This window comes from Miniopterus natalensis, chromosome 14 (genome assembly GCF_054644295.1).
Source record: "Miniopterus natalensis isolate mMinNat1 chromosome 14, mMinNat1.hap1, whole genome shotgun sequence".
Taxonomy (NCBI): Eukaryota; Metazoa; Chordata; class Mammalia; order Chiroptera; family Miniopteridae; genus Miniopterus; species Miniopterus natalensis.
This window is the reverse complement of record NC_142094.1, coordinates 20895297-21037659: the sequence shown is the minus strand read 5'-3', so window position 1 is coordinate 21037659 and position 142363 is coordinate 20895297. Positions and strand designations below refer to the sequence as shown.

The window sequence follows — 142363 nt, the reverse complement described above, 5'->3', positions numbered from 1 at the left end:
AGACTGGGGGATCCTACGACTAGGAGAAGCTGCCTTCTAGTGACTCAGAAGCATGGGAGAGCTCTCCGGAGAGCTTGGGCTGTGTCCCCTTGGCTGGAGGCGCTGGAGGATGGGGAAGCTGGTTGCTGAAGGCAGGAGCCCCCGCAGTGGCACCGACGGACCCTGAAGGATGCAAGGGTTAGAGGCAGGCTCTGTGCAGCACCGACCCTCGGGGCCATGCTCAAAGATTATTAAGCGAGGTTAACATCAACAGCGACCGTGCTGATACCGTGTGCCCTGGACGTGATGTGAGGAGAAGGGCACTTTGCTGCAATGCTCTCCCCCCACTCCACGTGGGAGGACCTATGGAGCAGCAAGTGAGAAGAGGAAAGCCAGTGGCCAATAAACATTTGAACAGATGCTCCGCCTCATCAGAGTTCAGGAAGATGAAAGTTTAAGCAACAAACAGGCAAGAATTTAAAACAAGCAGCGCTACTCTGCGATACCGGGGGCATCCGAGATGCCCAGCTACGCGGTTGTGGGCATGTTGCGTTGCCCTTTTGGAAAGTAATCTAACATTTTCTTCTAAAACAGGAAATAAGAAATACACACTTACTTTAAGCCCAGCAGCCCCAACATTAACACGTTTCTATAGGAAGACAAGCACCCACCGATAGGGTGTATAAAAAGGAGTGGTTTTGTGATATTGCTTGAAATCGTGAAAAACCTTAAGTATACGAACAGCTCTTTCTCTATATGAGAGACGGTTGAGTCAACATCGGTAGGTTCCTGCTGTTGTGTATTAGGCACGTGTTACAAAGAATAGATCGGGTAGAGTTCCACCAGCTGGAGGGCAGGGCACATAGGGCTACGCTTAGAAGGCACGCTGCACAGCTGATGTGAAACCGGCCCGCCGTTGCAGGACGTTCAGTGTCCCTTGTCCCTTCATGGCAATAGAGTTTCACAGCAGTCCTCCCCCACCCCTCACCATCATTGTCACAGGAATAACAGAAAAGCAGTGACACATTTCCAAATATTCCAGACTGAGAACCCCTGAGATGGTGAGGCCTGGTACTTTTTTTTTTTTTTTGAAACAAGCAATAGAAAGACCGTAGCTGTGTAAGGTGCTTGGACCTGGGACCTGGGCAGGCAGGGAAGGGCCCAGAGCTGATGGGGACCAGGGGTGGAGAGAGCCCTATGCCCTTCTCCATCTTTGCATGAATTCATCAGGTAAATGAGCACATGCCACTCTTATAATTACCAAAATCAATCAAGAGGAAAAGATTTTAAAAGAAAAATGATGAAAGAAGAAAAAAAGGAAGGAAGGAAGGAAGGAAGGAAGGAAGGAAGGAAGGAAGGAAGGAAGGAAGGAAGGAAGGAAGGAAGGAAGGAAGGAAGGAAGGAAGGAAGGGCTGCTCTGGAGACCACAGTCTCCAACCCGTAGCACTACATACAGCCCCCCACCCTCAGGGCAGCAACATGGGGTGACCTGGAGCAACACCTGCCAGGACCTCCCTGGCCACACAGAGCTGGCACCCTCCCTCCGGCCGGCAGCCGGCCCTCTGCTCGCCACAGAGGCCCCTTTCTCTGCCGCCTGTTTGTGTTGGTATCTGCGCCCCTCCACGGGCAGCCTCGGGCCTCGCTGGCGGCTGCAGGGCAGGCTCCTGCCCGCTCCTGAAGCCTTGCTTTATGGACCCAGAGACCCGCCGGCCGGTGCACCAGCAGGCCCTGGAAGCGTCTGTTTCCACCTCCTGCTACATGCCCGCCCCAGCCCTGCCTCCAGGAGGGAACACACAGCCCCTGTTCTCCCGCGGCCCCTGGCATAAATCACTGCTCCTTGGCCTGGGCAGCACCGCCAGGGCCCTGCAGCCCGCATCACAGGCGTCCTTGACACCCTGCGGGCTGGAAACCAAGCCCAGCGCCTCCCCTCCACGGGTCCACACGGAGCTCCGGTGAGACTGAGCCAGGAGCCCCTGGGCTGCACCCCAAGGCCCCCGTGGGGACAGTTCCATTTCTCATTTTTAAAACACTGCCTGTATTTAAACGGGCCCTGCCTTGTTCCGGCCACAAGGACTCATAGATGCCACCAGCATAAATTAAGACAAGGACAAGATGCTCATAATGATTTTGCTACAGAAGTGTTTAGTATAGTTTAAAACTGAAACATTAGAAGCCACCTAAATGTCCAACAATAGGAGACTGGTAAGTAAATTACAACCTAGTCACACAATTGAATATTATGCAGCCATAAAAACTGCAATTACAACTATAGAACCTAATTTATTTATGAATAGCTTATTTCTAGAACCTAATGCCATATTTGTATATATGTGACTAAGGGTATTTTTCTAGAAAGAAAGCTAATGAGCTTCTTGAAATTACTGCGGCCCCCAAGAAATTAAGAGTCACTGCCCCATAGAAAGTTATATAATGCACAGCAGGACGCTTATGCTGTATATCAACTGTATGTGTTAGAAGCCCCACTTCTATGCTTATGTGTAGCCTGGGAGGCTGTGCCACAAAACCCAGTCTCCTCATCTCTGAGCAATGAAATTGTAACTGATTTTTTCTGTGTTTTTCTACCAACATAAGCTACACCCTCATCATGGTGAGCTATGGCTGTGGCTGTACATTTTCTAAGCAACCAAAGGAAAGACAGAAGTGTGGCCAGTTATCGATCCCTAATGCCCCTAGAAGAAAACTAAGTGACTGCTTTTGGTGTTAGCAAGGGTAGAGCTCTCTGGAGAGGCGGGTGGCATGGGGAGGGAGTTGTTTTATAGAGAGTGTGCGGTGGGTCCCCTCTTGCTCCCTGAGGATGGGGTGCAGGACGGTCTCAGTGTGGGGCAGAGGGTTCTGCAAGTGTCAACGGTCTGTCCAGGGGATGCCTTGCAGCCCCTCTCTGCTGGCTACATTCGGGAAAGAAGCTAACTCCATCCCGCCCAGTAGGGTGGGGTGAGATGGGGTCCGAAACTTTCACACAAGGAGAGGCAGGGACACCTACCAAAGAGCCGTTCATGGTGGACTTTCTGGCACAAGTAGCAGAGTGCTTGGGGGTTACTGACACAGAATACACAGAAAGCTATTTACGGCATCCAAGGGAGCAGGTATCACTAGCAGACAAGAGGCTTCAGCTGTCAACTATGAATAAATATTTAAATAGTGAGGAGTTCCTGACAGGCCCTAAGAGGTTCCCAGCACATGGGGGAGAGAGGGAGACAGTCAGGCTGCCAGCTCCTGCTGAGATTCTCTAGTCGGGGCAAACGGAAAATCAGTAATAAATAATGGAAAATCAGTAATAACAATAGCAACAACGAAACAATAGTAGCGAAAATTGTATGCTGTGACAATTGTCACAAAACCACCAATATTCTTGTCTATTGCTGAGTAACAGATCACCCCCAAACCTAGTGGCTTAAAGCAACAACAATTATTTTATTCTCTCTCATGACTTCTGTGGGCCAGGAAACCAAGGGCAGGCTCAGCCGGACGGTCCTGGCTCAGGATCTCATGAGGTTGCAGTCAGCAGGAGCTTGGTGTCACAACATCATGAGACTGGGGCAGCTGAGGGGAGTAGCTCTCTCTCCTTAGGGCATTGCCATGTGTTTTCCATGTGTGATATTTTGGGCTTCCTAACAGCGTGAGAGCTTCAGAACAGTCGGCCTGCTCAGGCTCTAAGCCCAGGCGTTCCAGCTAACCAGGCAGGAGCTGCATCATGTTTTATGGGGCAGTGTTGGAAGTCATTGGTGTAACTTCTGTTGCATTCTATTGGTCATGAGCAAGCCCCAGGTCCATCAGGTTCAAGGAGAGAGGACATAGACCTCATCTCTCAATGGGAAGAGTGTCAAGGTAGCTCAATAGCACGTAGATCGAGAAACGTTGCCACTGTCTTTGGAAGACATCATGTTCCACATGGAGTCATCACCAATATCCAGGGCGGGCAAGACAAACTGAGGCTGATGGAAGCCCTATGACCTTCAACCCTTGTACATTTGACATTTACACCCATGGACTACCTTTTAGCTACACAAAATTCAGCCATTTCATGCTTCGGTTGACCCACAAACGCTTTGAGCTATGATGGCACAGGGACTCTGAGTGTCAGCCAACAGATGAACTTGGCAGTGGCCTTCTTTGTCTGAGTTTTGGGCAATTCTTTGAATACATCATTGAGTATTACCCATATTACCTGATTTTTAAAAAAATAAGGGGAGCCCTAGACAGTCTGGCTAAGTGGTTAGAGTGTCAGCCCACGGACTGAAGGGTCCCAGGTTCGATTCCAGTCAAGGGCATGTACCTAGGTTGCAGGCTCGATCCCAGCCCCGGTGGGGGCACATGCAGGAGGCAACCAGTCGATGTGTCTCTCTCACGTCGATGTTTCTCTCTCTCTCTCCCTTCTATTCTCTCTGAAAAGCAATAGAAAAAATATCCTCGGGGTGAGGAAAATAATAAATAAATAAATTCTTTTAAAAAATAAAAATAAATGAAAATTTTAAAAATGAGTGGAAAACAGAGAAGTTGAACCTGCTGATGGGAATGGTGAGAATGATGTGGGCTCGCACCCGAGACAGTGGCAGCAACGGGATCCAGAGGGGTTCTCATTGGCCTGAGCTGGATGGTGACGGGTCTTGAGCCAGTTGGCCGTTTGTTCTCTTGTGAAGTAAAAGAACAGCAACGAAAGAACGAAATGAGAGAACGTGTACGACTAAAGCATTTCTGGCTGAACGATGCCACGTCTGAGAGATGCTTTGCAGGATTCCAGCGACCAAGCAAAAGTACATATTGTGGGGAGGGGCCAGACTGGCCATGAGGCAGGGAGGTTCATCATACCAGGTTTGAACATTTTCATAATAAAAAGTAAAAACATATATTAAATGTTGAAAATACTGTACACTGTTGAGCTTTGTATCTAAAAGTCGAACTGTGATTAGGCGTAATTAAATTCCTGGAAATGCCCCTCTCCATAACTGATCCTGTGATTTTTATAAGGACTATCAGGGCCGTATTTATACAGAGCTCAGTAACCATCTGTATTGACATGCTTAATTCCATTGTGCAAACAATGCAGAATTTTCCTTGCAAGAAGAGTGTATCATATATGTGCAACAACAAAAAATAATAATCCCAGTCCCTGAATTCAGAGCTCTTGAAGCAATGAGGAATTGTTCACAGAAATAGCGGGGGTTAGCAGTAAGAGCAGGAATGTTGTGTATGATTGAAATTTTTTTACCATTAAATGTGTCCATTTTTTAAGTTAATTTATTTATTTAGCGTAAAGAAACGCTGTTAAGCAAGCACTATTGGCTGTTCCTCTCTTTTTCCTGTAATATGTCTTTCCTACCTTTGAACTAGTTTTGTCTGCCAAGGGAGCAGGTATCACTAGCAAACAAGCAGCAGGCATCAAAAATTGAGATAGTAATAGAAGAGTAGATTTAAATGCAATGAACTCTGGCCTTTAGCTTAGTACCACCACCACCATCCTACCCCTGACACACACACACACCCTGCTTCTCGGCACCACTTCTCACTTGAAAAACCCCCTTTGCTGGGTTTCAATCCCTGGACGTCTCCCAGGTGTGGATGGGAGAGGCCAGCCTAACGCAATGGCTGGCGCGCCACCTGGTGGCGATTTATGGAAGTAAGTGCACAGGCCTCGTTCTTTTCTGAGCTCACAGAAGCCAAGTTCCAGCTTCCACTAGAGGTCACAAACGGGTACCCCACAGGCCAAGCCTGGCTTATAGATGTCCTGCCTACAAATGTACAGAAGTATGGATCACAATGTTTAAAAATGTTTTGAATATGTTGCCAACATTTAAAAATATGGATTTTTTACATAAAAATTCAGATCTTGTTTCTTTTGAAAACCAGATCTGATGATGACGGAGGCTGAGGTCTGTCTGGCCTCTACTGTGGCCACTTTTGTTTATGTTCAGTTTGCCCTACACAAGATCCCTGTAGCGTGTTGAATGGTGTCTCCCAAATATTCATGTCCTCCCTGAAACTCAGAATGTGGCCTTACTTGGAAATAGGGTCTTGGCAGATGTAGTAAGTTAAGGGTCTTGAGATAAATTCATCTTGGATTTAGGGTGGGCTCTAAATCCAATGACTGGTGTCCTTATAAGAAGAGGAGAAGACACAGAGAGACACAGAGGAGAATGCCATGTGTAAACGGAAACAGATTGGAGTGATGTGTCTACAAGCCAAGGAATGCCAAGGGTTGCTGGCAACCACCTCGGAGCTGCCAGAAGTAACTAACCCCGCTGACATTTTTTTTTAAATATTTTTTTATCGATTTCAGAGAGAGGAATGGAGAGGGAGAGGGACAGAAATATCAATGATGAGAGAGTTGTCATTGATCAGATGCCTCCTGCAAGCCCCTGACCCGGGATCGAGCCCACAACCCAGGCATGTGCCCTGACGAGGAACTGAACTGCGATCTCCTGGATCCTAGGTCAATGCTCATCCGCTGAGCCACGCCCGGCAGGGCCCTGCTGACATTTTAATTTTGGATTTTTGGTCTCCAGAACTGTGAGAAAATTAATTTCTGTTGTGTTAAGCTACTCAATTGGTGGTAAGTTTTTACAGCAGCCCTCAAAGACTAATATACAATCCTCAAGAATCCTCACATTTTTACAACATCCCGCAAATAGGACTCTGCTCTAAAGCTCCAGGGATGGAGAGCTCACTACCTGACATCTGTGTAACGGACTATTGAAAGCTCTTTCTGCTAAACCAATACATAATACAAACAACATAAAATCAGGTTAGAGTCTATAAAGAGCAGGAGAAGCCCTGCTGGTTGTGGGGTCAGGGAAGGGTTCTCAGTCCTTAAAGGATGTATCTGATCAAAACAAGAAGAGACAGGTGTGGTAGTAGGCATGTTTCAGGTGACAGAGCAAGGAAAGGCCCAGAAGTAGTAAAGCGTGGGCCATATATAGAAACACTTGTTCATTCCCTCTATGAATATGTATCCGCTGAGCAGTGAAAGTTGTGAGCTTAGCTGAAATGGAGGTGTATGGCTGGGTGGGATCAGTAGGTTGGAATTAAGAGTGAAGAATCTAAATCTTAAAAAATCCTGGGCTCTTGGGGGAGGGGGGCAGAATGGGGACATCTGTAATAGTGTGAGCAATAAAAATAAATTAAAATCCTGGGCCCTCAAGCATGCTACGTAGAGTATGTGACATTTATTCACATCCCCATGTTTTCTTCTTCAAGCTAAACTACTCCACTCTCGTCTTGTATAGAGGACTGTTGGTTTTGCATCTTTCCAGGAAGGTTCCCTGTGTCCCTTCCTGTGGTAACAGGCGCCTGCGCTGGCCGCTCCCAGCACCCCATCCACCTGGCAGCGGTAATGGGTCCAGTCTCAGCCCTTCCCTGAGGCTGATATATAGACTCTGGAGCAAGCAGTGCTCTCTCTCTGCTGGAGCAGCTGTTCCATGTCACATGGAGAAGGCCCATCAGGAGTTGAAAAGAATGAGGCCAATGGGTAAAAAGAAACAGAGTAAAGTGGAGATGAGAGATGGCCAGCAGGGGCAGAATCCTGGGGCATTAACCTCACAGTTGCTGTCCCTGAGGCCCTGGTTCCTGGACTTCTTCCTTCACTTCCAAGAGCTGTCCCAATAATATCTTCTCCCTTTATAAGAGCCAATAAATTCCTTCTCTGTCTAGGTCAGGAGGAGCTGGGCTTCTGTCACTCACAACCAAAGGGTCCTGGATGACATGGTTCTGTTTCCCAAACCCGCCTCTGTTGACGAAGCAGCCAGTGAGAGCAGAGGCAGAGGATGCCCATCTAGGCCAGCAGCCCCCCCCTTTCAGAAAGGTTACCCCTGTGCACTTCCTGGTGAGCCTGTGAGCACCTGGGGCTGTTAGGGTGAAATTCAGAAAGCACAGGGGTGTGAATCCAAGTGAAATTCAGAGAAGGGCAGAGAAGACAAATGGGAGCCTCTCTGTGATATTTCTGCCCCAAAAATGCACACTTCCACCCTTAAAGGGTCATTCCTTTGGGTTAGGTTCCTTTTGAAATGTAAATATTAGCTGGGAGAGCAGTTCAGGAGGCAGAAAGTAGGCCAAGTTGCCCAAAAATCAATATACTTTAAACGATGAGCCAATTTATGAAATTAACAAAATTACCAAAAACTTGTTTCTTTTAACTAAATATAAAGTTTTCAGCAATTCATACAAAATGTTGACATTTTGGTTTCCAACAAGAAACAGTTGAGATATGTTGGCTTGGAAGCTATTTGCAAAAAGTTCTACAGGAAAAGGTAAAACTGTTCAAGTAACTCAAGAGAAGTGAATCTCTAGTGGTGATAAACAGCACCAGGAGTGATGATAAACTTTTCAGACAAGAGTGATGTCAGGGCTTAATTGGGAAAAGATACCAGGATTCAGGGTTACAGATGTGAAAAGACATATCTGTGCCCCCAAGGAAATTGAGCAGGGAAGAACCCTGTCCGAGGACACAGGTCTACATAGGCCAGTGAGAACAGAGGTAGCTTGGTCCTCTCTGCCTGAGGTCGGAGGGAGACTCAATGTTTGAGCTGGATTCCTAAGGATGTGTAGGAGTTCACCAGGTAAAGAAGGAAAATGAAGAACTTTTTTAGGTGGGGACACAGCCCAAGGTAAAGCTCTGCGGCACAGGAGGTGGGAAGGAAAGAGAAAATGCCAGTGAGGAGTGTGGGGCCAAATCTCCAGTCTTCCAAAAAGCCAGTCAAAAGAAACTTAAGGTTTACCGTGGAGGAAATAGGGAGCCACTGAGGGTTTTATGTAGAGGAAGGAAATCGCCCTGTCTTCATGGCAGTTGTGACAAAGATGGTCCAGGAATGCTAGAAAGGAGGGGGCTAGAAGACCAGGCCAGAGGCTGCTGCAGTTGCCCAAGTGATCGATGAACAGGGCTGAGTTGGAATTTGGAATTCATTCATTCAACAGATAGTTCTTGGTCATCACCTGACTAGGGGCAGGCACTAGCCCAGGTAATTCAGCAGTGGGTAGAGAAGTTGGGTGACCAGGAAGGAGAGTAGTCCAGACAGAAGGAACAGAATGTGGGGGTCCTACAGTGGGAAAGATTTAGGCTCTTTTCAGGCACAGAAGGAAGATCAGTGTGGCTAGCACCTCATAACTGTGAATTTGGGAGAGGCTGAAGCCAAGGTTGCAGTGGAGCTGGGGCCAGTCCTGCAGGACATTGCCCTACCACATTTACCTCTGTCCTTCAAGGCCCAGTGCAAATGCCACCTCTACCAGGAAGCCTCCCCTGATCACTGGCAGTCAGATTTGTCTTCCTCTCTCAGCTCCTTGCCACTGTTACTAGGACTACTGTTGGAGTGGTTTCTCGCCCAGAGTGAACACTCTGTAATGGTTGTTGAGTGAATGTTTAAAAGAGGGGGGGGGAAAAGAGTGGTGTGAGGGAGGTAGTGCAGAGAGAGGGGAGAAGGCATAGCAGAGAAGTGGGAAAGCTGGTGGCTTGAGGGGAGCAGGGTTGGGGCAGGATAGTAAGAAGCTAGGAGAATCCCTGGGCAAGTGGAATGGGGAAACTGACACAAGAAAATTAAACAAGGTCAAACAATTTGGGCAGCTTACAGCCAAGACTTTATCTTCCCCGACCAAGGACACTTGAGAGCAAATGGTTTATACTCTCCTCCCTGACCAGAGACTACATAGCTTAAATCACCCTGCCTGGGAAAAGAGAGAACAAAGACCCAATTAATGCCATTTGTGTCAGCTAAACCCAAAAACAGATAAAGCTGGGAACAAATAACAAAAACCCCATTAAAGCCAGACAGACCTAAAATAAAACAATAAAACAGACCAAAAAATAATCCAAAAATCCCCTATACATTCATTTTGATGCATCAGCATATTTAAAAGGCACCTGGAAAGCTGATGAATATTCTACTGAAACTCTCACCTAAAATTCTCACCTGCAGAAAAAAAAAAAAAGGTAAAATGCCCTCAGGACAAAAACTCAGGGTGGGCTCACTCTAGAGCACACTCATGGCCCTTCCCAGGCATGAACTTTTTATTTCTAAGAGTCCCCACAAGACTTGCAACCAGGGGAGCAGTGGGCAGTGGCAGCTCGACCGGGGCTCACCTCCTAATCCTGTCTCCAAGGCCTCCTTTTTCTCTGACTTCACAGTGAGCTAAAGCAGCCCCCCTTGGCTCACTTCTTTCCTATAATGTTTCTAGAGAGCCAAAGCAGAGCACCGCCTAGGCTCTCCTGACTGTTTCTTCTACCCTAAGCCCTTCCTTGTTTCACTGTCCCCAGCTTTAAGAAACATGCTCTCAAGCCCTCCTGGATTTGGGTGTGAAATCTTTCCTGCATGAAGTCAAGAGCCCACACGCTACAGGCCAGCCTCAGGCAGACCCTCTCCGGGCCGGTCTCTGTCCTGCAGCAGGGTCAGCCTGGGCAATAGTCAAGATGGTGTTTTTCTGACTTCAGGTGACAACAATTTAGTGAGCACAGAACCAGCATTTTTTAAGAAAATAAATAAAATTATAATATTAGACTCAGACTGCATAGTAAGGGTTAACACAGCTTTCACAATGCTTTGTCCTAGTTACACACATCGTAAGATCAAATCTTTCTGTGGTCATGGCAAAAAAGTTCAGGACCCTCAGAATTAGGATATAGATTTGGCTCTTGTATCAGAGACCAAAAATAACGATGGCTTAAACAAAATAAACATCTCTGTCTCTCTCCAAAACAGTCTCAGGCCTGGGCAGTCCCGGGCTGGACCGTGACCCCAGGGCATGTGAGGCCCAGGCTTCTCCTCCCAGGTTGCTGCACAGACGGGACTGAGCCACGTGTTCTTGTGCCACCAGTGGGAAGAGGCAGAGGAGAGGGGACCCCACAGCCTCTTCTCCTGAGGGCCACAACCAGGGAGTGGTGTCAATCACTTCTGCTCCCACCCCACTGCTCACCAGGGAGTCACCTGGCCACATGGAGCTGCAAGGGAGCTGGGAAGTGTGGCCTTTGTCTAGCCAGGTGCCCAGCTAGAAAAGGGCATTCTGTTACTAGAGCAGGGGACAGTGGACATGGGGTCCTCCAGTGGCCACTGCTCCAGCCTGTGCTTGAGGCACTGCTTGGGACCAGTTGCCTGGTACACAGGCCCTGGAACCCACGTGCCAGGCCTCCCTCCCCAGGGCAGGGCGGCGCTCCACACTGTGTGTCTTCTCTCTGGGCGCCTGGGCTCTCATAACTCCCCTGCTCTTCATGCTCTGTGAGGAGCGAAGAGGTGACCCAGGGGGGTGCAGCCTACAGCCCGGGGCCTGGCACGGAGCAAGCCCTCGGCGAATGAGGCCACGTGCACCCTGGTTCCCCCCAAAGCTGCTCCTCGCTCAGTCAAGTGTCACATTCCCCAGGACCCAGGCTAGGAGCTCCCAACACCCAGCAAGTTACAAATACTCTTCATCCCACCTCAAGGGACCCCTCTCTTCTGAAGGATCCTAAAAAAGATTCAACATGCCCCTTACTGACTAGGAGGTTCCTGTGTTGGGGGGTCCCTAAGACCCCCAGGTTCAGCAATTTGCTAGAACTTGCAGGAACCCACGCAGAGTCGCACTCACAGCTGATATCTATTATAGTAAAACAATGTTGAGCAAAACCGGCACAGGGAAGGGCTGGAGGACACCGGGCCCAGGCTTGAGAGAGACCCCCTCCCAGGGGAGTCACACAGGGCACCCTTCCTTCCTCCCCATCGTGACACTCGTGGAACGTTTCCTGCTAGGGAAGCTCATTAGAGGCCCAGCGCCAGGGGGTTTATGGGGGCCGGTCAATAGGCAGCCCCTGCCTCACACACCAAAATTGCAGGCTCCCCGAAGGACAGCAGGTGTTCCGTGTAACCATAGTGTTTGCTCAAATGATTTAGGCACAGCGAGCCCCTCTTCTCAGAGCATCATGGCAACCCTCCTGAAGTCCAAGTTCCCGGAGTCCAGCCAAGGGCCAGGCTGGCGAGCGGGCCTTTCAGGGGATGGCTGTCTCAGGCCCACCGTGCTAGCTCTGTTCCCCCCGTTCCCGAAGAAGGCGCACTTGACCTAGGCTTTAAAAGTCAGGAACAATACTGAAAGGACAAAACCCTGCTGGGTTGGATCCAACAACTTCTCCAGCCTTCATCTGAACGTCTCCCCGACTCCCAGTCATAAAGCGCACCCTTTGCACAAGGCATGCCCCTGCCGGAGCATCACAGTTCCCAGCCCTCCTGATTGCCACACAGGCCCTGTCACCTTTCATAATGCACTTACAACCCTGGGAGGGCCCCTTCCTGCACCAGCCAGAGTCACATTCAGATGTGTGTTGTTATGTGTGAGAACTGTCTTCCCAACTGGCCTGTGCGGCTCCTGAGGGAGGCTGCCGGACCTCATTTCTCTCTCTGTTCACCCTCTCCACGCCCTGATAAGCAGAGAGACTTGCATCCAACGGCGGCTCAATAAACTCAGCTGTGTGGAATGTCCTATCTCCACAGGCCAAGGATGGTCTAGCTCCAGGCGGGGAGCAGACCGGAGGAGCTCTGACCTCTCTGGGATTTGATGATTCCAGGATTCTGAGCCTGAGGATATCAGATTCAATGCAGCCACCTGAGTCCTGAGCAAGGCAGGCCCTGGAGCCCGGCGTGTGGGCAGAAGGAAGGGAGCAGGAGCAAAACCAAAGAGACCCAGTTAGGTGGAGTCTGGAGCCTGCAGGGTGACAGGTTGCAGGGGGACAAAGCAAGGAGCCCAGCATCGCTCTGGGCACCTGCTCGCTCCTGTGGAACAGGCCCTCACCTGGGCTGCAAGTGCACAGGAGCCCTCAGCCCTGGCCCAGGGGCCCTGGCCCAGCGATGTGGGTGCCTCCTGGCCAGCTCTGGGTGTCCCTGGGCAGATACAGTGCACGCTGAGCAGCTGGCCAGCTAGCAGCTGCCAGGTCCTGGGCTGGGCCCCCAGGCAAGGCAAGTGTTGGAGGAGTCAGCTGGGGCCAGATGCCTAGCATGGGTTTGGGGTGGAGGGAAGCTGCCCTGCTTGGCATGTAGTCGTGTCTGTCACTGACCATAAATGTGATTGAGAGGACATGGTGCAGGGAGGGGTCTCCTCCCGCACTAGGGCCTGGGAAGCAAATGTTCAAGAGAAACCACCCATCCCCTCGCTGTGCGGTGGGAATCAGGGAGGGGTGGGAGGGGGAGCAGGAGCCCGACCCGAGGGCCAGCCCAGCCCAGCCCGGAGGGTGAGGCATTGCGTCTCCTGGCTTCTAGAGAAGCAGCACAAGCAGTCAGATCAGCTCTTCCCATAAGCAGCCTGAGGTAATTTCTAAAAACCGTTCGCTATTCACTTGACCCAGAAAACCCCGCAAAATCATGCAAATCAAGAGGTTCACATCTTCGTGTCTTTTTTCTTTTTTTAACCCTCACCCGAGGATATGTTTTCATTGACTTTTAGAGAGAGAGGAAGGGAGAGGGAGAGACAGAGAGAGAAGCATCGATCAGGTGCCGGACGGGAATCGAACCCACGACCTTTTGGTGTACGGGGCGATGCTCCAATCAACTGAGCCACACCAACCAGGGCTCTTCGTGTTCACTTTAAGAACACTCGTGAAATGCCCAGGCCATCAAGGGTATGCATAGCCGAAAGGCCACCGAGTATCTGAAGGATGTCACTTTCAATAAGTGCCATTGCATCTTTACAATGGTGGAGTTGGTAGGTGTGCCCAGGCCAAACAGTGGGGGCCGGACACAGGGTCGGTGGCCCAAAAAGAGCGCTGAATATTTGCTGCACGTGCTTAAAAATGCAGACAGCGATGCTGAACTTTAGGGTTTGGATGTCGACTCTCTGGTCATTGAGCACATCCAGGTAAACAAAGCTCCCAAGATACGGTGCAGAACGTACAGGCTCGTGGGAGGACTCCCCCGTACATGGGCTCTCCCTGCCACATGGAGATGACCCCACTGCAAAAGAGCAGATGGTCCCTAAACCAGAAGAGCAGGCTGCACAGAAGAAAAGGCACCCCAGAAGAAACTGAAGTAACAAAACTTATGGCCCAGGAGTAAATTTAGCATAAAATAAATGCTAATAAAAGTTTTTTTAAAAAGTTATATCAGGTGGCAGCTGAGAGCGTGGCCCTGGTGCCAGGCAGCCTGGGTCCGAGTCCCAGCTCGGTCACTTACCCAGTCACGTGCTCTTTGCCACCCATGCCCCAGCCTCACCATCTGTAAAGGGGGAACAGTGAGAGGACTTGTCACAGACAGTTGTGTGACTGCTTTTCTCATCTGTGAGATGATGAGGGCTGTTGTAAGGCTCAGATGAAATCGTGTGGGAAGGCTCTGGCAGGAGGGGCTGAGCCTGAGGTCAGCGCCTGGCCGAGCCTCCAGTATCAGGGACCCCACCCCCTGGCATGGCCTCCTTGGCCAGCACATGGCGATGGTACTTGCCTCTCCCGCCCCCCCCCCCCCTTTTGGAAGCACCGTGCCCCACAGTCTGGCCACAGCCTCCAAAAATTCCAAGCATCCCCCTGCCTGGACATCCTGCGCCTCCAAATGTCCCAAGCAGAAGCCCGGGCCCCCGAGCCTTCAGAAAGACGGCTGCTGTGGCCCACATTCCTTCCCCAGTGTTCTCCTTGCAGCACAGTTCATTTTCTTTACAAATGTGTGAGCCCTGGGGGACTAATTAGAGTAGATGTGAATGTCAAGGAGAGAGACAATCCTGCGGCCGACTTCTGGATGCATACCTTCGCGCTCTTCCGCAGAGTCACAAAACTGGGCGGCCTAGTCCAACCCGCTCGTCCTACAGATGGAGAGACTGAGGCCCGTGGAGCGGTGCTGACCCGGATTCGGAGGCAGAGCCGGCCAATCCAAATGTGCTTCCTTCCTCTGTGCTCTCCCCGCCCTCGGGCCCCCACCCGTGTTCGCGTGTGACTTGTTTATGAAGGCGCGGGTGCCCTGCGGAACCTACCATCTCACTGTGGGCACAGCACCCGGGGTGGCAGCGGGATGCGGGGGCTGACATTGGGCTCGGCCAGGCCTGGTGACACCGTGGCTCCCCGTGTGCGACCGCATGAGCCGAGGCCACCCTCAGACGCACAGCTGTCTCCTGTAAAACAGGTGGGTGGGTAACAGGTGCCTCGTGGGGGATTAAACTGCGTAATGCAAAAAGCACGCAGGGCGCTGGTGGGAACGCACGATCATTTGTTTTCCTCTCTCCCTCACCTATTTTGCTCAAAACTTAATTTTTTAATTTTTTTTTAAATATATCTTTATTGATTTCAGAGAGAGGAAGGGAGAGAGAGAGATAGAAACATCAATGATGAGAGAGTCATTGATCAACTGCAGCCCGCAACCCGGGCATGTGCCCTGACCGGGAATCGAACCCTGATCGCTTGGATCCTAGGTCGATGCTTAACCGCTGAGCCACGCCCGGCCGGGCTCAAAACTTAATTTTAAAAATTTGTTTTTTAAAGTTAGGGTTTTGTTGTTGTCCTTCACTTGCTCTTTTGTTCTTGGTCAGACCCACCCCGGCTCCAAGGCCCCCCGGCAAAGATGCGAAACCAGCCGCAGTGCGGGGGCCCGGCAGCAGGCGGGGGAGGGCTGGTGCTGGCCTTTCAGACCTGGATGGGCTTGCGTGTGGCTTGTCTTTTTTCTTTTAGATTTCTCAGATCCCAGTTATTCTCCTGAGAGCAGTAAGTACACAGCCCCTGTCCCCAGGAGGCCAGATCCTGGGAACGGGGCACCAGAATGAGGTGCCCTGCGAGCAGGGAGAGGGTGGGAGACTGTGCTGAGGGACCACGTCCAAGAGGTGGGCAGTGGGTGCTTCCTGAACAGCTGTCCGTATTCCAGCCTGTCCCCAGCAATGCTCTCTTTGTCGCTGGCCCTGGGAACCCAGATATGGTGACAACAGATGCACTGTTCCAGAAGCCAGGGCCCGGCCGGGCCTTCTCCCAGTTGCCTGAACACTTGCTGATCGAGTGCAGACGCCATTTCCCTGCAGGTTGAGGATGCTCCTCAGTGACTGGTACCCTGTCCTGGCTTGGTGATGGACAAGATGTTGGCTGACACAGTGAAACAAGCCTCCTGCCAGGAAACTGATTCCTGCTCCTGCCCTTGAAGTGGCCTGCAGGCCTCACATTGCTCCCACCCAGAGATGAAGGCCCCGGCCTGGCTCCTCACAGGTTTGTTCCTGCCCTGGCCTCTGGCACATGCTGTCCTCACATGAGGGACACACCGCACTCCTGTCTGCTCAGTCTGATGGCACACATATGGTTGCACATCAGTATCACCTGGGAACAAATACACTGATGCCTGGGCCCCAACCCTGAACAATGAAATCAGAATCTCTGGGGGTAGGGCCTGGGACCCTAGACTCCCCAAATGATTCTAATGTACAGCCAGGGTTGAGCCACTGGATCATTCCTACCCATCTAGAGGACCTAGCTGAAGTCCCATTCCTCCAGGAAGCCTTCCTGACTTAACTCATGCGGGTGACCTTCCTCCTCTAAACACCTGTGGGCCATATGAGGAGCATGTCACTGGGCACTGATGACAGCCTGCTTTGTATCAGATGGTAGGAAGCAGAATCCAGGCTCTGCCCCTCGCTGACTGTATATCCTTAGTCAAGTTACCTAACCTCTCTGAGACTCGGTTTCCTCATCTGCAAAATGGGCATTAATAATTCCTACCTCACAGGCTGATATAAGATGCATCTACTGACCCATACCAACCTCAAGTCCACCCCTACCCCATGGTTCTTCCATTTCCAAAACCACAGGGTCCCACAAGCCCAGGGTGAACCAGTTCCTAGGGATCTCCATCCCTGTCTCCACTCACTGTCACTCCTCTCCTGAGTCTCCAAGTGTGAGCTTGCAGGTGGTCGTGAGAAAAACAAAGGGCAAAAAACCATCCTGCAGGGCCCTCCTCTGCCCCTAAGAGGAGCTCCCTCCTTAGGATCCTTTCTAGCAGGGGCAGAGCTTGCCCTAGCTATGGGCTGGCAGGGGGCATAAGTGGAAATCTGTGCAGAGCTTTCACTGTTCAGAAAGCACTTCTACAAGTACGTGGTCCTTGTGAGATGGGCTCTTCTCCCCATCTGCCAGGTGACATGCCCAAGATCACGGTTAGCAAGTTCTAGGGCTAGCGTTGAGAGAATATCAAGGAATTGGAAACAATAGAAATGTCCAAAACAGGGACATGTTTACATTCATTAGAGTTCATCATATTGCGGATACTCTGCAAATGTTCAAGTCATGTCTTCAAATAACTTTTAATAGGATGAGGAAAAGTTCATAATAGATTAAATGAAAAAAGCAGGATATAGAGTTTGATCTCTACTTGTGATATAGTTGTATTTATTGGCAAATATAAATTGCATATATATTTTGCATATATATTTGCAATAATACCAAAAATCTCTAAGTTGCTCCTGGTCCTCCCTATCGGTCCCCTCCTCCCAGCCCCACCCTCCCCAGGTCCCCAGCATGCAGGTGAATGAGAGACACGAGCTGCCCAGGAGCCTGTTCTGGGACCTGGTCTGTGAATGCCACTTCAGGACCGAGGGGAAGAATCACAGTATTGCCAGAGGGTAGTGTTTATAAAGTTTTTATTTTCCATTTTCTTAAAAATAACATTTGATTTCCTTTATGCATGTGTGGAGTGTACTGTTTCCTTAGGCTGAGTAATAGGCAGATAAGACAACACGAGGCAGGGTCCCCAAGTGGAGGCAGGGGATCGGGGGGCAGGGTGGGGCCACAGGGAAAGGGAGAGGGTGGGGTGGTCCATGGGACGCTTGAGTGCCCATCAATGCACACACACGGTCTAACACTTTGTTTTTCGATTTTTTTAAAAGACATCTAAAATTACTGAGAGATACGATTTCAGCACTTAAGTATACAGACGGAAATCCAAGCACTTGAACACAATTCTTAACTCTAAGCTCAGTTATTGCACATGACACAGTTTAAATAGCTTCAGGCTATAAAGCAGTTTGCTCTGCTTGGGACTTCCTCGGGATGTCTCGAGTCCCCTTTTGCACCCCTAGTGGCTCTTCCCTTTGACCCCTGCCAGCCGCAGCCTCATGATGAAGCCAGGTGTCAGTGGATTAGCCATTCATTCTCCCCAAGGGCGAGGGTGAGGCTTTGGTGAAATGGAGGTTCCATGCTGATCCCAATGGACCCACCCACTCAGAGGTGAACTGGAAGCAGATGAAGCTCATGGAAGGCTGAGTGGGTGGCCTGCCCACTAAAACTAGACAGGCTGGCATGAGGAAAGAAGGGTGACCACAGACCCCATATGCTCACAGCCCAGTGGGACAACAGGGGGTGGTCATGATACCCCACCACACTCTCACCCACTTCACCTCCCTCCCCTCCCTCCTGAGATCCACACCACGCCTCCTCCCCCACCACCCTGGACCCTCTTTGAGTGGTCCCTCAAGGCACATTTGTTCTTTCCAGCTCCAACCTACCCCATCTCAGACATACCCCTCTCCCAGCACCCATGGGCTGGGAGGTCTTGGGCAGCTCCAGGGCCCACAAGAAACTCTTCTTTGAAAATTGTGGTTGAGATCTTTTCAACGCAGTCCTAATTCCACTGCCTGCGTGAGCCAGGGGAGTGGGGACAGGATGGACAGAGGACAGCCAAGTAGAGGGGCATGGGAGGGGCCAGGTGGTGGGCAGCTTGGACCAGGGCATGAATGCAAGGGGCTGAGGAAGGACCACCCTGCAACCCTGCTCACAAGGAACCCTGCAGCTCGCCTGATGAGAAGTCACTGGAGGCCTGCAGCCCACTGGGAACAAGCTGTTTGTCCAGCTTTGGGGGGCCTCAGTCTCAGAGAGTGGGGTGAAGAGCAGTGTAGGGGCTTCAGAGATAGGGCGAGGCTGGGCGCCTTTTGCTTTCTTTCTACAACATATTTACAAGGTCATAAAAACGTGCACAACCAGAAGACCCAGAGACACAGAGAGCGCATATGCCCCCCAACCAGAGAGGAGGGTAACAGTGAGAGGGGAAGGGCGCCCCTTCCTCCCCCTGCCTTCCCACCCAGGATGCCCCAGCATCCTCAACAGCCGCCCCTGGGAGGACATTCCAGGAGTCCGAGCTGGGGCAGAGGGAAGAGACAAGCAGACCTCAATCCCAGCGAGAGCAGGAGTTTCAAGTAGCTCGAGTGAGAAGCGGCTGCTCAGGGAGCAGAGGGCTGATGTGAACAACATTTCCCTGAACTGAACTGAGCTGGGACCAGAGGGAGGAGGTGGGAGGACAGGGAAGGGGGGAGCAGGGACGTGGGACGTGGGGGACCTGGAACAGCGAGACACCCGAATGGTCAGAACTGCGCTGCAGAATGAGAAGCGGTTTTAGGGGTTAACTGGAGTTTCATTATTTCCCCCAAAATAAGACTTGGAAGAGGCGGATTCCAGAGTGGAGTAAAGGGGCAGACTGGGTGAGGGTCTTCCACAGAGTCCAACAGATGCAGCGGATGCTGACGCTGGGAGAGCCAGGCCAGAGCCTTGCGCAGGGAACCTACCAGGTAGACCCTTCGCCCCGCCACCCACCCAGCACACAGGGTGCCCCTCCTCTCATCCCAGGCCCCAAGGGATGGCCCCTAGTCTCACACAAAGTGCACACACACACACACACACACACACACACTCACACTCTCTCTCACATACACGCACACACTCACTGCCCTCACCACGCACCGAAGGGCATCAGAGGCCCAAGTCTGGGTAAGAAATTCTTTACCGGGGGTGTTAGGGATTTGCTTCAGCAGGGAGAACTGGGCAGGTGGGCGGGGAGGGCACCTTCTCACCCACCCTAGCTCCCACCTGGTAAAGAGATTTGGGGGAACAGTGAGCCGTGGCGTCAGGGCCTGGCTGTCTCAGTCCCTCCCCTCTGACTTTTCACAACTCCAGGAGACTTACTTCAGAGCTTGGAGAAGCCCTCCCCTAGAGCAGCCTTAGGGACCCTCAGAGGGGACAAAGAAAATCCTGGTGCTGAGAAGAATGGGGCTGGAAATGGCTCAGGCACAGAAGTGCCTCTCCCTTGGGGCAGCGAGATGGGACAAGGTCATGGTCTCTGACGGCAGGAAGGTTGCAGGTTTCTACTGCTCCTCCTTCCCAGGGGCTCAGGAACAACCCTTCCTATTGGTCTGTGTGGGAGGGGAGCATTTATTGAGGGTTCAGGGAGGAGGTGGGTGCACACAGACACCCTGGCAGGCTCCCAGAGTGGACCAGGGGACCACAGCAAGGGGACAGCGGCAGGGGTGGCACCCACACGGCCAGGCAGAGCTCACTTACATAACCACCGCCCATGGCCTCCAACGGAATGGCTCCCACCTGACAGCCATAGAAAGAGGCTGGACTGTTCTGGGTCTTGCCTTGCGGCTGGCTGCCCTGTCCCTGCTCCTAAGAGCTCTACCTGGATTTGCAACAACAGCCCCTCCCTGCCAGCCAGCCCCTCCCGCTCCACGCCCCCCTCCCCCAGGCAGCGTGGCAAGGCCTTCCCCACCCCTGCTTCTCAGCTTGTGCCCCCAGCTCCCTCTTGGCCACCCCAGTCACAATGGCTTGGGTTAGGAGCATTTCTCTAGTGCTGGGGAGCCCTGCAAAGGGAGAGGGCTTGCTGTGCCGGGCGTCCCGGCCCATCTCATCTGAGGCTTGTGGGGCTGTCCCAGCCAAACTGGCCAAGCTTTGGGGAGACCCCCGGCCAGCAGACAGCTCCTTGCCCTTCCTCCCTTCCACAGCGGGGACAGGCCAGCAGGCCAGAGCTTGACCCCAGAAGGGGAGGGAAAAGGGCAGGCAGGGCGGGAGTCAGGGCCGGCTGAGGCGAGGGTGGCCAGTCAGGATGCGGGTGCCAGGGCAGGCCTGGACGGGCTGGGGGGCGGCAGGCGGGCATCTCATTTCATCAACTGCGACCTTCCAGTGGGTATATGTATGCGAACGCGTGTATTTTAAAACCAACAACAGAGGGAATGAAACAACTGCAAGGAGGCCTAAGGGGTCTTTGGGTGACTCACTCTGCGGGGCAGCGTGGACGGGGGACACGTCCGTCAGCGCATGCTGCACACACACACGCACGCACACGCACACAGGCACCCTCGCCGGGCGCCGGGCACTCACACCGCCAGCCTGTGGAGCCAGGTCCTCCCGCTGTCTTTTCCGGATCCGTTCGTAAGCTGCCCGCTTCTGTCCAGGTCTCCGCCGGCCTGTCCCCGCCACGGCCGCGAGGGCCGCCTACCAGATGTAGCCTCCGTCGTCGGCCTCGCCGGCCTCGCCCTCCTCTTCCTCGGCCTCCTCTCCCGCGTCCTCCGTCTCCTTCTCCTCCTCGTCTTCCCAGCCGACGCCGCTCCCAAAGTCCCCCGAGAAGCCCACGATGTCATCTGTGAGGCCAATAAGCCAGGGCCCGGTTAGGGACCCGCGGGCCGCGTCTCCCCACTGCCCAGCGCGCGAGGCCCCACGCGGGCCCCCCAGGCGCGGGGCAGAGCCCCCGGCCCTCACCGCAGTCGGGGCTCCCATTCGTGCGGGTGCCGGTCAGCTCCAGGCCCAGCTGGTCCACACACCAGCAGTCGCCACTGCTCTGGTCACACTGCATCTTCCGGTAGTAGCCGTCCTCGTCGCAGCTCGGGATGAAGACTCCTGGGGGGCCAAGAGGGGGCCCTGGAGCCTGGGACTCAGGCAGGGGTCCAGCCCCCACCAGCCCAGGTACCGACCACCCGACAAGCCCAGATGCCCATGTTTCTTCCAGCTCCACTGACCAGAGATGAGAAACTCCACCTCTCTCAGCGACCTGCTCGGGCCCCTCGATGGCTCCAGTCAGCCTCCGCCCCCTCCTCGACTCCATGACCCAGTCTCATAGGTTGGCCGGTCTGATGTCCTCATGCTCAGTGCCCTCCACCCCAAGGGGCTCCTCCATCCTGTCTGTCCCCCGCTGGCCATGCCCACACTTCTCTCAGCCCCTGTCACTCTGACCTGGCTTCAGGGCCCACCCACGTTCCCTCAGGCTACGGAGCTGCTTGCTGCTCCTCTGTCCACTCAACAGACATCTTCTGAGACCACCCACTTAGGGGGCTAAGACACACATAGAAATAATGATACCAGGCACCACAGGATGGGTGCCCGAAGGCCCAGCAAGCACGCTTGGAACACACACTGGAGAGGACTGTGGTGGCTTCCTGCTATAAGCGGCGCTGAAGTCCACCCGAGGCCACGGGCTTTTGGTCAATATGGGTTTGCGGCATGGTTCCAGTGTTCGTTGTCACATGTACTGGTCTCACCAGCCCAGCTCAATGCCAAGCTGCTCTCAAGGAGCTAGGAGGCCCTACGTGATCTGTTTCTCAGACTCCTGTCACCTCAACCACCACACTCCAACCACATGGGACCTTTCTTTCTGTTCCCCCAAAACCTCGAGCATTTTCCTGCCCTCAGCTCTGCGCTCGGCTGGCTCATCCGCATCCCTCAGGCCTCCCCTTGGAAGCCACAGCGCAGAGAGGCTGTTGCTGAGCCCCAGGTTGACTTATGCCCACCTGAACTCCCCCTCAGCACCCCACATAACCAGCCGCAGCAGGTGGGTGTGCCTCCTTGGTGTGTGCTGTGCCCCAGGTAGCCTGTGTGCTGTATGAGGCCAGTGACCGAGTCTGCGCTGCCCGTCAGTTCTGACCTGGGCGGGCTCCCAGGTACTCGCTCACAGTAGTGTCTGCTGCGGGGGGGCTGGGGGTGGGGGAGGGGGCTCACTCAAGCTCTGCACTCACCTTGCTGAAGTGAATAAAATGGAGGGTTCTAGGAGCCATTTATAAAAGGCCAACCTCCAGCTCCAACAGGGGTAGGCAAAAATTAGTGCTGCAAACACGCTCACTGGCTGGGAGACCCTGCCCCACCACACAGGTGAAAACTGGAAGGGAGCTTCCCTCTCCTGTCTTCCTAGACCAGGTCTCCTCTGGGCTCAGCACCCTCCCTAACACCCAGGGACTGGGGCCTCTGGGTCTCAGAGGGACCCTGGGCAGTCCTCCCTGCCTCCTCCTCTGAGCCCAGCCCAGCACTCACCTGGCTTCTTCTTGGCAGCCTCCTGGATCTGGATGCGCTCCAGCTCCATCAGGCAGGGGGGCTCTGCGGAGAGAAAAGCAGCCTCTGAGGGGGCCATCCCATGGGGCTGAGAGGATTCACTGTGCCCACCCCGCCCAAGGCTTAGAAACCCAGGCAGGGGCTCTGCAGGATGAAAACAGCCAGGCTCAGATCTAGAGCCACCCCAAAGTGGTGGGGGGATACACTGACCCCTATAATGTCCCCAAAATCGACACAGGGGTACCATGAGACCAAACACCCAGGCTCCAACTGGGGGAGGCCATTCATGGCTGTAGGGGAGGCTGAAGTCCCCAAGAAGCCAGGGCTCTCTGAGGGTGTGGGTGACGCATGGGGTGTGTAAATAGGAATCAAGAGGAGTGAGTGCACACGCTTCCCAGGGCAGAGGCCCCGGGCCAGCATAAGACAAAATGGGATGTTAGTGAGAAGCCTGGAAATAACTGGAAGCCAAATCTAACTGGTCTGTGACCTTGAGAAGCTAGCCCTTCCAGGCTGGAGGCCTGGCTGATGGTAAAATGAGATCTGTTCCCAGGCTCCTGCCCAAGAAGGCTGGTATACAGAATCGGCGGCATGAGCTTCAGAGGCCTGGAGAGTAAAGGCGAGGGAGAGATGCAGACAGCAGGCCGGCTGGGCAGTTTGGGGCAATTGGACTGATCAAAAGACCTGGAGGCGGAGGGATTTGTCATGTACACCATGCTCTGCACCCAGATTTTCTCAGTTCATCCTCACAACAGTCTCTGAGGTGGGTATTGTTATCTCTTGATTCAAATGAAGACACCAAACCCAGAAAAGTTCAGTTACCTGCCCAGGGTCCCAAACCAGCACACAGTGGAGCCCTAGCAGAAGCCTGAGCCTCGGGCCACCGGTGCTATACTACTTTTACCCCAAGACCACCGAGGAGCCAGATAGGACACCAGGGCCTATCCCAGGGGCTGGGCCGGGCAGCTGACCGCTTGGGATTTCAATTTCCTCATCAATGACAGGTGCCACTTGGATTAGATGATCTCTAGCACATGTCTGGCTATGATTCAGCAAATGACACAGTATCTTTAAGGCTAATGATCACCTACATAATCACATATTTGGGACAAATAACGTGAGATGCACCCAAAAGTGAAGTCACAGAGAAGCCAAAGTTGCATTAGCTTCAGGGCCCTTCAGCCCCTTCCAAGACCCTCCAAGGGTCCCTAGAAATGTTACATTTATAGTTTTTAACACTTTTTTTAAGAAGGCCTCCAAAAGTTCACAAGCTTCAGGACCCACACAATCTGGATCCACCTTAGAGCCTGCCAAGGAAGGGAGTTTGTGTTGGCTTCACTGAGAGAGTAGAGGAAGTGGGTGAGCTGGGAAAGTTCTGGGACCAGGTAGCTGACCAAGACAGAGCCACTCTGACTCCCAAAGAGAGTCTGGAGCAAGGGGCAGAGTCCGAGAGGGCCAGGGGCCCCAGCCAGCAGCCACACTCACTTTCCCTCCAGAAGCAGAAGCACCACTCAGCGGTGGAGACTCGGCCATCCTTGTAGGTGTCGCAGGAGTTGAAGAAAGGACGGATGCAGACCTCATACTTGTCCAGGTTGATGGCAGCCAGCTCCATCTGGTCCAGGAAGAGGTCAGCACTGGTGTCCAGCTTGGAGAACATCCAGCCGATGGAGTCCTTGCAGCTGGCCCCCAGGATCTTGTCCAGGCCTGGAGGGGAAGACCAAGGTTCCGACATGCTCAAGGTAAAGAGCTCCATCCATACATCCATCCATCCATCCCTCTACCTTTCCATCAGCCCCAGTTTCTGTCCAGGGTCAGATCCATCCCTCCTCTTCCACCTAGGACTGCACTTAAACCATTCAAAACCCTGTTTAAAAGCCCTTCAGAGAAAATAATTCCTTACCTTCCCTCGGCTACATTTCAAGGCTTAAGCTGCCCCCACCCATTTTAAGAAGTTCTTCCTATCAGCTAACCCAAATCCCTTCTGTCTGGGTGAAGCGCCTGATTCTGGGGTTCAGGCTCTTTTAGGGGATCAGAGTCTGGCAGGAGGGAGCACAAGGCGAGCTGGCCCCAGGGCACACCTGTCTCCCCATCTCCCTCCCGCCTCCCGGGCAGAGCAACTGGCTCCTGTACCACTGGCCGGGCTGGCTCCGCTGCTGGCTGAGCTGTTCTGCTTGGAGTTCTCGTGGAGGAGCTGGAACCAGTCCCGCAACCGATCCCCCAGGTCGGCCAGGTCCTGCCCCGTGCAGGTCTCTGCAGAACAGGGAGGGGTGGGGGGTGAAGGGGAGCGCAGCGGCAAGCACCATCTGAGCATGGGACGCTGTCTACAGGCCAGGAGGCGGGCAGCCGTCAGGGCTGCAGTAGCAGGGGAGTTAGAAATTAGAGGCTCCCTCTCCCACTCTCTCCCATCTTCTTCCTCTCCCTCACTCCCTAGCACTAAACACACAGCGCAGGCTCCCTGCGGCTGAGGCCCAGCCCTCGTGCTCTATGTTAACCAGCCCCCCACCCCCCCAGGCCTGTCCTGGTTTTCACCACTTCTCCCTTGCTGCTCTGCAAACCTCTCTTACCATCCTGGAGCCCTGGCAGTGCGACCCACCCCACCCACCCCATCCTGGCTGCGGCCCAGCACTCATTACCTGGTCTGCTATCCGTGGTGGAGGTGGTGGCGATGGTGGCCTGCTCCGTGGGGCAGGGGCAGGGGCCCTCACATCTTACTGCCAGCTGCTTGCTGCTCAGGCAGGCCTGCTGCTCCAGCTTACACTGCACAAGACGAAGGGCAGTGGGTGACGGGGCCTCACCCCAGGGGGCCCTGCAGCTGGGGGCACCTACATGGCAGCCACATCTGCCTTCTCCATTGCTGACAGGAGGCCAGCGCCCGTGAACAGCCTGCCTGGTCCCTCTGGCGGCCACGGGTGCACAGCGCAAAGGGCGGCAGGCCCAGGAAGGGGGCTCTAGCAGTCAAAGGCACCTGTGGACCCACTGTGCACCAGCCTGCCCTCTGCACATTCATCTCTCTCCTCATTCTCTCACCCCCAGCCACCCACCACCCTGTTTAGCTACTGCCCACCCCACCTTGCCCTCGTGGTCTCTCCTCCCGCTCACCACAGTCCCTTGGTCCCTGGGTCACTGGCTGCTGGCCCCTCCCTCGATGGCCTTGCCATAGTCACATCCATGGGCTTTGCTCAGCTCTTTTGACAACAAACAGCTACCAGCTATTGAACATCTGCTGATTCCTGGGCCTTCGCTAAAACCACTCGCTGCAGCTGTGAGCTAAAGCCAGCTGCTGAGGGGGCGCATCCGTTCCTTGCCCTTAAAGCATTCCTTGTCCTTAAAGCGTTTCCCCCTGGTGGCGTCCGGTTTCTCCCTGCGGGGTAACCACTAATGAGAGGCGGGCCCTGGCACTGTTACAGCATTATCTCGCTTGGTCCCTTCAGCCCTGCAAGGGAGGAATTGGGAGGAATTGGATTTATCATGCTCAGCAGAGAACATGGAAGCTCAGAGAGGCCCAGGGACCTGCCGGAGGCCACAGGACTGGGATGGAAGCCAGACCTCCTGATGCCTTCTACCTCCCCACAGGACAGTGCCACGACCCTCAGACCACAGCTACCTGCCCAAACCTCGCTGTGCCCATGGGAGTGCAACACAGCACCTCCCCCTATTCCTGTGCGCCCTCCAGCAGCCCCGCCTGTCTCCTTTGTATCGGTCCGGCCTCTGGCCTCTGTGCAGCTCCTGGCCCCAGCCTCTAGTTTTATTCTCTCTCCCCTCCCTCCCTTAAATGGGTGACTTCATCTCCTCCCAAGCTTCATTCATCACCCAAGGGGGGGAGGTTGACCGGTTCTTAAATCTGCATGTCACTCCCAAAGGGTTCTTAAGCCCTAGACCCCAATCCAAGCCAACAGTCAGTGCCCTCCAAACCCCAGCTCCTCATTGCTGGCAGAAGCATTCACGATTAGCACCTGCACTTCCGTGGCATTTTAATGTTTATAAAATACTTTCACAAATATTGTATCATCGAATCCTCACAAAAATCCCATGAGGTGGGAATTCCTTGCAATCACTGCTACTTCCCACATCGTCACCTCATGGGAGGTATTTCCTCCTGCCCTAGAACGCCCAGCACTTGCTGGTGACCACCACCCCCTCCAGCAGAATTTGCCCTCCACCCCCAGTCACTGGACAACAGAGCCCCTTCCCTCCACTGCCCTCAGGGCTTTCAGGAGGCCCTTCCTCCTTTGTTCTAACTTGCAGTTCCCTGCCCACCTGCCTCTTCCACGCCCCAGCCCCTCTCTGCACCTGCCTGAGATTAGGGCCAGTGTCTGGTGCAAACTCTCAGGTAGCCACAGCCCAAGGCTCAGGTATCCCTACTCTGACTGGCTACACTGACTGCACTGCCGAGAGCCCTGCTGGCCCCCATCAGCCCTGGGGTGCCTTAGGAGGCCCTGCTGGCTATTTAGTCCTCTCTGAACCATGCAACCTCAGGCACGCCCACCCCCACCCCACCGGGGCCACGGTTCCTCACCACAGAGCTGTAAGTGTGGCCGTCAGAGCCGCAGACGGAGGCAAGATGGGCCATGTGGCAGGGCTTGCAGGCGGTATCTTTGTTTGCATGGAGTTTCAGGGCAGGCTGCTTGACCCTACAGGAGGAGAGGGGTGGGGAAGGCACACGGACAGAGGTAAAAATGAGAGAGGGACAGGGAAAGGGAAGGTTCAGGAGACCGGTTCCAACAAGAAGCTGGTCCTGGCAATTGTAGTAGATGCAGCCGTCTCCCTGGCCCTGCCACCCTCCATCACCTCCAGCCAGACCCTCCTGCTACTCATATGGGAGGAACCAACTGGGCAGGATATAGACTCCAGCTTCCCCTTTGCTGGGGTTACTGAGTCAGCGGGGCCTTCAGACAGCAATTCCAGACTGTAAGATGTGAAAGGAGTCACACTTTGCTTAGGGGGTCAGACCAAGCCAAAGGCTGCAAACTGATGGCTCTCAGGCCTTATCTGCCCTAAGACTCATTTTTTTTAGCCACCAAAGGTCTTTTTTTTAATTGAGTTATATACAAAATAGAAGAGTTCACATAAAAGTCTGGGTTCCTGGCCTTTCTTGGTAAAATGAAAGGTGTGGCAGGCCTGGCCCCACCTTCCCACACAGCCCCAATCAGCCAGTGCCTCTGCCACAGGGCCTGGGCTCACAGAGTGGTCCATCACTGCACCCTCTTCACAAATTTACACTACCTGCTGGGCCCCTGCAGGCATCTAACACTGTAACCCCAAGTCTCTGGTCTCCAATTCTAAGATTCAGGAAAAGAGGGGAGGCAACTGGGACCTTTTCTGGGCATCCTGGCACCTGGCAGAGTCTTGTCCTTGGAATAGAGTTAAGGCCTCAAATGCCCCTCATCTCTTCCTCTCCTCTGCAAGCCTCAGAAGCTAGAACCTGAAATGTCTCATGAAGTCTTTGCATGTCAGAGCTGGAAGGAACCTCAAACAATCTGGGCCAACCTATCTGTCTCACAGATACAGACACCAAGGCCCAGAGATGAGTCATGACTTTCCCACACGTCTAGTGATTGATCTCTCCCAGTGCGGTGACTTTAAATTTGTCCACAAATTCTCTGACACTCCTTCCTTCAAAAGATGGAGCTGAATTCCCCTCCTCTGGAGAGTGGCAGTACTTATGACTCGCTCCTAACAAATAGAAGTGGCAGGTGTAACGATGTATGATTTCTGCGGCTAGGTCATAAATGACATGTGGCTTCCTCCTTGCTCGCTCTCTCCCTCAGATGACTAGCTTTGGGGGAAGCCAGTTGCCATGTTGTGAGGACATTCAAGTTCCCTATGGACAGGTCCACATGACTAGGAACAGCTATGTCAGGAGCTTGGGGGTGAATCCTCCAGCCCCAGTCCAGCCTTCAGATGATGCAGCCCCAGCCAACATCTTGGTTGTAACCTCATGACAGACCCTGAGTGAGAACCATTGGACAGAACCAGATTCCTGACCCTCATAAAATGTGAGCTAACACACATTTGTTGTCTTAAGACACTAAGTTTTGAGGTAGTTTGTTTCACAGCAATAGGTACATGATACACAGGAGAGGTTCAATTAAGCCCTTGCTCTTAAAGCAAACCCTCTCCAGGGCTCTCACCTCCCCAGACCCCTTACCTGTGCTCCAGCTTCTTGCGGCTGATGCACATGGCCCGCTGGAAACCCTGGGCGATGCACACCTTGTGACGGCTGCACTTCACCTTCTGGCAGGGGTCCTTGGTGGTGTCCAGGGCTGAGGGACACATGACCAGAACTCAGGTCAGCTGGGAATCGGTGCCAGAGATTCCAGAAGCCCCCAGCCTCACTGAACTCAGAAGCCCCTGTCTCCAGCAGCTCTTGATAACCAGAGCTCCTCAGCTCCTTGGCTGCCCAAGGAGCCCCCAAGGCCAGGGTCAGGACTTGCCCTCTGGCCTCAAGTCTTCCTGGGTATCAGTCACCTTCCCCAACCTGGGAGAGCATGTTACCTTCATCTCCTCGCTGATTGTCCTCCCAGCTCTTGATGTAATCGTCCTAGGAAAGGACAGAGGGGGTGAGGAGAAGGGAAGGGCTAAGATTCGCATCTCAGAGTGGAGGTTCAACTCCGGGGCAGGGAGAGGACACCACTGGCCACTCCTTGCACACATAAATTGTCACTATCTTGGTGGCTGCCCAGATGACCCCTGTCCACCCAGGCCCTGCCAACTGCCTCCCCCAGACCTCTATCCCCCTAAACACATGTTCAGAATCCCTGCCAGCTTCTCCCATAAACTCATCCCACCCCCACCCCCAGCCCATCCCACATTGGACGCTACAGGGAAGAAGTCAGGGCGAGGGTGCTAAGAGAGAGGAGGGGAGAGTGGAGTATGTGGCTGCAGAGAGACTGTATGCAGGGGGGCCCCAGGCAGCACTCACCTCCACCTCCTGGGGATCAGGAAGCAGCACCGGCCACAACAGATGAAGCAGGAGGAGAGAGGGAGAGAGGGAGATTTCAGTGTGAGGCGTACCCTCAGGCCATGAGATCCAGGGCTCCCCGGCCTCTTCACGTGGCTATGGGCACTGTGCAATGGCCTTTGATTGCTATGGTCCTCTGACACTTAGAACCTCTAATTGGAGGCCAGTATTCCTATGTCTTCACTTTGGACAGCTTAAGAGCTGGGCCCACTTAGGGCCAGCCCCAGGAGCAGTGGGAATGAGGCCCATGGCATTGAAAGGGCGACATCTATCCCTCTCCTGCAGGCCCTAAAGCTGTTCCTAATGGCCCAGCCCTGTCCCCATCATTAAGACAGATGTCCGAGGGGCCCATGCTACCTGAGAAAAGTGATTCTCACACCTGTGCCTGTGTGTCCCAGAAACACCACTCTCTCTCTGTTAGGGCGCCTCCCTTGGCATCCCCTCCCTGACACTTGCCCACCATGTAAGTGAGACAGGAGGAGGACCCTCCCCCCCCTTCTAGGCTGCACGGGAACTGTTTTATACTCAAGGTCTGACTTTTCTGCAGAGTTCAGATGGGGCACTGAGAGAAAGAGGGGCCACGGTCCCTCCAAATGTTGATGGTGTCCTCAGTCACCACAGTCTAGCTACAAATCCTCAGACATGAAGGATCCTGAAAAGGGCCTCTGAGGTCATCTGGCCCAGCTCCCTCTGTGTGCAGGAGAGGCCGGAAAGCCCAGAGATAGGAAATGACCTGCTTGCTCCAGGTCCCACCATCACAGAACCCAGGTCTCCTGACACCCAGCACCAACCTGTCTTTCTGGCTACAACACACAGTCTCCAAGACATAAGGCACATGGGAGATCACTTCCCACCCTGCTCTGACCACAAGGGTCCGCGGACACCAGAGTGGCAGGAGGCAGAGCAGCTCCCACTCAGTCTGACTCACTGGCATGAAACTCCCAAGACATCTGGTTTCCCCACTTTCCTCTATGGGGTGGCGGCATTGTTGAAAACTGGCAACGGCTCCCAGGGTCTCCTGGCAGAAACTCTGCCGGGCAGGCAGAAGGAGGGCTCTCAGGACTGGAGGCTGGCAGTGCCAAGGAGCCAGCTGCTGGCTTCCTCTGGATGGAGGTAGAGGGGCAAGAGGAGCCACACACAACTGCCCACCTCACCCTGAGTCCCTCCACCCAAGGATCAGAGCTGTGCAGGGGTGAGTTGGGGTCAGGGTGGGAAGGGGCCAGATGTCTGTCAGGCCTGGGGAGAAGGACATGGGGCTCCTGTATCACAGGGCAGCCACATGGGGGCAGCAATGAGCACAAAGGAGGGCATCCACACTGCTCTGGGGCCTCTGAAGTCTCCCCTGGAAGTTGACTGGCATCAGAGGAACAGGCAGGGGCAAGGGCCTCAGCAACTCAGCCGTCTAGGCAGAGGCCAGAACGTGGCCAGGGCCGAGCAGGCAGCTGGGATCAGCACCCAGGTAGAGTGCCTGTGGTCAGGTGTGCACTGCACAGGTGTATGCAAGTATGCGTGCAGGTCCTCGTCTCAGCATGTGTGCATACGCATAATATGCATACACGTGTAAGCAACAGTAGGAACCAAGGACACTTCCAGGCAGCTCACCCAATGCCAGATGGCTTTTATGCAGGAACAAAGTAACAAAGCCCACTTCTACTAATAGCCTCCAGTGTTCACACTTGAGCACCAAGGCCTTTCCTCCGCTCCCTCCTCTCCCTCCCCTCCCTGGCTTGGTCTTCCTGACTCTTCCACAGAGAGAGGGTGAGGCAGGGAGGGGAAGGAAGGGAGGCAGGCAAGAAATCAGCTGACCTCTCCCTGGGAGGAGGGTCTGGCTTGCACCAGCTCTGCTCTCGGTCTTGCTTTCACGTGCACCTCTTTGTTCATATCCCTCTATGTCTCTCTCCCCTTTCACTCTGCCCATACCTGCTCCCACTCACATGTCCAAGCAACCAAGTGTCCTGCTGTCCTTGAGCCCAGGAGCAGGCAGGAGAAAAGCCTCAAAAGGGGCTTCCAGAGAACTCGGCCTGGGAGGTCCCCTGGGCACTGACCAGCCCAGGCTCCAGGCTCCAGGCTCCAGGCTCAGGCACCCACCCAATTCTACAGGGTGAGACCTGAGCCCCCTTAAGTCCCTGGGCAAGCTTCTGAGGAGATTGAAGGGTAGGAAACTGAAGCACAATTTCCCTCATTTACTAGGGCCAAAGGAAGCCACCCCAGACCTGGCCCTTCCTCTCCAGGAACTTCTCAGGGTCGAAGGGTCCTCTCCTGGTATCCACTCCACCCAGATGGGAAATGGAGGCAGAGAGTGGCCAGGTGGCTCAGGCTGGAGTTACAAGGTTGGGGCAAAAGTAGGGACTGTCTTCCATCAAACTGGGGTCTTCCCAGCTGCTCCATCATTCCCTGGGAGGGGAGTGGACATGAGGCTGTGAAGAGGACAGGGGAAGTGGCTGGTGTGAGTCACCTGTCCCCAACCCACAAGAACCCACCTGCACCTGAACTGGAGTAGGGAGGGGACCTGTGTGTCAACCAAGGGCCCCCATGCCTGCTCATTCCCACACTCTCACCCTACCCACTGCCCTAACCTCCAACCAGGCTGGGAGCAGAAGCCTTTAGGACTCAGTACAAAGTGGGCTCCTGAAGGTCAAGGCCAAGAATTTGATTAGAAATCCAAGGAAAGTGGGGTGGAGGAAAAAGGAGCTTTGAAAAGGAGATTTCACCATCCAGCTCCTTTGTCAGAGCCCTGGTGGGGAGCTATCTCCACCCTCCCAACTCCTCCCCTGATTCAGCCTGCAGGGGTTGAGTGCCTGCTGATACCAGCGCTGTCCTGGTTCCGGCTAAGCTACCCCACTGTGGTGGGTAGGGTGGAGGGAGGCCTGAGTGATTCTGGGTCCCAGGACCCTCACTCCCAGGAGAATGGGAATAGCTGACCAGAGAGGAATGAGGAGGGGAGAGGGCTCTGGAGTCACACAGAAGCCCACCGCTCCCCTTGCCAGCTCACGCCAGGCAAGCACCCTGGCCTGTAGGAGCTCAGCACCTACCTTCTGGGACAACTCAGGAATTAAAGAAGATGGTGTCTGTGAGGTGCTTGGTGTCCAAGCACTCAGCAAATAGAAGTCATCAGAGCAGCAGAAGAGAGCATGAGCTCTGTGCAGACGAAACAAACGGTGGGGAATGAGAAAATAGATAGAAAGAGGCCACAATAGGAGCCCCTGGAGAGAAGGGAGGCACCAGGGGGACAGCAGAGACCAGTGTGATGTGAGGAGTCTCCCGCAAGGGGTGTCTGAGAAGGGGTAAAGAGGATGTCCTGTGGGCAGCATGGGGGCAGGGCCCAGGCACACACTGGGGGGGGCCCCTCTGAGGTCGGATGTGGGCTGGCCCATCTATAAGCTGAAAAGGGGGTTTTTGTCAGCAAGTATGAATTACGCCTTCCCTGCGGCAGTGTCTGTTTATGGCACCCAAGTGGGCTCATTAGCAGTTGTGAGAAATGGTCTGATAAAGACAGATCTGTCCTGCTTCTGCTACTGTGGACTGTGTTTCCCCCAAGAAAGGGGAATCTGCTCTGGAGCTATGGCCAGGGCAGCAGGGAGATGGGTCACAGGCTGAGACCCAAAGTTCTGGGCAAAGGCCCAGCTTGTCTACTCTACCTGGTTATCTCACCTGGTTAGTTCAGCCAGCCGTGCCCATCCCTGCACACAATGGTGCCCAGCACAGTGCAGGTGCATAGAAAACATTTGCTGCTTTTAAATGAAGTCCTCTCCAAATATTCCCCCATTACTGAGGCTCAGAGAGGCAGAGCAACTGGTCAAGGGTCACAAGACAGATGAGAAAGTGAGCTGGGACTCCCGGACTGGACCTGATGTGACCGACCCTACACCCTACCATACAGGTAGTGGGGTCTCTCATTGAGAGAGGAACAGAGTCTTGCACTGAAAAGGGGGCAGGGGGGTGGAGACTTTGGACCCAGAGTCTGCTCTAAACTCGGCTCATTGTGTGGCCTCAGCAAGTCACTTCTCCTCTCGGGGTTGAGTCTCCTCTGTGCCGAGTGGGTACCTCTCGGCTGGCTGCACATGAGAGCCGCCGCAGAGCTCCTTAAGCCACCCGCTGCCCAAGCACCACCTGAGCCCGCTGCAGTCTCCTGGGTGCCGGCTCTGGAGAGCTCCGCTGGGGCTGGGCAGGCAGCCGGTGAGCCCCCGGCGCCAGCTCTCAGGCCTCAGGGCCTTTCTGCTCCGCATTGTCTGTCCAACGTTCTTATCTTCTGTGCTGTCTTCCCCTCGCGTGGGGCCTCGGGGTGAAAAAGAGCAGCTATTCGCTCCCTGGAAGGGTGCCTCACACAAAGCAGATGCTCACTGCCTGAGGAACAGGCCGGCTCCCTGGAACTGTCTCCTGATTTCCAACTCAGGCCGCCTTCTTTGGAGCGCACAGCATTCCATCCCCTCCGACCTTGGACACCAAGCCCAAGAATCTGCCGGGTCCCCATCTCCCCCTCCTGTCCCCTCCACCTCCTGCACTCTAGCTCGCCTTCCTTCACCACAGCCTCCACTCCTACGGCACCAGCCCTGGGTGCAACCGCGGCAGTGTTTCCTCAGGGGTCTCCCCGCAGCCTCCCACCCTCCACACTGCTGCAGCCACAGGGATCCTTCTAGAACACAATTCCGATCATGTCTCTCCCTCCTTAAAAAATCCCTCACTGAATATACACTATGTTCTCATTCTGAAAAAAAAAAGTTTTAACAGGTGAGTAGGTAAAAAGAATTCGTACCAAAATGTTAACAGTGGTTTCTTCTGGGGGTAGGAATAAAAGAATTTGTGCATCTTTCTGCCTTTTTCCAAGTTTCCAAATTTTCTACAATGTGAACATGTATTACTTTTTTAATTAAGGGGGAACAACCATAAATCTATTTAAAACCCTCACTGGTTCCCTGTCACCTACAGAAGGAGGTCCATCTTCCCAGCCCACATCCTTCCAGTGGCTGCTCCGGCGAGGCCACACCTTGGCAGAGCCTGCTTCCCTACCTGGACCGTGTGTTCGCATCCCCCCCCAAGATCTTCTATTCACCTTTTAAAACGCGGCTCAGTCATCATCTTCCCTGACCTGCCCCATATCCAGTTTCCTTCAGGTTGAAGGCTCCTGGTAGTTTATTATTCCTCCGGTTACACTGAGCGGTGTGGTTGCTTCTGCCCTATGGAGATGGCCAGTGCCTTGAGGGAAAAGCCCATATAAAGCTCATCTGCGTATGCCCAGCACACAGCACATAGTAAAAATACTACTAAGAACAGCTAAGATCTTTTCAGCAATTACCATGTAGGGGGCACGTTACTAAGCTCTGTACATTTGTTGGCTTGTTTACTCTTCACAACCCTAAGAGAAAATTACCACCGTTATCCCCATTTCTCAGGTGACAAAATCGAGGCGTGGAGAGGTTAAGGGACTGATTAAGGATCGCACATCACTCGCAGAGCCGAAGCGTACTGGTAGCCGCAGGACTGATTCCAGAATCTGTGCCCCTAAACAGGACTCGGCAGGGCTCCAGATGAGTTAGCAGGTGAAGCAAGTCCCAGGCTTAAGGCTGGGCCCAGGAGGCCCGATCCCAGCCCCTGGTGGTTTCTCCCATGACACCAGCTCCGCTTCAACCCCCAGGCAGGGAGTCCTGCAGCCAGAGAGGGGGGACTGGCAATGGTGGGGGAAGACACCTGGGGGCCCCCCTTCTCCAACACTTTCCAGAAACCCTCACATGCCCCTGGTTCAGCTAGTTTGGAGCTCACCCATCTCCTGCTTTGATCTCTGCAGCTCAGTTCAGTTGCCATGGAGACGGAACCCACCGTGCCAAGCTGGGGGAGAGATGGTGAGTGCGCAGGCCTAGCCTGGCTTAGGGGCACATGCTGGGTGTTTCCAAGCGCTGTTTACTTCCTGTCATTTTAATTAGCACCCAAATCACCCGCTCACTTCACAGCTTGAATTAACCCAATCTCTCCCAGCCTCTCCATCTGGTGGAGAGGAGGAGACACAGCAGGAAATGGAGCAAAGGAAGAACAGTTCCCCCAAGGCTCTGACTTATTGGGCTAAAACCCACGGGGCAAATCTCCTCCTGCCTCCCTGCTGCAGTGTGACCGGGAGACTGGCCGCCCACAGGCACTCGGGGCGCTGGGCTGCAGCCTGGCCTGGCCTCTGCGTGCCAGTGAGCCCGCAGGCTACAAGGCCTGCCCTCTCCAGACCCCACCTCCTGGTCTGTGAATGAGGCGACGCCCTCGCCTTCCTCCCTGAGTTTTGGAGGGACCCAGTGCGATAACGTCTCAGAGGACTTTGTAAACTAGGAAGCTGGGTACTTTCAAAAGCCACAAAAGAAGACCGCTGAAGCTCGGTTCTTTGGCACTCAAGACGGGCTGGGGAGGGGTGGGCAAGATGTACGGTTGGATCTCATGGTCACAATGGGCCTCAAATACAGATTTTTTTTTTTAATTATTGAATTAATTGGGGTGACACTGGTTAATAAAATTATATAGGCTTCAAGCGTACATTTCTATGACACATCACCTGTACACTGTATTGTGTGTTCACCACCCCAGGTCGAGTCTCCTTCCGTCACCCTTTATCCCCCCTGTGCCCTCTCCCACCCACCCCACCCCTTTTCAAGTACAGCTTTTGATGTTGTCTCTAAGTGAGGCTCAGCAGCCAGAGGCACATGGATGGGACCAAGAGATGCTCATCCTGAGACTAAACAGCCGCAACTTTTGTAACCCTGTTATGGCATTTCTTCATTTTTTAACAGGCCGAGAACCTCTCCCACGGTAAGGCCCGGCCTCTCTCACCCTCTGGAGGGCCTGGCCTGGCATTATTTCTGCCTCTTTCCTCAGCTGAGGGAGCCTGGGAAGGAGCCCAGTCCGGGGAGAAGGCCGGGAGTGGGAGCCTCCCTCTGCTCCCAGCCCACAGCCAGAGGGAGCGCCCCAGATGGGCGGAGGGGCCCGGGGGGGGGGGGGGGGGCCCTGGGCTCCTTCTCAGCTAAGGACTGACGCCCCCATCACAGGCTGGCAGGGGGCATCTCGAAGAGGCAGTGCCCTCCGTGTGGAGAGGGCGGGACGGCAGTCATTGGATATTTGCTCCTCTCTCAGAGGGAGCGGCAGAGGCTGTTAGGCCTGGACAGAGGAAGACAGGGATCTGGCAGACTCCCTGCCTCCCATCTCCCCTCCCCGGAGGAATTTCCTGGCAGCCACAGAGGTGCAGGTCACTCCCTGCATGCCAGGAGCTCTACCTGACCGCCAGTGTGCCTGCACCAACGCCTTCCCCAGACTCCCCCGGCCTGCCCTCTCCCGCTAACCCAGGGGCATCTGAGGTCACTCCCCACGCCTTGGGTTTCTGCTCCAGGTTGCAAACAGGGGAGCTGCCTTGGGACCCCCATTTTCCTTCTGGAACATGAGATGGGGGCAGGGTTTCAGTCGCAGGGATCTCTGAGGAACAGCCTGAGACTGGAACTGAGGAAACATAGACATGGTATGGTGGGACATGACATGGAGATGGGTTCTCGGGTACCAGCCCCTCTCTGAGTCTATTTCTCCGCCTATAAAATGTGGGGGCTTAGTGCTTCATGCTTAATGCAGCTGAGGCTCCATGGTTCTGCTCCCCTAGCTCTTCTGGAATGACAGCTTTGAGAAGAGAGGAATGGAGTCTGAATGACTTCAGGCTCTTATATGTTGTCAACCTATGCAAGGGAACAAGGGGCCAGGGAAGGAACCAGAAGGTTTCACCCAGGCAGAAGTGAGACACCTGCCAGTCCTAGCCTGGCCTGGCCTTCCTCCTGAGTGCAGCCTTGACCTCCTCTCGGGTGTCTGGGAGAGAGTGGGAAGGACAGGGTGCCTGCCTCGGGCATCCTGTTCCCCATGAGGGAGCACAGGTCTGATGGGTGGCTGGCCTGCTCTGTGGGCGTACTGAGGTTGGGGGTGGAGGGCTCTGAGCCCCCACTCCCCAGAACAAAGGGGGAGCTGGCAGCAGTCAGGCCCAGACCCACAGGCACAAAGGCTGGAGGACAGGGAGCCTGGGGGACAATCTTCCTTCGTGGTGTCATTCACTCCCTGATACTACAGGTGAATCTTTGGAGAATCAGGGTGCTGGGGTTCTACTCGTGACTGTCCCAGAAAGAGGAAGAGATCTCCCCAAATAACCAGCATGGCTCAGTCCAGAGCCCCACCTCCCCCTGGGCCCTCTACTGCCGGAACCCACAGTGCTGCTGTCTGAAGAGGACAGGGAGGGGCTTGGATGAGGGTTAGTTGAGGTCCCTTCTGGCTCTCACATTCCACAGTGCAAACATTTATATTGAGCACCTACTGTGTACACAAACACCTAGTGCAGTGCTCTGAGAATGGGGCGGTGAGGTACACCCAGCAGCTATTCCCAGACCCTGTCCTCAGGGGTTTAACCTGGGAGGTATGTGACAAACACACATTAAAAATACCAGCAGGAGGACTCTTGAGATACAAGTCCACAGTGTGAGACCATGAGGCAGCACCAATATGTGCCAAGTGAGTTTACAGCCAATAAATACTGTAGGAACCCTGGGGAAGGAGCCACACCTCCAACTGAACGCTGGCTGGGTCTCAGGGGGTCAGAGGCTGTCCCATTTCAAGAACCTCATCACCCTAGAGCCCACAAGGCTAGACACAGTGGTGTCTAAGCTCTGTACCCAGGCCTATGCCTGGGCACACAGTCTCCTTGTTTACAATCCTAAGAAGACCCATGCTACACCTGCAATAAACATGCACAGAAGCCATATGGCCATCCCCAGCCTGGCGTCTGCCCCAAGATGCCATCAAGCCCCATTTCTTAGGTATCTCAGTCTCCAGCTAATATACACCCTGCCCTGATCTGCTCACGAATACTTCCTCAGGAGCAAGAGGAAAAATCCCTTCCCTAAACCCCAAGACTTGCTGCCCAGCTTGTGGCAGAGACGGGGTGGGCTGGGTGGGGTATGCCTGCAGGTGAAGGGACTGTCAACGGGTTACAGTGCCGGCTTCCTGGAGTCACAGAATGATGAAGGCTTAGTAGATTACTCTGTTTAGCCTGCTCATTAAACCAATGGGAAAATCAAGGGCCAAAAATGTGAAGTGGCTCCCCCAGGGCCACACAATTAGTTTTATATCTCACAGGGAAGACAAGCTGAGTGCCCTCCCTGGGTCTTGGGGCGCGGGGAGCTCCCCCAGGCAGCCCCCTGGCCGTCTGGAGAATGGGCAGGTGGTGCTGGCTTGCTATCCAATTCAGACTAGCTGCAAGGCGAGAGGAGCACGTGACACCCTCTCCAGGCAGAGGGCTCTTCTCTCCCTCTCTTCCCAAGGCTTGGAGCCCTGCCGGGTGTTCAAGAGTCCCTCACCACGGTGACACCACTCTTCAATGTGAGAGAGGATTCAAAACCAGGGTGGAGCAGGAGGTTAGGGGAGGACCCCAATTATGGAATCCATTCTGACCCAGTTTTGGGTTCTTCTCACACCCACACTGATCCACAAACATCTGTGCAGTTTATCCCCACACTGGCACTGGTTAGGGGTGGGAGGCGGGGTGGGGATGCAGAAGCACCCTTGTGGCTAAAACTTGCTACTGACCTGCTTGGTGATCATAAAAACATGGGAATCTCGAGTAGCCAGCAGGTGATATTTCCCTGGGCCAGAGCCCAGGATCACAGTGAAGCCCTGGCATCTGACAGGTGCTTAGATCTGCATTGAATGGGTGAGTTAGTGAACACAAATCAACATCTTTCTCATGGAGACTGAGGCCTGCGCCAGCCCCAGAAATGACGATCCGTTTGGTAGTTTCTCGGTGGGGCTGGAGAGTATCCCCTGAAATGGATGCCCTCAGGCCTCTGACAAAATGCCTTCGTGTTTATGCATTCTTTTCAGTCTCCTCACCTAAAACTGAAGCTCAGAGAGGTTATGGGATGTACCTGGCATCATGCCCAGCCAGTGGCAGAGCCAGAACCTGAACCCAGGCCAGAGCTCTCCAAGCACCCTGTACTCCCGCCTCTCCTAGGCGAGGAGCTGCCTTTGGAGTGTCCCTAGGCCAGAGGTTGGGAGCAGGTGGGGGCCTTTGGCCCACCTCCTTAGGAGGTGCTGCTCCTGCCCAAGGCATCCTTGAGACTCACGGGACACAAGCCAGGTTAGACTGTTTTTTCAGGGTAGATTCTTCCTTCTCATTTTCACGAAAGGTTAGGCCTAGAGGTCCCTGAAAAGCAGCATTGAATTAGACAGCCTGGGTTCAAATGCCAGCTGTGCCACCTACTAGCTATTTGACCCTTGGGAAATTACTTAACTTCTTCATGACTCCGTTTCTTCACCCACAAAGCAGGTGGACTATAAAGGAATCTTAACTATCTCACAGGCCGCTGAGGGCACAAGAGGCAATACATACCCAGTGCTTACCGCAGGGGACGGCAGGTGCAAGCGCGCACTGCAGTCAGTGGTCCAACTGTGTGCCTCCCGGAGGCCAAGCACACTGCTAGACACTCATAAAGGGCATTAAAAAAATTTTTTTAAAGAAAGGATGAGGGTGCTCTCTCTCTTTTTTAAAAAAAAAAAATATATCTTTATTGATTTCAGAGAGAGGAAGGAAGAGGGAGAGAGATAGAAACATCGATGATGAGAAAGTCATTGATTGGCTGCCTCCTGCACGCCCTCGACTGGGGACTGAGCCCGCAACCCGGGCATGTGACCTGACCGGGAATCGAACCATGATCTCCTGAATCCTAGGTCGATGCTCAACCGTTGAGCCACACCCGGCCGGGCGGCATTAAAATTTAATGGAAGTAGAGTGCAAAGTAGAGAAGAGTCAGGAAGAAAGAAAACAGTCAGTGCTGCCTAGCCAGGCCCTTGGAGCTGCTGGAAGAAGGCTGTGTAATGGGCCTGTCTCCTCTCAACGGTTCACCTCTATCTCTGAGGCCCTGGACGCTTTGTTCCAAAGACCTGAAGTAAAATCCCACACAGTGGTTCAGTGAGTCCAGGATGGTAGCACTGGGAAGCAGGGCTCCAGGAAACCCAGGCCTGCGCAGGGTCAGGCACAGCTAGATCACAATGTCCCTACCTCCCCTGATATGAAATTCCCTTCTCCCAGGCATTAGAAGAGATCTGCCCAGGCACAGGCTATGAAAGCCCTGTGCCCACTGTAGGGGAGGATTACTCCACTGGTAAATCCTGCCTCCACCATAATCCTAGCGCTCAGAGAAAGAATGCCAAGCCAAAACGCCCCCCCACTAGCTCAGACCAACTCTGTGCTGGGACAACTGCCCGAGTTTTCCTCCTCTCCTTCGTTCTCCTGACCCCTTGGACACAATTCCCACAATCTTCCCCCTCAATTCAGTGAACACCTTTTAATGAGACATGTCCCTCTCCCACACTATCAACTCCTCCATCCCGTTTCCTAAGAATATTCCATTCTCCTGCTTGCCTCCCTTTCACCAAGGCAAACCAGGGACCCCACACTGTTTTGTGATTGATTATGAACAAGGTTCTGGTTGAATTTGACACACCTTAAAGGTTCAAAAGAAGAAACTCCTATCTCCCCTTTGAGGAGCCAAGAGGTATATTTTCAAGAACACTAGCCTGATGAAATGTATCCTAAGCCTGATGCTACTGTGCCCACCAGAAGGCCTTCAGCCCCTAGGTGGGAAGTGGGACCTCTACTAACGAAGGAGGGATGAGAAGTGTTGGTAGTGCTGGCAGAGCCCTCTGTACAGTCTGTGCACTGCACAATGCCAGGGGGCGCCATTCACACTGTGGCACCCTAAAGTTATGCAATGCAGTGGCTCTGAGCTAGCAGCTTCCTCCCTTTCTGCAAAAGCTGCCAACAGATCCCCAGAGCCTTCCTTGACCCTGTCCTCCTGCAGCCAGAGCTACCCTTAAATGGGGCTTTAGAGGAAATCTGCCCTAAAAAAGCCTGAGGCCACCCAAATCAATACATGCCCTATAGCTTTCCATGAATCCTATGGGAGCAGGTCCTGCAGAATTTCAAATCTGGTGCCTGGGAGGAAGGGGGAAGTGGTTGGCACCAATACAGGGAGACAGGTGGGCAGCCCTGTGCCAGGGGTCAAGCAGCCAATCATTTATCCTCCCCCACAGAGTTGGCTATTGGAAGCAGGTGGAGGAAGGGAGGTGGGGAGGCATCTTTTATTTTTAAACCTTTACTGTTCTGATTAAGCATTTCTTTTCCCTCTGACCTTCACCATCACATTTTGGAAGATCAAACAGCCAGTGAGTCTGAGGGAGGCCTGGACCAGTGACACATGGATTCTGGATGGGCCAGCCTGCTGCCCCTCCCTCCCCCCCCCCCCCCCTTGCCGCTGTGGCCAGCCTGCTTCCCAGGCAGCGACAGGAGACTGCACCTAATTTGTGCTGGGCCTGCAGGGGCCGAGGAAAAGCCCTGGCTGGAGCTCCACTCTGCCTTGGCTAGACCAGCCCAGGGTGGGGCCAACCCCCCACTGTGGGGCCCAGGCCACTCTGCAGAGGACCTGGCAGCATGGGACTCCTTCTGATGAATTACAGCCCACCAGGATGACTTTGGAGAGAAAGTCACTTCTCTCACCATAACAAAAAGATCCCTATCTCTTGGCCTCTTCCCATCATTTGGCTGGATATCATATGAAGTTGTGTGTTTCAAACACATTTGTAAGGAACTTCTGGACGCATGCAATTTAAGGGAAGACATTAAGGTCACGGGGTGGCTTGTGTTGTTCTAGGTAGGTGCAACAAGGGCACCTGGGGGATGAGCAAGAACTGGGGTCGCAGAAGAGGGTTTCCGGGAACTGGCATCAAAGAGCACCCGGTGGCAGGGACCAGCAGTCCTCCCCTCGGGCCCATCCTCCACCTCGCCGCCCCCACTCCCGCCGCCTCCCCGGGGCCAGCCACGCCCTCTGCCCTGCGCTCCGCGCTCTCACTTCCCCCTCTGGAAGCACCGCCTCGGTTTCCCCTCTGATCTACAGGTGCCGGTAAACAAAGTGCTGCAGCGACGACGCCGGCTCGTCTGCAGCCACCTCGCCCCCCAACCCCGCTCCCCCGCCCCCCCAGCCCCGCAAAGTTCCTCTCAAGGTTAAGCCGGGTTCCCGCAGTGGTCGCAGAGGCTCCCCCAGACCCAGCTTCTCAAGCACATGGGGCTATGGAGTCTTTTCTCCGGATCGCAACCGCTCCCCCGGGTGGGGGTTGGGCTCCGCCGTGAAAGGTTGGTCCAGGAAAACCACCCTTCACTTGAGCTCACCGGCTTGGGCACCCCAGACCTGGCTCCGGAGGCCACCCGGGGCGGCCTCGGTATTTTCACCGCCATCGCTCACCGCCCCCCCCGCCCCCATCAGGGACACGCCTTTCACCATCTCGGCTTGGGATTGCTAGGACCCTCCCCAACCCCGAACTCAAAGCCCCGGCCGCGGACCCTTGTCCCCCACTGGGCCCCCTCCCCCAAAGCCCAAGATGGGGGCGGAGGGCACTCGCGCATGAAGATGCTGTCTTCCCCGCCAGCCCCACCCAGGCCTGCCCCTTCTGCAGCGTCCACCCCGCTAGGTGCGGGCCTGGGGGCGACTCAAAAAAAAAAGGGGGGGTGCCGGGGGAGCAGGTCCGAAGCCCGGTGCAGCCAGGGCCTCCGCCCCGCCCGCCCTGCACCCCCCCCCTTCCCCTGCATCCCGCATCCCTCTCGGCACCCCGCCTGCGGGGGAGACCCTGTCGGGAGCCAGGGGGACCCAGGGAAGGGGCCCCGGGCTGTGAGGGCGACCACCGGCCGGAGCCCGGTGGGCACACGCTGTTCACTCGGGGTGCAGCTGGCTGGCCGGGCTGCGGGAGCCTCGCGCGGCGACTCGCAGCCGCCGCTCCCCGCGCCTGGGCTCCCTCCCCGGACCCGCGCCCGCAGCCCGCAGCCCGCGTGGCCCCGCAGACTCACGTCTCGGAAGCGGTTCCAGTCCTTGATCTTGCCGCTGTACTGAGAGATGGACGACAGCCATTGCTCGTCCTCCATGAAATTGCCGGGGGTCTCGCCCTCCTTGAGCCCCTTGGCGTCGCTTTCGGCCAAGGCTGCGGCAACGAGCAGCAGCAGCGGCAGCGCCAGCCGCCTGCAGCCCGGGGCGTGCATCGCGGTCTGCGTTCGACCTGGGGGGTCTTGACTTCTGCAGTATTTTAATGTCCTTCCTCGCACCCCACCGGTGGCGGAGCAAACGCTGTCGTCTTCCTCAGCCCTCCCCCTGCCCGGTCTGACTCTGGTGACAGACGGATAGTGGGTCGCGGCTGAAATGTGACCTGGTTAGGAGATGCACTTGTCTGAAAAAGCCCAGCGCTGGACGCGGAGAGGAGGAGAGAATCAGAGAGGCTGCGCCAACGGGGGCCGAGTCTGTAACTGTAGCATCAGCATCACGTTTGACATCATCATACCTGGGTTTTTAAAAAAAACAAACCCGGAGGGGGTAGATTTCAAAGGGAGGCGCTAGATCAGAGCGCCCAACGCCAGGCAGCCGCAGCGAGCCCAGCCCAGCCCAGCCCAGCGCTCAGGGAGTTGCAAACCCAGGAATCCAAACAGACATCCCTGCTGTCTTTCCAAGGGTGGAGAGCAAGGAGGGGGGCCCCAGGCTCTCCCCAGGGACTGTGGAGGTGGGAGAAGACACAAAACTCTCGGGTTACAAAGCCAGCCAGGCTCAGGTGTCCAAAAGGAAATTTGGCCACAGACACTCTTTCTCTCCCCTTGCCTCCCACCCAGGGGGACCTGTGCCACGGCCCTGACAGCTGGCTTCCTTCGAGTTATGGCTCTACAGTAATGGGTGGCTTCGTGAAGACAAAAGCCATACAACAACTGGCTGCCTCAGAACTATTGCTCCCCAGCCCCACATGCTCTTTTCAAGGCAAGGCCTGAGCACTGAATGGCTGATGAAACAGAGGCAGATGTCCTCCTCCCCAAGCAGCTGTTTAAGGGCTGTCACCCCTTTTGTTAGCTCTTCCTAGGGCAACCCTAAAAGGCAAATGTCTGACCATTCATCTGCCTCAAGGCTGCAAATTTGGAAAAGGCACATTTGCTCATGGTTTTTACTTCAAGTTGATTTTAATAAGCCACTGGGGAAGGGGGGTGATGAAGGGGGGCTGGTTTTGTTTGAAGCATTTGGATTTTTTGTTAAAATTGTGACCCTTATCATTGCCTGTAGAAATGTGTTGACATGCCAGCTGGGACGGGTGGGCACAGTCCCAGTATTAGAGCAAAAATGAGGTGAGGTTTATATTATAAATAAATTGAAGAGGAAACATAATCTGACGGGATAAAACATTGAATTTTTGGGACCCAAGCCCTAGATTGTCTTTATTTAAAACAAAACAAACAACAACAAAAGAAACTTGGCTGCCGTGATCTTTAAAAAAATCAAAGGCAATGAAAAACATGATCTTAATCAGTGGGAAAAAACATAGTTAATAAGGTTCATAGTCACTCTTGAGTCTGGCCTGGGATTCTGAATGCATCGATGGCTTGGGCTGGGGTTCCCTGGGGAAAGCTAAACAATAGCTCCCTTTCCGTGTTTTCTTTGTGCTTTGCAGTTGGACTTAGAGGTGGTGCTGCAATGAGGACATGGCCACTGATGTCTTCATCTCACAGTAAAGAAAGCAGCTTTGCTGGGTGTATAGCAGCAGTTTAAAGAGGAAGAACAGTTTGTTGTCATGTAGACTGGGGGTGGAATCTGGGTTCTGGGCAAATTACCTATTTTCTGTCTATAAATTAATGATGATACTACTTATCTCAGAAGATTGCTTGAAACTTGTCCATAACTACATACTACGCCTGGGCACAGTGGGCATTTAAAAAATGTTAGTTCTCTCCCCAGGTTGGGTAGAGAAGGCTATGATGTCCCACAGTTCTGAATATGTACTAAAAGTTGCCATCTTTTCCCACCATCTCAATCCCAGTCTTTTAGCAACGCTAATTACACGTCTCCCAGGCACTGAGGAGGGCGATCCTAGATAGAGCTCTCCCATTCCAACACTATCTTATGAAGTCCCTGGTCTTCTACAATTACCAAAGTTCCCCAAAAAGAGTGTGGAAAGGCATTGACAAGATGCCCATCAATGAAACAATAGCTGTTTCCAGACCTTTGAAGGTCAAAATGCTTCCCACACTCCTGGGCAGCTCGTCCAATGGGACTTGCCTTCGGCAGCACCTTAAAGCTGGGTCAATATTAGCCCTGTACTGAAAGCAAATCACCAACAGTCAAGGACTGTTAGCTAAACCAACAGTAAAGTGATTTCTGTTGTACATTTCCAGATGACGGGTAAAAGAGTTGTAGAAAATGGGCAATAATTATAGCTTAGAATGAAGACACGGTTTTCCTACATTTTGGGAGAACTGCTAGCAGGTCAGCCTTTCAAAACCATGGGCCCAAAAGCTGCTGGGTGTATTTGTCAAATGGTGCATATGTTTTATGCATTTTTCTGTTTATATTTCATATTGAGCAATGTAAAATAGAGAAACCTTAGTTTCCAAAAAAGAAACTTAAATTTAACATCTTCAAAACCATTTAATCCCCCTTCTAAGTGATCTCACAAGCACAAAAGACAAGTGCACAAAAACGTCCAATCCAGAATTATTTAAAGAGCCAAACCTGGAAACTGGCTCACTGTCCATTAGTTAGGGGCCAACTACTTATGTTATTATACATACACACAATGGACTGTGCAGACATTAAAAATTATGTAGATGTGTATCTAAAGACAGCTAACTACAGATTGCTGGGTGAGAAAAGCTCGTTATAGATCACGTATAATGTCATCCCTTGGAAGCAAGTATAGTAGAGCACAGCAGTTCTCAAACTTTATGGTTCAGGAGTCCTGTACACTCAAAAATTATTGAGGACTCCAAAGAACTTTTGTTTATGTGAGATAAAGATTTGGCTCTGATTTACTATGCTTGAAAATAAAATTAAGCCTTCCTCTCAATTTTGCTGTGAACCTAAAACCGCTTTAAAAAGTATTAAAAAATAAGAATTTTTAAAAATTATCTAAAAATAACAATAACAAACCCATTACATATTAAGAAAACAATATACTTAATGAAAAACTATATTTTCGCCTAAAAAATTAGTGAGAAGAATGACATTGTTTTACATTTTTGCAAATCTCTTTAATGTCCTGATCAAAAGACGACAGGTGGATTAGCTTCTGCATTATAGCAAGTGTGGTAGTGCTAAAATACCACAGACTGGGTGGCTTAAACAACAGAGATTTATTTTCTCAAAGTTATGGAGACTACAAGTCCAAAATTAAGGTGTTGGTAGGTTTGGTTTTTTACTGAGGCATCTCTTCCTGGTTTGCGGATGGTCACCTTCTCGCTGTGTCACACTGGTCTGTCTTCTGTCCATACGTATATCTGTTTGTGTAACCAAATGCTCTCTTCTTATAAGGACACCAGTCAGCTTGGTTTAGGGCCCACTTTGGCAGCCTCAGACTCATTTTAACTTAATTACCTCTTTAAAGGCCTTATCTCCAAATACAGTCACATTATGAGGCAAATGGGAGTGAGGGCTTCAACATATGAATTCTCAGGGGACATGATCCAGCTCATAATAGTAGCTAAAACTGAAACAGGTAATAAGAGCACAATAGAAGTACTTAGCAAACTGCGTTAAACTCTAAAAACACATAGTTATACCTTAAACTTTCCAACTTACAAAATTCTAGAAAACACAAAAATACATAAGCACATAGGCATTAACCTTCAGGGTGAGGATATCACCATGACCCGTAGCCTCTGGAAACTCCACTGTACCCTCGAGAGAGATGAGAGTTAAAAGGGCAAATAATCTTACTAGTTTTATAAAAATAGTGTGGACCCCCACACACACACTAAAAGGTTCTAAGGGACTTCCAGGGGTCCACAGACGTTTTAAGAACCACTGGTACAAGCTATGTGACCTCTGGCAAATTTCTTAAGTTTGTAAAGCCTCAGTCTGTAAAATGAAGATAATGATAATACCAACTGAAGCGGGCCACTGGGAAGATTAAATGAGCTAATACACAAATAAATGACAAATGAGAGTGTTCAGCTAATGTTAGCTGGGTTTTTTGTGAAAAATTGCTTAACAATATGATATGTGCTTAAATGCATAGGGAATAGCAACCTCTGAATGATGAGATTTATGTTTTAAACAAATATTTAAAGTATAACATATACATTGAAAAGGAGCATAAAGTGTATATAGCTTGATGATTTTTCACAAAGTGAACTTAATTTTATATTTGTTTAAAAGAACATTTTATTAAAAACAACAGAAAAGGCTATTAATAAAACCACCACAACAGCAGCCCTTCTCTCACCCGCTGCCTCCTGGGCTTGGATGTCCACATCCCGAGGTGTCAAGGCAGACTATGGGGGGTGCTCCTCAGCTCAGTGTGCCTCAGGTTCCCTTTTGCTCCAGGAAAAGGGCACAGTGCAAGAGCAAACCTGCATGAAGCTTTGTGTCATTCTGAAGCTGGGTTCTCATCAATGTCCCAGCTCTGGAGCTCACTTAAAAATAAATGTTGTCTCTATCACAGGTATGGAGTTCATCTGGGGGTAACTCACTATGCTCCCTTGCCCCAAAGATCAACTTATACTCCATAACAAAGTTCATAATATACAACACAGATATTGTGTAATAACTAGGTGAGAAATTCATTTTCCATCTTCCTCTTCCAAGAACTGAGGGTGAAGTCAGTGTCTCAAAAACCAGCTGCAGCCCTGGCCGACGTGGTTCAGCTGGCTGGGCATCCTCCCATGTACCGAAAGGTCGGTCACTGGTTCAATTTCTGGTCAGGGCACATGCCTGAGCTGTGGGCTCGATCCCTGGCAGGGGGCATGCAGGAGGCAGCCGAGCGATGTTCCACTCTCACATGGGTGTTTCTCTCTCTACCTTCATCTCTCTGTAAAATTATTTTAAAATCTTTAAAAAAAAATTTTTTTAAAAACCCACTACAGCAATGTTAGGTGCAATTTAACTCTATTTTAATACAGAACGAATTGCAAAGTGATAATATTAGGGGAGAGATGATTATAAATACAGTAGCAAATCTTCCAACATCTACCCCATTACAATTTGGTGAGAGGGAGCCCTGAATCTTGAGAAATTCTTTTAGCTCTATCAGAAATTATTTACTTTCTACCACTGTTACACTTTCATAAAAGTTTGATATCATAACTACCTGTTACTCTGTCTTCTACAACAGCAGTTAAAACTCTGTTTTCTTTAGAGCTATAGTGTCTCAAAAATTTTTCTATAGACTTCTAGAAAAAAAATTTAAAGATAAATCTCAAAATTTTCCAATTCTACCAATACCTACCAACTTATAAAATTCTAGAAAACACAAAAATACATAAGCACACACTCCATTAACCATCAGAGAGAGAGTCACTACGTAATGTAGCCTCTGGAAAAACCCACTGTACAGTCAGTCATGAGAGAATGAGACTGAAAAGGGCAATTACTTGTAAAAAATTACTTAACAATACAGTATGTCCTTAAATGCATAGTTACCTCTAAATTCTAAATAACAGACTTTCCAATCCTGTTAACAATTTAGTATTTGATATATAAAGTTACATTTTCCAAACACAAAACTTTTTTTAAAAATTATTAAAAACGGAAGTCATAAATCTCTGACATCCAAAAAAAAGACATCTTCACCTCCTGGCCAAGGTTGCCCAGTGGCAGTTATCAGAAAGAAACCAGCAAGAGAAAAGTGGCACAGTGATGAGATGAGGGCACTGAACTCCAGTCGACTTCCCTGTTCAATACTATCCCTGGGAGCACTCATTCCCATGGGCCACCTAACAACCAGAGGAGAAAGCAAGATAAAATCGCAATTTAAGGAATATTATTAGTACAGAATTCTTAGGGGAAAACCAATCCTACAGGCACCAGTAGGTAAATTCTGGATTAATGATACAGCTCTGTCAGTGAGTAAGTGATGACAACACTGTATCCCAGACACACACTAAGGGGGTCAAACTATAAAACTATATGAAAATACTAAAAAGCACAGTTACTTTGGAAATTCATTTATTCACAAATGATCTGTGCAGTCACAATGGTAAACAAATCTGAGTGTGATACACAACCCTCACTATGTAGTGCTCTGGACACACAGGGTTCAGAATCAAACTTCTTAAACAGAAAGTAAGAAGCAAGATAAGAATAAGGAATGAAGGAAAGAGAAAGAGAGGACATGGAGGGGGAAAGGATGTGAGGAGGAGGGGATGAAAGGTGAGAGCAAGGCTGGAGCTCCCTGGTGATCAGAGGACTGCTGGGTGGGGCGCAGCTATGCGGAGAGCTCCCTCCCTCTGCTGGTCTGCGGCAGGAGCAGCTTCTGCAGCTGACATTTTCCCGGGGACTCTGCACAGCCCTGCTGATAGCATCACTGTTTCCCTTCTGCTGCCCTGAGAAGTAAACATTAAAGGGCTACAATACCGCAACTGCGTCAGTGGCATGGGAAGGCGAGGGGCAGGGTAGGGTGAAGGAACAGGAATCTAACAAACATAAAAAGGTACCAACTTCAGGACAAAAAGGGCAGATCAAAGTAAAAGGTAAAAGTTTTAACAGTTATTTTGCTAAAGATAAAATTCTGAGTAAGGAATTGAAAGCAGGGTCTCAAAGACATACTTGTACACCCATGTTCATAGAGCGCTATTCACAAAAGCCAAGTGTCCACTGGTGAATAAATGGATAAACAAAATGTGGTTTCATACACACAATGGAATATTATTTGGCCTTAAAAAGGAAGGAAATCCTGTTGCATGCTACAACATGGGTGAACCTTGAAGATTATGTTAAATGGAATAAGCCAGTCACAAAAAGACAAATACTGTATGATTCCACTTGTATGAGGTATCCACAGTAGTCAAATTCATAGAAACAGGAGTAAAAGGGTGGTTGCCAGGGGACTGGGGAGAGGAAATAGGGAGTTGTTTAATGGATACAGTGTTTCAGATTTGCAGGATGAGAAAGTTCTGGAGATGTTTCCCAACAACATGAATATACTTACTTAACACTATTGAAACGTACACTTACAAATGGTTAAGATGCCCTGGCCAGTGTGGCTCAGCTGGTTGGGCATTGTCCCATGTACCAAGAGTCGAGGTTCAATTCCCAGCCAGGGCACATGCCCGGGCTGCAGGATCAGTCCCCACGAGGGGGTGTGCAGGAGGCAGCTGATCAACGTTTCTCTCACATAGATGTTTCTCTCCCTCTCCCTTCCTCTCTCTCTCAAACCAATAAAAACATATATTTTTTAAAAGATACAAAAAAATGGTTATGATGGTAAATTTCATGTTATGTGTTTTTTACCACAAAAAAGAAATTCTGGGTAGTGATTAAAATTTAGGGTACAAGCGAGGAATCCAGTTTCGCAAAGCATTGTGGGAGTCCTGCATCCAAAGTGCACAGCCTCCTGCTTGGAATAGTGTGGAACAGCCGTAGCCCCTGTGGCTCCCACTCTCCATACCTGGTATGCCAGGCATTTTCCTTCTTCTCTCTCTCTGCTAAGGGCCAAGCAGCTCAGCACAGTGTTGAAGAGCCCAGGCTGGCTGGGTTTAGATCCTGGCACTATGTACTGCCTGGTTATGTGAACTTCAGCTAGTTACCTGACCTCAGTTTCCTCACCTGTAAAATGGAGATTGTACTAGTATCTCCCTCATAGTGTTGCCAGTGATAATAATATTATCAATAATTTTAATATTATTAAGTGTAATAATTTAATATTATTAATAATAATAATATGTATACCCTTAGCACAACGGCTGGCCCACAGTAGGTGTTCAATAAATGCTTGTTTTTATCACACACAAAAAATTAAGAGTACAAGAGAAAGGGGGAAAACCCAAACCTTCTAAAAATTACAAGTATTTTATCTAGATAGATTAATAAAATCACGTCTTTAATTCTCTTTTAAAGTATTAATACAAATGACGTTAACTGCTGAGACAAAATCAGTAGGTATATAAGAAGTAATGTGAATATGAGGTCCCATGGGCTTCAAAGGTACATTTCCAGAAAAGAGCTTCAGAGAGAAAAGCAGACCCTGCAAAAGAGGAACAAGCCAAGTGTTACACGCACAGTTCTCCGTGTGCCCACAACCATCCTGATGGTCTGATGATTGTGGACAACCATCAGAGAGACTTTAGAGTTCACGGGGAACCAACCAGGAAAGTCACCATCCAAATGTTCACATCCCTCCTTGGCCATTAAAATGAAGATACTTTCCCTCAGCACCTTGTGAAGATGTTCAATTTCTAGGGCGTCCCAAGATCCACCTCAGGAGAAGTCAATTTGTCCACAGGAGGCATAGTTTCCAAAGCTGTCCACTGAGAACCTCTGAGAGATGTGGATTGAATTGAGCTTTAGGGTACCAAAGTAGAAGTTCTCAAACAGCTGAAAAGGAAGAATAAAAACCCAGAATGAATATCTAAAGAGAATTACAGATGGAAATATTAAGCATCAGCTTCTCTTGTAAAAACACCAGAACAATCCCAACAAACCTCTCATGCTTTTTCTTTTCAGTGTTTATTCTCAAAAATGATCCTGGAGAGGGACAGGGGGCGTGGGAATGAGAAAAGAACACCAGACCCTCTCTCTGATTAACCTTGAAGCCTCCTCTGACAAGATGCACCGGAGAAAAGGTCTGAAAAGTTCATTCCAAGATATCTACTGAGCAGATATGACCAAGAACTTGTAACAAACAAAGCCTAACTCACAGGGCCTAGCAAAGCTGCTACTAAGACTTCCAGCTATGTAGGATCCTAGTTTTGTTACAGCCAGGATAAAGTCTGATATAATACATTCCTCTGCCTAATCAACAACATTGAGGAGAAGCGCCTCCTCTTCCTAATCAACAACATTTAGGAGAAGCGCTGACTAAAATAAATAAAAGATAAGATTCCTACCCACAAATGATTCTGACCACTGGTGAGGGATACAGAACACAAAACAGCCAGAGCAACCATTCTACTGGCCAATACAGCAAGTACAAATGACTTATCAAAATCCTGCATTAGACTTGGATTGAGCCAGCATCCTGAAGCAGATGCTCTTTACTACAATTCTTCACTTTAAAAACTTTTAAGTGTGACCTGTATAATTTTATTAACCAATGTCGCCCCAATAAATTCAATTAAAAAAACTTTCAAGTGTGTCAGAGGGAGGGATAAGCCAAACTCTGAGAGAGACCTGCTTTGGTGATGAGCACATTTATAAGGCAGAATCCAAAATGACATCAGAATTCATCCCAGGGAAATGAAGCCACACTGCTTAGACATGGAGTGTCAAAGAAAGGGCTTACCTTCTTCTGTTAGGAGGCAAGAGTTGCCCTTTCTTAAAATGTCAACAAGATCCCAAGAAAGCCTTCGATATGCTTATCCAACAATGTTTGAGTAGAGCCTAAGGGGAGGACCTTTGCACATTAGCAAGTGACTGTCTCTTCTCTTAGTTTTATGCAACCTCCACAGCCAAGACTCCAGCCACTGTCACCTTTCCTCTTCCTGCAATTAATGGCCTAGCAAAACACCTGGGGTTCATTAAAGGCTAACTTTATAAAAGCCCCGCAAATATTGATTCTTCAACATGACATCAACTTGACACCAAAGATCTATTTAAAGGTTGTGTGCTGCACTGTCGTGTCCTTCGAAAAGGTGATCAGCTCTTATCTGCATTGATTTACACAATTAGCTCCTCTTCCTGGCTTTAGTAGCCTGTTCAAACCATATCCATCCTTTTGTGTAAAGAAATACAGCCCGAAAAGGTCATCTGCTAATTCCTTTGCTGAACGTTAATTTGAAATGAAAGCCACATCAGTGGGACTGAAGAGATTTATAATTTTGCAAACCAAAGCCTTATAGGTACAAAGCAGACTTGATCAAAGAAGCAATAAAAGATGAGACAAAACGAAACTAAAAGGGAACTCCTAATACTTTCAACAAATTATTTTAAGGATTGGCAGCCTAGGTATTCCGAGGGATGGAGACACCACAGCTAGAGCTGGAAAGTGACCGACCTCGGACTTCACTTTGCAACTACAGTACAAGACTTAGCAAAGAGGGAGGGCAGCGTGAAGGCAGAAATGGGCCACACCACGTAAGCCAGATTAGATATTTAGAGGGGTCCTAAAAAGGAGTAAAGACTAAGGCTAGAGAAATAAGGAGAGTAAATCAGATTAAAGGCAACTGAGGTCAAGATCAGAAGTTAGACTTTATTCTAGACGGGGGGAACCAATGAAGGCTTCTGAGTAGGTTGGTGGCCAAAGATGAAAACCCTGGTTTAGGAAAATTAATCTGGGTGTGGTGCTGACTGGAGAAGGGAAGGAGGGAAAAAAAGGAGACCAGTGTAGCAGTTTACTCATGAGAGTGTCTCTTGCCTAAAGGCCTGGAAAGACTGGAGCAGATGAGAAATACTATGAATGAAACACAGAAAAGATTCAGTGACTTTCTAGGTGAGGGGAAGGAGGTAAGAAAAGATGAGAAAAATCATAAATGACACTGTTGAGGTAAGAAACGTCCAAACTTGTAAGAATTTTTTTTTTAAATCCCCACCCAAGGACATTTTTTCCATTGCTTTTCAGAGACAGTGGAAAGGAGAGAGAGAGACATCAATTGGCTGCGTCCCACACGCGCCCTGACTGGGACAAGCCTGGAACCGAGGTGCACGCCCTCGGCCAGAATGGAACCCGGGACCCTTCAGTCCGCAGGCCGGCGCTCTAACCACTGAGCCATACCGGCCAGGGTGGAAACCTGTAAGAATTTTTATGAGTTTATTTGAGCCAAACTGAGAACAGCTGCCGGGAAGCAAAATCTCAATGGATTGAGCAAATGCTCCAGAGAATAGCAGTTCTGCACCTTATTTTATACATTACAATCAAAGGAGGAAACATAAAGGGGTTACATGAAACCCACTGGTGACAGATTAGGGAGGCGGGAGAAAGCAAAGCAGGGAAATCTCTGGGACAGGATAAAAAGTAAAAGGAATTGACACATCTTTTCTATAGGTGGGTACAGGATAGTTGTTAACAATTACAATAAGAGTAACAATGAGGGGTTCTGTGATCTGCTCTGTGGGAGATTGTGCCCTGAGGGGTCTGGAATACAGCTATTACCCTGACACTCCAAAGGCAGGTTATCACAGATGCAAAAAGACAATAGACATACTCAGTTAAGGTAAAGATTGACTTTTGCCAAGGAAAATAAATGGCCTAGGACATGTCTACCCACCATGACTTGATTTTAATTAGAAAGTTTTAATTTCAGACCATCCTATGTGGTTACTTTAGGTCTCTGAGTTTGTAAGGCCGCCATGCAGGCCTCCAGAGCTAATCAGGTTTAGGACGTGGCCCCTTTTTCATGCACAGCACCGTAAATGGGGTATCTGAGGGTATCATTAACGGCAACAGAACATTTCTGAGAGGAACCTGTTTTAGGGGGGGAAATGAAACAAATTCAGGTATGTTTACACACTCATGGCTGTCTCTTTGTGTCCCAAGCCCTTCTCCAACCTAGGGTTTTCCTGGTACGCTGAGAATATGTATTAAACACGTGAAATCTGTAGCACAGTTACGTGGACGTATATCACCATGAAAAGCTTTACAGCTGTCTTTTTTTTTTTTTTTTTTTTTTTTAGTAGTTCTAAAAGTAGTTCTATATTAGGAAAATGAACCCTTTGTGTTATAAATTGCAAATATATTTTTCCCCCAGTATGTCATTTGTCTTTTGACTTTGCTCATGGTGGTTTTTACCATGTCAACTTAAAATTTTATGAGCTCAAATGTACAATAATGTTGGCGGTGAAACGGCATCAGATGTTAGATCAGTGGCGTCAGACTGGATCTCAGTTCAGCAACCTCAGTATTTGAGTTCTGGCTAAGAAAGAATTCAAAGCCAAGACTCAAACTATAAGAGAAAATTTATTTAGAAAGTTACAGAGGTAGTAGAGGTGAACCGTAGAAGAAATGGGCTCAGGAAACAAGTTACAGAGGCAAAAGAAGGGCCCTTAGAGCTTTAGGAGAGAAAGAGAGGCAAGGAAAACTGACTGAAGGAAAGGGGTAGGGAAAGGCACTGGCGTGCTCCCTAAACAGAGCCACACTGGGTCCTCAGTCTTGAGGGTATTTATCTGAAAGTCTCAGGGGAGGACCAACAGAATATCTGTCAGCTTTTCAAGCTTGTCCTTTAAGGGTCGTGATCTCTACTGATTGGTCATCGCCAATGCATCTGGTCCTGATGTCAGCTGTGGTGTCACTTGTCTGGTTTTGCTGCCTTTCTGGGCCAGGAGCTGAAACACAGCTGAGGCCTAGATGTATTTGATCAAGACAACCTCCTTGTCTTGAGGGCTTAATGCTTAAGGGCTCAATGCTTAAGGGCTATTCTCAGGCCTCCTTGTTCACTCCCATTCTAAGGGGGTCTAACCCACATGACTAGCAACATGCCAGGGGAGGAAAGGTCAGGGCAGGGTCCCAATCTCATGACCAACAATATGAAAAGTCAGGGGGTCTAAACTCCACGACCAGTGATATGCTGGGAGAGGAAAGGTCACCCCGGGGGCAAGGTCCTCGTTTTGTTCATTGCTAGGCACCCAGGGCTTTCCACCCTGGTGACCTTCTGCACCTGGCTCATTGCCCTTGCTCTGTTCATGTCTGTCTAACTGCCTACCACAGTAACCGGAGATTTTAAAATCAGTTACCTAATGCCAATATTGTTATAGATTAAGGGATCAAGGTAAACAATACATACATAAGTATTGACAACACTAATACAAGAAAGATTGTCAACATTCATCGAGCAAACGTGTGCCAAGCATTATGCTGTGGGCTCTATGTGATTATCCCACTGTACCCTCACAACCCCAAGCAGATATATTATTAAGCCCCATTTTATAGTTGAACCCGAGGTTTAAAAGATTTAAGTAACTTGCCCAAGGATACACAAGCAAGTAAACGGTGGAAAATTGAAATTCATAGTGCTGGAAAAGAAAAAACATAATAAAATTTGAGATTCAAACCCAGGCAGCCTAACTCTAACCCCTACTCTCCAGCCTCTTCCTGTGGGTGATGTCCCTTAAAACATGGCCCTGTTTAAGTCACAGTGAGGAAGCTAGACCCACACATCTCCCAAAGACTGAAAAAAACATATTCTTTCACTTGTTATTCCTATTTTCACTGTCACCTGGACCTGGTTTAAGACTCAAATGGCTCTTGTTCAGCTGGAAGAAATTTAATTGAATTCTGGATGAAAATAAACACAAATCAACTAAATGGCTCCATTTAATTAGGTATCTGAATGAGGAAAGTGGAAAAAGCTTAAACTGCAAGTTTAAAAAAAGAAACTTGGTTGCTCTTTCTAGCCTAAAGTAGTTCATGAAGAGCAAAGTGGTCTATTGTTTTGAAAATAAGAGCCCTAACAGAAAAAATTTAAATTAAAAAAGAATCACGTCAAGGTTTTTAAATCAAGTGGAGTCTTTTCTCCTCACTGTTGTTTTATAACAATTCCCTCGGGGATTTTGAAACCTAAACCATTTTCTTTCTGAGAACATTTCTCTCTGACACATACACATAGAGCCCTATTGTGTTGGAAGCCAGCATTTTTTAAAGCCTGCTGTAAAGGAACAGCTACATAAAACTACAACTACTTGATAAGAAAGCGAAAATAGAATTTAAGACTGCCAATATTTGTGATATCTCTTGTAAGTAATGCTAAAAAAGAAATAACATGTCCAAAATGAGTCATTTGCCCCCACAACAGTAAACTAAGACTTTTTTATTTTATTGATTTGAGAGAGAGAGGAAGGGAGGGAAAGGGAAATATCAATTTGCTGTCCCACTTATCTATGTATTCATTGGTTGATTCTTGTATGTGCCCTGACCAGGGACCAAACCCACAACCTTGGCATATGGGGATGACGCTCTAACCAACTGAACTACCCAGCCGGGGCCAGTATACTAAGATTTAACTGCAATTTCAACCCCTCCCACGAATGTGACTGTTAAGCAGTGAATCTGAAATTTCCTGATTAGCACTAGTGAGGTAATGTGCAAGATAAAACCCCTACGGTTCCCCTCGGGCCCCCCAAAATGTCCTGGCCTGAAATAACCCTTTCTCTGCTAATAACTTCCATCCCCCCCCCCCATAAAAACCTTCCTTGTTGTAAAGCTGCTTTCTCCAAGCCCCTCTCCACGTGCTATATGGAATGCTGCCCAGTCCATGAATGGCTCAATAAAGCCAATTAGATCTTCAAATTCACTCCACTAAATTTTTGTCTTTTTTAATCCTCACCCAAGGCCATGATTACAGAGAGGAAAGGGGGGACAGGAGGAGAGAGAAACATCGACTGGTTCTACATGCCCCCGCCAGGGATCGAACAGCAACCCAGGTATGTGCCTGACCAGGAATTGACCTGGCAACCCTTCAGTGCACAGGATGACACTCAGCCAAACTGAGTCACCCCGGCAGGGCCATAGCTGCCATCCTTTATTGAAGACTCCTAGCATCTTTACAAACCTAAGTAAAGAAAGAAATGTGAACCATCAAAATAAAAGATTTTTGGTCAAAACCAAGGCTTTCCTGACAGGAAATTACAGGATAAAATCCAACTATCCTGTAGTCCCTTGCTCACATGATCTGTGAAGCCACGATTTTTAGTCTGCATATGATTGTTTCCTAGGGAGAAGACAGAAGGAATTACTAATTTCTAGTAATGTAGTGGTACACACTGAAGGAAAACAAACAGCTAGATTTAAAGGCTAACCGTGATCACTTTTCCTTGTACTCATTTCAGACCTTCTACTCCTTCCTCCTGGGCCCTATGACAATTATCAAAGACAAGAAATTACGCCACATGTGACTAGGCTGCAAAATTAGACTGAAAAACCTCAGACAAAGGTGGAAAAGAACCTTCTCATATCTATGACCTCCAGTCACAAAAGTGAATCTGTTGGGGATTCCTGCCCACGTGGCTTCTCAAATGAGGCTCATTCTCTTTCTTCAGTCTTAAACAAGGTAGGGGTCATTCTCTTCAAAGATCTCTCCTTTAAGGAAATCTACTTCTTGTGCTGGGTGGTCTCAATGAACTATTTGCTGTCCAATAGGGCTTCAATATAAGAAATGCATTTTGGGTTAAAAAATGAAGACTCAAAATATAGAAGTCCTGAGAAATTTATAGTTATTTCTGGTGGACGTGAGTTAAACTAACCCTGAGAACATAAATCTGGTGCAACTGAAAATAAGTACTGGTGTTCAATCAATGCAAATACTTAGAAGGATGTGATGCCATTCCTGTTCAATTAACCTAGTTATTAATAACAGGAAAGAAGCAAAGGGAAGGCCAAATATTACAGGCATGTCATTTAGGCAGCTTCACCAGGAAGCTAAAGCTTTACACTCCCCAGGGAGCACTGGTCTATTTAATGCAGATTGCTGGAGGACGGGGCTGGACAGGGGGAGACTGATCACATGCCCAGTAAAGTTGGGGTGATGTTGGGAGGGTACCTGTCAGTCACACCTGGAAACAGGTCATTGGCCAGAATAAATATGGCCACTGCAATGGCAGGAAATTTGGGATACTCAATCCCCTGAACAAAGGAACTTGCTCTCTTGGGACTCTTGTTGCACGGGATGCACTCTCTTGGCTCCCCCGCATTCACCCACACACAATGGACTAACAGACTGTAAGTAGCCTGATGCTGAACTGGACCCGACTACAACATAGAAAGGAAACTCTGGACACTGGCTCTGCTTTTAGCTCTACTGAAACCCCATCTATGCTTCTTCAAGGACTGGATTAAAGTAAATGGGACTTTGGAAACCCAGGGATGTAATTCCACGCAAATAAAAATCATTCATCCTCCTGTTCAAGTCTCAGAAAGTTCTTTTTCTGGAGATATCATAAGGACTCCATCCCCAGGACTCAGTGGGGACTCAACTTCCCCGATAACAGAAGTACTAGGCCCCATTTCTCCCCAAGAAAAGATGCTTTCTATTGTTTTCATGCATGGCAATTAGACTTTTGAAATCCAAAGTAAACAGGAATAGCAAACGCATGCTACTTTGAAGTTTTCCCAGTGTTTTTCTCCCATAATCTGTTTTATCAACTTCTATTGCTCACAATTACCCCCTGCTGACAGATAAAAGTAACAGTAATAACACCATTTTGTACTTAATAATAATGCCCTACCAGGGATGGTATGAGGATAAATGGAAGATAGTCTGACAAGCAGTTTGAGCTCTTTGGGAAGGCGCTCCCAGCACGAAGCCTTGCCGAGGTTAAATGGCACCTTTCATCTAAGGATCTAAAAGTATCTCAGAAAGCCCAGCTCATTAACCCTTCATAAAGTTGCTGTGAAGTAAACCAGAGCTGGGCATCATTATCCACATTTAAAAGATAAGAAACAGAGGCAGGCTGGGACCGCTAACACTGTGATACAAATTTAAGAGTTCCTGGGACCAGGCCCAGAGGACAGGCCAGGAGGAAGCCATGTCCACAAGGCACTGTGTATGTGCCTTACAATTCAGACAAATCTGTACCGAAGAATGTCAAGTGGGGAAGTAGTTCCATCTCTAGTCTATACGTATACAATCAACAGTGAAGAAATCCACATGGTTTTGTGGCCAAGAGTGAGAAACAAATGAGGAGAAAAACCTTAATCATAGCCACTGGAAGGTCCTAACTAAAAAGAAACCACAAAGCAAATAATGGTAAATTTCAGGAACATTCTCCATGAAACTGGCTTCAAGGTACAGGATTAACAAGACCTTCGGTGGTCAACAGAAAGATATGGACACTAAGCTAAAAGCATAATAGATCTGAAAAACTTCACAGCTCTTCACATATCATATTACTAATCTTATTTAGAATTAGGATCATGAATAAGTATTTTTTCCACAAATAAGTTTTGTTTCAAAGTTTTGTTAAAGGTCCCTAAGCCTAAAAAATAATTCTGAATTTCTGCCAACGTACCATGCAATTCAAATGACCAAGGCTTTCATACCTTGCCTTTCTCTTCTGGCTACATGCATGATCACTTCTGAAGAGAACAAGCATGGGAGCTGTAAAGGGGCAAGAAGGCAAATGAAGCTCCAATACACCCAAGGGTCAAAATAACCCTTCCACTTACTTTTAAAATATTCATCTAGGCTGCACTCCTATGAAGTCTTCCTAAATATCATCACAGAATAACACAAGCGAGTCCATTCACACTAAGGTAAGCCATGCTCCTTTACACACACACAAAACACGCAAACTTAACCTGTAAACCAAAGACAGGAACTTCTTTTCTACTGAAGACAGAGATCAAAATGGTTCTTAGGACATGCTAGACTTGAAAGCTTTCCTACCAATGACCACACAGCCACTCTTTCCCCCAATTTCTCCATCTTTAAACAGGGACCACACTTTACAAGGATGTTCTGTAGTGACAGATAAAGTATAAGATGGAATTTTGAGTTCTGATTATTATTGTCACTCACTGACTATAACCACCATCGCATCACTACCGGAACCAAAATGCAGTTTCTTTAAAAGAAAAAAGGTTTATTAGTAGGAACTCAGACAGCCTACAGTCTCTGTAGTCATGATCTGGTTTCACAGAGCTGAAATGTTTTTAAAGAATGAAATAGGAACATGTACTTCAGGATCAATAAAAGACTGGAACAGGAATGTTTACTTCAGAACATATGAAGACTGGAATAAAAACATCTACTTCAACATACAAATGGCCAACAGATATATGAAAAGCTGCTCAACTTCAATAGCTTAGGGAAATGCAAATCAAAACTACAATAAGACACCACCTCACACCTGTTAGAGTGGCTGTTATCCACAAGACAGGTAATAAGTGTTGGAGAGGTTGTGGAGAAAGACCCTCATTCACAGGTGATGGGAATGTAGACTGGTACAGTCACTATGGAAAACAGTATGGCGGTTCCTCAAAAAATTAAGAATAGAGTTACCATATGACGCAGCAATCCCCGTTCTGGGTATCTACCTGAAAAATTCAAAAACATTTATTGGTAAAGATATATGCACCCCTATGTTCACTGCAGTATTATTCACGGTGGCCAAGACATGGAGACAACCAAAGTGTCCTGCGATAGAGGACTGGATAAAGAAGATGTGGGACACACACACAATGGAGCACTACTCAGCCATAAGAAAGGATGAAGTACGGCCATTTGCGACAACACAGATGGACCTTGAGAATATCATGCTAAGTGAAATAAGTCAGTCAGAAAAAGCTAAGAACCATGTGATTTCACTCACATGTGGGATATAAAACTGAAATCATAGACACAGACAACAGTAGGGTGGTTACCAGAGGGAAGGGAGGGTGGGGGAGCCAACTACATGGTGACGGAAGATGGTTTGATTTTGGGTGGTGGGCACACAATGCAATATATAGACCATGTATCATAGAAATGTACATTTGAAACCTATGAACTTTATTAACCAATGACACCCCAATAAAATAAAAAACATCTACCTCAAAATAAAAAACACAGCTTCCGGTCTCTGTAGTCATGATCTGGTTTCACAAAGCTGTAATGTTTTTAAAGACTGGAATAGAAACATGCACTTCAGGATAAACAAAGACTGGAACAGGAACATCTCCTTCAGAGCATATGAAGACTGGAATAAAAGACAATGTGGTTGGCAGGTACTTACTATCCTAGAGTCAGCTCCAAATACAGCCCCAACTCTGCCCAAGACGCCACTTTTTTTTTTTTAATATGTCTTTATTGATTTCAGAGAGAGGAAAGGAGAGGGAGAGAAAGAGATAGAAACATCAATGATGAGAGAGTCATTGATCAAGCCCGCAACCCGGGCATGTGCCCTGACTGGGAATCGAACCCTGATCTCCTGGATCCTAGGTCGACGCTCAACCGCTGAGCCATGCCGGGCTGGGCGATGCCACTTTTAATCTGAAACCTCAAACTGGAGTAATCAGGGTTGACAGAACCAATAATAATAGCTAGTAACAGCCAATCAAAAAAGAGGACATATTGTACTTCCAGGAGGCCTAGGACACCTCACATCCAAGGAGCAAGGTTAAGGCCAGTGTAGGGGAGGAGTAGTTTCTAACATCATCAGTTCCCTCCATAAGGAAAACAGCAAGGAGGCTGTAAATCAGTGGCACAGTTGTGATTTTTCAAACGACCACATGTCACTCCTGCTTTGCACATCTCCATTCAAAAACTACCAAAAAGCTCCCATGCTACCAGAGCACAAGTCCCATCTCCACTGACTGAAAGGGTATATGAAGGTTATCGGGCTCCCTGCGCAGAATGGAACCATGAACATGAACGTCCCTCATTCATTCTGCTCTCCCAAACCACCTGTCTTGGCTGCAGCGAGCATGAGGAGTGTTAAAGGCCTGATGTAAGGAGGAGCCAGGCAGAAGCCAGACAAACAGCCAGGGAAGGAAGGCTTTAAAACTAACTTCCTTCAAATAATCACTCAGTGTTGCACTTTTGGGTGTTCGGCCTGAGCCGCACTGCTGATGTAAGGATTATCAAGTTTAAGACTCTGCTGGTGAGGCCAAATGACCTATTAGAGAGTGAATTAAAACCACTATATACAAACAGGATGCCAGGCAGTTCTGCTGAGCCCCTCAATACTCAAAATACCAAGGGACTTGTCCTCCCTGCAGAACCTTTCAATTTTAAACAGTGAGAAAAAATGTGGGGTGGAGGTGGGAGGAGGAGGAGAGGAGGCTGTGCTGACACAGCTGAAGAACCCCGACCTGATCTCGGCGCACATGGGCACGCTCTGCCCGTTCTCACAGCAGCCGTGGAACCAGCATCAGAGATGGGCCGCGGGGAGTTGTTTGCCGCACAATTTCTTCCAGAGAAAGCTTTGCCTCAGGACAGAAATAGTGCTGCTTTACCAGGACAAAACTGCCCCGGTGGCTACTAGCTAGTAATGACTCTTCAACGCCCTAAGCCTGTGACCACCAGACCTAAAGGCAGGTGCCCTTTTGGAATGAATCCAGGTAACGTTACTGCGGATCAATTCTTCCCCGCAGAAGGACGCCTCCTAATGTTCATTCAAGTATGTTACCACTCCTGTTTTTGGTTTGGTCATCTTCCCTCAGGTATTATTCATAATTGTTTCTCAAACAACGGCAACAGAAGATGAGTGTGTGATTTGTGTATTATATATTAGATAGAAAGCACAAGTCAGCAGAAAGGAATCCCTGCCGGGGAGCACTGGGGACAGGTGCAGAGATGATTTCTCTTTGGCCTAGGGGTCTCCAGGCAAGTGGCTTTCGGGAGACTGGGCATCAAGGGGTTGACTACTGTGCCAAGCAACAAATTCAGAAAAAGAACAGGAGAGAGAAGAAAACAAGACCAACAGGCTCAGCCCACCTCTACTCCAACTTCTCCCCAGGAGAACAGCATCTAGATGTTAAAGAGCAAGTCAGAGGCCCCTCAGCAATGTCGGGCAACAGCAAGAGTATACACACATAAATAACCGCTGGCCAAATAACACCTAGGTGTGAATGGTTCCTTGGTAGATGGGAGAGGCTGCCACGTGTTATCTTAGATGTTCAACTAAGTCATTTTATTAAACAAGACATGAAATAATTTAAACTCTGTCAGGACCACAGGGAACCTGCCTTCAGAAGCACCATTGGAGCATTATATATTAGAACACACACTTGTCTTTAATATAGTTCAGGTGGCCTCCCTCCTCTCTGCAAAGTGTAGGCTAAAGTCAAATAAGCAAAAGGCCTTGGAAGAGATAGGATTATTCCCACACATACCTCAGGAGACCTATACAATTTAAGAAACTGGTATCAATGTGTGTTTTTTGTTTGTTTGTTAACTCTCACCCAAGAATATTTTTTCCACTGATTTTTAGACAGAGTGGAAAGGAAGAAGGGAGGGTGAGAGACAGAGAGAGAAAGAGGGAAAGAAAAACACTGATGTGAGAGAGACATATCGACTGGCTGCCTCCCGCACACACCCCAACTGGGGCTGGGGATCAAACCTGCAACCCAGGTACATGCCCTTGACAGGAAACTAAACCCATGACCCTTCGGTGCTTGGGCCAACACTGTAACCACTAAGCCACATCGGCCAGGGAAGAAATGGTATCGATGGTATAACCTGCAACTGACAGTAAACTTTGAGTTCCAGTTCTGGTTGACTTACGTCCTGTTTTTTCACTTTTTAAAAAATATATATGTTTTTATTGATTTTTTAGAGAGAGAGGAAGGGAGAGGGATAGAGAGAAATACCGATGGGAAACATCATCAACTGGCTGCCTCCTGCATGCCCCGCACTGGGGGCCAAGCCCACAACCCCGACATGTGTCCTGACCGGGAATCGAACCGCGACTGCTTGATTCCTAGGTCAATGCTCAACCACTGAGTAACGCCCAGCTGGGCCTGTTTTTTTCACTTTTAATTTGCAATAATAATGTTGACATTTGAGCATTAATTCTGTTTCATAACTGGAATATGGAAAAGAGGACATCATTTAAGAAGTTATCAGTTTTGTGACATAGGGGGCCCCACTCTCGTTTCTTTTGTCTTTTTCCACCAATGTCCTCTAACATTTGGAATAACACTAGACATTGTTGACACTAAGCCACCCAATCTAACATGATTTCATTTGGTCTGGTCTTTTTTTAATACATATATATTTTATTGATTTCAGAGAGAGGAAAGGAGAGGGAGAGAGAGAAATATCAATGATGACAGAGAATCGTCAATCAGCTGCCTCCTGAATGCCCCCTACTGGAAATCGAGCCCACAACCCAGGTATCTGCCCTGACTGGGAATTGAACCATGACCTCTACTGAGCCACACTGGCCATGCCGGTCTGGTCTTTAAACAAGCTGCTTCAAAGACAACAGTGCCCTGTCATCATCTCTGGGTACAGATTTATATTCTGTTCCTGGTTTGTTTACACTATAGCTAAAAATACACAATGGAGTATAGGCATACAATAGAATATTACTGAGCCTTTTAAAGGGATGAAATCCTGCCCGGCTGGGCGTGGCTCAGCGGTTGAGTGTCGCCCTGGGATCCAGGCGATCAGGGTTCGATTCCCGGTCAGGGCACATGCCGGGTTGTGGGCTCCATCGATGACTTTCTCATCATTGATGTTTCTGTCTCTCTCTCTCTCCCTCTCCTTTCCTTTCTCTGAAATCAATATCTTTTTATTTTTTTTTTAAAAAGGGATGAAATCCTGATACATGCTATAACATAGATGAACCTTGCAAACATGTAACTGAAATAAGTGAGAGCCTGGCCGGGCGTGGCTCAGCGGTTGAGCATCGACCTAGGATCCAGGCGATCCGGGGTTCGATTCCCGTTCAGGGCACATGCCTGGGTTGTGGGCTCAATTGATGACTCTCTCATCATTGATGTTTCTCTCTCTCTCTCTCTCCTTTCCTCTCTCTGAAATCAACAAAGATATATTTTTTTTAAAAAAAAAAAGAAGAAACAAAAGGAAATATATGATTCCACTTACATGAGGTACCTAGAGCAGTCAAATTCATAGAGACAGAAAGTAGAATGGTGGTTGCCAAGGGCTGAGCAGAGAGGAGAAAATGAGAAATTATTGTTTAATGGTTACAGAATTTCAATTTGTAAAGATGAAAAAGTTCTGGGGATGGCTAGTGATGGCTGCACAACAATGTGAACGTACTTAATGCCACTGAATTATACATTTAAAAATGGTTAAAATGATAAATCTTACGTATATTTTACACCTCAAAAACCCCACAATGAACCCAAAGTGAACCATAACCCAACTCACTATACTCAAAATTATATGACTCGCCCTGGCCGGGTAGCTCAGTTGGTTAGAGTGTCGTCCTGATGTGCAAGGTTTCGGGTTTGATCCCCAGTCAGGGCACAATGATATGACTGAGTCCCAAGAAATGAATACCTAACAACAGTTTAATACTTTCCACAGTAAGAGTTCATAGGAATGGTACAAAAGGGACCAAAGGCAACTAAATATTTATTCTCCCTCTCCCAAATACACCAAGAATATAGCTTGGTGTTTTATATTTAGTAGGTATTCAATAAAATATTTATGTTTCATCCTGATAAGAAACAGAAATAATTTTTTTTAAGTAATTTTGATCTCTTAATTTTTTTCTACTCCCAGTCTTTGCAAAACAAACCAAGGCATATTTCCTGTCACTGTGTAGGTTAAACCCTTCAAATCCATCCTTCCCTGCCTTGGAAATATTCAATATCAATAACCAATAAACATAAATGAGAAAGAGAACAAAGGGAAAAGCATAGTGTATGAAGAGGCAGCAGCAGACCAGAAAACGCGTCGCTTAGAATGGGTGTTGACGTAGCGAAAATCGCCCATTGCTCACTCCCGTTTCACTTCAACGATGGCTTCACCTTACAGGCTATCTTTGGTCGCCGTCATTAGTGTTTTAAGACTTCACTTTCCAGGCAAAGCAACACATAAATTCTGAGGAAAGGTTTTGGTGAAATACTTGGATTTGAGCCTTCCTCCTACCCCCAATCTAACCTAATAGCCTAAAATAGGAACATGCAAAACCAAACTGAAGCATTTCAAACTGCACTTTTTTTAATATATCTGATGTGCTAAGAAACCTGTCAGAAATCTTTCAGATCGTTTAACAGATATATGTTGTTTCTATTATTGGGAAAATATAAAAAACCCCTAATGATTTCCTAATAATTTTCATGAGTTTTGTTTTCTAATTATAAAAAATGGAGGTGGAGCCATATTTTATCACTAATATATAGCAAAGTAACACCAGACATATTTTGGCAAGATGTCTTGTCACAGGTTCCTTCCTAAACTCTACTTTTTCCTGATATCCATGCTAATGATGAAATCAGCACAATTTACTTACAAGTTCAATATTTGTTATTTTTCATTCAATAATTTTTATTAATATATTCTATAATAAAGCATAAATAAAACTGCAAAAGAAATCACTGTTCATGTTTCAAGTTAATTAGTGCATACCACAGAGAAGCCCAAATTAGTTTTGAATGTATTTTTATTTTATTTTATTTTTTTTGGATGTATTTTAAAATAAAAAAACGTTAAATTTAAATTCAAGCTCATTATTATCCATATCAGCTGAATTTGTTATAGAGTAATAAAGTTGAAATCAAATTTAATGGAGCCTAGCTGGCATGGCTCAGCGGTTGAGCACCAACCTAGGATCCAGGAGATTGCAGTTCGATTCCTGGTCAGGGCACATGCCCGGGTTGTGGGCTTGATCCCCAGTCAGGGGCGTGCAGAAGGCAGCCGATCAATGACTCTCAATGATAGAAACATTATCTCTCTCCTTCTGTCTTCCTCTCTGTGAAATCAATATAGACTTTTTTTTCTAAATTAACTGAAAAATCAACCTCACTTATTAATAGAGAATTATGAATATGAGCTATAGGTATATTTAATTTGGAGATTTCTTGGATTTAGTAAACTCATTTTTTAAAATAAATATTTGCTAGAAAAGATTCAAGTAAACAGAAATTCAGCAGGATTGACTGTTAATTAAGTATTTGTGACCAAATTAGTATATCTTAAGGATCTATTAAATATGAGCATCATATCTAATCATAAAGCAGGAAGTTGTGTTGGGTGAAATAAAAGAAAATTAAACCCTAACCTTTAAGGTAGGAGTCAGGAAACTTTTTCCATAAAGGGCCAGGTAGCCATATGACCTCTGTCACAACTACTCAACTCCAGCGCTGTAGTACAAAAGCAGTGAGACAGTATGTAAACAAATGAGGATGGCTGTGTTCCAATACAATTTTATTTATGGGCCCTGACATTTAAATATCATATAATTTTTACATGTTATGAAAAATTACTCACCTTTTAATTTTTTTCTACGTTTAAAAAATATAAAAACTGCCCTAGCTGGCTCAGTTGGTTGAGCATTGTCCCGTGCAGCAAAAGGCTGCCGGTTAGATTCCCAGTCAGGGCACATGCCCCGGTTGCGGGCTCGAACCCCCATGGGGGTGTGCAGGAGGCAGCCGATCAACATTCGCTCTCACATCCATGTTTTTCTCTCTGTGTGTCCCTCTCCTTTCCTCTCTCTCTAAAAATCAATAAAAATATTTAAAATATATATATTAAAAAACTCTTCATAGTTTCACGGCTATACACAAAACAGGTGTCAGACCATATTTGGCCCTCAGCCTGGCCCATGCTCTAAGAATTTACAATCTCAAGTACAGGGCAAAAAATATCCTCTTTGACAAACAAAATCTTTTTCTTCTCCTCTCCCAAAATCTGATTTCAATAGAAAACAGTTTGTCATCCAAAAAATTTCCTCAGTGCTTGTCCACACAAGATACACTGCCAAGCACTGACAGTACGTAACTGGTCTCTGCAAAATCGAAGTAACGAGAAAAGGGAAGGAATTGAGAGGTACAGGAATGCCATTGACTGGGATGGTCCTTACCCTTATGGAGCGGTAATATCTGTATTGGACTTTTTTGTTGTTGTTTTCACCTGAGGATATTTTTTTCCACTGCTTTTCAGAGGGGAGGGAGGGAGGGAGGGAGGGAGGGAGAAACATCAATGTAAGAGACACATTGACTAGCTGGCTCCAGATGCGCCTGACTGGAGGGCAGGGAGTGAACCTGCAACCCAGGTAGGTGCCCTTGACCGGGATTAGAACCGGAGACCCTTCAGTGCAGGCTGATGATCTAACCATCTGGCCACAAAGGCCAGGGCTGTATTGGACTTTAAAGGATGAGTAGCATTTGGAAAGAACAATACTGAAATAAAAGAAAAACAAAGAGATAAAAACAAAACCTTAGGGAGTGGCCACACAAGGCAGTGAATTTTTAAAAAGTAGATCCAGCGGCAGGAAAAAATCCAGGAGAGACAACTGCCACTGAAGCAAAGAAAGCATTTGAAGGGGAAAAGGGCTTAATACTCTCAATGTGGTTACTAGGAAAAAGTAAAAGTAGGCCAAAGTACTGAACAAACAGGGGCCACCAGTGACTTTACCATGCTGTTTCAGTACAATGATAAAGGTAAGAGATAGGTTTCAGGGATTTAATAGGGAAGAGTTTGAAAGGGATGATGGCAGGAAGAATGGCTTTACAGAAAAATGGACTCACATTTCTTTAAACAAAACAAAAAACACTCCAATGAAAGAGGCATCTATCTTCTTAGTAGCTTGCTCTAATGAGACATTCTAATCAGGAAGTTGTTATACATATATTTTTACCCTTTGAAATCAAACGGCCCAATTTTTGTGGTAAGATCAGCAGTTAATGAAATTTGCATCTATCCTAAACACTGAAACAAAACACAGCTAAGACTTCAACAAACTTCTCTGGAAAGTGAGCTTTTAAAAAAATACACACACACAACAAATGGTTGGTGTCCTATTCCCCTCCTAAGTGCATGTCTATCTGTCTTTCCTTCTTCCTTTGTAAAATATTTATTTTGACATAGTTTCAAACTTACAGAAAAGTTACAAGAATAGTAAAAAGAATTCTGGGGTACCTTTTACCCTTTCTTTTTTAATAACCTACCTTAAGAAAGCATTCTTTAGCTTAATTTCCTTGGTTTTGTTCTTTGTAATACGCATACTGCCAACATGTACTTTAGTTAATGTTGTCCATAATTTGGTCACAAGTTGTAGGAAAGAAAAGTATAAACCTGGCTGGTGTGGCTCAGTTGGTTGAGCATCATCCTGTGCACTGAAAGGTTATCAATCTGATTCCCAGTCAGGGTACATGCCCAGGGTTGCAGGCTCCATCCCTGGTAGGGGGTGTGTAGGAGGCAGCTGATCAATGTTTCACTATCACATCAATGTTTCTCTCTCTCTCTCTCTCCCCCTTCCTCTCTCTCTAAAAACCAATTTTTTTTAATCTTTTTTTAAAAAGAAAAGTATAATATCACTTAACAGAACTCCTGTTTGTAATTCATTTGGCTTCTTTAATCTGCAGATTGATGTCTTTTGTCAGTTCTACCCCATTCTCTTTCTTCTCTCCTTCTGAGACTCCAACTGAATGTATTTTAGATCTTCTCACTGCATCCTATATGTCTCTTATTCTCTTGTCTGTAATTTTTATTTCCTCTGTGCATGCCACATTCTGAGTAATTTCTTCTGACCCAACCTCCAGTTCACTATTTCCCTCTTCAGCTATGTCTAATTTGCTGCTAAACCCATCCATTGAACTCTTAATTTCAGTTTCTACATTTTACAGTTCTAGTGTTTCTATTTGGCTTTTCTTCAAAACTGCTACATCACTTTTCTTTTGTAATAGTTCCCAATTACCTGGTAAAATTTTTAAGCTTGGCTTTTATTTCTTTGAGCATAGTAAGCATAGTTGTTTTAGCCTAAGCCTGATAACTCTCATGCCTTTATGAGTTTTGGATGTTTCTCTATGTATGGGGAGTGGTTTCCACATATGCCTAACTATCTTTGACTGTGTACTGGCCATTTGGTGGGGAGGAGTTCCTTGGCGGAATATTTCTAGGCAAAGGTTGATGAAACTTTCTTCCAAAGAGGATTTTTCTTTGCTACTGCCCAGTACCTAATACTACCAGTACAGATATTCCTTCACTCAAGGTCTATTTCCTACTTTTAGAACCCTAATAGTTAACTTTTACAATGTCTGAGGCTCATCTTTATATTTTCCTTCATATTTTCTATCTCTTCACCTTTGCCAGAGATTTCCTTAACTTTATCTTCCTTAATTGAATATATGTATTTGTTAGTGTATATGTAATTTCCATGGGCTCTCTTATTCTCTAATTGACCTTTTCCACAACATCTTATTTTTATTTTCCCACTGAAATTCTTCAGAAAGCTGTACATTTGGTCCTCCAGTAAGTTACATACTTCACATAAATGTCAAAAATAATATGACTGTTGCCCTGGTCGGTATTCTCAGTGGTTAGAGCATCAGACCCACAGACTGAAGGGTCATGGGTTTGATTCCAGTCAAGGGCACATACCTGGGTTCAATGTCTCTCTCGCATCAATGTTTCTCTTTCCCTTTCTCGCTCTCTCTTTCTCCCACACACAGCCCTCCCTTCCACTCGCTAAAAATCAATGGAAAAAATGTCCTCGGGTGAGGATTAACAACAATAATAATAATACTATGACTGTTGTGAATGCTATAAATACTATTACAAAATATTAGTATGTCCAAGTGAACTGAATCTAGTAAGTGTCAACCTGCTTAGTGATTTTACTTAAATAAGATTCAATTTTCAAGTTTAGAACTATTAGGTAGTAAAAATAGCACCATAGCTATGGTGGTAATGAGAGATAGTAGCTTTATTCTACATTCAATTTGCTGTTATTTATCCTGATATAATAGTGTAATAGAACATTTGGTGATAGGCTCTCAAGGAAAGGCTTTCTGAAAAAGTTGAGTTTTAGAAAAATAAAAATTCTAATGAAGAACTATGTGACTAAGAAGTAATTTTCAGGAACAATATATAATATGACTGACTATTGAACTGGATAGTAAAAAACAAAATGTTTTCTTCCTTAGAAATAATGTACTTTCTAAAACACCAGTCTCCCTTTGTAGACGTTAGTATCTTTCTTAAAAAATCATTGTTCTCAATCTCACCTCTCTTCCCTAGAAAAAATAAAAATACTATTTTCAATACTCTTCTAATACTTCAAAACAAAAGAATCATTCAAATCAAGCCTCTTCACTGAGATTAAGAAATTAATTGTGCCTTTGTTACCTTAGAACAAACAAACTAAAGAGTTGGCCAGGGAGGGACATGGGAGGCATGTCCTACTTTCTGACCTTGATAGTAGTTACACTGTCCAGTGTATGATTATTTGTTTAACAGTATATACATGATTTATGTACTTTTCTATATATATGTTTTACCAAAATGCATAAACAATATGCATTTTTAAAGTTTCCTTTACAGAAACTTCTCTAAGTAAAGCAAACTAAATGTAGATCTAATTTAAATTTATCCTGTCGTTTTTAAAGACTTTAAGGGACAGAGATGGAACAAAAGCAAAAATAAATGAAATATTTGCCTTACTCTTATTTACACCTTTCAACAAAAGTCTCAATATGGCTAGATAGATTTAAAACATGTTTTCAAGTAAAGCATTAAAATTAACAGTTTAATACTGCCAATTTCCTCTTTTTCTAAATATAAAGATTATTACACATAAAATGGAAAGGGCACAAATTCATTTCCTTTTTATTTGGCTTATATCTCCCAGGACTTTTAAGTGTTTAAAGAAATGGCACTTCCAGGGTCCTTTATTTTGGATCTATAGTACTTTCTGTTCCTTCCCAAATATATTACTATGCCTTTATTTGTACCAAACCACCTCCTCTGGTGAGTACAATGGAGGGCTCTGATGTCTCTTCTTCATTCTGCAGTTAGAGCTATGCTTTTCAACAGTTAATACTGTACCCCTGTTCAATCTGCTGAGAACTCACTCTTGGAATACTGATTCTATTGCTTAAAGCCATTTTATAAGTCCCCCAAACAGACTGCCATTAAGACCATTTCTTGCTCCAGAAGCTGGCAGTTAATGACCATTCTACTTCTAGCAAGCAAGGGAGCAGTTACTTCCTGGCAGTGTGTCTTTAGATCAGCATAATTTTATCATTGCCTATGGATAAACAAATAGTATTTTAGTGTGTACTCTAAGACTAGAAATGCAAATGTTCTGAGGGGGCACTATCCTGTTAATTGGCTTGGGTTTTACTCACTCAAACGTCCTCCTTTCAGAGTTATCTGCCAGTCTTTTATAAAAAACCATAGTGACTAAACATGTCTGCTCCTTTTCTGGTTTAACAAACACAGAGAATGATTCTTTAATTTTCAGTTCTTTTTTCAAAGTCCTTCCTTAGGGTGAGAAAGTCTTATTTTAACTAGAAATAACCAGATACTAGTTTATTATACCTGCAATAACTCCCAAAAGAGCCGTACAAAAGAAAAATGTGGCTTCCTCTTCCAAAAGTCACTAGAGCTTTTTATCTTATTAGGGCACCCAGAACACATAATATTACATTGAGCCAAAAGGACCAATTCTCCTCATGGGGGAGAATGGCAATTGGCTGTTACTCACTAAATTCTTACAGCAATGAGCAATGACTTGCTTTCTTGCTTTGTTTCTCTTTGAATAGTAGATGAAGTGGATTCTTTTCCAAGGCTGCTTCCCATCGCCAGCATTTCTGACCCTTAACCTCTGTAGCTGCTAATATGCTGCACACCTATTAACTGCAGTAGTTAACTGCAACTGAATTCAACCTTAACAATCAATGCAGTTAACCTTTCTGTTTACTCCAAGTCAGTTCCTATCTTGTTAGTGAAACAGATTTTTTTCCCTTTTCTAAACATAATAATTGTATCTGGTACAAAAACTATATATGTAAGCCATTGGTTTTAGATTTTTTCCCCCCAAGAGTTTCAGAAGCCATGGGTTCTCACGTTCTATTGGAGAAAGACAAGTCCATTCGTGGTAATTCCAAAAGGTGGGCTGTTATAACAACTTTATAAATACAGTTGTTACCTCTTATGTATTTGGGGGGTAATTATTGGAGGCCATATGTCCCCTTTATTCTCAAAGAAAACTTAATTCCTTTGATTAAACACAGGTGAAAAGATTATATTTTCTGGAGTAAAATACTGGAAACTATACCAAAGGATGCTTTGTTATAACTATCTGTATTCAAAGGTACTTCTCCAAACTCGTAATCTGCCCCCATCATTTTGTATTGTAATTGCCTATTAACCATTTGTACCCCTTCAAAGACAGGAAGCTAGCCCTAGCCAGACTGGCTCAGTGGTTAGAGTGGGCCCCTGGACTGAAGGGTCTTGGGTTCGATTCCGGTCAAGGGCACATACCTCAGTTGCAGTGTTGATCCCCGGCCCAGGTCAGGGTGGGTGCGGGAGGCAACCACTCAATGTGTCTCTTTCACATCGATGTTTCTCTCCCTCTCCCTCTCTCTCTCTCTTCCACTCTCTCTAAAAAGCAATGGAAAAAATACCCTTGGATGAAGATTAAAAAAAAAAAAAAGACAGGAAGCTCCTGGAAGATAGGGATTATATCATAATGACTGATTAATCTGCAGGCACATGGTCTGGCAGATGGTACACAATGTGTTAGTATTAAAGTCAGCTCAAAAGTCCAGTTATTAATTAGCCACAGTTTTAGACTAACCAGCACACCCACTGCCCCAAAATTTATGGAACAAATTTTAATTGGACATTATCACAGTTCAAAAAGATATGCCCAATTTCAAATATCTAATGATCTCTACCTAAACACTGAGTATCTTTATGGGAAGCAGCAGAAACAATTTTAATTTGTGATTTTTGAATTTTTGTTCTGATTCAGACTCTACTACTCACTAGCAATAACCTTTCACAAATCTCTTTAACCACACTGGATCTTGTGTCCTTCGAGATTAAAGTGTGAAACAGATTAAATAAATGATCTTTAAGTACCCAACGGGTCCCAGCTCTAAAACTGATTTGGCATGAACCAATAAGGTATAGACATAGATACAGCAAGCCCTTATCAACACTAGAGGGAGCTACACTCATGTCATCACTGGGCTGGTTAGGGAGATTTCAAGGCAAACCATCTTTAAATGGAAAACTAATTTAACAAAATGAGAGAAATTAAATATCAAGTGAGAGATCCATAATGTTCATACAGCCACCCCACACACAGGCTCCCTGCTGGCACCTCCCTCTTACAGCTATCAAAGCACCTCACATCAACACATCTTCTGGGCTTTAATTCTAATTCCAAAAGAACCAATTTTACTTGAGTCATTCCTACAAATTTCCTTTCCCACTCAGTCTATTTTCTTTTTTAATCAAATTAACAACAAAAAAGCAAAGTAATTAATTATACTATTGTCAAGTCTCCAAGGAAATGAGATAGAGGAAGAGAAAGATTCATATCACACTGAAGCTGTGACCTGGAAAAATCAGTAGTTAATTGCAACTAAATTCATTAGCAGCCTGTCACTCAAACACAAAGCTACCACAGCTACTTTGAAAACAAGAAAAATATTCAAAAAGAGGAAAGATACAGTATAAGGAAAAGAATCAACGTAGCTCTGCAGTGTGGGAGCTGGAATGTCCACCTAAGTGAATGCTGTCATTGCCCCACTGGGCTCTGCAGCTGCTGAAGAGTGATGTCATTGGTACAGGCAATAGGGTCACATTAGGCATTTGGCAAAAAACTGTCAAGGGACAAAACAAGATAAAGGAATGAAGGATGGGGTAGGGAAGAAAAGAAAAAAAGAAGAAAAAAAAAAGCATCTCCAAAGCTAAAGCTTACTCTGGAGTTATTATATGCATTCTCTCTCTCTCTCTGCCAGCTCAAAAAACATCCATAGCCTTGCAAATGTTTATGACCTAAACGATTACAGAACAAGTGAAATGCAGACTCAAAAACCTCTTCATTGGTATCAACCTATGTTTCTCTTTGCCCAGAAACACAATGGCATGTTAACCTGATAGAGAGGGCATAAATTGTGGACATTACAGAATGTGGTCTGTGGAAGAAAGATAAATGCAAGCCTGAAGAGCCCCTTTTATTTAAATTTCATGGATTAATTTAACATAGAGAAAGCAAAGCCTCAACAGTCAGAAGTGGACTACTTACTTTTTAGGACACGAGCTGTTCCTGAATAAAAATAGATTATGAAGCAACTTTGGACAATCACTTTGTGGGAGAAGAGAAAATCTACTAGAACAAGACAATTCTTTTTTCACTTAAAAAAATGAAAACCCAGACCTCCAGAGATAAAATACAGAGTAAAACTCACCAGGTTAAAAATCAACTTATTCCTATGGATCCAACTAGTTGAATTCTTGTTTCTTAAATCATCAATTTCAAATACTCTAGAGATACCACAGCCTTAACAGAGTCCAAAAGATTTTTTTCTTTTAGGACATTAAAAAAAATTTTTTAACAGCCCTTTCAGTCAATGAGCCTCATGGGAAGCATGAGAAAAATATCCTTTACTCTTAAAGGAGAATGACTTGTTTTCCTTGCTTATTTAGGACACACGCCAATGGATTTCCATTTCACTGTTTAATACTGACCTTTAAAATGTTTCTGCCATCGAAGGATTCTCTTTCCTTGAAGATATATTTGCCGTCCGCCGTGTAGCTATTATACCTGCCTTCAGCTGTAAGTATTACAAAGATAATGTCAGAAGAGAAGCCTGGACTATTTATGTTTGTTTTCTCTTCGGTTTCTATAGGTACACCTAGCAAAATCTCCATGTACTATCTGGAAAGTGGCATAATATGGAGGAAAAAATCACAGTATTAGTCAAGAGACCCAGTCTCTAGTCTCAGCTCTGCCATCAACACATTCTACATATATTTATTCATTCAACATTGTCCAAGTAGTCATTGTACCTTAGCTATGTAACCAGCTATATTCTTAGTCAAATATGTCTCCTCTATGGACCTCAGTTCCTCATTTACAAAGTTACAGGATAAGACTAGGTGATCTCCAAAGGTTCCTTTTATAAAAGCTGAATGTATTTTTAAATATATAAAAATACACAAAAGTTCACACATTAACTAGTCAAAAGTGCTGGCAACCACGCTTTAAGATGATTTTAGGGCATCCCCTAAATGACGAAGACCCTTTTAGTTGCAATCAAAGGTATCCCAACAGATATTCTACACAGAAATGCAACAAATCTATGACCTTAGCCTCATCAAAGCTGCACTCTAACTCCTTGATTTAATTTAGCTTGCTTATCCCAAAAGATGTCCTTAAAGTATAGCAAAAAAAGAATATCAAAGGAAAGGGATAACGGCAAAGAAAACATAAAACACCTTAGTCTGTGTCCCTTTCAAGTAAAAATTCAAAACAGAGAAGAATCCAGGGTATGGGAAAATCAAAGCATCCTCAAGAATTATTTAACTCTGAAGATATTTTCCAAAATATCAATCCTTTCCTGCCCACCAATACTTTAGAAAATATTTGCATTTCCACTTTTGAGTATGGTCTTTTACTGTATATAGGTATGGGGACTGCCAAGTCAGAGTTGATAAAATAGATAGAGTGCTAACCTCATGAACATAATATATTTTAGCTAGCCCACTGGAATTCTACATGGGTAACTTATAGAACCATTTCTCTAATGAGATGTATTCTCTTAATCAAAGGTCCCAATTCCATCGATATTTTACAACTTAAAAATAGGTTTCCTGTTAGGAGGAGATGTGGAATTTTAAAGTAAATCATATTAAATAAATATCTATAAAAAGCAATAATCATAGCTGAAGTTGAAATGTTTAATGATAGTTTCAAAATCTGTAAGTGGTGTTAGCCTTTAGGGAAATGATAACCGAAACCACAACGAGAATGGCAATAATAAAAAAGATCATAAAGATGTAGGTAAATTAAAACCCTCACATACTGCCAGTGGGAATGTAAAAAGGTGCAGCTACTTTGGAAAACAGTCTAGCAGCTCTTGAGTTAAACATAAGAGTTTTCATATGACCCAGTAATTTCACTCTTAAGTACAGACCCCAAAGAAATGAAAACATATGCCCACACAAAATCTTGTATGTGAATGTTCATAGCAGCATTATTCATAACAGCCAAAAACAGGAAACAACATAAATGTTCATCAACTGACGAATGGATAAGTAAAGTGTGGTACATCTATACAATGGAATATTATTGAGCAATAAAAAAGAATGAAGTATGATACGTGTTATAACATAAATGAACCTTTAAAACATTATGCTAAGTGAAAGAAGCCAGTCACAGAAGATCACATATTATACCCAATATCCAGAAAAAGCAAATTTATAGAACAGAAAGTAGACTGATGGTAGCTACTACTGGAGGGTTGGGGGAAATTGGAGTCACCGCCAAAACGTATGGGGTTTCTTTTTGGGGTGATGAAATGTTCGAAAATTGATTGTGGTAATGGTTACATAACTATCAGTGTACTAAAAGTCACTGAATTATATACTTTAAATGGGCGAATTATGTAGTATGTGAGTTATATCTCAAAGCTGTTGTATTTAAAATATTTGTAAGTAGGAAATGGTCACTAAACTGTGAACACAGAACATTTTCTTATATGAAGCTCTAATGCTAACTGAATATAAATCTGGATGCACACAATTTAGAAGATACAGATTCCTATATAATTCAACTCTTATGTCAAAAAGTTAGGTAAGTGTAGGGTAGAGGGGGTGAATAAGGAATATAAGGGGACATCTGTAACACTTTCAACAATAAAGATAAATTAAAAAATAAAATAAATAAAATAAAAATAAATGTAATGTGGGACCTGGATAGGAACCTGTAAGAGAAAAAGAACAATAGGTAAAAACTAAGGCAATACAAACAAAATGTGGACTTTACTTAATAACAATGTATCAATATTGGTCCACTGGCTGTGACAAATGTACCTTGATAATGTAAGATGTTAACAATACAAAAAACTAAATGTGGGTTACACAAGAACGGTCTGTACTATCTACACAACTTTTCTGTGAATCTAAAATTATTGTAAAATAAAAAGTTTATTAAATATAAAAAGATAAACAAAAAAGAGATTAAAGTGGGGGATGGTATAGCTTGTTTGCTTGTTTTAGTATTAAGAATTTATTATTATAGTATTCACTAACTTTAGGCAGACTGGATAAAATGTTCTCTAACATGTTAAGTGAAACAATTTAATGATTTCAGTTTAATTTCCTGTTGCACTGAAGTCCATTCTAGAAAGAAAAAATAAAAACCATCAACATACTTTATATTAAAGGTCTGAATCTCAAAAGCAACTCTGATCTTCAGCTGGAAAAACAAAGTGTCTCAAAATGCATCCTGAGTCTACTGAAAGTTTATCATTCTTAAAACAGCCTGCCTTTATAAATTTAAATTAAATAAAATTAAAAGTTCACTTTCTCAGTCCTGGCCAGCATGGCTTGGTTGGTTCAGCATCGTCCCATGCACCAAAAAGTGGCAGGCTCGATTCCCAGTTAGGACACATACACGACATACCCAGGTATCGGGTTCAATTCCCGCTCAGGTGCATGTAGGAGACAACCGATTGAAGTTTTCTCACATTGATGTCTGTCTCTCTCTCTCTCTCTCTCAAATCATTTTTTTAATGTGATATGGAAACACACACAAAAAGTTCACTTTCTCAGTCTCACTAGCCACCTTCAAGTGCTCAATAACCACACGTGGATAGTAGCTACCATGTTGGACATAACAGATACAGAACTTTGCTATCATCACAGAAAGTTCGAATGGATGGTATTAGATACAATATATCTTCTAAACCAATAAATTTGGAGTGTATTCTAGAGTTCTGAAACTATGTCTTTACATCATAATGTTAAAATGCACACCTCAGAGATTTGTTTCCAAAAATTAAAATGGACTTTCCAGAACAAAATAAATATAAATTCCTTTAAATGGTCCCAGTGTGCAAGCTACATTATAATATGTAAATATTAAATATTCCAGAATTTTTTTCCTAGAATCCCAATATTCTTTTGCAATACTACTGTCCAACTGAAAGAAATGTAATCCCTCAGAACAATAACAAGTATAGAGCTTTGGATCCTGTTAACGACCCAAACAAAAGTCTACAGGCTTGACTGAGCCATTTGGACCTTTTTTTTATCTCAGTGCTCCCATAGGTAAAATAGTGATTTATTTAGAAAAGTCTTAAATAAAATACAACCTAGCATCATAAAACAACATAACTAAAAATTGGGTAGCTACATACAGTATCTCTTAGTCCTACAATGGCTCTAACCAAATGGGGTTAATATTAAATGACTTCTAGTTGGATCTTTGGTATATATCTGAGAGAATTAAAAGGATGTACTTTGACAAAAAGGGATAATCAAACTGTCGTAAACTACAAATCTACAAATAATCTATGGGTTGAGTCCTGATGCAATCTTCTTTAAACCTTTATCTTCTAAAACCAAGCAGGGTGACTCAGTTGGTTGGAGCATCATCCCATTCACCAAAAAGGTTGCAGGTTTGATTCCAATCAGGGCACATACCTAGGTTGCGGGTTCCATCCCCAGTCGGGGCGTGTATGGGAGACAATCAATCAGTGTTTCTTTCTCACAAAATTTTTTTTCTCTCTCTCTCTCAAATCAATAAACAATAAACATATCCTCAGGTGAGGATTAAAAATATATATATAATTAAAAACATAAATAAATAAAGCCAAGGTCAGGGTCCTAACAAAGGAAATAAAACCTAAATATTGGGCTTGTCCTCCCTGGCTTGCTGTCTTCCCAGCCATGGAGTTCACCTGGCTCCCCGCATGGCTGGCCCTGCAGCCAGGAGCCAGGACCCTATGTGCCTTCTCCACCACCATGTCTCCGGCCACTCCCACCTGGAAACCAAGTCCATGTACAACAAAAAGAACATCCAAATCTGAAAGGCCACTACCTCCTAGGACAGGTAAAATGGCTGTAGACCAGGACTGGCCTAGTGTTTACCCTGTTGCAGTATCATTTAAACCCTCTGCAATACCTCTTCTTATTCAAAGGGGTTATCCAGTAAAAACGGGGTGCCCATGGCAAAGGAGGGAAATCTAGAACTTTTAAAGATCCCCAATTTTCTACATTTGACTCCTGCAGCAATTAAAAAGCACTGTGGCCTGGCTGGAGTGGCTCAGCGGTTGAGCATCGACCTATGATCCAAGAGATCGAGGTTCAATTCCTGGTCAGGCAGGGCACATGCCCAGGTTGCAGGCTCAATCTCCAGCAGGAGGTATGCAGGAGGCAGCTGATCAATGACTCTCTCTCATCACTGATGTTTCTATCTCTCTCCCCCTCTCCCTTCCTGTCTCTGAAATCAATAAAAAATACATATATTAAAATAAATTAAATAAAAAGCACTGTGGCCCAGCTGCTGGCTCAGTGATTGTCAACCCATGAATCAAGAGGTCACTGGATTGATTCCCAGTCAGGGGACATGCCTGGGCTGCAGGCTCGATCCCTAGTAGGGGACATACAGGAGGAAGGCGATCAGTGATCACTGTTTCTCTCTCATATCAGTGTTTCTATTTCTCTATCCCCCTCCCATCTTCTCTCTCTCAAATCAATAATAACATATTTTTTTAAAAAGCACTGTGAAGCTCTTAAAGACTGCTGTGTTAAGTGGCTAGCAGCACTAGACAGTAATGAGAAATACCAGAAGCATTTTCCAACTGAAATTGACACAGCTGACTATGTTTCATCAGGACCATCTATTCAAAATTCCAAAGCAGGAGTAGTAACCCAAAGGGTTAAACTTTCCAGTTTGAATTTGGATGATCATGCAAAGAAGAAACATTAAACTTGTAGGAGAGTAATACTGCAAGACCACTAATGTGGTTACCATCAAAACAGGTGCCCTTTAAAGAGACAGAATTATGATCATGCAATGTATCTGCTAATAGTTTTATACCACGAGTCTTGAAAACTGAGGAAAGGGAGAAAAATAATACTGAAGCAGACTAGTAAGTATATATATAGACAAATAGCTCCTCAGAAAAAAATGCTGGAAACACTTCTCCAAATTAAAACCACAGAGAAAAACCTGGAAGTAAATAAAGAAAAGCAACTTGGTGCTAAAGAAGCTGAAGATTACAAAAAGTCTGTTGTTTGTCTTAAAAATGAGGTGGACAATGAAAATACCCTTTCTCAAAAAAAACGAAAAAATATCCTTTCCCAGTACAAAGAATCAGTGAAGAGACTATTAAATTTGGTGTGAATTACATAGAAAAATACGTTTAATTTATGAATTTTATGATCCATATATAATTATCTAATTTGATATAAAGTTGAAATATTAAAAAAACATTGTCTTACTTCAGAGTTAAAATTACTCTTTTCATATTAATGTACAATGGCAATGATTATTGACAAATTTTCTTATTTATACTCTGGGCAATTAGACTAATTAAATCTCTGTGGTTTTCTCTGGTTCTAAAATGTTTCAATGTTATTACTACCATTACAGCTTTAGAATGTAAATATATATTAAATATATATAACATATATAGTTATTTTGCCACTTGCTGTGTTTGTTTCCCTACACATTAGCACTTATTTGATGCACTTATTTATTTATTTATTTATTTATTTTTATAATCCTCACCTGAGGATATTTTTTCCATTGCTTTTCAGAGAGAGTGGGAGAGAGAAACATCGATGTGCGAGAGACACATTGATTGACTGCCTCCCATACTCACCCTGACCACTGGGGCCGGAGATGGAGCCTGCAACTGAGGTATGTGCCCTTGGGCGGAATTGAACCCGGGACCCTTTAGTCAGCAGGCCGATGCTCTAACCACTGAGCACCGGCTAGGGCTTATTTGATGTTTTTACATTGTAATTTCTGTTATTTGGGAAGCTAGGCCCAGAACCCAGTCCCACAACTACAGTTCAGTGCTTTGTTTTCTTAACTGCTACCTACTCAATGCATTTTTGCAGATGACAATTCTGATTAGAAATAGGTCCTTGGGAGCCCAAAAAGTTGGCTCCATCCCTCTATTTTGGGGTCTCTTTATATTGATTCAATTCTATTTAGTATCTTACTTTCTATTTTCTGGGGCTCACTCCTCCAAACCCACGCTCACAAAGAGGTGGAAATGGAGATTAACTGGTATTCATGTCTCAATTCCCCAGTTACAGCTTCCACAGCTCAAGAAAGAGATGAGGTATAAATAAGGACCTGGAGTTTAAATGGAGTAAATAACAAAATGAGAACTGCCCTAAGAAACATACCATTCAATTTAGCTGTCAATTCAGTATTTTTAAGTATATCTGTAAAGTAATTTCTTACCACTTCCAAAGTGGTCCACAAGTGAGTAATTTAAAATAAAAACAAAGGAATTATTGAGTTAAAAAGTCTGGCATTTTGGTGCTGGTATATTTAAACAGTATATTTAAATGTGTTAGAGAAGCTTTCTCTTGGGGAGTAAGGGTGGAAAGAAAAGAAGGCCCTTTTTGAATGTTGAGTTAAAACAAGGGTTTTGGGGGTTTTTTAATATATCTTTATTGATTTCAGAGAGAGAGGGAGAGAGAAATAGAAACATCAATGATGAGAGAGTCACTGATCGGCTATCTCCTGCACACCCCTAGACTGGGGATCGAGCCCGCAATCCGGGCATGTGCCCTGACTGGGAATCGAACCACTATCTCCTGGATCCCAGGTTGATGTTCAACCGCTAAGCCACGCCTGGCGAGGCAAAACAAGCCATTTTTATATGAAGGCTCAGATTCCACTAGGGAAAAAAATTATTTCTCTACCCCAAGGTTTCTCAACCTTGGTGCTGTTGACATTTTGGACTGAGTAATTCTTTGTTGGCGGTCTTTACCGTGTGTTGTAGAGGGTTACGCAGCATCCCTGGCCTCTACCCACTAGATGCCAGCAGAAACCCACCCCTACTCCCCTAACTATAACAACCAAAAATGTCTCCAGACAATCCCAAATATCCTCTGGGGGACAAAACTGCCCCTAGTTGAGAACCACTGGTCTAACATTTACTAACTAATCTTTCTTTCTTCTTTCAAAATGAGCAGCAAGTATTGCATGGGATATACCTATACTAAAATAATTATTCATTCTTTACTTAAACTTTACCTGGGCATCCTGTATTTCTATTTGCTAAATCTGACAACCCTATGTATGACAGAAATAAAAGATTTGGAATGCGACAATCTCGTGCTAGATATGTCCCTGCACATTTCCACTGTGCTCATTTGTTAGCTTTATCAAATAAAAAACAAAGATATATTAGAAATTACTTGACAGCCCATTCTATTTAAACTCCAGAGGTGATATTATTCGCCCTTACTAATGACAAACTGTGCTACAGTTCTATGGAAGACTTACCATTGGGGTCTTTCCTGAGTAGAGTATTCATGACGGTAGCATGGAGTTTCACACTAGTCCACTCTTTCATTATTAGCCCAGATGCCTGAAAACGTTCCAGCACTCGATCAACTAATTCCTGCAGCCTGGCAAAATCGAGGAAAGAAGTATAGAAATGTTAGTAAACCCCTGAACCCGATTACTCATTCAACATTTATGAAGCACCTGCTCTGGGCCAATCACTGGACAAGGCCCTGCATAAGAGGAAGAATAAAAGGCTGCAGTTCCTACTATCATGAAGCTCGCAGGCTTGTGGAGATGACAAACATGGAAACAAACAACTGCAAAGCATGACGGTGAATGTTAAGGGAATGATCAACTGTACATGGAGAGGGGGAAGTTTTCACAGGAGGTTCAAACATGGTCTTGAAGAAAGATAGAAGTTTATCATTTTGGGAACTGAGCTCAAGAAGCCAGGCTCAACAGAGTTGCCTAAAAGGAAGTGCTTTATTGGTTCATCCAGTCACAAAACCAAAAACTAGTGAGGCTGATCAAGAGGGGTCTGGTACAACTCTAAGACATTTGCTCATTGGGAAGGAGCATGCATGTGAAGACCCCAATAGCACTGACACAATACCAGGGCTTCAACAAGGTGGAAGTACAGTACCAATAAAGACAACTACATATAAGAAAATCCACAGGCTGTAATTTGCATGACTGATTCCCCTTATGGACTCACTTCAGGTGGCTCTAAGCACTACAGGTTCTGCACTGGATGAGCTCTACCTCAGTGGTGGCCACTCATTCTAATACTTCCACCAGAAGCAATTCTTGCACAGTAAGTTTTCATTCTGTTCAGGTGTTTTGCTCAACAGCTTGGAGAATTCCCTTTAACATTTCTTGTAAGACCAGTCTAGTGATGAGAATTTCTTTGGCTTTTTTTTTTTTTTTTTTGTCTGGAAAACTCTTTATCTCTTCTTCAATTCTGAAGAACTTTGCCAGTAGTTCCAACAAGAAGAGTCATTATCCCAGCAAGTATGTGGTGCAGCACATCTTGGTCCTAGGCCTCAGGAAGTAGCCATCTTCTGTGACCACCCACTCATCTGATGATAAAATTCAGCCTGTGGCTTTCATATACTGTGCCAAAATGTCCATCCCGAGCTCAAATAAGCTCTCACTAAACATTGGCACTGACTGGGAGGTCACATCAAATGACAGAGCAGTGCAGGGGATGAGCGCAGGGAGGAGCCTGGACTTTTCAACCTTTCCCTTTGCCTTTTTTGAGACTTGTGCTGCATGCTAATTGACTTCCCTGGCTCAAAATAATCTTTTATTAGTCACTAACGTGCTAATAAATAACAGATTTTACATTTTTTAGATTTTTACATTTTAGATGTACTAGTGTCAAACATGACCTCTTTGCTTGGATTCTAGTAGCCCTGAGACATGTATAGAGTTCATGAATCTTCCACTGCTTCTTGGGCCATGGCCCTGTGGTAAGAAGTGAGCAGCTTCTCCTTAAGCAGGGCTGGATGGATTTAAGTGAAATGTAGGTCAAGTCCACCTTGTATGGTCCATTTGTGGGCGTCTGCCTCTGGCAATCATTCTTGCTGCAGCAGCTGAGCTGCTCGAGGCCTATCTCAAAGTGAACAACAGCCTCTGGTGCCCCTATCCCCCGGCTATCATTCACTCACTTAGCTGTGGGCAAAACCACTTTTCTGCTTGCACTGCATTCACTGCGGGACTCATTTTCCCCTAGATACTGACTTAGGAGCCCAAACGATTCTTTTCCCTTTTATGGTTTTCAGGTTCCAAAGTTCCAAATTAATCTTAAAATTATAATTTCTTTATCTTAATTGTTTTTATGAACTACTGTCCGTTAACCAAAGAATACTATAATAATAAAATAAATGCCCATGTCGCCTCCACCAAACTTCAGAAATAGAACACAGGACTGGGACTAGGGCACAAAATTTAAGATATCTAAATATGCAGTAACCTAACATGTTTTTATATTTTTTTCATGTTACTTTTTTTTTTTTAACCTATCTTTATTGATTTCAGAGAGAGGAAAGGAGAGGGAGAGAGAGAAACATCAATGATGAGAGAGTCATTGATCGAGCCCGCAACCCAGGCATGTTCCCTGACTGGGAATCCAACCCCGATCGCCTGGATCCTAGGTCGACGCTCAACCGCTGAGCCACGCTCAGCCGGGCAATATTTTTAAAAATCAAAATTAATGCCAAAAAAATCTACAGTGAACAGAATACCAAAATTGTGAATGAAGATGTGGTATTGCCGAGTTCCTTCGCCTCGGACTCCAGTACAGCTTGGCATGAAACAGAACATTACAATATACCAGTGCCTCAGGATGCTCTCTGCTCTAGAGATTCCAGTGACTCCCTGCTGCCTGCCCCAGCATCTACTGGAGCAGCCTCACGACCCCAGTACTTCAATATGCACATTTTCTCATCAGGTTTTCTCCACTTAGCAACTTGACAACTGCAGCTTCTGTGCCTCTTGTTCCGAGCCACAACAGCCACTTCCTCCCTCCCTCCCTCCACCTATGCAATCATAGCATCCTTCCAGGTCAGGTCCCAATTCAAATCCTATTTTCCCATGAAGTCTTTATAACTACCCTAACACCCCCTGCCCCAGTATCCGTGAGCAGTGATTCTGACCTCGGAAATGCTGCCCCTGCCTATAAGGTGTGCCGTAGTTAGGAGTTTCAGAAGTGGTCCCTTGATGAGAGAGTCATTGATCGGCTGCCTCCTGCACACACCCGACCGGGGATCGAGCTCGCAACCAGGGCATGTGCCCTGACTGGGATTCGAACCGTGATCTCCTGGATCCTAGGTTGATGCTCAACCGCTGAGCTACACCCAGCCAGGTGAGAACTGACATCTTTATGAAACTAAGTCTATCACTGAACATGAGTGCCTCTCAATTTATTTGTAATTTTCTGCAAAAAGGTCTTGCACATACTTTGTTATATTTATTCCTAAGTACCTTATGGTCTTTGTTGCTACTATAAATGGATGGTATCTTTTTAAAATGATGTTTTGTGTTTGTTATGGGTGTACAGAAAAGCAATTGATTTTACTATACTAATTTTACAGTCAATCACTTTGCTAAACTCTCTTATTATTTCTAATAACTTGATAATTGTAGATAACCTTGTTTTATTTCTGATCAGAAAATGTGATTTGTAAGATACCAACTCACTGAAATTTATTAAGTCTCACTTTATGATCTACTATGTAATCAATTTGCTTCAACTGTTTCATGAGCCTGAGAAGAACATGAATTCTTTAATGCTGAGTATATAATTCCAGAGATGGCTATTACATTAAACTTGTTAATTGTTCAAATCTTCTGTATCTTTACTAATTTAGTAGCTGCTTGATCTTCCAATAATTGGAAGATATGTTGCAATCTCCTCCTATAATGTTGGGTTTCTCAATTTCTCAATAAAATATTAATTATACAGATTTGGTTTAATCTACTTTGAAGCTGTTCTGTTTGCTTCATACAAGTTTAGAATTATTACATCTTCCTGGCAAACTGAACCTTTTATCATTATGTAATAGTCCTCTCTATTGCTAATAATGTATTTTCCCTTTAAGCCTCTCATGTTTGATAGTCATTCTGTTATGCTAACTTTCTTTTGGTATCTGCCTAGTATATCTTTTTCCTTTCTATTATTTCAACTGTGCGGGGAGAAAAAAACTTTCCTTTACCCTTCAAGGTTCTTTTCACTGGTCTTATAATTAGATCTACATGAGACTGATTAATAAGAGAAAATAATAAAATTGACCACCACATACAAGAGGTTCAAAGACAGAAGGGGAAAATTTTATATATAAAACATTTGGAACTAAGGATGAGATAAGGCACCCTGGGGCTTCAGAGGGGAGAAAGGTCGTTTGCAGGACAATAAGAGCAGATGTTCAGTAATTAGAAGTTTGCCCTGCCACAGACAGGTCATAGAAAGTTATTTCTGGTGATAACTCTTACCATGGGCAAGGCCCCTAATTTAAATTCTTTAAGAAATAGGTAAAAGTTTCTCATGAGCCTGCAGGGTCTCCATTGCCTTCAGCTCAAAATAATCCACATGCCAAAGTAGCACATTGTGGGGAGGCTGTTCTGAACTTCACAACTTCATGCTGTGGATGTCTCTCTTGTAAAGAGCATATAACTGAACTTTGTTTATATCTAATCTTACAATACCTCTCCTAAATGGTGAGTTTACTTCATTAACATATAAGTATTATATGTGTGGACTTCTTCCTGCCATCTTCTTTTTAATTTCCACTCAATTCCACTTCCTTTCTACATTACTTACCCTTATTGGAGGTGAGTTTGTATTTGTCCCTTTTTCTGTTTCTTTGGAATTTATTCCCACTATTTTCAGACTTCCTTTTGAAATTTTACTATGTACATTTAGCTTAACAAACTTAAATAATATCTAACAACCCTCTCTCAAATAATAAAAAAGGTCTCTGAAGTACTTCAACTCCAGAATTCCGCTTAGTCCTGACATGCATGCTGTTGGCTGATGTTTACATTAGGTGAACAATGTTAATTCTGTCATTTTAAAAAGCTCCCAATTATATGGACAATGTTTGCCATTTTATGTATTCACTGTTCCTTTCTCCATCTCCTGCTATCCCTTCTTGCATCTCAAACTTTCTGATTCCTTTTCCTAACTATAGCCTTTAGAAGTTCCTTTACTGCGCATATTTCATGGTGATAAATTCTCTGAGTTTTTGTTCATCTAAAGAAGTCGTTATTTCACATTTGTTTTTAATTTTTTTTTCTGAATATGCAATTCCAGGTTGACCATTATTTTCTCTAGAAAATATTCTGCTGTCTTTGGCTTCTGCTGTTGATACTGAGAAGCCCACTGTTCTTATAATTGTCAATCCTTTTAGGTAACTTCTTTTAGGATTTTTTTCTTTGTCTTTGGTGTTCTGCAGTTCCATTATGATTTATCCTGATACGGATTTCTTTTTATTTATTTTACTTGTATTTAATCTTTTTCTCTTACCTATTGTTACTGCCTCAACCCACACCCCTCTAATTTTTTCACATGGCCATCTCACGTCATTCTACCTCTCTCACGTCATTAGGCTTCATCCATGCCTGGAATCTGCCAGGCTTTTTCTTGCCTCCGGGCTTTTGCTCTGCATTTCCTTTTCCCTAGAACAAAAGGTGAAGAAAGCCTTCCCACCTCCTTTGCCCATAAACTCCTTTAGACCTCAATTCAATATCAATTTGTTAGAGAGGCTTTTCCTGCCCTGCCCACATGCAGGCATGATACTATCTCTCTCTGGCCGAGCACCATTTCCCCTGCCTCATCTCACTCACACTTTGCAGTTACATACTTATGTGTTATTTGTTAACATCTGTTTTCTCCATTGGTCTGTAAACTACACGGGGACAATGGCTGTGCCGGGCTTTATCCACTATTCTATATTCACAGCCTAGCACAGTGCCCGGCACAAAGTGGGAATTCGATGAATGTCTGTTAAATAAACAAATGAACAAATGCAAACCCAACTTCCTCTACATGCATACAGTGCTTCTAGAGCGGTACTTGCTATTTATCCCCTTCTCCTAAAATGCTACTCCCTCAGCCTGCAAACTCCTTATTCAACCAAGAAACCTCTCTGAAGCCTTCCTTTACAAACTGTGCCCACAGGACACAGTTTTGCTGCCCACCAACCCACTCCTAGAACTTCAATCATAGCCCTCATCCCAGCGGACCCTATTTACCCACATCTGCCACCTGCTTAAGACAGAGCCCTAGGGTCTACTGCACCTCACATACAGGGCAATCAAAAAACCTGAGGGAAAAGGGGACTAGAAATGCCCTGTAGGGTAAAATAACTCATGGTGCTAAGTCTCTGAGGAGATGAGAAGGAATGGGGCCATTCCTTCTTATCAGGAAGGAGACCAAGTAAAGGGATTAGCCTCATCAGAGATAATGTATGGCATTCTTCATAAAGAAAGTGAAACTGAGTGGGATGGGTATGATGAAAATAGGTGGATTGTGAAGGAAAAAGTGAAGAGGTTGATGAACTGGTTTCATGCGCTCCATAAAATGTGAGAAAGCCATTCTTCTGAGAGGGGCAAGGGTGGAGTCTTGAGAGAGTGACAGACAGAACAGAATAGCCAGTGTGGTCAACACTTAAGTCTCAGCAATAGCTGACTACTAAGTAATGAGTAAAAGGTTGAACACAAATTCCTTACCCAGTCATGCTTTAACAAACCCATGGATGCATCAGAAGTGCAGCTACACTGTCTTAGCTGTTTCCAGAGGGAAAAAATCTGATCTCAGTGGCTCCCTCCTTGTAAAGGTCAGGCACTTCACAGACACATTCATTTTAAGTGAATTTTAGATTCAAAATATATGAAATCACACAAAGAAAGCTGTGTTTGTATTTTTATTACAACATGGTCTCTCCTTCATGCCTCTTATACTGAGCTGTGTCTCTTCACATAGAGAAACAGGAAAGATGGAAATGTTCCTTAAAAACAGAGTCGTGTCTTACTTAATTCTGTATCAGTTTGCATGGCCTTGCAAAACACTTTGTACAAAGAAGGCATTCAAATAGTTTTAATATGGAATTAAATAAGAGGTGTACAAGTCCCTCAGACGCTATAGATTTGGGGAGGGGAATTTATAAATCTTTTTGAAGTGACACAAACATGTCTCCTGTGGAGGAGGAAGGTGCAATAGAAAAGAGAAAATAGAGCAGTAAGAGGTGGGAATTATTCAAAAATGTTCTTCGCTGATCACACTACTGGATTCAGTGGACATTTCACAAAACCTTCCAACTTAACAAGGCCTTGACCACAGAAAGTGTTCAAAATTTGTAAGGGCTGGGCCTGTGGGAAAGTAAAGGGTGCTTTCAACCTTCTGAGCCCTTGGCCTTCCATTAATGTGGGTACAAATTATGTCTGCGCACTGTCTTCAAAAGACATCTAGCCTCTATAGCTCTTATTTTTCTTCCAATTTGTAAAAAAAAATATATAAATGGAGCCACTTTAAACGGAGTCAGAGCTGCTGCCCTCCCAGAGGCACTGCCTTGCGTGTCTTACTCCTCAAATCTTTGGAATGTTAAAACTGCAAAATAACCTTTGGAGTGAGCCTAAAGCAGCAACACTGTAGACCAAACAACTATTTGCAAAGATAACAAGAAAGCATATATTATGAATACTGTACTACCAATTAAATTCTTTAGAATTAGGATCACAATGTTAGCTTATCTGCACCTATAGAAATGCCTTCCTTCTACTGATGTAATTGATGTGATTACCCTTTCCCTTGCCTTCCTTATCAGGAACACTATTCAGGTTACTGCCTGAATCAGTGCTTCCCAAACAGCTATTCTTTTGGACCGCAAAAAAATGCTTGCTGCCCTAGCCGGTTTGGCTCAGTGGTTAGAGAGTGGTCCCTGAGGAATGAAGGGTCCCAGGTTCGATTCCGGCCAAGGGCATGTACCTTGATTGCAGGCTCAATCCCCAGCCCCAGTGGGGTGCATGCAAGAGGCAACTAATCAATATGTCTCTCTTATATCGATGTTTCTCTCTCTCTCCCTCCCCCTCCTTCTTCCACTCCCTCTAAAAAATCAATGGAAAGAATGTTCATGGGTGAGGATTTTTTAAAATAATAGCAAACATTTTTTTTTAGGTAGGTTTTGATGAGTTAGTATGTGCCAAGTACTGTTCTAAAGCATTTTGTATCGATTAATTCAACCCTAATAAGCTCCTAAAGTTTATACAGTTATCATGACCATTTTGTCTGGGTAGTCGCTAGGTCTGCATTATTTCACTTTTGTAACCAACATCCTAAAATGCCATCCGTCCTGTCTCCTGTTATCCTCGAAAACATGAAGGAAGCACAGAGTTCCATAAAAGCTAGACTGCTACGGTCAATATACACCATCCAAGTAACTAAATAATTATCAAACTAAAATACTTTTTCTGACAACAAATTCCTCTTGCAAGATATCAGCTTACTATTTTTAAAAAAATGAAAGAATTTACACACTCTTTGCAATAATAAGATCGCAAAGAAAAGGAAGCAAAACTAGATGAACTTCCAGAGATGCTTTTAGCTACCCCTTGGTTGAAACAAAGACGTGTTCCAGAAACTTACCTGTTGGAGCCATCTTTCATATGAACTTTGGCATAAAGAACATCCACCATGCCAGGATCATCATTCATGTATTCTATCCCTTCCATCTCTACTTCCAGGGGTTTGCCCCCAGCAATGTCGCTGCAAAGGAAAAGCCATTAGATGTTTATAATTTAAGCTAAGAGGGCTATTATATTTTGAAACATGGCTAATATACATAGTCAAACTACAAAAGGGAAGTTGTTGGGGTTTTTTTACTAACAGTATTATATAACCAACCTTCTAATTTCAAAATTAATACCTGTTTAATGAATACAAACTAAAAACACTAGCATTTCTGAAGTGGCACCAGCATTCTCTAAGAAAACACCAAGCAATGACAGTTCTGATTGACAAAGACATTTACTATGTTGCCCATCTCTGAGGTTTTGCATCATTATTTCTACAAGTTGCAAACAGTACTTCACTCATATAACAATGATGGGAGGTGTAGGCTAATATCAAATCTTTATGAGCAATTTGACAATATTTATAAAAAGCCTTCAAGAAGAGAAACCCTTTGCCTAGACAATTCAATTTATAGGAACTAACCCTAAGGAAATAATTATGAGTTCAGCTACATTTGCAACGATAGCTGATAAAGGACAGTTCTTTGCAGTATTCCAACTGATAAATGAAGAAGTAATGATGGAATTAGCGTATGATCATTTTGCAACTCCTGATAAAATAATGTATCTAAGCAAGATCACCAATGGTTGCTAAAACTTAGGCAAAAGGCTGGAGAAAATACAGAAATCCCTCTAAACAGTGGATCAGGCTGCCACTGATCAAGCTTTTCACACACACACAAAGGAAACCACCAAACAATATGTGCCTCCTGATATAATGCAGTAATAATAGGATTTTGACTGATGCATTGTTTGTAGTAGCAAAAGACTGTCAACAGGCTAAATGTCCAATAACATAGGACTGATTAAATAAATCGAAATACTATGAGCAATAAATAAGCCATTCATGCCTAAGGAAGCTTTTTAGGTAATCACTATCTTTTTTGAGGTGTGTTTTTTTTAATTATGTTTTTATTGATTTTTTAGAGAGAGGGGAGAGGGGGAGGGAGATAGAAACATAGGTGAAAGAGAAACATCATCGATCAGCTGCCTCCTGCACGCCCCCTAGTGGGGATAGAGCCCGCAACCCAGGCATGCGCCCTGACCAGGAATCAAACTGTGACCTCTTGGTTCCTAAGTCAACACTCAACCACCGCGCAACACCAGCCGGGCTAACTTTTTAAGTTTAAAAAAGTACACAACACTGTGCATGCTATACTACTATTTATGCAAAAGATAGAGGTAAGAAAAATATATATACATATGTATTTTCTTGTACATGCATAAAATCTCTGGAAGAATACAGAGAAACTGCTAACATCTGTTGTCTTTAGAAAGGATAGCCAGGTGCTTGGTTGGAGAGCAGTGGGAAGAAAACTCTTCAATGCATACCCTTTGTACCTTTAAATTTCTGAACCATGTAAATTATCTATTAAAAAGTTAAAATTTTTTTAAATATGCAAAAGAAGCCAAACACGAAAAGTTTATATACCAAATAATTCAATATATGTGACATTAAAGAACAAGCAAGATTCATCTATGGTAACAGAAATGGGAACTGCAATTACTCCTTGAGTAAGTGACTCTACTGGAAAAGACGCAGCACGAAGGAACTTCACGAGGCGGGGGCGATGCTCCACATCTTGATTCGGGGGTGGCCACATGGGCGTACGCAGCTGTCTTAACTCATCAGCTACACTTAAGATCTGTGCATTTTATTCTAAGTAAATTAAACCTCAAAGAAAAAATACATATATGCATAGGAAAAGCGTAGCAGAATATACTCCAAAGTGTTCATGGTGATTATCTTTAGGTGGTAAGATTACAAGTGGTGTTTTTGTTTATCTGAATTTTTGGCTTTTCTAAAACAAACACTTATTACTTTTATGTTAAGGAAAGTCCACCATCCTGCTTTCTTCCCAGACTCCTTAAATAGACTTACACTTCAACCAGAAAAGGCTTTGCTGTGCCAGGCTGAAACCCAACTAAAAACCAGTTCATCACACACAGCCTCCCCCAAGCCCCACAAGGCCAGGGACTCTATCCATCTTGTCCTCTCCTATATCCCCAGCACCTGGCACAGGGCCTTATATGAAATGGGCACTCTATACATCTCTGGTAAACACTGACTGGATGTTCTGCTATAAAGGGAGAAGCTGCTCTGGACAATTTTGAGAAGAACGTGGATACATGTTATATTGTTACTGAATAAAATGGGTGCTAGGACCCACCAAAAGACAATTCCAAAATGGCAAAACAAAAAGTTCTCTTGATATTGAACTAAAGCCATAAAGGACTTTTTGTAGCCTAGGAATCCTAATGTTGAAGATTCCCTTAAAACTTCAAGGCCAAGAAGGGAGTGGCAAGAAATATTCAAAGTGATGAAAAACATGGAACTACAACCAAGACTACTCTACCCAGCAAAGCTATCATTTAGAACTGAAGGTCAGATACAGAGCTTCTCAGACAAGGAAAAGCTAAAGGAGTTCATCACCACCAAACCAGCACTACAGGAAATGTTGAAGGGTCTTCTTTAACAAGAAGCTAAAGAACAAAAGAATCTGATGAACTCAATAGATCCAGAGACACTGACGAATGTAACAGACGATCATATTTCAAAGGGAAGACGGAAGGGGGTTTAGGGTGGGAAGAGATTAACCAAAGAAGTTATATGCATATATGCATAACCCATGGACACAGACAATGACGGGGTGAAGGCCTGGGGAGGGGGTGGGAGCGAGGTGGAGGGGGTCAATTGGGGGGGGAAAATGGGACACCTGTAATACTTTCAACAATAAAGATTTTAAAAAAAACTTCAAGGCCATATTGATGCACAAGACCAGAATTTTTCTCAGTAAGAAACTAAATAACTGAACTATGGTAGATATTTGAAAGAGAAAAATTACAGCCCTGATCATAAGTATCCTATAACTATCTCTAATAAGTGGGATATTCCAAAAACAAAAGCTGAGCTTTGAACTATTATCTGAGGCCTATAGCTTCAATCACCAATACAGTGTATCTCCATTCCAAGTAACAGCCAAGGAATTCAGTATGAAAGACTGCCATTCAATCCTATCAAAGTACAGTCAACAAAACTTATTTTAAAAGATAGTTTAATACTAACAATACATTCCTCTACGTTTTTCAGCTTAATCCTGCACAGTTGGATCACCAGAAAGCACCATACCATTAGTTTAGTTTCCCACTAATATGTTTTGACTGGGTTAATATTGAATGTTATATTCTCAACTTCTAGAGGTCAATACAAGAAAAAGCAATGTGAACAATGTTCTTGCATCTTCTGCAAAACTGTTAAAGACACTGCTTATACAACCATTTTTCTTGAATTGAGAACCAGAGAGTTTCTCTCCTAAAAAGTTGTTATGCTCCTTTTCATCAGATAAGAACTGTAAAAACTGCTGTGTCTTTCTGGAATTTAGTTCAAGTATACTGGTGCTCGAAAACAGTACTAAATGTTAATGCTCAAGTCCAATCATCTTACCTTGGTTTTCAGGTAGAATTTTCTCCCCATTCCACCTTTATGGTTTCTGAGCTCTCTGACTTTAACATTTCTTTTGTATGTTAGTCATTTATGTCCTTGCTATAAACTACCTCAAATCCTTGGAATTCGATGGGATACCAAGAACAAAAAAAATGAAACAGGATCCACAGCCTGCCTTATGAATAGAAACAGAAAGTCTATTAACCTATCCCTAGGATTTATCAAGAGGGAGATTAAAGAGCAGGAGAGAAATCCAATGGTTTGCCTGATAAATGCTCTTTGTCTTGGTGACCAAACTATTCCACCTGGAACACCAGTGAGCGTATTTTTCAATTCGGTGACATCTGAGGCAATAATTAGGAACTAACATTTGCCCACGGGTATTCTTCCTCCTCTTCTCTCCTCCCTCTTGTCCCTTTCTAACTTATTTGGTTTAACCTCAGGCCTACTGGGAACACTTAGGAACCAACAGAGTGATGCTGCAGCTACAGAAGTGCTGCCTATTTGTCGGACTATATATTCAGAGCCATTGCACTGTTTGTGCTCTATATCTCACAAAGAAAAGTCACAAGGGACACATTCAGAGCTTCAGCATTTCCTAGACACTGTGAATAATTCTATAGAGCTACATGAGCCTTTAGCCTAAGAATTGAAATCAAAGTTCTGTTTCTTGTTGGGTAACATCCTTAAACTAAAAAACTACCCCCAAATTTAAAACAAATATTCAAGCATCCATTTCTTTAAAACACCGATATAGTACCACAGTTTTAATTAAATTCCAATATAGACACATTTAATACTTTAATTTTAAAAGCCATCAAATTAAACTACAGCAAATTATACACTGATCTATTCATTTTCAATGTTTTCATTTTTTATATTTTAATTTGAGATCTTTACATCATAAAAGGTTCAGGTTAAAAATGCCATTGTTTACTCGAGTATAAAGGCTAACATCAAAAAGAATAAAGGGAAAAAAGGTCAAATGATATATTTTACTCACCAGAGCTGTAATATAAGTACCTTTTTTTAAAACATATCTTTATTGATTTCAGAGAGAGGAAAGGAAGGGGGAGAGAGATAGAAACATCAATGATGAGAGAGCCATTGATCGGCTGCCTAGCCCGCAACCCAGGCATGTGCCCTGACCGGGAATCGAACCCCGATCGTCTGGATCCTAGGTCGATGCTCAACCGCTGAGCCACGCCGGCCAGGCAAAAGAGATATTTCTTCTTTCCAGGAGAACAAAGCACTCCTAACCAGTCCAAACAACCAATTCTGATTCTTGTCCTCCTTCTCAGAAATAAATTAATTTTGCATTGTATACTTTTTAAACACGTGTATGTGGCAGAGGAGAAGGTGGGAGAAGAGGGTTGGGGGGCTTGTTTTACTTGCTGTTTTCAAATCTTTCCAGCTTCTTGAAAAGAGCATGTTCAGAAAATTTTTGCCTGCATTGCAGATTTTTGGCAGGGTAACTTTGTCCTATTTCAAAAGCTTTGCTGAATTTGAAAAACTACAATTACTGTTTTCATCCTGTCATGTCAAAAATTCTTAGGAACTATCAAGGCTGCCCTGCATTGCCTATGCACACCAACCCCAATAAGCTTTGAGGGCTTAGATTTGGCCTTTAGTCACAAAAGACAGCAAGAGACATAAAAGAGAGGAACTCAGCTAAATCCTCACATAGCTCAGAATAAACCCTCTGATTAAAAACCTGTGACCTGATTATTTTCTTCTTCTTTTTTTCACTTAAAAAGGAAGTTTATTTAATGAATGTTTGGTATCTTATGGAATCTCCAGGATTCTGAGAAAATCAGATTCAGGGCTAGACAGTCAGGAATAATAGGCAAAAAGCAAAAAATTGGTTAGTGAGGAAAACACTGCTGCTGCATCTTAATCTGCTCAGTCTGTCATCAAAATACCAGAGACTTGGTAGCTGAAACAACAGATATTTATTCTCACAGATCTGGAGGCTAGGAAGTCAAGATAAAGGTTCTGCCTATTTGATTTCTGGTGAGAACTCTCTCTCTGGACTGCAGGTGGCTGTTTCTCGCTGTGTCCTCACACGGTGAAATGATTTTTCATAAGGAGGGAAAAAAACAAAAACCCAAATACCTCTCTAAACAAATATTTTATCTATCTTAAAAAAAATTTTTTAGGATTATTCCAATGGCAGCCAAGAAAATGCAGCTGCTTTCAGTTTTGTTTAGCAAAAAGGTAAAGTATCAAAACTCATTCTTAAACCAGGTAAAATCGCTCTGCTTTGTAAGGTAAACCATACAGTTTTCTTTCATGCAAGGAAAATTGTAAGTATCTAACTACAAACACCAAATTATTCTGAGTCCCAAGTAAGACTAAGAGAAAACGGTTTTGCTCATTACTGAGCAGACAAGACAAAGAAGTATTCCTTTCTGTTTGAGATTCAGAAAGAACAGGCAGACTGCAAACCCAATCAACTTATGGATTTTGCTAAAAAAAAAAAAAAAAACACATTTTATCTTCATAACAATTAATGGAAAAGGAGAAATGATCCACAAATAAGTCATCATATTACACAGTTGCATACACAATATAACTAGGGGGAAATTTTTAATCCTTTTACCTTGTTTTGCCTAATGAACCAGATAACCCATTTCTTCAAGGCAGTGATACAACAGTATGGGACCTGAACATTGTAATGCATTTTTTTTAAATTTATTCAAGTGAGTCAGTTTTTCTTTCTTCTTTCTTTCCCTTCCTCCCTCTCTCCCTCCTTCTCTCTCTCTTTCTAAATCCTCCCTAGAGGTCATGCTGAGGGGGTGGAGGATGGGAGGAAAGGGAAGGGGAGGGGGGGTGAGAGGGGGAGGGAGGAGGGGGAGGGAAGAGAGAAAGAGAGAGAGGGAGGGAGGGAGAGAGAGGGAGAGAGAGGGGGAGAGAGAGGGAGAGAGAGAGGGAGAGAGAGGGAGAAAGGGAGAGAGGGAGAGGGGGAGGGAGAGGAGGAGGGAGGGAGGGAGAGGGAACGAAGATCGGTTGCCTTCCCTACGTGCCCGGTGCCCGGTGCACAGGACATGCCCGTTGCACAGGACTACGCTCAACCAGCCGAGTGGCTCCCGCCTGGCTGAGTCAGTTTCCAACCTCCTCCAGCTCCTCATCAATCCTAAGTAACAGGCGTGAGGTGGGAGGGGAGGCAGGAAGAGATGCTTCTTTGAAATAAGGCTGTTGGGTCAGATGTCTGTGTAAATTAAAATTTTACAGTAAAAAGAATAACTCTGCCCCCGAACAGCAATGTTTTCTCTGAGCCAAAACATTTGCTAGGATAGCTTTTTGGTATCCTCACACTAACACACACAAAATTGCCTGTATTAAAAAAAGAAAATCAGAGTTTGCATTTCTGAAGTACAATGAAGACTTTCCTAGAGAATCATGTTGTAGTGTTGAGTTGCTGTGGTAAGCAGAAAACTGGCTCTCCAAAGATGCCCACACCCTACTGTCTGGAATCTATAAATAGACTACCTTACATGGCAAAGAGACTTTGGCAGATGTGATTTAGGTTATGGAATTTGTGATGGAGATTATCCTGGATTATCTGGGTGGACTCAATCAAATCTTGGGAGTCCTAAAAGCAGAGAACCCTTCCCTGCTGTGGCCAGAGAGAGACAGAGGTGACAACAGAAGGGTCAGAGAGATGCAATGTTGCTAGTGTTGAATACAGAGGAAGGGGACCACTAGCCAAGGAGTGTGTGTGGCCACTAGAAGCTGGACTTGAAAGGCAAGGAAACAGACTCTTCCCTAGAGCCTCCAGAAAGGAACACAACCCTGCCACACCTTGCTTTTAGCCCAGTAAAACCCATTATCAGACTTCTGCTCCACAGAACTACATAATAAATTTATATTGTTTTACACCACCAACCTTGTAGTAATACAGAGAACTAATTCAGTAGCCTATACTCTTTGATGAATAATAAAGAAAATTTCCTCTTGGAGAAAATAATGGCATATTCTGTTAAAAAACAAAATTTGCCTACTAAACTAGTATAATTTAAGGTAAAGGCTTTCCATAAAAATTTGTAAATATATGCTTTAAACCCATTTTAAACCTTTCAGACAATGGTTCAATGTTAAGTTTTGTAAATGGGTGAGTCAACATACCTTGTTCCCATGTCATCCAGCACCCTAGTCCAAAAACAAGTCTGTGATACCAAAAAAAAAAAAAAAAAAGGCCAGTACAGGTAACCACCCTTACCCATTCCTGTGGATTACTCACTCAATGAATTCCTCTTTACACTGCTTTAGCATCTCACATGTCTGCTGGATCTCTTGCTCACTCAAAAGTACCAACATCCCAATAGTTAGGTGAAGTTTTTTGGGATTCTGGAAAATGGTGCTATCAACTCCATGATCCTGTTATGAAAGGGAGAAAAACAAGAAACTCAGCCCATGCAAAAGTAAATGGTAGGAACCCGGCGGGGTGTGGCTCAGCAGCTGAGCAATGACCTAGGATCCAGGAGATCACCATTCAATCCTCGGTCAGGGCACATGCCCAGGTTGCTGTTGAGGGTATGCAGGAGGCAGCCGAGCAATGACGACTCTCTCATCATTGATGTTTCAATCTCTCTCTCCCTTCCTCTCTGAAGTCAATAAAGATATATTTAAAAAAAAAAAAGTAAACGGTAGGAATAAAATTTAGAGTCCAGAAGAAAACCCACACATTTATATATAACCAAATGATTTCTAACGAGGGTGCCAAGACAATTTACTAGAGAAAGGAGAGTCTCTTCAACAAATGATGCTCGGACAACTGAATATCCATATGCAAGAGAATGAGGTTGAACCCCTACCTCATACTATATGCAGGAATTACATCAAAATGGATCAACGGCATAAATGTAAAAGCTAAAAAAAAAAAACTCTTAAGAAGAAAAATAGGGGGAAATCTTCATGACCCTGGACTTGGCAATGGATTCTTAGATGACACCAATAGTAAGGGCGACAAAAGGAAAAAAAATAAATTAGGTTTCATCAAAATTAAAAACTTTTGTGTATCAAAGAACACTATGAAGAAAGTGAAGACAACCTATATAATGGGAGACACACTCGTAAATCATGTCTGATAAGAGTCTAGTATCCATAATATATAAAGAACATCTGCAACTCAACAACTAAAAGATAAAGAACCCAATCTAAAAAAAAGATAACAGCCCAGCTGGGCGTGGCTCAGTGGTTGAGCATCGATCTAGGATCTAGGCGATCAGGGTTCGATTCCCGGCCACGGCACATGCCCGGGTTGCAGGCTGCAGCCAATCAATGACTCTCTCATCATTGATGTTTCTATCTCTCTCTCCCCCTCTCCTTTCCTCTCTCTGAAATCAATTATATTTAAAAAATAAAAATTAAAAAAAGATAACAAACTTGAGTAGACATTTATCCAAAGAAGAAACACAAATGGCCAATAAGTACATAAATATGTTCAACTTCATTAGTCATTTAGAGGAACAGAAATAACCACTATGGTACCACTCACTATTAGGTACCATTTCACATTAGGCTAGCTACAATTTAAAAAAGTGGAAAATAACACATGCTGGCAAGGATGTGCTCCATGGGTACAGGATTTCCTTGCAGGGGGGGTGATAAAAATGCTTTGGAATGATATAGAGCTGGTAGTTGCATAACACTGTAAATGGACTAAATGCCACTGAATCATTCACTTTAAAATGGTTAATTTTATGTTACATACATTTTATCTTGATAAAAAAAAATTTTTTTAAAAGAAACTGGTAGCCTAATAGAATAGCAAGCCCAAGAAAAACAGAATACCATCTGAATGTGGATTCTAAGAATATCTTCTGTTCCTTATCAACTTTGTCAGTTCCAGGACAACTGGGCCTCTTGTGGGCTTCCCCAGAGAGTAACATACTTTTTATAATATAAAAAACACTCTTTCTATTTTTGCACACACTGCAGTATTTTCAGGTAAAATATTTTGTTAAGAATAAGTTCTCCCAAGCAAAGAGATGAGTGAAAAATGAATTTGGAGAGATATCCAGACACAGAGTTGCCACATCAGATATGGTCATCCTTTTCTGGCATCATCATTCCTTGTACTTTAAAACTTTTGTCTGGGAAGCAAAAAGGTAAATATACCCATGAATATACTCATATTTCTCCCCTTTTTTAAAAACGTATTAACTGAGCTTCCCTATACAGAGATCACAGAACTACTATCTTAGCTCACTAATGTTTTTTTAATTCTTATCCAAGGATCTATTTGTACTAATTTTAGAAAGACAGGAAGGAGGAGAGAGAGAAGCACTGATGTGAGAGGAACATCGATTGGCTGCCTCCTGAACGCACCTGAACAGGGATCAAACCTACAACCTGAGTATGTGCCCTGACTGGGAATCGAACCCACAACCTTTTTGAGTATGGGACTACACTCCAACCAACTGTTCTTGTTTTGCCAAACGTTGCTTAATTTTTGCCTTGGCAACAGGGGTTAATAGATTACTCATTTTCTAAGTGTTAATGGAGGGTGAGCTATTTTTATATCTAATGATGAGTTTGTGATTCTATACATTAACCTAAATTGTCTCACGTAATGAAGGTGGTTTTAAGGAACAATCAGCTTTAAATGTGTCAAGGAATGCCTATCACCCCAGCTGCTCCAACCTGTCACTTTAGACTAAAGTATTAAAAAGCCTCCCCTCAAATGACTCTAATACGACAACTCCATGCCTAATCACAGTTGAGAACTGCTCCCCTAGTAATAAGAGCTAATATTTTTTGAGCCCTTACTCTGTTCCAGGTATTTCCTGTGTACTTTATATAGACAAACACCTCATGAGGGAAGTAGTACTATCCACATTTTACAGATGAGGAAACTGAGGCACAGAGAAATAAAGCCACTTTCCCAAAGTACCCCTGCTAGGAAAGGATGAAGCCAAAATTCAAACCCAGGCAGTCAGGCCCCAAAGCCTACACTTTTGATCAATATTATATTGCCTCTCCAGTAACAGCTGCCCAGACGAGGCTGGAACAATGGGACCATTGCCCAGAGGAAAGTCCTTATGCATTTTATTTTATCATTTATTTATTTTTAGTCCTTATGCATTTTAACAAGCTCACACAATAAACATGTCTGATGACTAAACTAATCATGAAAATAAAGTAAACCTCATAATTGCATGAAAAGTGGTTTTAATAAAACCTTTTCTTAGGTATGATACCAAAAGCATGATCCATAAAAAAAGAAAAAAAAGATTAATTGAACTTGATTCAAATTAACAACTTGTACTTTAAAAGCCTCCATTAAAAAAATGAAAAGAAAAGCCAAAGAGAAAAATATGTAGGAGAAAAATATTTGCAAATCATGTATCTGATAAATATAAATATATAGAAAGTTCTTTGTTAAAATATATGTTTTTATTGATTTCAAAGAGGAAGGGAGAGGGAGATAGAAACACCAATGGTGAGAGAGAGTCATCAACGGAGATGGAGCCCACAGCCCGGGCATGTGCCCTGACCAGGAATCGAATCTTGCCCTCCTGGTTCATAGGTCGACGATAAACCTCTGAGCCACGCAGGGGGGGCAAAAAAACAGATTACAAAAGAGCAGGAACAGGAAAAGACGGGATACCTAAAGGCCACATAATCTGTAGTCTTTTGGGGAATCTGAGTCTTAAGAGTTCAAACAGTCTTTAACTGTACTGAAGATTATATAATTTATATGTAACCCAATTGGACAGTCTTTTCATAAACAGAGAAACACCCTAAATTTTACCCTGCTCAGCAATGCCATCTACTAAGAAACACTTTTCTCTTACTGAATTATCTAAAATTAATGTGGAACCAAACAATCTTCAAGGCAATGGCATAAATCTCTAGAGCCACTATTTTTCTTTGTTTAGAATATATCATATTCCCACCAACAAGCCTCTTCTTTGAAATGAATGAACACCAACATCAAATTTTTTACTCCCGGGACTTAGTTTCACTGGGCCCTGCTCCAAGTTCACCATTACTCAGAGCTGGAACTATTTTACTCCATTAGGTTAGTCAACCAGGCTGGCGCCTGAAAATTCTAATGGTGGTGACCTTCCACCCTGCAAGGAGAAGCAAAGAGTAAAGTAACAAGAATTCCCTGGGGCAGTTTTGTTTAGTTGAAGGGAAAAAGTGTTTCTTTATGGCTAAGTCACACCAATAAGCCTCAGTTTCTTTATTAGTTAAGTAAGGTCTCACCCAAGCAAAAAATGCATGCAAAAGTTATCTCCACAGGAAGCCTATGTGCAGGCCTAAGCCACAGTTCAGAATTCAAAGGGATGTCCTACCTAACTCAGCTGTCCCAGGTGCAAAATCTTAACCCTCTCATTCAAACTGCGGCTTCAAGGGAAAAAATAAAATAAAAAATAAACAAATTGCAGCTTCATGATTCACCACCAGCAATCACCACATCATCACTGGCCCTTCATTGATTTCACTTTGAATCCAGCACTCAGGCTCCACTGGGGCAGAACTGCTGGCAATGCTATCAGCATGAACAATTAACAAGGTATAGTGAAATCTAAAAATGTCAAGCTTGAAAAAAGGCCAGGAGAGAGAAGTATGGATTAGTCCACCATGGAGCACTCTCTCTGCTTCCCTAAAACCCAGGTTAGAACTCAACCATCCTTTCCACAAAAATGGGATAGAACACAAGTAAATCTGCCAGAGCTGTCAGCTAAGAAAAGGAAGCTTCTCTTCAGACTCAGAACCCAAAGGTCGTGCTCCATTACATGAGTTAAGAAAAGAAGACTATGACACGGACCAATGGTGGGGAGAGGGACTGGGAAGTGGGAAGGGGGAAGGGACGGGGGGGGAAACGGGTCATTGGGGAGAAAAGGGACATCTGTAATATTTTAAACGAAAATTAAAAAAATAATAAAAATTAAAAAAAATTAAAAAGACTGTGAATCTGATCCAAGTGTGCGCCACCCAGAATGTAAGTAATGTATAGCACTCTGCCTTGGCACTACATGCTGAGAGCCAGAGACAAAAAAATAAGAATCCGCAAATTATATCCACATATATCATCTTCTAGGGACTCAAGGCATAACAAAGGTTTGTAATTTAGCTATAAAAGGCCTTTAACTGGAATAGAGTCGAGGGTTCTAATTCCAAATCTGTTACAAACCAGCTGTAATTAGGCAAGCCATTTCACTTCTCTTGACCCTCAGTTTCCTCCTCTGTAAAATTAGGGAGACAACCTAGTTTATCTCTAAGTCAAAGGTCCTATAAATGTTTTACATGCTCCCACAATGCCTATAAATAAGTACAAAATAGGTATTTGTGAGGGATCCAGCAATGCACTTTCTGATACTCTATACAAAAAAAAGAGGGAATACGCAGGGAAGACTTCCCCTATGCTCATTATATTTTCTTTCTTTTATTTTTTATTATTATTTTTTTAATCCTCACCTGAAGATATTTTTTCCATTGCTTTTCAGGGAGAGTGGAAAGGGGAGAGAGGGGGAGAGGGAGGGAAAGAGACAGACAGACAGAGACATCAATGTGAGAGAGACATATCGATTGGTTGCCTCTTGCACGCGGCTCGACCAGGGCTGGGGATCGAGCCTGCAACAGAGGTACATGCCCTTGGACAGAATCAAACCCTGGACCCTTCAGTCCACGGGCTGACACTCTAACCACTGAGCCAAAACGGCTAGGGCTTCTTTCTTTTTTAATGGCTAAATCCCATAAAATCATTGTTGGGCAGGTGATATAAACCTCATTCACATAGGAAAGTTACTCAAATAAGGCAGACCGGTGAAAAGAGCATTGGCTATGCAACCATGCAGGCCTAGGTTCAAATTCTAATTCTGCCACCTGTCAGCAGGTGTGACCCAAGTGAGTTACTCAATCTCTCTGAAATTCAACTTCCTCATCTATAAAACAGACATTTCCTTCTCAGGGTTCTTCTGAGGATTAACTAAAATATATGTGAAGCCTCTGGAACATAGTAGTAGTATGGAATAAAAAAAGGCTTCCCTCCTAGCTTTTTACATGACTATACAACACTCTAAGGCATCTTTGCTCCTCCATCTAAATCACTATGGAGAGCGAAATTAGGCGCTGCCAAGTCATTTCTATTATTCTCTTAAGAATGTTCACAAAAGCTGACTTTGATTTGAGAGTGTCTATGTGTTATTAATAAAATACCTTGTTATGTTGAATAAGCTGTTATGTTTTGATTCTTCTGGCTTATCAATTCTATCCAGACATAACTACGTGAAAGTGGAGAGGTTCTTAAAAACAAAGGACACATAGTCAAACATCAGGTTTTAACATGGACCAGAAAAAAAGTAGTTTTATGCTGACCAGAGAAAAAGAATGCATTGTCTAAATATCCTTACCATTAAAAATGAGCAAAGAACACCTCCCCTTCACCAAAAGATGCATTCCCTCTTGCCTTTGATGAGCACAATGAATAATTAAACCTTCTCTAAAAGCTTAACTATTCCTCCATAAGTTACTTGTAAGCACTAGTTAGCAATCCACCTACCAGTCTACACTTATTCCCAAAGATAGGCACTGATCACTCAAATATTAATGATGGGTTAATGATATACCACCTGTTCCAACCAGACCCTCCGCTTCTTAATGCCACACTTTCCCTCATGTGTCCTATGGTAATCGGTGGTATTACAACAGCTAATACATACACACTAGCTATGTGCCATGCTATACTCGAAACACCTTAAATTTGTTAATTCATTTGCTCTTTGTATCAACACTAAAGGTAGGTACTACTATTATCCTCACTTTAGAGAAGACTTCCCAAACATCTCTGGAATACATCCCCTCCTGAATATGCCACAGCCCCTACTCTTTTTTCCAAGAGGCTGTGCTAATAGTCCTAACGGGTAGCTGCCTCTGGGACCCCAGTCCTCAACTCTCAATCCAGCCTCCACACTGCCTTCAGGGTTATTTTTCTATAATGCTAAGCTAATCACATTAGTCTCTACTTAAAATCTTTAGTAGTTCCTGACTACCTACCTATAGGATACATTTGAAATCCAAAACTCACACAAGATCTTTCACAACCATTCACAAGACCATTCATAACCAGGTGGCCACCACTGGCCTTTCAGCTCTTAACTCCTACCTCTTCCCTACCCTACCCTACCCCACTTTCTAGGCTCTAGTCTTAACAACCTCCTCACTCTCCCCTGACCACAGTAGACTAGAACACCTCCATTTCTGGCAAGTGCCATTTCCTCTGCTCAAAATGCTCATCTCCTCCTTGCTAGCCTAGCACAAACTCTTTTTCTTTCAAGACTCTGCTCACGTGTCACCTTCCTTATGGAGCCTTTTCCAACTACTGGAGAGCCTCTCCTCTGGGTACCCACTGCATTCCCTCTAATAGCACTTATCACACAGTACTATAACTATTTCTCTAAGAGCACTACTTCCTCCCCAGAGCATGGGCTCCATAAGGGTAGAGTCCATTGTTAGTGCCTAATACACAGCCTCACCAATGGCAGACATTTAATGAACAGTGAATGAATAAAAGATAAACATTTGTTCACAACTGTCTGCATCCAAATGGTGCAATATATAAGTCTTGTCATTCCTTACTTTCCTACCCAATATCAGAACTCAATTTACATCTTTTCTTACAACCAAAGACAACTATCCCATCTTCATTCTAAATTAATTCATAAGATAATTATAAATTCCATAACTCCCTTATACATGAAGAATCCTAATTTACACACTAAAGCTTTTATAAATAAATTGTCTTCTTCAGTGAATAATACTAAATGAAAAAAAACTAATCCTAACTAAGGGAAGACCCCAGGTCCATTAGCTATTTCTACCCGGAATTAGCCTTCACATACAATATGAGCGGAATTATGTAGTTTCTGAAGCTGTAACCTATTTGAGTTCTCCAGGCAGCCTGAAAAATCCCTGGTAGTTTTAGACAGATCTATAAGCCTTCAGAATGCTCCACCAAACACAGCTTTGAATTACTGTTTTTCATTACTGGTGTGCTTTCTACTGGGCCCTGCTGTGAGATAAAATGGAATTATAGCAACATTACTAGCTATAGAATGATTGAGAGAGACACAGGGTTTTAATATACTTCTTGAACTTGCAGACAGTGAGACATCTTTGAATCTTAATGCAAGAGAAGGAAGAGTGAAAAAATAAGGTGCAGTTTATCTGCAGATCACATAGATGAAAAATACCTTGCCAATGTCTATGAGCAGCTAAATCCTACATTAAATACTCAAGCTTAGGGAGCTGCAACACAGGGATGATGGTGATAATGTCTGTAGTCAAACATTTCTTATATAATTGATCAGCAGTAAGGAAGGTGATTTCAGGAAACGTTACTCTAAAAGGTAAATTGACATTTCCTTGGAGCATCAAGGGTAAGGTCAGTGACAAGCATGCTACCAAACAGAGAAAAGAGGCCAACTATTTTAAAGGAAGAAAAGAGAAATTCAAGGAAGAGTAAGGGAAGGACAGGATGAGACCTGAAAGTAGAAAACTTGTCTGTTACATTAAAAATGTGACTTCAGGGACCAAGAGAGTATTATGCTAAGCAAAAGAAGCCAGTCAGATTCCACATGATCTCACTTATATGTGGAATCTAATGAACAGAATGAACAAAATAGGTCCAGAGGCATGGAAGCCTGGCAAGGACTGACGGATCTCAGAGGGAAGGGGGGTGGGGAGGCAGGCAGAGATTAACCAAAGAATTTATATGCATATATGCATAGCCCATGGACACAGACAATAGTGTGGTGAAGGCCTGGGGGGGAGGGGCAGGAACCAGCGGAACGTTGAGACCATTCCTATCTTAGAGATGAAGAAATTCTATCAGAAATGTCAAAAGAGTTTCCAAAGAGCCAAAACAAAAGTGAGTGCCAGAAAGAATATATGTGCCCCGATGTTCATAGCAGCACAGTTTACAATAGCCAAGATCTGGAAACAGCCCAAGTGCCCATCAGTAGACGAGTGGATAAAAAAGCTGTGGGACATTTATACCATGGAATACAACGCAGCTGTAAAGAAGAAGAATCTCGTACCCTTTGGGACGGTATGGATGGACCTGGAGAATATTATGCTAAGTGAAATAAGCCAGGCAGCGAAAGACAAACATCACATGATCTCGCTTATGGAATCTAAAGAACTTAATAAACTGATGAAAAGAATAGATTCAATGACATGGAAGCATAGATGAGACTGACGAATGTCAGAGGGATGGAGGGGGGGGTAGAGGGGGAGAGAGTAACCAAAGAATTTATATGCATATATGCACAACCCAAGGACACGGACAATGGTGGGGAGAGAGATTGGGGAGAGGGAAGGGACGGGGTGGAATGGGTCATTGGGGAGAAAAAGGGACATATGTAGTATTTTAAACAAAAATAAAATTTAAAAAAAAAAAGTGAATGACAGTCTTTCAGGAAATAACTGCTATCTCTATGAGCAAGGTGTATGTTTTTCAAAGCTACTAGAACTGGAACTTGCATAAGTTGGGATAATAAAAGCAGAGTAGGCCTGGAAAATGCCTACAGGCTTTTACAGCCACCTGCCTGTCTTTCTTACATCTTAATGAAATTCGCTAAAATTTTCCTCCAGCCCAGCCCGTGTGGCTCAGTGGCTGAGCATCGACCTATGATCCAGGAGATCGCAGGGCACATGCCCCGGTTGAGAGCTCAATCCCCAGTAGGGGGCGTGCAGGAGGCAGCCGATTGATGAACCTCTCAACACTGATGTTTCTGTATTTATCTCTCCCTCTCCCCCCTTCCTCTCTGAAATCAATAAGGACATATTTAAAAAACTAAATTCCTCCATGTAATAGGTATATAGGATGGCCCTTTACTTATTTACTCTTTTATGCTGTGCTTATTTCCCTGCTGTTATCAGGAAATGATTTAAAAGCAGAAGGTAATGTCACTATGGAGTCTCCCTGAAAGCAGGAAGAAAGTACTTTGTACTGATTAAGGCCAGAATAACATTCATAATGGCCAATCTCATTCTGGCCAAGTGAAAGTAATTATTCAAATATTTGCTCCCTGACAGCTCCTGTCAGGAGCCAAAAGTGAGGAAGCATACACACACACATACACACACACACACACACACACACAGAAAAAAGGCTAACATTACAATCTGCTTGTTGTATACCACGTAATTTTAACATTCCAAAAAATAAGTAATTACTGGGTTTAATAAATTGGTATTTAGAAGGTAAAATAATTTCAAAATTTACCAGTGGCACCACCCAAATTTACCAGCCCATATTGAAACTTCAGTGTTCCTGATCTCCTACCCACCCTCTACGCCCGCTGAGAATAAAATCATCTTGCTATGAAATGTTAAGGAGAAAAAAGATATTCTGATGGCTTACTAATAATAATTAGTAATATTCTGAAGGTTTCTTCATTTTATATATACTATTTGAGCATTTGACTTATAAATGTGCCCTTGTTCAAGCACATAAGTGCAGCTTCAAAATGGATTACACAATTCTATACTGTCTACTCATAGTTGCCCAGTCTGAATCTATTCACCTTCAGAGCTTTCTTCTTAAAAAAAATCAACTTTATTAATTTTCACCCCCTGCCCCACAAAAATACTATGGATTCTAATACTTCCATATCTGCATATCCATATCTCAGCATATTTTAACACCTAAGACCCAGCTTTAACAATATGGACAGGACAGGAAAAAGTCCTCATCTACTTTTAATACTCCAAGTAATTAATAATAACTTTAACCTAACCAGCCATAAAAATAGCAGAAGTAAACACTACCATTTATTAAATCTTTATTATTTATCAAATGCCTTGCCAAGTACTTTATGTTATCTCAAATAATCCTTCCTGCAACTCTCTAAAGCAAGCTGTAAAGATCTGAAGACATTCACCTGCCCAAGCCTACACAAATCAAGGAACTCAGAATCAGACCTAGATCCATCGTTTCCAGAACCAAGGATATTAGCCACTATTCTATTTTATTCCTCTCATTACTACAAGAATGCAAAAACATAGCATGGACATCCATATGCACAAAAATGACCTCGACCTAAACTTCACACCTAATACAAAAATTAACTGAATCATAGGGGTGGGGGATGAGCAGGAGGCAGCTGACAGATGTTTCTCACATCAATGTTTCTCACTCTCTCTCCCCTTCCTCTCTCTCTAAATATTAATAAAAACATATGCTCAGGTGAGGATTAATAAAAAAATAATAAAAAACTTATTTTCTAATCTAAATTATCTGCTATTATCCTGATCACAAGCATTTCACTGTTATGTAAGTAAAATAATTCCATATGCAAAATTGTTTTTTATTACTAACCCCAAATAAGCCATGACTGTCCAGAGGTGGAAGATCTACAGATAATGGCATCTCATTACCATTACCATCCACAAGGTAAAGGATAACATGTATATTAAAGATGACCTTTGTGTCGTAAAATTTTTAAGAATATTTTAGTAATATATAGACACTGATGTGCTGACATGTCTATAGTTTTTTTGTCATTATTGTTTTTTCCAGCTCAGAATTAAAAGAAACCATCAGAAAAGGTTACCTTTTTTTTTGCAGAAGACATTTGTATTTACTGTTTGAATTATGAACCATTTGTGTACTCTTCATTTTTCTTTTAAACTTTTCGTTTTGTTTGCTGCTTACCATAGAGCACTTCTCCAGTACTTCCTCCTGGAACTTCAGGAATCGTTCCTGAACCTCAGGTTCATTGAGGAAAAAGGAAAGAAAGTGAGTGAAGGGCTGCTTTCTTCTAAAAGTGAGCAAAAGAACATCAATCCGAGTTCGGGCTGAAATTACACCACTTCGATGCTGGCCAGTGATTACTGCAAACAAATAAAAAATAGGGTTAACATACTCAAGGATCATCAAATGCTTGTAAGATAGGTGACTTCTTGATACTGTCATCTGTGGGGAATTGTCCTGAATGTGTGCATAATTCTAAACAGGGGACAGTATCAAGGGTAAGAAACTTAAAATTAATTCAATCAAAGCAGAATGAGGTCTAAAAGCAGAATATCCTTAAAGACCAGCTGATGAACTAGAAAAATGAGTTCAAAAGCTACAAAGCAAACCTTCATACTTTGTTGCTGGAAATGTAAAATGGTGCAGCTGTTATGAAAAAGTCTGGTAGTTCCTTAAAAAGTTAAAAAGGAATTACCATATGACCCAGCAATTCCATACCTAGATAGAAACCTAAAAGAAGTAAAAATAGGCCCTGGCCAGTGTGGCTAAGTGATTAGAGTATTGGCCTGAGCACAGAAGGGTCCCGGGTTCGATTCCCAGTCAAGGGCATATGTCTGGGTTGCAGGTTCAATCCCCACCCTGGTTGGGGTACATGCAGGAGGCAACCAATCAATGTGTCTCTCTCGCATCAATGTTTCTCTCTCCCTCTCTCTCTCCCCACCCCCCTTTCTGGCTCCTCTAAAAATCAATGGAAAAAATATCCTCAGGTGAGAATTAACCAAAAAAAAGTAAAAACGGGAGTTCAAAAAAACTTGCACACAAATGTTCATAGCAGTTTTTTCACAATACCAAAAGGTGGAAACAACATAATCGTCCATCAACTGATAAATGGATAAACAAAATGTATCTCCATACAATGGAATATTATTCAGCCAAAGAAAAGGAATGAAGAGCTGATGCATGCAAAAATATAGACGACTCTTGAAAAGATTATGCTAAATAAAAGACTCCAGACAAAAAAAGGTCATGTACTATATGTATGTTTCCATTTATAGGAAATATCCAGAACAAGCAAATTCATAAAGACCAAAAGCAGATTAGTGATAGTCAAGGACTGGGGGTAGGAAGGAATGGGAAGTGACTGCTTAATGGATATGGGGTTTCCTTTGGGGGTGATAAAAAATGTTCTAAAGCTAGATAGTGGTGATGGTTGCACAACACTGTAAATATACTAAATGCCTGTGAATGCAATACTTTAAAATGGTCAAAATGGTAAATTTTATGTCTAGAGGACAAATTAAAACCTACTAGATCATTTCCTTTTCTAGTCTCTCTAATTAAGGAGAGGCAAAAGAAAATACTCTGACCTATAAATTTGATTTTTCCATATACTTTATTTCCCTACAAGACAAATAAGCCAGTTTATCCTCTTGTTTTTCAATTAAATTAGTTCCACCAAATTCTTACTTTTAATGATTATAAACACTTGTTTTTCACAATGAAGTATCTGTGCTTTCTAAATCAAAATTTAATCTTTACAATCTGCCCACCCCTTTCTGGATAAATTTTGAAATGATTCAGTATCTTAAAATGGCTAAGGTCTCCACATTTATATCATGTTATAAAAATTTATATGTCACTATATTGATAGCAAAAATGGGGAACATGTTTGTCAGTAGCGATTAAGCCTGGGATTCCTATTACAAAAGATTTTCCTTTATACCTATATATAATTTCTGCAAGCTTCCATGTTTAAAGCATACAATAATTTTAAAATTAGGAAAAAAGTAGATAAATAAGCTTAAATGCAATTATAAAATACTTCAATATTTGTAGCTTGAACTTTAAAGCTTAAGGAAAGACCCAAGTTTTTTTAATTTGTAATTCTGTTTGTTTTGTTTTTGTTAATCCTCACCTGAGGATATTCTTTTCATTGATTATTTTAGAGAGCGTGGAAGTGATGGAGGGAGGGGGAGAGAGAAAGAAAGAGAAAGAGAGAGAAACATCAATGTGAGAGAGACACATCGATTGGTTGCCTCCTGCATGCACCCCACCTGGGGCCAAGATCAAACCTGCAACCTAGCCCAGCCGGGCGTGGCTCAGCGGTTGAGCGTCAACCTAGGATCCAGGTGATCGGGGTTCGATTCCCAGTCAGGGCACATGCCCAGGTTGCAGGCTAGGCAGCCGATCAATGACTTTCTCATCATTGATATTCCTATCTCTCTCTCTTCCTCTCCTTTCCTTTCTCTGAAATCAATAAAGATATATTTAAAAAACAAAAACAAAACAAAAAAAAACCTGCAACCTAGCTATGTGCCTCCTCAACTGGGAATCGAACACACGACCCTTTGGTGCTCGGGCCAATGCTCTAACCACTGGGCCAAATGGGCCAGGACTTTATTTGTAATTCTAATGAACTGAATATTCACTTTAATAAAAGTCCTTTATAAATGTCTTTACAGTTCTTAAGCTAGAGTCTACTGAAGTTACAAGAGGCTGAAGAAAATTCTAGTGCTGCACTGTCAAATACAGAAGCCCACCTGCAGTTAGTTAATGGTTAAGTGAATTAGAATTAAATAGAGCTACAAATTCAGTTCCTCAGTCACATCAGCCACATTTCAAGTACTCATAGTCACCTGAGGCTAGTGGCTCCTGTGCTGGACAGTGCAGATATAGAACATACCCATCATCCCAGAAAGTTCTTTTGGACAGCACTGCTCTAAAGTCTACTGTTACTTATCCATCACAGTGATTATTCTTACATAGCACAAAATAAGAAGAGTACTTGAAATTTTTTTCTCCTAAAACAAGGTGTTTATGGAAAATAAGTTATTGGAGGCTGCTGAACTTAGTTGATTTTTTATAAGTCTTATAGTTTTAGGATGTGTTTTTAAAATTTTTGTCCCTATACTGCCCCTCACTCAAACCTGTTTTACAACACAAGCCCATGTCCTTGGTTCACACTGATGTTTGGTACCGACACTTTCTGACTAGTTTTATATTACAAAACTATTTTTCCTTGCCTGAGCAGTTATTTGAATTAGGTTGGTATTTTAATCATTACTCAGAGTCTATAAAGCAAGGTAAAAACAAGCAAACACTTATGGAAAGGGCTGAACTTTATTTCAAATTTGCAGGTCTCATTGGTTTTTTTCTAATTCTAACTTGAAACAATTCACAAACTCCATTTCAAGCTACTAAAGCATAAAAGAAGTCAAATCACACTGAAATCTGGAACTTTATCCCCTCAGTGAATGGTAAAGTATAAAATGAAGGCCCAGGTACTCAATCAAGATAAGGCTGTATAACTACATCTTTCCTCAGTAGGGAGGTTGATACTGATATATCATAAAAAGGCCAATAGCTATAGAACCTCATAAAGAATACAGTCACTAAATACCTCAGTTGGGTTACATTATTCCATACACAGGCAAAAATGATTGCACATATAACATATATACTGGGTCTCACCAATTTCTCCTTCTTGTCCAGGTTTAGGAATACTAATAGAAGTTTTGGTCTCCACTTCTAGTTTCTTCCTGGTATCCCCTCTCTTTCCAACTATATGCCTATAATATAAAGAAAAATTAATTATTGGAAGGAAATTAAGCAAAAATGTACCAAAATAAAGAACTCCAACATGTTTAAATCATATGTAGCCAGAGATACTATCTTCAGAAAAGTGCTTCAGTGAAAGCTCAGTATTTGTAGAGGAACTTACAAGTCATATAGCTTTACAGAACATCCAGCATTACACTCTTTGACAAAATGATGTCCTACAGCCAAATTCAACGTAAAGATATAAAAACTATGCCCAACACCTGTTTGCTTCTCAAAATTACATTAAAATCTGAGTCTGCAGTTCAGTGAAAGGAAAGCTGGCATAGTCTCAAAGGCAATTCCAGTAACCAGTGGGACTACAGTTTTGGGAGGGGGAATCTTGTCCTTTTGGAGAACAAATTAACTATATTACAGGAATTATCCTTGATTAATTAAATAAGGGTAAAGAGCTTAGCAAAGAGCAGGGTCCACTATTCAGGGCAGATTCAAAAGCATAGAGACTAGCCCAGCAGGGCGGGGCTCAGTGGTTGAGTGTTGACCTAGGATCCAGGCAATCGGGGTTTGATTCCCTGTCAGGGTACATGCCCGGGTTGCAGGCTCAGTCCCCAGTCAGGGGCATGCAGGAGGCAGCTGATCAATGACTCTCTCATCATTGATGTTTCTATTTCTCTCTCTCCCTTCCTCTCTCTGAAATCAATAAAGATATATTTTAAAAAAAAATAAATAAATAAATAAATAAATATTTTTTAAAAAAAAAAACTAAACAAGTAAACCTCAGGTGGCTAAATTCACATAGACATGTTTTATTTGGGAGATTTTACCTAAAAATTAGGAAATTTCACCTGAAAATTTAGATTTCCAGGTTCTATAGCTAAATTAGAAGATCTGAAAACTCATGGAGCCTACTCTCATCCCTAAAAATGGAACACGAGCTTATCACAATTTCCATCACTCCCTACAGTCTTTCACCTACTCTACTTCATCATCCATTCATTTACATTACTTGCCTAGGCCTCCTAGCATAAATAACTCTGACATTTCAAGATTATCTTCTGGAACCCACAGTAATTAGATGTGTTACAGTGTATGAATCTACTGGATCCCAAGAAATAAGTTTCAGAGTCTATAAAGCACTAAGAGACCATCACTGGACTATAAAATTAAGAGAAAAAATTCCCCCATCATCAACAGTATTTTGGCTTCTGATTTCAATACAGTACCCAATAGCATGGGTGACTATGTCTAAAACTGTGCATTTGCTTTAATTTTTTTCAATATTACATTAGTTTCAGGTGTGCAGCATAGTGGGTAGACATCATATACTTTACAAAGTGATCCCCTGATATTTCAAGAATCCACCTGGCAGCATACATAGTTATTACAGTATTACTGATTACATATCCTATGCTGTGCTTTACATCCCCATGACTATTTTCTAACTACCATTTTGTACTTCTTAATCCCTTCACCTTTTTCACCCAGCCCCCCCAACCCTTTTCCCCACTGGCAATCATCAGTTTGTTCTCTGTATCTATGAGTCTGTTTATTTGTTCGTTTATTTTGTTCTTTAAATTCCACATGTAAGTGAAATCATACAGTATTTGTCTTTCTCTGACTTATTTCACTTAGCATAATACCCTTTTAGATCCAACCATGCTGTCACAAACGCTAAGATTTCTTTTTTTTTTTTTTATAGCCGAGTAATAGTAAATTGCAAATATGTACCACAGCTTTTTTGTCCACTCATCTGTTTTTTTGGGTTTCTTTTGTTTTGTTTTTTTATAAATATATCTTTATTGATTTCAGAGAGAGGAAGGGAGAGGGAGAGAGAGAGATAGAAACATCAATGATGAGACAGTCATTGATTGGCTAGCCCGCAACCCAGGCATGTGCCCTGACCGGGAATCGAACCCTGATCACCTGGATCCTAGGTCGATACTCAACCGCTGAGCCACGCCCGGCCGGGCTTGTCCACTCATCTGTTGATGGACACTTGGGTTGCTTCCGTATCTTGGCTATGGTAAATAACGCTGCAATGAACATAGGAGTGCATATATCTTTTGAAATTAGCATTTTGGGTTTCTTCAGATACATACCAAGAATTGGAATTTCTTGGTCATAAGGCAGGTCCATTCTTAAGTTTTTGAGAAACCTTCATGCTGTTTTCCATAGTAGCTGCACCATTTTGCATTCCCACCAACAGTGCATAAGAGTTCCCTTTTCTCTACATCACTGCCAAATACTTGTTGTTTGTTGACTTATTGATGATAGCCATTCTGACAGATGTGAATGGACATTTGTTTTAGATGGGTTAACCAAACCCAATTATTTCCATTAAGATCTACTGTCTAAGCCAGTTCTAAAAATACAAGATGTTTAGAAGAGGATTAGAACTCCCCAATTTACATGGGTTAGAGATTCTATTGCATTAACTCTGTGAGGACTTTGTCTTTCCAGGCCTTATCAGTAAGGGTGCTTTCAACCAGGCCCCTATTTGATAGCATGTTGTTAGTGGACAAACCTATCACAAAAAGTGGCTGGCTCAAAATGGTAATTGTCTACCCACCTTAGAAAGGGAAGTAGTTGAGGGTTAAAGAGGCTTTAGACTTAAACAAACCTTGAGTAAGTCACTTAACCACTCTAAGCCTATTTCCTCACTTATAAAAATGGAGTAAATAATACCTAAGTATCCTAAGGTTGCTATACGGATTAAATGCAATCATATATAAAAAGGGCTTCCCAGTAACTGGCACATAGCTCAGTATAGTCCATGCTGTCCTCATTAAGACCGCAATGGCAGACTCCCAGTTAAGAATACAGGAAGACTCAAAAGAGGCTTACATGGAAAGTCTAAGACATTCACTACAATAATACAGATACACAGTGAAAGGGTGACTGCTTTATTAAATATATAAGTGGTTGATTGAGTAGTTCTCAATCATGGCTGCACAGTGAAATCACCTGAAGTACTTAAAAAAACTAATGATACCTGGGTCCAGTTCCAGAGATTCTGATTTAATTGGTCTGAGATGCAGCCAAATATCAAGAGTTTTAAAAGTTCCCCAGGTGATTCTAATGTACACCTGGGGCTGAGAACCACCGTATTAGATTTAATCCATAGACAGGTGTTAACCACAATTAGACTTTGATTATTAATTATTTGGCCAGATAATTTGTTCCTTGATCCCAATAAGCCTACAGAAATGATTCATAAGAAAGGAATCTTCCTAGTAAATAGTGTCTATTAATTTCAATTTAACAAAATCAATATTTAATCTAATATGCAAGTTACCTGGTACAGGAGTACTTAGAACACACAAAATTCAAAAGATCAAGTTGGAATCATAAATCTAAGGAATTTTTACACACCTTAGCAGTAGCAGATATACACATTAAGACATGTTACAATGATTTTCTCAAATCATGTTTCTTAGGGGAAAAAAGTTAGGTGTACTCTCCCTCCCAGGAGCACACCCACGCCTTTCCTTTCTCCCTCTCCTTCCCCCACAGGCATGCATCTCCTAAGGGACCCCATGGGACTTGCAACCAGGGGAGCAATGGGCAGTGGCAGCTCATGCCAGGCTAATTCCCTGAACCTGTCTGTAAGGCCCCCTTTTCTCTAACTTCTCACTGGGCCAAAGCAGCCCTGCCTAGGCTCTCTCCTGTTGCTTCTTCTATCCTAAGTCCTTCCTTGTTTCATTGTCCCCAGCTTTAATAAACATATTCTCAAAATAAAAAAAGAAGAAAATGTCACTGGAACCCAAGAGGAAAGTGAGCTGTCAGGGTTAACATTTGGTTTCCCATTTGGCCACACTCCAGAAGAATTTCATCCTTAAGAGGTATTTCAGAATACTCTCAAGGTTGATGAAAATGAAACTATTGCTTCTTGACACTACAAATATGGTACATGATTCCGCCCCTCCTATTTCATCTGGTATAACACAGAAAAAGAACTTACGGACTTTCTAGACCAACCTATCTTCAGAGGTGTAAGCCCAAAAGAAGTGTTAAGACACATAAGCTGGCCATATTAGTGGTTAATATGGGACAGAATGTGGTCAAGCAAGCACAGATTGAAGTGATCACAAAGTTTCCAAGCAATTTATAAAAATGATCCTAGAAAACGTATATGAGTCTTTGATAAGTGTTGGGGATTAATACAACAAACACATAACTGACTTCAAGAAGCTTCCCATATAGTGGAGGAGACATCAAATAGCACAGAAGTAAATATAAACACAAGACTATGAAATGCTACAAAGGTAAAGTAGAAGGTGTTATGAAAACATATAGTAGGATAATGAATGTGGTTGATGGGGAAAATGCTGTCAAAGCAATCTTCCCTAAGGAAGAATATAACTAGGTAAGAAAAAAGGAGAGATTATAAGACAAAGGGAAGAGTATCTGCCAAAGCTCTAAGGCTGGAAGGAGCATGACACATTAGAAAAGAAAACCAGTTGGGCTTAAGTGCAAAGCTGGGAAAGTGGCGTTGAGTTGAGACTGAAAACTGCAGGGCCTGCTAAGTCATGTTCAAGATTTTGGCCACTATTCTAATGGAACAGAATTCTATCTTCAATGGAAGGGTGTTAATAGATTTTAAGCAGAGGTAGTAATGTAATCAGATTTGCCTCTTTAAAAGATCATCCCACCCTCAATGTGAAGCACTAATTGGGAGGAGAGCAAGAATAAATGTGGAGACTAGCAAGTAGGCTATTTGAAGTAATCCACAGAAGAGGCAGCAGGGTGGCAGCAAAGAAAGTGGTGGATTCAAAATTAAGAGGCAAAATTAATAGGACTTGGCGATACATACAGAATAATAAAATTGAAATGCAATCAGTCCATAGAAATTCTAGGATATAGTCCAGTCAAAATGGCGGCATAGGTAAATGCAGTACTCACATCCTCCCACATCAAAATTACAACTGAACTACAGGACAACCATCATACAGAACTGTCTGAAATCTGGTTGAATGGAAGTCTTACATCTAGGGATTTAAAGAAGCAGCTACATGAAGACTGGTAGGAGGGGCAGAGATGCAAAATGGGCTGACCCCACACCCATGTGTAGAGGAAAATTGAGAGGGATATCTCAGCTGTGGAGGTCCCCAAGGAGCTAAGGGTCCCAGCTCCATACCAGGTCCCCCAGCCCAGGGTTCCCGTGCCAGGAAGAAAAGTCCCCATAACTTCTAGCTGTAAAAACCAGCGGGGATTGTGGCTGAGTGAGTTGGAGGGCTGCTGGAGTCCCAGACATTCCTTTTAAAGGGACGGAGCCAGGACTTACTTAGACTCACTCCCTCAGAGCTCCAGCACTGGGGCAAGCAGCTCAAAAGGCACCAGGGACATATGGGGAGGAATTGAATTGTCTGGCATTAGGGCAAGAGCTGGAGGGGCAGCTTTCTGTCAGACAGAAGTGCTGACAGAGGCCACTGTTCCTTTCCTGAAACCCCCTTGTCCTCACAGAGCTGGCAAACAGACACCATATCTGAGTCTCCATCAACCTGGCTAACACTGTTTGTCCTGGTGTGGTAATTCCCTGAGGCCCTGCCCCACCCAACTTTCTAGCCCACCCAAGCTGTTTCCAGTGGCTTTTCCATACCCATAGCCTATCTTGGCTCATGCTTCAGACTTTCCCAAAATCTCTCAAACAAGCAGCATCTGGCCTCAGCGTGCCCATACCTCTCTCAAAGTAGGCCAAGGCACTTAGCAGCAGCCGGCCTTGGTTCACAGCTTGGCCTTGCCTGGGCACCTCCAAGCCCAACACAAGTAGCACTCATCTACAGATCACTTCGTAGCTCATGCAGGGTAGCCCCAGGAAGAGCAAAGGTGGTGGCTGACCTTGGCCTGCACCTCCTGGGAGGCCCCAGAGACAGTGCACCTGGTGGTCAGACTCGACCACGCTGGATTACAGCCCTACCACAGCCACGAGTGAAACACTTAAGGGGCGCACTTGGTGAACCAAAGCTCCACTGAAGTAAATCCTGCTCCATAGGGGTGTCTCCAGCACAGCAGCTCTCTGACTGTAGTTGCAGCTGGTCCTCACAGCTGATTGGCCTGGGGGTCAGTTCCTCCTAGGGACGCCAACAGCAACCAAGGCTCAACTACAACAGGGCAGTGCACACAGCCCACACAGGGAAGCACCTAGAAGGCCCAGCTCAGGTGACTGGGGAGGCTGAGCCACTGGACCCTACAGGACACCTACTACACAAAACCACTCTACAAATTCCAGGAGACATAGCAGCTCTACCTAATACATAGAAACAAACACCTGGAAGCAGCCAAAATGCAGAGGAAAAGAAACATGTCACAAAGGAAAGAACAGAAGAAATCTCTAGAAGAGGAACTAAATGAAATAGATCCAAGCAAGCTAACAGATACAGAGTTCAGAATTTTGGTTATAAGGATGTTTAAGCAGATGGTTAGGGAAATAACTGAGAAAATCAATAACATAATAAAGTACCAATTTGAAATGAAGGCTACAGGAACTGAAATGAAGAATAATTTACAGGGAATCAACAGTACAGTAGAGGACACTGAGAATCAAATGAGCAATTTGGAACATGAGGAAACAAAAAACACCCAACCAGAAAAGCAAAAAGAAAAAAGAATCCAGAAATATGAAAATAGTATAAGGAGCCTCTGGGACAACTTCAAGAGGCCCAACATTCGTATTATTGGGGTGCCAGAAGAGGCAGAGAGACCAAGGAATTGAAAACCTATTTGAAAAAATAATGATAGAAAAGTTCCCTAACCTGGTGAAGGAAAGAGACATACAAGTCCAGGAAGTGCAGAGAGTCCCAAACAAGATGAACCCAAAGAGGTCCACACCAAGACACATCATAATTAAAATGCCAAAGGTTGAAGACAAAGAGAGAATCTTAAAAGCAGCAAAAGAAAAGCAGTCAGTTACCTACAAGGGAGCTCCCATAAGACTGTCAGCTGATTTCTCAACAGAAACTTTGCAGGCCAGAAGGGATTTGCAAGGAATATTCAAAGTGATGAAAATCGAGGACCTACAACCAAGATTAGTCTACCCAGTAAAGCTATCATTTCGAATTGAAGGACAGATAAAGAGCTTCCCAGACAAGAAAAAGCAAAAGGAGTTCATCACCACCAAACCAATATTATATGAAATGTTAAAGGGAGGAGGAGGGGGAGAGGGGAGGAGAAAATGAATAAGATGGCAATAAAAATGTATCTATCAACAACTGAATCTCTAAAAAATCACAAAATAAACAAACAAGCAGAACAGAAACAGACTCTTAAATGCAGACAACATTTTGACAGTTGCCAGGTAGGAGAGGGTCTAGGGGGATGGGTGAAAAAGGGATTAAGTAGCACAAATTGGGACCTGGCCAGTGTGGCTCAGTTGCTTGGGTGTTGTCCCCTTCACCAAAGGGTTGCTGGTTCAATTCCCAGCCAGAGCACATGCCTGGTTGCCGGCTCCAATCCCTGGAAAGGGCTTGCAGGAGGCAGTCGATGGATGTTCCACTTTCACATCAATATTTCTTTTTCTCTCCCTTTCTCCCTTCCTCTGTCTCTAAAATTCAATAAAAATATTTTTGGGGGGGGAAAAAAGAAATACAAATTGGTAGTTACAGAGTAGTCATGGGGATGTAAAGTACAGCATGGGGAGTGTAGTCAATAATATTCTAATAACTAGGTATGGTGTCAGATGGGTATGAGGTTCATTGGTATGATCACTTAGTAAGTTGTATAATGTCTAATCACTGGGGTGTACACCTGAAACTAATATTGTATGTCAACTATAATTAAAAAATTAAAAAATGATTTAAAAAAAAATTCTAGGACATAAAACACTAAACTATTTTGTCATTAGTAATCAAGCATTGCAGTTAAATGTGGAAGAGAAAACAGTCAGCTTCCTGCTGAATTTCCTAGAAAGCCTCCCCATGAAGCTGCCCAGGGGCTCACTCACTTGTAGAGCAGGCTGGGGGCCTTCACAGTACACTGGAAACCTTGCTGGGTCTGCACCACCTCATAGCCATCACAGGGCTCATCTGCACACTCCACGAAGCCTGCACAGAAATGGTAACATCTTGCATAGAACTGCTGCTCTGTGGATAACAGTCTTCTCCCCAGCTGACAACCACTCTCTAGGTTTAAAAAAAGCAATACACACACACACACACACACAGAACAGCCTGACACTTTACATTGCAGAGCCCTGCTCTGACATTCCTTATGACCTGCTCTTAGAATAAAAAACTCATGACTATTTTAAATCTTCCAGTTTTGGAACCCTGGAAAATTCGGATGTACATACCACTGTTTCTCCCAACTGTTTTCTCCCAGAAAGCTAAGACATAATAACAAAAGTTTTACTATTTACTTTTTTATGAAGATATAATTCACGTAACATTAAATTCATCCTCTTAAAATGTACAACTCAGTTGTTTTTAGTTTTAAGACACAAAATTCCTTCAGTGAAAAAAGTAGGAGTGATACTGGGAGAACTTACTCCATACAGCAGAGACAAAATGAAATAAAGGAGTTCAAAGGCCCCAAGGCTGAAGGGAAATAATGGGGCGCATCAGGGAGTTGACTAACCCCCAAGGCTTAGGGCCCAATGAAAAAGCTTATAAAGGAAAAGGAAAAGAAAGCAGAGAAGCTGAAAGGCCCTGCCAATTTATGCACTGAACCCAAGCCCAAGTTAATTAGCCTGAAAATATTTACAATCCATCCTATTTAGTTTATTTCTTAAAACTATCCCTACATAACAATAAAGTTGTTCATTTGGAACTGCCTGTATATGACTGCAAAGAAGAGAAAAATAACAACAATAATAACAGCTGACATTATTGGGCACTGGATAAAATACTTTATATATGTTCATTTATTTCAATAACATATATATTACTTTACAACTTTACAAATAAAGGAAGTTACTTTTGTCACAGAATATTAATCGTTAATCTTAACAGTTAACTAAAATTACCCCTTATTACATTTAAGCCTCTGTACAAAGATGAAACGTAACTTGACTTATGAACTATAACTGAGAACACCTCATCAAACTCAAACACATCTATCCCCTTAAACATCAACACAAATGGAGCTATAAACCAATCACTTCAAATTTCAGTACGCACAAACACATTGAAACAAAACAAAGAGCTGCTTCTGCAATACAGAGAACACTACTCCTAATCTGACTAGGATGACCTTGATAGAGCGCCTAGGATGACCTTGATAGAGCACCTAGAATGACCTTGATGGAGCACCTAGGATGACCTTGATAGAGCCACTAGGATGACCTTGATAGAGCGCCTAGGATTACCTTGATAGAAGTCCTCATCCTCCTCTTCATGCTGGTAAGTCTGTTCTTGAATGGGATTCTTCCTATAAATCCGTCCGCCAATTCTTATAAGCTGTGGCCGCAGAACTTCCATGATACTTTCCCAAACAATATTCCAGTGAAGTCCTAAAAGAAAAAAAAAATGATCGCCTTACCTTTTTATCAGAAAGAAAAATCCTATCTCTATTATGTGGATCATTACATAGGCCTGAAAGGACATAATTGGGCATCGGTTCACAGTACATTCTAAGCAAAAGCAGCAGTTTCCATTAGACCTCCCCTATTTGTAAACTGTTTTAAGTCAATTGCTGCATTTCCCACTACATTATATCATTCCTGGCTCACTCTAGCCAGAAATTTGTAAACTATTCAGCAGTCCAAAAGAGGTGATTAAAAGATACTGAACCCTTTATAAACAGCCCGTCCATGGTTTTGAAAGAAAGAATACAAGTCTGTTTACTACTTTAACCTAAAAGGAGTAAAATGCAACCTTCTGTGTTAAACCATTTGCAAAGCATTTCACCCTTTCTATGCAGCATGATAATTAAGAGAATTAGGGATATTTAATACACTCATCTGTCAAGGAAGAAAAAAGCCTCTAGTACTTTCAGAGGCGCTTGAAATATACACCTAACAATTAGATCTAGTTACCTATGAAAACAGTTAAAATATGACTTAACCAAGATGGTTCTTCAAACCAACACATGGCTACTTGACCTGGGGTGGTGAACGCACAACAGAACGTACAGATGATGTTTTGTGGAGTTGTGCACCTGAAACCTGTAAAATTTTGTTCACCAAAATTTTTGTTCAACAAAAAGGAAAAAAAACAAAACAACACATTGCTGAGGGAAGGAATCCAATTTCCATAGACCACTGCCCCACAAAATGTACACCACTCACTGTGAAGCCAAGCTTTCAGTCACAACTTAATGGACCAATAATTCAGGAAACAAGGGTTGCTTATGGGCTGGCTGTGTTTAAGTTCAACCAATGTTCCTACCACATAGGTGGGATAGTCTTGAAGCCCAAAATACCTAAAGTTCCAAAGAAAAGAGGTTAATCCTTAGTAAATACACTAATACTCAGCCTAACCCTCAGCAAGTCACTTCAATGGGTACTTTGCTTACAGAACCAAGGAGAGATTTCGTGTTATGAGAAATAACAACACAGGAGGAAAAAGACTTGAATGGGAGAAGAGGGGACATAATTAGCAATAGTTTAATAATGACATTCCACCCTAGTGCCCTATTTCCTCAGGACCTCTTTAAAAAAAAAAAAAAAAAGGGCCCTCCTCAAAAGGCTTTAATGTCAAGGTCAGGCGCTCAGGCCAGGAGCTCGGGGAGAAGAGAGAGCTGCCTCAGAGACAGCACACTCTTCGTCTGCCTCCCGACCCGGCCCTGGGCTAGGAAACTGCTCCGAAGGAAGGGGGAATACCCAGTTGAACCCGGCTTCGTGATGGTTTGGAGAGGGACAGGAAAGCAGAAGGTCTGCCATGTCGTGGGGAAAGCTAAAGCCCTGCATCATTAAAGCGAGCAAAAAAAGAAAAAAAGAAAAACCCGAGTACGCCAATGCGACTCAATAGGCGGAGGCTGCAGGTAAACCCGGGCCGGGAGCGGCGAACAAGGACCCGGAAGCCCTCTCCGGAAGCGCGGTCTCGGCGCCCCAACGCCCCGGCCACGCCCCCCACTGTCGGGCGCGAGCCCGCCGCCGTCCTCGTCTCCACTGCGCCGCCGCTCCGGCTGAGCCCTGGGGGCGGGGCTGTCGGGGAAAGTGCCAAAATCGCCGAGGTAAGTGGCCGAGGGCTCAGGGACCCGCGGGAGCTTGGTGGGAAGGGAGCTCGTCCTTGGGATCCTACCTGCAGGGACTAGTAAAAAGGAGCAGCTAGGAGAAACAGGAGCCTGCCGCAGAGGGCGTGTGAAAGGGAATTTCCTTAGGCCGCGACGGGGGAGTGCGCAAGCGCGCCTAGCGGTGGCGCATGCGCGCTGGCCCCTTGGGAAGCGGGTGGGGGTTGGGCGGCGAGCGTGGCTCGGAATTAGCTGGGCAGCCTCCGGCGTCCTGACTCCTTTCCCTCCGCAGCTCCTTTCTCTCCACCCCACCTGGTTTTAGCTGCAGCGTCTGTTTGAATGGTAATCCAGCTAGTTAAGCGGGACGCAGTGAAACGATTTGATGAAGGAATTTAATGATTGCTTATAATAATTTGCCACTGTACCACAGTACCTCTTTCGGCGTCTATCTTTTGAATAAGACTTTTTCAAAAGGAAGGAATCTTTTTTTTTTTTTTTTAAACAAAATAAGCATATATCTACTATCTGCTAGGAAGGAAAGTAGTTTATGCATACAAGGTCATCCCTGTCATACGTGAAGTAAATATTTACTCATCTTAGTGTGGACACAGCCATTCTGTGTCCCCCAAAAGTAGCATTTCTACCCCATGAGGATGTCTGATAAGGCCAAACCCCAGGTTACTTCATCATCAATATTTACTCATTCAACAAAATCTTACTGAGCCACCTACTTTGGGCCTGGCAGCCTAGTGGGAGAGGGTTGAGTAAATAGATCTGCAGAATGAGAAAGAAAAGAAAACAGTAGTGGCCCAGCCAGTGTTGCTCAGTGGTTGAGCATCCTCCCTTGCACCAGGAGGTCTTGATTTGGATTCTAGTCTGGGCACTTTGAATTCAGGTCAGGGCACATGCTTGACCCAGGCATGCAGGAGGCAGCCAATCATGTTTCTCTCTTATCTGAAGTTTCTATCTCTCCCTCTCCTTTCCTCTCTGAAATCAATCAATAAAAAAAAATTTTTAATGAGTGGGCAAGGAGGTATTCTTGCTCTAATCCATATATTAAAAAAGAAAACAGTAATGAGCCAACCCTCATGACACCAAGCTTCTCTATCCCCTTCGTAACCTTTGCTGAGCTGGTAGCACTGTATTCTGTCATTTATTCATCATTCATGCAGGAAACGTTGTGATCCAGGTTCTGTGCCAAGTCTTTTTTTTTTTTTTTTTTACAGTTGACATTCATTATTATTTTCTACTTGGCCATTTTGACCAGAACTCTGAGCTAGGACCTGAAGGTAGAAAGACAACTCCTCCCCTTCCTAGATCTCAGGGTTCTTCCTAAGATCATGAGCTCTATGTTACTGGAGGGCATTTTTCCTCTTCCTGAGCAGACCCTAGGAGCTTGCTGACTCAATGTCAAACGGAGAGGTTTAGAACTTTTCCATGAGCGTATTAGGACATAATAAGTATGAAAAGGCTATCTGCATGGGGGGGGGAAGAGATTCAAAAGTAAATACTCATTAGTGATTTGGGATAGCTAATATTATTAAGTGTTTACTGTGCCTGTAACTGTTCCAAGTGCTTTAGTTATATTAACCTTCATGGCACCTCTGAGGTAGGTACTATTATCCGCATTTTAGAAATAAGGCAGCTGAGGAACAGAGACATTAAGTGATTTGTCCAGGATTATATAGCAAGTAGCAAAACCAGGACATGAACAAAAGCCTAGAGGCTTCAGAATCTGAGCCCTCTTTTTTTTTATTTTTTTAGTGAGAGAGAAACTTCAATGTGTGAAACATCAATCAGTTGCCTCCTACACATGGGCTCAAACCCAAAGCCTTGGTATGTGCCCTGACCAGGAATCGAACCCAAAACCTTTTGGTGTAGGGATGATGCTCCAACCAAGTGAGCCAACTGCTTATTTATGTTAAAGTTAGCTTTGTGCTAATTCTGCACTCCAGTTTTCAACCCTGGCTGTTTTGTGTATCGAATGATCTGAATTTGAAAGGAAATAGGATGAAAGGGAATTTCTTTGATTATATTCAGTTTAGAAGACACAGTGTCTAGCCTTTGAAGCTGTCCTCACTCTGGCAGTAGTCAGCTTGAGTGCTCTGCTGAGAAACTTGATTTCAAAATATAAAGTATATCTTACATTTGCAACTGAATAAAACATATATCAAGGTGTCAGAAAAAGATTAGAGTTTAAGTCTTAGGTGAGGTATATAAACAGTTCACAGTCAGTGAGTTTTATTCTGAACTAATGGGAGATAAGATTGAGCTATTTTCTAAAAGATAGCTAAGTAGCCCTGACTGGTTTGGCTCAGTGGTTGGAGCAAGGTGGGACTGAAGGGTCTCAGGCACATACCTCGGTTGCAGGCTTAATCCCTGGCCTCGGTCAAGGCACATTCAGGAGGCAGCCAATCCATGTGTCCCTCTCACATGGATGTTTTTCTTTCTCCCACTCTTTCTGAAAAATAAAAAATAAAAAACAAAAGATAGCCAAGTTGTCTGTATAATTTGTTTATATCCCAATAGGAATCTGCTTAGAAATTTGGACCTTGTCCATTACTGCTTAAGTTCTTCTTTAAGAGAACTTTTAAACTTGTCAAGCTATATTTTCAGTTAGTGTGGTCCAAAGTATGGATCTAACTTCAAAAGGTGTTGCCTCTATGAGTAGGAATACAATTTGGAAAGTTACAGAGCTCAGAGTGAAGAAGGAAAGGTGATCTAATACAAGGTTGAAAGTGTCATTAGTTTGCTTTTTTTCTTTTTAATATATCTTTATTGATTTCAGAGAAAGGAAAGGAGAGGGAGAGAGAGAGATAGAAACATCAATGATGAGAGAGTCATTGATCGGCTGCAGCCAGCAACCCGGGCATGTGCCCTGACTGGGAATCGAACCCCGATCACCTGGATCCCAGGTTGACGCTCAACTGCTGAGCCACGCCTGGCCGGGCAAGTTTGCATTTTTACATAGGTTGACATTCTAATTATAGCAGCTGCCTTACTGTTCCCATATCCCACTGCAGTTTTTATCGGTATTATATAGACATATAATGAAATCAGAAACTAAGGTCTGCTTCTCTCACAGTCTTAAATCATCATCACAGAATTAAGGAAACAGACCAGCCAGATTTTCAGAAATGCACATTATATTCTTTTTCTTGCTAAGAAATTGGATTAGGCATATATAGCATTTATATCTGTATAGCTTTTCCTCTTTTTTTTTTTCAAAAATAAGTTTCAGGGAGGTAGAAGTGGGCAAAGAAGGCATAAATGCTTGTGGAAAAAGACAACTTTGAGTGGTGAGCATTATAGAGTTGTACATTTGAAACCTGTATGGTTTTATTAACCAGTGTCACCCCAATAAATTCGATAAAAATAAATAAGTTTCAACTTTTTATAATAAGCATATTCATTTTGCAACTAGCAAAATAAAAAGGTCAGCTAAAATTCTCTGGCCATTTAAAAGGGGAATTCATTTTTAAAATCCATTTGAAGTCATTTTAATCTTTTTTTAAATTGAGCTAAAATTCACATAACATAAATTAACCATTAGCCATTTTTAAGTATACAATTCAGTTTAAAGTCATTTTTTAGTCTAAATACTGGAGCTGTACTTTCCAGTGCAGTAACCACTAGCCACATGTGCTACTTAAATTTCAATTAACATTAAATAAAATTTAAAATACAGTTCTTCAATCACACTAGTTTAATAGCCACGTGAGGGTAGTGATTGCCATGTTAGACAGGCAGAAATAGAATATTAGAACATTTCTATAATTGCAGGAAGTTATGTTAGCACAGGACTAGACCTTTTTATTTTTAAGAAAACATACACTTTTTAGAATTTTCTGTAAATGTATGGTGTAATGTAAACTTCTAGGGCAAAGGTAGTATTTTTGTTTTAAACTTTTGTAAGGAGTCAGATATTCAGTATAGATTTTCTCAGCTGCGTTTGAACTTTTTGATTTTTTGACAAGGCGAGGTTTTGAAATGCTCAACAGCTGCTGTATTCCTAATAGGCCATGAATTCTTGAATCATTTCCTGAGCTATTTTGTTCCAGTCTTGGGATGCCACCAAGTGATCAACTTGAATATTACACTTGGATGAAAAGTTTTTTTAAAATTTTAATGAAAGGGCCAATATGTACTTCCTAACCAATTCCCCTTCCTTGGGAACAGAACACAGTGTTATTTTGGAATTTCATTTGGAAAATTTTATAAGTGAATTTTTGCTGTGGGTTGGTCAGGCTGTATCCAAGACAAACTGTCCTATGAAGCATAGTTGTTTTATCCTCCTATAATTTATTTCCTCAGTCAAATTACTACGTTGGCATGGCCCTCTCACCCCCTTCCTAACCCATAAATCACCCACAGTCAATCCCAAGTGACATAAACAGTTTACTAATGGTAGGAGGTAGTGTTTTAAGTAGAAAAACTAAGGATAAACATATCTTCACTTAAGATCCTGATTGACATTTTGGCCTTAGGCATCAATAGAAGATTGCAGGAGTAGAGAGGATAGAAAAGAGGAAGCCAATTCTTTGCTAAACTTATGCGCGGCTTTTATGGTAGCTAGGATCATTTCATTCAGTCTCACTCCCATTGCCAACTGCTGTTTTTCTTTCTCTGCAGTGAAGTGAGAATCCTACTAGAAAGGAAATGGCCGCCTCTTCTTCATCCTCCTCAGCTGGTGGAGTCAGTGGAAGTTCTGTCACTGGATCTGGTTTCAGTGTCTCCGACCTCGCCCCACCCCGAAAAGCCCTTTTCACCTACCCCAAAGGAGCTGGGGAGATGTTAGAAGGTGATCTCAAGCTGCTTTTTTGCTGATAATTGGATTCAGACCTGCTATGAATGTTCATTGTAAAGATTCCATTAAGTGGCTTAGAGAAGAATTTGCCCTGATTTCAGCTCCACATTTCATCTTTTGTCCCCATTTAAAAATAGTATTTTTAAAACACCAATCTCCAGAATCAGAACTTTGGAGCTAAAAAAAACTTTGGAAAACAAGGTGGTCATCTAGAGTTGTTTAGACCCAGCAAAGTGAAAGTGATTTGCCCATGTTAAAGACAAATTCAGCACTGGAGCCAGGAATTAAGACGCTTGACCTCCTGCTCCAGTTTGTTTTATCCTGGCACCAGCCTGTCTCCCTATGATTAGTAGGTTTGATGTATTTTGTCTTATGTAGTTAATCTAAAGATAGATTAACCCTATCAAAAAGGTTCTGAGGGGAAATCAAAACTAATATACTACTTTTATATGTGAAGGTGACTGTGCTGGCCCACTGCAGGACAGTGCTTTGTGGTGTTTCTAGCACTGGAGCTGGATTTTGCATCATACCATCTGCCATCTTATTCAGCACACATTTGCAAACTGGCTAGGCAAGATCAGAGCACAGGGAGTAAGCATGAAATGGCATTGATACCTGGAATTCATCAGATTCGTGTCACTTGAGGAGCTACATCAATACATTCTTAATGGGGAGCATAAAAATCACCTGAAGAGCTTATTTAAATCCCCATTTCTGGCCCACCTTAAAGATGCTGAATTAGTCTAGGTATAGCACAGGAATCTTTTTTCTTTTTTCTTTTTTTTTTTACTATGTCTTTATTGATTTCAGAGAGAGGAATGGAGAGGGGGAGAGAGAGAGAACATCAAAGATGAGAGAGTCATTGATCGGCTACCTTCTGCACACCCCCTACTGAGAATCGAGTCTGCAACTCGAGCATGTGCCCTGATGGGGAATCGAACCTCCATCTCCTAGATCATAGGTCGATGCTTAACTGCTGAGCCATGCCAGCTGGGCTAGAATCTATTTTGAGTAACACCCAGGGGAGTCTCATGAAAATGGTCCTTAACTATTAAACTATCATACTTTGAAAAAAGTCAACAAAGAACCCATTAAGAATTCAAAATCTACTTGATTCTAGCACTTTTGTGTTAAATTATATATTGATCTTTTATGCTTTAATATTGCAAATTTCAGTAAATGTATTTAATCTGAAAATGTCTGAGAAAGGTACAAACTGTAGTTAGGAGTCAGCTTCTGAGGGTGATCTTTATTCATTTATATCAGGTAAGATAAAAAGCAGAGTTTTGGGTTACATCAGAGCAAATAGAAGAATCATTTTGGCAGGAAAATATGGAAAGACTGAGACCATAAGGCTTTCTAGAATTGGTTCAAAATCATTAGTGAAGTAGATGACAGGTAATAGTGATACATCTGAAGTGTCTGTGTTTGTGTCTTTGCCTTTTCATTCTCTTCAGTTGTGTTAACAAAATATTCAGGTTAGTATCACAGAATCTGGAGGTAGTAATTGGGGCTTTGCTTACCATATTTGACACAGAAAACACATTATGACTTCAATTATATGTAGCAGAGACCTGGTATTAAGGAAGCTTCCCACAAAACAAATCAAAAGTCAGAGGCATTTAAATTGCTTGATGAACAACAAAAAAACCTAAATTGCTTAATGAGTTTTATAGCAGCAGAAGAGGAATCAATGTTTAACAATGGACTCTAAGATTGAATAAGATTGAAGTCATTTACATTCTAGCTACAGGAGGAATTTAATACTGGAGATACCCCCTTAGTCTCAAAGCTATAAGCATTCTTTGTCAGTATATACGAGATTATTTAAAACATTAAAAGAAAGGCTTCTGAGATTGGTCTGAATCGTTGATGTTCTAACAAGTTACAGTTCTATCCATTTTTAGTCAGTCTTAATGTGCTTTATGGAGGAATGTGTTGGCTTTCTAGTGTAGGATGAATTAAGTTTAAATTCACAGTGCGCAGTTTTGATTCTCTTAAGTTTAAAGTTTCACTCAGCCCGGCCAGGCGTGGCTCAGCGGTTGAGCGTCGACCTAGGATCCAGGATCCAGGCAATCGCGGTTCAATTCCTGGTCAGGGCACATGCCTGGGTTGCAGGCTCGATCCTCAGTCAGGGGCGTGCAGGAGGCAGCCGATCAATGACTGTCTCATCACTGATGTTTCTATCTCTCTCTCTCCCTCTCCTTTCCTCTCTCTGAAATCAATAAAGAAATATTTTTTAAAAAAAAAAAAATTTTTTTTAAATTAAAAAATAAGTAAATAAAAATAAAAAATAAAGTTTCACTCATATTTTAAAGCTGCTTATACTTAAGGACAGAATATGAAAAATTAAAGATGACAATCCCTGAACTGTCCTGGTTAAATCAAGAATGTTAAATCATCATCCCTCCCCCCCCCCCCCCCCCCCCCCGTCCCCGCCCCGTGTGACTCGGTTGAGTGTCATCCCATGCACCAAAAGGTCACTGGTTGATTCCTTGTCAGGGCACATGCTGGGGTTGCAGGTTCGATCCCCAGTAGGGGGTGTGCAGGAGGCAGCCAATCAATGTTTCTCTCTCATCAATGTTTCTATCTTTCTCTCTCAAAACAATAAAAAAATTTTTTTCTTAAAGTGTTAAATTGAAAAGAGTACTCCTAAATGTGAGTTAATAAGGAATTTAGATTTGAAAGCCGTCTTCTACCATGCTTATAGGTGATACTGTTATGCAATTAATATTACCATGTACTAAAACATTTTTCTTACAGTAGTTTGAGTCTGAAAGTAGAGTAAGAAGAGTTGCCTGTTCAAAGGAACAAAGGTTGGATGCTGTTTATAATCTGAACAGGTTCAACTTGATCTTGTATCCTCCTAAATCTAGGATAATAAACCCAAATAACCTGTAGTTAACCTTGTGAATTAACTTTTTTGTGCGCCTACCTGCTCTCTGATAAGCAGTATCACTTAAGCAGTATACAGTAGTTTTCAGCATTCTCCTGCCCTTGGCTAAAATTGTCCTCACCCAGCCTGGCCGGGCGTGGCTCAGCGGTTGAGCATCGACCTAGGATCCAGGCGATCAGGGTTCGATTCCCGGTCAGGGCACATGCCCAGGTTGCAGGCTCGGTCAATGACTCATCATTGATGTTTCTGTCTCTCTCTCTCCTTCTCCCTTCCTCTCTCTGAAATCAATAAAAATATATTAAAATATATATATATGATTTTTCAAAAAATTGTCCTCACCCAATTATTAGTAAGCCTTCCAGCCCAAAAGTGGCTGAATTTTAGTGACATTGTAGTATAAATGAAGTATAAATTATCTGAAGTATACTGAAGCATAAATTATCTGACATTGTCTAATTTCCTCTTGTGAGGTAATATTCTTTTAAATGAATTTGTTAGCATCCTATTTATTGGAGTTGCAATGGTGTTAGATTTGGGCAATTTACTGAACTTTTCACTATTTATAACCTTTGCTTGTCACTTAAGAGGAAAGCTGATGTATTACTACTGGGTGTGTTACAAAGGGTTTGATTACAATTTCTAAATGGAAGACAGATTGCCTCAGGCTGACTCCTCTCTGGAGAAATTCCAGGCTTTAGATTAGTACAGATATCACACTTAATAGGATGTGGCTAAGAAGCAGTGGACTTTGTGGTTAATACAGAGCTGCAAATCAGCAAAAGTGTATTCCATAGGCCTGTAGAGCAGCAGAGTGATAGTAGCAAAGGCATAGAGAAAGGCATATAGAGTGCCTCTTTGAAAGATTAGCTTATATCCTTTTGCTTTGAAGTTTATTACCAAGAAAAATATGCAAATGTTATAATTTAAGCATTTTATCCTAATAGCACCAATGATTAAATGTAAGTAGAAGGTAACACTTCCAAAAGCTTCCAAATACATCTTGGCCTGATCCTTACAGCCCGTAATCCCCACTGCCTTGAGATCTTAAAGTTCAGTATAGTTCAGGATCAAACCACCTGAGAAGTGAGCTCTAATTCTCTGTGCTTTGCTCTTTCTAAAATAAAATTGCAGTTATAATTTGACTCTTTAGAGAAGGGTATGACTAGGATAATGAACACTGGTATAGCTACACAGAAGAGCCATAATAAACTGCATCATTGTTGTCAAATGTTCACACAGTCCTCCTTCCCATAGTGGAATTTATAGTTACTTGCTGCCTAATTATCTAAAAAACTCGGTGACATCATTAGCTTACCTACATCTTTAAACTGGACAGTCAGTATAATATTCACTTAATTGAAAATAATTTTTTTTTGCTCAGTTTAGATGATACCACAGATGACTTGCATTCAGCCAGAGGAATGAGAGTGGGAGGAGAAGATAGGATCATATCTTATGTAGCACAATATGTAGAAAAGAGGTTGAATGTAAAGAATGTAACACTCCCCCTAAAATGTACATCACTTTATGAAATGGGTTCTATTTTGAAATAATATATAATATGTATGAATATAATTATATTTTCCCTTTTTTGCATCCATTTTGAAGATACTATTAGACAAAAGGAGCACTCTCGGTTGTATATTCAGGCCATCTGGACATAGTGTCCGCGGTTTTTCGTACTGTTTACCATGACTTCGGAAATAAGATGTGCCTTGTGTGAGACAGCATGAAGCTGGAATGTGTTGGTCCTAACTCCTTATCACTTAATACTTGGCTGACACATCAACCCCTGATCGATGGCTGAGTGCTTGACACCTAGCAGAGCTGGCATGAACTACCACCTAAAAGAAGACAGCTGTGTCCTCTCCCTCCATTTGTTTTAGGATTTTTGCAATAAAGTACCTTCTCCAAATGGTTTGAGCTACCCTTGTAAAAGTCACATTTTCCTACATGAGCTCTATGCCTTTTGTGTTTTGCTGTATCAGCCCTTGCCTGACAAGGAATAGCATGAACTAGCTTATATTTCACAATCATCTTCCAAATGCTGTGGTGACTGGGTTAGCTACCTTCCTGTTGCCAGTTCTTGGCACCAGTACAGTGCTAGGTTCTGAAATTGCACTGTACTACTATCGCCATCCAAATTGCAATGTTTTGGTTCAGTTGGAAAATCAAGGTTACAATTTGCGTTGACAGAATGAAATTTCCCAGCAGTGTTTTGTCACGGTCATAGTGATGTAATTTGATATACTAAAAAACAACAGCTATTTTTCAGCTTGACTTTTTAGAATGAAAATGAGTTCATGTTTTGGTGTACCTTTGTATTTCGATAGCACAGCGGTCAAATGGCCAAATGTGTCAGCTGTCAGTGTTTGCCTGACATACAGAACAGGAGAACATTAGGAAACTATCAGGTTGGGAGGGGAAAATGTTGACTAGGACGTCAGACTGAGGTTTCTTGTTTTTGTTTTTTTAAACACTATTTTTAAATTCTTAAACAGGTAGAGGAACTATTTTAATATTTTAGGTATAGAAGAAATAGCTTTTATAACAGAGCAGTGTTAGTTCTAAATGAAACAAAAGCCCTCTTTGTAAACACTGAAAAGTAGACCCTGAATGTAAAAGCAGGGGAAAGAATAGACATGTTTACTTGGTTTACAGGAGCCATAAAGCCCTTAGAACAGATGAAAACTGTTTTCTTTTCTTTGTAGATGGCTCTGAGAGATTCCTCTGTGAATCTGTTTTCAGCTATCAGGTGGCGTCTACACTGAAGCAGGTGAAACATGGTAAGCACACGAGTGTTGTGTACTTAACTGTGAGAATAAATTTCCAGAGCTGGGGTTAGAGAGGGGGATTCATAAAGGCCAGTGTACTTTGTGACAAACTCCTGTTTAATGGGCTTTCTAAATTACCTGCAGACAGGAACATTCTACAGCCTTAATGCAGAGATAATGTCCTCAGTAAGACTTAAAGTTGAAGCCAAAAGGGTTTGTTTTCTAGGGGAGTTAATGCTTCCTACTCTTGTGTTGCTTTTTCCTCTCCTTTCTGAAAACCTTTACTGTTACCCTCCACTGGGTGCCATCTTCATCGTCAGGTATTTGTGTTCCTCATGGTCTGCCTGGACTCTGAGATCCTGGTGGCACCCTTTCTGTTCCGTTAAGCCTCACCAAGCCTTCATTTCTGCACCAGGGAACTGTTCTCCCACCAAACCATTCACCATTGAAGGCATAATGTTGGGGGGAAAGCTGCGATTGCCTGTAACCCTAGGATTTTAGTACACGTCACTGAGGCATGCAGGATAAGTACTACTTTTCTTTTTTTTAGATTAAGTCTTCTGACCAACACAGAATAATACCCCATTACTAGAATATTGAGGGGGAAAAGCTCCTTATAGATATTACTTGTAAACCAATCATCATGTTAGCGGTTGGTGACTGTAATGGGAAATACATTGTATTCTATATTACCTCCTTGACTCTTTACAGATCAGCAAGTTGCTCGGATGGAAAAACTAGCTGGTTTGGTAGAAGAGCTGGAGGCAGATGAGTGGCGGTTTAAACCCATCGAGCAGCTGCTAGGGTTCACACCCTCTTCATGTTGACCTGGCCTGGATGGTCACCTCTGGTGTGCACAGCAAGTGCAGGGCCAGCGAGGGACTTTTCTTCCATCTTACATAGCCACCCAGAGATTCACACACAGCTCCATCACTGAATTGTTAATTCACATCAATACTTGGTTTCTCTGTATCTACCCACAAGCAACAAATATTTAAATGTGTGATCTTACAGGGAAAATTCTTGTTTTTTGTTTAAACAAGCATTGAGAATTAGGTTAAGACAGTCGGTGCCAGAGAACCAGGAGGTTTGGGTTTAAGAGATTTATAAAACTTTGCAAGCCAGGTAGGTCACATGCCGGAACTGGCCAATGGAATGCCTTCTCCCGTGACATTCATGCAGTGTGTGGAATCTTCACCAGTCAAGTCCAGGTCAGGATCTGGAGATGTAAAAGTCAGTATTTCTGATCTAAAATGTTCTTTTTGCTGATAAATGTGATTTCTACTCAGGACCTGTCTAAATGAGGAATTTTTAAATGTTTAGGGTTTTTTCTATTTTTTAGACACCTAATGCTATAGATTCTAACTTTTTCTAACCTCTTTTAGACATGCCAAATGCTGGCAAAAGGATTGTTTTTTGAATGTTGAAGCACTTGTAAGAATAAAACAGTAAGCAAAATCCTTTAAACACAGAAATCCTGAGTTCCTCTTGTTGGTCAGCTCAAGCAATTCTGTAGCAAATAAATCCTTTGAAAGGGCTCCAGATTGGTTTCTTTGGCCTTTCTTTTTCTTTTATTTTTTATTAATCCTCACCCAGGGAGTGAGGATATTTTTTCCATTGATTTATAGAGAGAGTGGGGGGCGGGGAGAGACATCCAAAACATCCAAGTGAGAGAAATACATCAACTGGTTGCCTCCCCCACACACCCCAACCGGGGGCTGGGGTCAGAACTTGCAACTCAGGTGCGTGCCCTTGACCAGGAATCAAACCCACGACCTCCGGTGTGCAGGCCAACACTCTGACCCCTGAGCCATGCTGCCCATAGCTCTTTATCCTTTCAGAGTCTCAGGGATTTGGGATATGAGAAGAGGTCAGATTGTTTTTTATAAGACGGGAATCTGAAAACCATTTCTCCTAAGTGAATGGGAGATTTGCTGTATCTCAGGAATATTTGTCTTTACAGAAGTACATGAATTTGCCAGTGTGGCTCAGTGGTTAGAGCATCGGACCCCCCCCCCCCCCCCCCTTCCCCTGACACACACACCCCTAAGGGTCATAGTTCGATTCTCGGTCAAGGGCACCTTGGTTGTTGGTTCTCTCCCCGACTCCCCCATCGGGGCGCATGCAGGAGGCAACCCAGTCAATGTGTCTCTCACATCAGTGTTTCTCTCTCTCCCTGCCCCTTCCTCCCTCCCTCCCTTTCACTCTCTGAAAAGCAATGGAAGAAATATCCTCATGTGAGGATTAACCAAAAAGGAATCTGAATTTATCAGTACCTGAGTAGGTTTATATTACATTAAGGAAAAATCTGAAAAGGAAAAGGTATTCTTTGTTCTCCCTCACGGAACCCATGCCCACGCTGCACAATTAAGAGGATCGTTTATTAGATTTTATGCAAATTTTGCCTCAGAAACATTTGCCTTTCTCCTCATTAATGACTTGTACCTGACCTGCTTAGAGTTGCTTAATTATGAATAAATATAATCCCAGTAGCAATCTCAGGAGTTCAAAATATTTAACACGTACTACCTGACAGAGAGGTGGTGACTTAAGGAATCTGAGCACAGAGAAGCTAAAGACCTGCTCGTGGTCACAGCCCAGGCAGAAAAAACTCTTGGAACTGGAATAGATTCCAGTTGATTGATAACTGAGCCCACTACTCTTGTCTCTAAAGCACATCAGAGCACAAAAATTACTAGTCTGCAAACTCATCTGTTTCCATATTAATTTCTCAACCCAAAAAAACTCCATATTTGAAGACCACTGAGTTCCCTAATGTACTTTTTAGCATCAACCATGTGGATTATTATCAAAGGAAAAAATAAAGATATCTAGACTGCAGTAAACCTTTAAATCATATTTTCAGTGACAGTTTAGAAGCAATCACTAATTTTCTCTCATGGGTTTCACTTGTATAACTGTGCAACACAGACCCCGGATTAGCTCATCTTTATCCTTTGGTATTGAACTTAGAGTTTTTTTCTCTTTGAATTGGACATTTCTTTTTATGACCTTAGAAACTGAAGAGATCCTAGGGTTGAACAGAAATGCTTTCTGAAGCACCTTTCACCGTGGTAGTTCAGCTGCTACTTGAGTGCTGCCAGGAAAAGACCCTCACTGGTTTTTTAAGTTGGCCCCTCCCTTTCCGCACCTTCTGGTTGGTTATATAAGTTTCATCACCCGCAACTCCCATTACCGTGCTCTGTGCTTGGAAACAGACCTTGCCACTTGTCCGTCATCTCTGTACTCGTTATGTGCCATCACTCACAGGCATTAATTATAATCCTTTCAATGACACTGCAAGATATGTAATACCCCCTGAAGCAGAAGAGGAACTTGAAGCTCAGAGTGAGCATTACTTGCCAAGGCTGCATAGCTAAGTAAATGGCCAAGACTGGACTTGAACTCAGTCTGCCAGACTCCAAAGCTGAGATTATTTTAGATGCACGATGCTGCATCCCACTGAGCCCATCCCAGTGCCTTATACAAAGAAAAAGCCTAACACTTTTTTATGATAAAATGAATTAACTATCTGGAGGAAATGAGCCTTGTCCCAGCACTTGGTGATAAGGGGTCTCAAGCACCATGAAGGAACAGCCTCTTCTTTAGGAACTGACATGAATTAGCTGTATGTTTGTGTCTACACACTTAAGATTCAGTACGGTGAAAGGTAGCTGTGTCCTTGAGGGACACCTAAGTGAGCAAGGAGGAAGGCAAGAGGACAGGTGACAAGCTAAAGACCAGCCATCCTAAGAAAGCTGATGGTACCCGTACCTCTGTGCATACGGCACTTTGCAGTTTCCAAGGCACTTTCACATACGTAGTGTCGACTCTGCATCAGCCCTGTGAGATACTTGAGGCAGTTCTTATTTTCCAGTTGAGGAAACAGGCACAGAGAAGGTAAGCTACCAAGATTATAGTTAAGCAACAGGGCTGGGTCTTTCAAATATTTTTCTCCATGCCTTCTAGTTCATCACAAGCTAGAAAATTTGAAGGCAATATTTGCTGTTAATATAGAATTACTCATGTCAATCTGATATAGATAACTTGCCTCATGGTAATGAGACATAAATAGTAGACCTTTTACATAATCAAAAATACTTTTTGACTTCACAGTTAATTATCCAGGATCAGTATTTTAAAAGTCAGTATTTTTCAATGATACACTTAAATGTGTTATTTATTAGTGCCACCCCATGCCTGACGACTCACCTGGAGTGGCAGTGGTCTCAACTCTAAATCATGTTCCTGACCCAAGGACCTCTCTGCTTTGTCCATTTACTTGCAACCTATGACTTTCCTTCCCCCACATGGTTGAGAGTCCTTGAATCCCTTCTTCCTGATCAGAACACCAGATACTCAACTGGTAGAAACTTTGGACCTTAAGGCCAAGTCAGAGGTAGCAGAAAGGAGATGGGACCAGGGGATTCCTATCATCCAGAGGAAAAGGAGGAACCTGTCCAGTGACCTGGTGCCCTTTAAGGCAAACTTAAGAGATACTGCACTTGGAGAGTAAGGCCACTCTGCCTCTCCCTGTCCTTTTGCCAAAGCACCTAACTTAACCTAAAATATCTTGCCAGGTTTCCTTGTTCCAACCAGACAAAGCTTTTCCACAAAAAGAGAAAAAACTTAAATAACAAGTCTTTTGGAGAGAGAACTCTTGGGTTGCAGGCAGAGTACAAATGATACCAGATCTTCTCTTGCTTCCCAGAGCTGAGTTTGGAACAGAGATGGCACCGAGGGAGGAGAACTGAAAGGCTGGAGCGTGATGCTTTGCCACTAGTCTGCCTTGGTTATTTGCAACTGGACAAAGAGGGAGTCTCAGAATTTTAGAGCTGGAAGAGACCTTAGAGACCATATAGGTCATCCCCCAGTTTACAAAGTCCAAGGCCTTGTCTGTCTCATTCACTGCCATACCCTCGGCACCTACGACACTACCTGGCACATAGCAGGTGTGTGAGAGGTATTTACTGAGTGAATGAATATATGAATTTGTTGTGCGTTTACCGTGTTTTAGAAGTTGTA

The 142363-nt window shown here is 44.2% G+C and overlaps 3 protein-coding genes and 1 pseudogene across 7 annotated transcripts; 2 read left to right on the top strand and 2 right to left on the bottom strand.

Annotated features, from left to right (window-relative positions):
- Positions 1-21145: 21145 nt before the first annotated feature.
- Positions 21146-44388, bottom strand: SPOCK2 (SPARC (osteonectin), cwcv and kazal like domains proteoglycan 2). The gene is made up of 10 exons (XM_087824138.1): positions 43816-44388; positions 29462-29507; positions 29115-29229; positions 27483-27597; positions 25600-25723; positions 25097-25216; positions 24452-24670; positions 22952-23014; positions 21410-21547; positions 21146-21291 (listed from the first exon to the last, which is right to left on the bottom strand). The coding sequence occupies exons 1-10, from the start codon at positions 44002-44004 to the stop codon at positions 21146-21148; spliced, it is 1275 nt and encodes a 424-aa protein (XP_087680264.1). The 5' UTR covers positions 44005-44388.
- A 7400-nt stretch (positions 44389-51788) lies between these two features.
- On the bottom strand, positions 51789-126992 carry ASCC1 (activating signal cointegrator 1 complex subunit 1). Of its 5 annotated transcripts, none has more exons than XM_087824355.1 (11): positions 126634-126648; positions 125726-126111; positions 125057-125200; positions 123695-123794; positions 115669-115766; positions 112159-112337; positions 100729-100865; positions 92895-93014; positions 84749-84873; positions 76957-77042; positions 51789-52303 (listed from the first exon to the last, which is right to left on the bottom strand). In XM_087824355.1, the coding sequence occupies exons 2-11, from the start codon at positions 125778-125780 to the stop codon at positions 52187-52189; spliced, it is 1161 nt and encodes a 386-aa protein (XP_087680481.1). In that variant the 5' UTR covers positions 125781-126111; positions 126634-126648; the 3' UTR covers positions 51789-52186. The 5 variants fall into 5 exon arrangements, with proteins under 5 accessions (XP_087680481.1, XP_087680480.1, XP_087680484.1 ...); XM_087824354.1 differs by lacking the exon at positions 126634-126648 and having other exon boundaries at positions 125726-125854; positions 125978-126491; XM_087824358.1 differs by lacking the exons at positions 125726-126111; positions 126634-126648 and adding an exon at positions 126933-126992.
- Positions 81163-82368, top strand: LOC107545827 (small ribosomal subunit protein mS35-like; annotated as a pseudogene).
- On the top strand, positions 126769-138880 carry ANAPC16 (anaphase promoting complex subunit 16). The gene is made up of 4 exons (XM_016224064.2): positions 126769-126864; positions 131494-131662; positions 137276-137350; positions 138050-138880. The coding sequence occupies exons 2-4, from the start codon at positions 131521-131523 to the stop codon at positions 138163-138165; spliced, it is 333 nt and encodes a 110-aa protein (XP_016079550.1). The 5' UTR covers positions 126769-126864; positions 131494-131520; the 3' UTR covers positions 138166-138880.
- Positions 138881-142363: the final 3483 nt, after the last annotated feature.

Excerpts from the sequence above, each read along its gene's own strand:
- SPOCK2 (XM_087824138.1), bottom strand. The coding sequence starts at position 44,004 with ATGCACGCCCCGGGCTGCAGGCGGCTGGCGCTGCCGCTGCTGCTGCTC. Across the intron at positions 25,217-25,599 it reads CACCACGGATAGCAGACCAG|AGACCTGCACGGGGCAGGAC; the intron begins GTAATGAGTGCT and ends CCTGTTCTGCAG. Across the intron at positions 24,671-25,096 it reads CGGAGCCAGCCCGGCCAGTG|GCCTGGACAAGATCCTGGGG; the intron begins GTACAGGAGCCA and ends CTTCCCCTCCAG.
- ASCC1 (XM_087824355.1), bottom strand. The coding sequence starts at position 125,780 with ATGTGTTGGTTTGAAGAACCATCTTGGTTAAGTCATATTTTAACTGTT. Across the intron at positions 125,201-125,725 it reads TATTTTAACTGTTTTCATAG|GACTTCACTGGAATATTGTT; the intron begins GTAACTAGATCT and ends TTTTTCTTTTAG. Across the intron at positions 112,338-115,668 it reads TGGACAAGAAGGAGAAATTG|TAATCACTGGCCAGCATCGA; the intron begins GTGAGACCCAGT and ends ATTTGTTTGCAG.
- ANAPC16 (XM_016224064.2), top strand. The coding sequence starts at position 131,521 with ATGGCCGCCTCTTCTTCATCCTCCTCAGCTGGTGGAGTCAGTGGAAGT. Across the intron at positions 131,663-137,275 it reads AGCTGGGGAGATGTTAGAAG|ATGGCTCTGAGAGATTCCTC; the intron begins GTGATCTCAAGC and ends TTTTCTTTGTAG. Across the intron at positions 137,351-138,049 it reads ACTGAAGCAGGTGAAACATG|ATCAGCAAGTTGCTCGGATG; the intron begins GTAAGCACACGA and ends GACTCTTTACAG.